This window comes from Delphinapterus leucas, chromosome 11, assembly GCF_059928025.1.
Source record: "Delphinapterus leucas isolate spDelLeu-1000000601 "Yukka" chromosome 11, BTC_Dleu_Yukka2, whole genome shotgun sequence".
Lineage (NCBI taxonomy): Eukaryota > Metazoa > Chordata > Mammalia > Artiodactyla > Monodontidae > Delphinapterus > Delphinapterus leucas.
In genome coordinates, this window is record NC_143139.1 from 30,162,412 (window position 1) to 30,306,590 (window position 144,179).

General features: G+C 35.2%; 1 protein-coding gene across 1 annotated transcript; it reads right to left on the reverse strand.

The window, feature by feature from the left end:
• Window positions 1-26,622: 26,622 nt before the first annotated feature.
• ABCD2 (ATP binding cassette subfamily D member 2) lies at window positions 26,623-105,074 on the reverse strand. The gene is made up of 10 exons (XM_022572467.2): window positions 103,845-105,074; window positions 102,159-102,339; window positions 88,988-89,109; window positions 86,091-86,259; window positions 85,265-85,359; window positions 81,715-81,860; window positions 56,948-57,093; window positions 46,841-46,925; window positions 38,376-38,501; window positions 26,623-28,789 (listed from the first exon to the last, which is right to left on the reverse strand). Exons 1-10 carry the CDS (start codon window positions 104,778-104,780, stop codon window positions 28,570-28,572), a joined length of 2,226 nt encoding a protein of 741 aa, XP_022428175.2. The 5' UTR covers window positions 104,781-105,074; the 3' UTR covers window positions 26,623-28,569.
• Between the last annotated feature and the right edge of the window lie 39,105 nt (window positions 105,075-144,179).

Below are 144,179 nucleotides of genomic sequence, written 5' to 3' on the forward strand. Positions count from 1 at the left end.
ACAGGCTCCAGACACGCAGGCTCAGCAACCATGGCTCACAGGCCTAGCCACTCCACGGCATGTGGGATCTTCCAGGACCGGGGCACGAACCCGTGTCCACTGCATTGGCAGGCAGACTCTCAACCACTGCGCCACCAGGGAAGCCCTGTAGTTATTTTTTTATCCTTTCTTCTATTTTTCTTTTGCTTTCTTGTGATTTGATTATTATTTTTTATTGTTATGTTTTTTATATATTTTAAATTGATGATCTCATTTTGAACACATTCAAGTCACTCTACATTTTTGCATCTTTGTTTTGTGTATCCCTTAACTACTTATTGTGAATATAGTTGCTTGCTTTTTAACTCTCCCACTAGTTTTATAAGTGGTTGATCTGCTACCTTAACTATATGTTTTTCTTTATCAATGAGATTTTTTCCTTTCATAATTTTTATGTTTGTAATTGTGGTCTTTTTTAGACTGCTTAGAGGAATTCCTTTAACATTTCTTTTAAAGCTTGTTTACTGGTGCTAAACTCTTCTACATTTTGCTTGTCTGTGAAAAATTTTTTTCCTCTTCAAATCTGAATGATAAACATGCCTGGTAGAGTATTCTTCGTTGTAGTGTTTTTTCCTTTCATTACTTTGATTATGCCACTTCCTTCTGGTCTGCAGAGTTTCACCTGAAAAGTTAGCTGATGTTCTTATGAGCATTCTTTGGGCTTCTTTAAAAATTCTTTTTCCCTTGCTGCCTTTAAGATTTTCTTTTTCTTTTTAGTTTTTGCTATTTTTATTGTAATGTGTCTTGATGTGGACCTCTTTTTGTTCATCTAGTCTGGTACTCTCTATGTTTCCTAGATTTGGCTTGGACCCTTTGCTTCTTGGGGAGATCCTCTGCAATTTGTGATTCTTCTTCTGTTTGTGCACTGCCTACCCAGGGGTGTGGGTCTTGACTCTAGTGTGTCTTCACCCCACATACCTGTCTCATTGTGGTTCCTGTCTATACCTTTAGTTGTAGAAAATCTTTTCTTCTAGTCTCAGGTTACTCTTATAGCTAGTTGCTCTGTAAGTAGCCATAATTTGGGATTTTTTGTTTTTGTTTTGGGGATTTTTTTGGGGGGTAAATAGTTGTAATTTTGGTGTGTCCATGGGAGGGACGGAGTTCAGTGTCTTCCTACTCCACCATATTGACCACCTCCTCTCTCCATGTATGGTTTTAACTAGCATTTACTTACTACACATTAGGGAATAATCTGAAGATAAATTGTACATTAGTCCATAACTTCAAGATGTTGACAATCTGGAGGCTAAATTTATGGAAAAACAAGCAGTTATTGATTAACTACTTTTTCATCTGGAGAAACAATGGTAACTAGGATAGGCATAGTCCCTTTCCTCATGGACTTTACATTCTATTGAAAGATTCAGGCAGTAAATGTATATGTAAATAAAGAAAATAATTACATCTTGTGATAATTGCTGAAAGGGAAATGAATAGTATGTTGTTAAAGAAATAAAAAGGGAGATATTTTAGATGTAGTCAAGGCATGGTGCTGTGTCCTGTGAGACATGGACCCAAATATGAAAAAGGGATAGCTCTGATCTCTAAGAGTTTACTGTCTACTGAAAGGCATACATTAAATATACAATAAACTACATGTGACATAATCAAATAAAACCATAAAAGAGATAAAATTATTTATCTCTTTTGAAAAATCACTAAATAATTCTAAATCACTAAATAATTCTGATTGTAGTTAATCAGGAAAAGAATTTATAGACAAAATAATGCTGAGTTGGGTTTTGAAGGATGACTATGCTTCCGCTGATAGAATAATGAGTAAAAAAAAAAGGTTTGACAAAAAGCAGAGAAGGGTGAAATACACTCCAAATCCAGGAGATGGTGACCAGTTAAATATGATAGAAGCAAAGGGAGTGAAGGTATGTGGAGAGATAAAAAAGAGATGACATAGTAAATGGAACTTAAACCATATTAGAATGAACAGCAATTTTTATATATCTAATTAAGGAAAGAAGAAACAACTCTACCCAACTGTGAGGAGAAGAAAATTTAGTATACTTGTTGATGCTTTACTCTATGTGAATATGTTCCTTGTGAAGATTAAGAACCTCCTTAAAGTCTACAATTTATCTAGATTGTCCAGGGCACTGTGAGTCCTAACTAATCCCTTTTCAAGGAATAGAAGGAAAATAAATTTTCTTAGTAATACATTCTTTAGGCAGAGTAGGAAATAGAAGAGGGCATTTATAATTAAGAGTAATATTGTTACACAAAATCTGTGCATTTTATAGTGTCTTAAAAATTATTCTTAGAGTGGTGAAGTTCTTTGTGAAAATTATAACATTTCAGCCATTATACGGAAAAAATATTGAAGGGGTTATTGTATTCATGCTTAACTAGACTTTCCTAAAAGACAGAAAAGGAAGAGCAGTTTATTCTGTGGGGTTCAAGCATGACAGGAAGATCAACATGAGGAAGCTTTGCAAGAGTTGAATACTGCCAATTGTATTTTTAAATACTACCTAATTTATGCAGGAGTTTTTTAATCTGGGCTCCATTAATGGGCATCAAGGGTCAGTAGAACCGCTTAAATCATAAAACAATGTATTTACATCTGCATTCCTCTTTTTAATCAGTTTATTAAGGGGGGTGGAAAGACTCATTCACTAGAGGGCAGACAGCAGAAGCAAGAAGAACTACAATCCTGCAGCCTGTGGAACAAAAAACACATTCACAGAAAGACAGACAAGATGAAAAGGCAGAGGGCTATATACCAGATGAAGGAACAAGATAAAACCCATGAAAAACAACAAAATGAAGTGGAGATAGACAACCTTCCAGAAAAAGAATTCAGAATAATGATAGTGAGGATGATCCAGGACTTCGGAAAAAGAATGGAGGCAAAGATTGAGAAGACGCAAGAAATGTTTAACAAAGACATAGAAGAATTAAAGAACAAACAGAGATGAACAATACAATAACTGAAATGAAAACTACACTAGAAGGAAACAATAGCAGAATAACTGAGGCAGAAGAACAGATAAGTGACCTGGAAGACAGAATGGTGGAATTCACTGCTGTGGAACAGAATAAAGAAAAAAGAATGAAAGAAATGAAGACAGGCTAAGAGACCTTTGGGACAACATCAAATGCAACAACATTTGATTTATAGGGGTTCCAGAAGGAGAAGAGACAAAGGACCAGAGAAAATATTTGAAGAGATTAGAGTCGAAAAGTTCCCTAACATGGGAAAGGAAATAGCCACCCAAGTCCAGGAAGCACAGCAACTCCCATACAGGATAAACCCAAGGAGAAACACACCATTGGAAAAAAGTAAAGCTGTCACTGTTTGCAGATGACATGATACTATGCATAGAGAATCCTAAAGATGCCACCAGAAAACTACTAGAGCTAATCAATGAATTTGGTAATGTTGCAGGATACAAAATTAGTGCACAGAAATCTCTTGCATTCCTATACACTAATGATGAAAAATCTGAAAGAGAAATTATGGAAACACTCCCATTTACCATTGCAACAGAAAGAATAAAATACCTAGGAATAAACCTACCTAGGGAAACAAACGACCTGTACGCAGAAAACTATAAGACACTGATGAAAGAAATTAAAGATGATACTAACAGATGGAGAGATATACCATGTTTTTGGACTGGAAGAATAAATATTGTGAAAGTGACTATACTACCCAAAGCAATCTACAGATTCAATGCAATCCCTATCAAATTACCAATGGCATTTTTATGGAACTAGAACAAATCATCTTAAGATTTGTTTAGAGACACAAAAGACCCTGAATAGCCAAAGCAGTCTTGAGTGAAAAAAATGGAGCTGGAGGAATCAGACTCCCTGACTTCAGACTATACTACAAAGCTACAGTAATCAAGACAATATGGTACTGGCACAAAAACAGAAAAATAGATCAATTGAACAAGATAGAGAGCCCAGAAATAAACCCACACACCTATGGTCAACTAATGTATGACAAAGAGGCAAAGATATACAATGGAGAAAAGACAGTCTCTTCAATAAGTGGTGCTGGGAAAACTGGACAGCTACATGTAAAAGAATGAAATTAGAACATTCCCTAACACCATACACAAAAATAAACTCAAAATAGCTTAGAGACCTTAATGTAAGACTGGACACTATAAAACTCTTAGAGGAAAACATAGGAAGAACACTCTTTGACATAAATCACAGCAACATCTTTTTTGATCCACCTCCTAGAGTAATAGAAATAAAAACAAAAATAAACAAATGGGACCTAATGAAATACAAAGCTTTTGCACAGCAAAGGAAACTGTATATAAGACAAAAAGACAATCCTCAGAATGGGAGAAAATATTTGCAAATGAATCAATGGACAAAGGATTAATCTCCAAAATATATAAACAGCTTATGTAGCTCAATACTAAGAAACAAACAACCCAATCCAAAAATGGGGAGAAGACCTAAATAGACATTTCTCCAAAAAAGACATATAGATGACCAAGAAGCACATGAAAAGCTGCTCAACATCACTAATTATTAGAGAAATGCAAATCAAAACTACAATGAGGTATCACCTCACTCCTGTTAGAATGGGCATCATTAGAAAATCTACAAACAACAAATGCTGGAGAGGGTGTGGAAAAAGGGAACCCTCTTGCACTGTTGGTGGGAATGTAAATTGATACAGCCATTATGGAGAACAGTATGGAGGTTCCTTAAAAAACTAAAAATAGAATTACCATATGATCCAACAATTCCACTACTGTGCATATACCCAGAGAAAACCATAATTCATAAAGACACATGCACCCCAATATTCATTGCAGCACTGTTTACAATAGCTAGGTCATGGAAGCAACTTAAATGCCCATCGACAGATGAATGGATAAAGAAGTAGTGGTACATATATACCATGGAATATTACTCAACCATAAAAAGGAATGAAATTGAGTCATTTGTTGAGCGTGGATGGATCTAGAGACTGTCATACAGAGTGAAGTAAGTCAAAGAGAAAAACAAATATCATATATTAACGTCTGTATGTGGAACCTAGAAAAATGGTACAGATGAACTGGTTTGCAGGGCAGAAGTTGAGACACAGATGTAGAGAACAAACGTGTGGACACCCAGGGGGGAATACCATGGTGATGTGGGGATGGTGGTGTGCTGAATTGGGTGATTTGGATTGACATGTATACTCTGATGTTTATGAAATTGATGCCTAATAAGAACCTGCAGTATAAAAATACAAGGAAACAAAAAAAACCTGATACTTAACTTTCTTTGAGTTATTTGTATGTAAATATGCTAATATAAATGTTTCAGTCATTACATGAAATTTCTAAAAATCTTATACGTTCTGGTATAATGTTATAAGTCATAATTCTAGTTATTACTTTAAAATGTATATCTCAGAAATAACTAAATTTCCTTGTCAATTGCATTAGTATGAACTTTCATCAAATCCTCAACCATGGTCATTTTTAAGTCTTTGATCATTTACAGACAGTTCTGTGTGTACTCTGATGCTTTTGCAAAAATGTTCCTATAAAATGGTTTCATCTTCAAGTAATTTATGGAAGAGACTCTGATGAGTACAGGTTTCTGGTAAATGATTATACTGCTGAACTGAATGAATAAGCATTTTCAGAGCTCTAATGGAAAACTAATGAATTCATAAAAGTGCTAACAAAAGATCAAGATGAAAAAATATTAATTGCATGGGACTGAGTGAACTGATGGGGATGATTAGAATTTTTGTGACTTTCTGTTTGAATAAAAAAAGAAAATCCCACAAGGACTCAGAGGGAAAAAATATACAAATCAATTTTCACTGCAAAGTAGAGGAGCTGTTACAGTGGAGGATTACTGGACTGAATGTCAATATTATGACATAGTATGAGTGTGTTTCATGTTTGGTAATTGCGATCATTGTTGCTTTTGTTGTGGTCATCCTTTTACAATGCTTGGTGTCAGTTTATTTATCTCTTGTAAAAATAAAATACAGTGTGTGTGTGTGAAAAAAAAATCTTGTATCCTACAGATTTGCTGAATTAACAAAAAAAAAAAGGGAGGTGGTGTTTCCTAACAATGTCCATTGTTAGTATGTTGGATGGGATAATACTTCTTTGTGTGGAATAGTTCCAGGTTTTGAAGGACATATACCATTCTCCTAGAAGCCTGTCACATATATCAGTAGTGAACCCTTAGTATTTGTGACAACCCAAAACAATCCCAATATTTCTAAACACTCCCTACAGCTCCTCATATTGAAAATCATGGATATTATATTATCCCAACGAAGATATTATATTATCCCAACGAAGAGTAAGAAGCATTGCTTTCCAAAGCTTTGATTGCTTCATTTTTTGAAGAGCAGAGCGTTCTTGCTTATGAGATGATCTTTTTACAGAAAACAAAGAGATGGGACTGGAAGTCTCAATTAGGTGGATTAACAGCTATTGTGGGAGTATCTGAGAAAGGGAAGGAGAATAGCTGAAAGAATGTGGTATTCTGAATAAGATATCTAAGTTTAGTTTAGAAGTTCAAGTAGTTCCAGATGATGACAAGTTCATCTGTAGCCATGGAAGTGGATGGCTTATGCAGGTGGAGGTGAATATCATTAGAGATGAAGATGCCAAGGAAAAAAATGGCCATGTTTTTGGATGATTAATTCACATGTACATTGAAAAGATTCAGAATGATGGCAGGACTTGGGACAAAGAAGAAACTATGTGAGGTAATAGAGATTTAAAAAGGGACATGTGAAAAGATATTTGTCACCTCCAGTAGTCAGGAAGAAGCAAATTAGAAAATAATAGGGTATTATTTTTCACCAGTTTGGTAAACATTAAAAGATTGATAATGCTCTGTACTGGGAGCTGAGCAGGCAAACAGGTATTCTTATGTATCCCTGAAGGGAGTGCTACTATCTTTTTGATTAGACATTTGAAAATATCTATTAATTCTCCCAGTCCATTTTTGAGAAGTTATTCTGCAGGAACTTAGTTACAAATCTGTTTTTTTAGTTACAATTAACATAAAATATTTTATTATTTTCAGGTGTACAACATAATGAATCAATATATTTATGCACTATGAAATGATCACCGCAATAAAGTTCCATTACCATCTACCACCATACAAAGTTGTTACAGGTTATTGACTATATTACCTGTGTGTACATTATATCCCCATGAATTATTTATTTTTATAGCTGGAAATTTGTATGCCTTAATCCTCTTTACCTATTTCATCCATCCTCCCATCCCTCTCCCCTCTGGCAACCACCAGTTTATTCTCTGTATCTATGAGTCTCTTTTCCATTTTGTTCTGTTTATTCATTTGTTTTGTTTTTTAGACTTCACATATAAGTGAAATCATACAATGTTTTTCTCTTATTTCACTTAGCATAATACCCTCCAGATCCATCCATGTTGCCTCAAATGCAAGATTTTATTCTTTTTTATGGCTGAATAATATTCCACTGTGGTATATGTGTGTGTGTATATATATAGCTATCACATCTTTCTTATCCATTCATCTATTGATGGATACTTAGGTTGCTTCAATATCTTGGCTATCATAAATAATGCTGGAGTGAATATAATGATGTATGTATATTTCCAAATTAGTGGGGGTTTTGTTTTGTTTTCTTCAGGTAAATTCCCCAAAGTGGAATTGCTGGATCATATGATAATACATCTTTAGTCTTTTTGAGGAATCTCCATACTGTTTCCATAGAGGTTGCACCAATTTACAATCCCACTAACACTCACAAGGATTTCCTTTTCTCTACATCCTCTTTAGCACTTGTTTTATGTCTTTGTGATAGTAGCCATCCTGACAGTTGTGGGATGGTGTCTCATTGTGGTTTTGATTTGCATTTCCCTGATGACTAGTGATGTTGAGCACATTTCCATGGGCTTGTTGACCATCTATATGTATTCTTTGGTGACTATTCAGATCCTCATCCCATTTTTCCTTGTTGTTTTTTTTTTTGATGTTGAGCCATATGTATTTATTTATATATTTTGGATATCATCCTCCTATCAGATATATCATTTGCAAATATCTTTCTCCATTCTGTAGGTTGCCTTTTCATTTTGTTGGTAGTTTCCTCTGATGTGCAATAGGTTTTTAGTTTGATGTAGCCCTTTTAGTTTACTTTTGCTTTTTGTTGACCTTGCCCCAGGAGACAAATTTTTTTAAATGTTGCCAAGATTGATGTCAAAGATGTTACTGCCTATATTTTCTTCTAGTTTTACGGTTTCATTTAAATCTCTCATCCATTTTTGAGTTTATGTTTTATATGATGTGAGAAAGTGGTCCAGTTTTATTGTTTGCATGTAGCTGTCCAGTTTTTTCAACAACATGTATTGAACAGACTGTCTTTTCCTCATGGTATATGCTTGCCTCCCTTGATGTAGATTAATTGACCATCTGAGCATAAGTTTATTTCTGGGCTTTCTATTCTGTTCCACTGGTTTATGTGTCTGTGTTTGTGTCAATACCATACTGTTTTGATGACTGTAGCTTTGTAGTATAATTTGAAGTCAGGGAGTGTGATACCTCCAGCTCTGTTCTTCTTTCTCAAGATTGCTTTGGATATTCGAGGTCTTTTGTTGTTCCATTACATATTTTAGGCTTGTTTGTTCTAGTTCTGTGAAAAATGTCATGGGCATTTTGATAGGAGTTACACTGAATCTGTAGTTTGCTTTGGGTAGTATGGGTTTTTTAACAGTATTAATTCTTCCAACCCAAGAACACAGGCTATCGTTCCATTTATTTGTGTCATCTTCAACTTCCTTCTTATAGTTTTCAGAGTACAGGTCTTTCACCTCCTTGGTTAAATTTATTTCTAGGTATTGTATTCTTTCTGATGCATTATAAATGATATTTTCCTCTTGATTTCTTTCTGATAGTTTGCTATAAGTGTGTAGAAATGCAACAGATTTCTGTAAATTAAATTTATATCCTGCAACTTCACCAAATTCATTTATTAGTTCTAAGAGCTTTTCGGTTGGGTACAAATCTTCTTATAGCAGTGTTAAAAAATTGGTAACAAAATATTTATCAATAGTGGGACAGTGCATTGATAGTATAGAATAATATGCTCCTACTAAAATGAACATTAGAAATAAGTGATTTAAGAGCAAATATCTATAATAAGTAAGAATTTTTTGCAGTTACAGAATTATATGTGGAGTAAGCAATAAAAAGGAAATAAATCTTGTATATATTGGTATGAAAGTAGAGAAAGGTTTGGAGATTACCCACCAATTTGATCACATGGGATATATAATGGGATAGGATTAAATGGAAAAGATAGAAATTATGAATGCTTTCCTTATACACTTTGATTTTTTTGACTTGTCAGTACTACTTTTACTTTTAAAAATAAAATTAACATAATAAATAAAACATTTTCTTCAAAGGAAATTAAAATCTTATAAAAGGATAAAAGAAGTATACAGGGCTTCCCTGGTGGCGCAGTGGTTGAGAGTCCACCTGCTGTTGCAGGGGACATGGGTTCCTGCCCCAGTCCGGGAAGATCCCATATGCCGCGGAGTGGCTGGGCCTGTGAGCCATGGCTGCTGAGCCTGTGCGTCCGGAGCCTGTGCTCCACAACAGGAGAGGCCACAACAGTGAGAGGCCTGCATACTGCAAAAAAAAAAAAAAAAAAAAAAGTTAAAATACAGTATTGTGTTAAATAATAATAATAATAAAAAGAAGTATACAAATAGCATCAAGAAGCAGAACAATTGATGGGCCTTGAAAGACCAATAAATAATCTATTGAGGGCATAGTCTAAGGAAAGACGTCCATGAATTTTTTCTCATTCCTAATAATCTTTAAACAAAAAAATTAACATGGGCTTCCCTGGTGGTTCAGTGGTTGAGAGTCTGCCTGCCGATGCAGGGGACATGGGTTCGTGCCCCGGTCTGGGAAGAACCCACATGCCATGGAGCAGCTGGGCCCGTGAGCCATGGCCACTGATCCTGTGCGTCCAGAGCCTGTGCTCCGCAACGGGAGAGGCCACAGCAGTGAGAGGCCCGTGTACTGCAAAATAAATAAATAAACATATTCAAAATTCTAAGTTAGATAGTCAAGTAGGCAATATACAAGTGAGATCTACCTTACAGGAAATTTTTTTCTTTATATGTGTTAGGAGTTCCTTCAAACATTAAGAAAAAAATGCTTCAGAAAGCAATAAGCTCTAGATTTTGACAAGCAGTATTTGGAATTTAACAGGCACTCCTTGGTACATGTTTCATTGCCTGAGACATATCCTTAAAACTATTCACTATGTCTAGATATTGCCTAGGACCAGTGTATTGTTTTACTAAATACAGCCCATCCCTTGCCTTTGTTTATAGGTACAGTATTTTCATGACAGTATTACATGTCATGAAAATGATAAAGAAAACTTAGAAATAACAGGCATATGTGAGAGATGAAGGCTATTATCTCTCTTAACCCAAGGTCATGAAGAATTCCTGAATATGAATACTATGTTTTGCAGAACTGGGATATACAAACTACTTCTTTAGCCCAAATTGTCATGGTGTTGCTGGGTTGTTGGGTTTTTTTTTCCTTCATCTATTTAAACTAATGCATCATGTTTGGAGCTACGAACCTGGACGTCATCAATGAATTCCACCCCTCATTTCCAGTTCCACAAGAACCATAAGTAGGTGGATAGGTGTGTTTTAGGGTGGTAGCCCTGTCACATCCATCTATCATATCCTTGCTCATCCAGTTGTTGAGACAACAGGAAATTGCAACCCTATAAGGAATAAAGGAAAACATCCACTTAATCGTCAATGTTTCCAACTTCACTGGATATTAAGGGAATCAAATACCAATTCTACAGCTTCTAATTGTATGATTTGAACACGTTGTTTTATCCTCTAAGCTTCAACTTCTTTGCCTATGAAATAGTGATTGTATCCTCTTTGTAGAGCTTTTGTGAACATTAAGTGAGAAAATACATGTTAAGTTCCTGATGCAATGTCTGCTAGAAAATATTGACTCATCTCCTCATCTACCTATTTTACCTACCTGACTTCTTATTTAAGTTTTCTCTCACTCTCTAGTTCACTTACTTTCTGTTCTTCCTGACCCTTTTCCTTCTCTAAATGCATATTCTTTCTCTGGAACAATTGTGATTCTTTTTCTCCCTTAATATTGCACTCCTTTAAAATTTTAGCCACTAGAGGGGTATATAATAAGATATAATTCCACTCATCCTGATCACACTAGGATCAGAGGATAAAATCAAAGAATCAAAGAAGAATCAAATAACTACAGAATATTGAAGAGATATTAGAAAACATCTAATAAAACACATAATATTAAATATGAAAGAACTAGGTATTTAAACAAATATGAACAGGTAAATGTTATATTTTTTAAATCATTCCCTCTACAATATATGTAGTTAAAAAAATAAATTTTATTTTTCCTTGAAATTTTCCTCTAAACCATTTTCTGAAAAAAAAAAAAAAAAAGACAAAAGACAAATGTGAAGGTAGAAAGCTTTTAGCAGCAAAGCCAGTTTGCAGGTTGTTCAATTCAAATAATTTAAATTCCAAAATACATCCATACATTCAATTACAAATGTATAATTTCTATTGCACAGCAAAGGAAACCATAAAAAAAAAAACAAAAGACAACACTAAGAATGGGAGAAAATATTTGCAAATGAAGCAACTGACAAGGGATTAATCTCCAAAACATACAAACAGCTCATGCAGCTCAACATCAAAAAACCAAATAACCCAATCAAAAAATTGGTGGAAGATCTAAATATACATTTCTCCAAAGAAGACATATAGATGGCCAAAAAGCACATGAAAATATGCTCAACATCATTAATTATTAGAGAAATGCAAATCAAAACTACAATGAGGTATCACCTCACACTTGTCAGAATGGCCATCGTCAAAAAATCTACAAACAATAAATGCTGAAGAGGGTGTGGAGAAAAGGGAACCCTCCTACACTGTTTGTGGGAATGTAAATTGATGCAGACACAATGGAGAACAGTATGGAGGTTCCTTAAAAAAGTAAAAATAGAACTACCATATGACCCAGCAATCCCACTCCTGGGCATATACCCAGAGAAAACCATAATTCAAAAATATACATGCACCCCGATGTTCATTGCAGCACTATTTACAATAGCCAGGACATGGAAGCAACCTAAGTGTCCATCAACAGAGGAATGGATAAAGAAGATGTGGTACATATATACAATGGAATATTACTCAACAATAAAAAGAACAAAATAATATCATTTGCAGCAACATGGATGGACCTAGAAATTTTCATGCTAAGTGAAATAAGCCAGACAGAGAAAAACAAATATCACATGATATCGCTTACATGTGGAATCTGAAAAGAGGGTACAAATGAACTTATTTACAAAACAGAAGTAGAATCACAGATGTAGAAAACAAACTTATGGTTATCAGGGGATAAGGGGGGAGAGGGATAAATTGGGAGATTGGGACTGACATATACACACTACTATATAAAAAATAGATAACTAATAAGAACCTGCTGTATAGCACAAGGGTAATGGCCTAAGTGGGAAAAGAATCTAAAAATAAAAGAGTGGGTGTATATGTATATATATATATATATATATATATATATAATATATGTATATAATATCAAATACCCTATATGATTAAAAGTATCAACTAAAAATGTAAACAATAAAGAAATGAAAAATTCATGTAAAATATCCAATCCAGAAGTTACACTTTATAGTTATTCACCTACTTTTCACACATACAGCAGTGTCTTATTTCTGTGATGCTACTTTGTATTTCTGTTTGTTATTTGTTCATTATTCTCTTATTTAAAAAAATGTTGCTCTGATAATTTGAGGACAATCTAGGCCCCACATAGTTTTACCACAGGAATGCTGCTGGTAGTGAGAGTCCTGTCTGTACCTTACAGCTGCACTGGAGAGGACCAAATAGTTGGAGGCTCCAAGACTGACATTCCATCAAGATGGAAGTGTTCAAATATATTCTCGTACTTAAGTTATATTTTAAGAAAAGGCACTTATATATTTGTCCATATAATTCTGTGTATAATTGGCTATATTTAACTAACATTTTAAACAGCAGTTATAAAATGACAATAAGTACATACCTATCAATAATTGTTTTAAATGAAAATGAACTAAATTCTTCAGTCAAAAGACATAGAATGGATGAGTGAATTAAAAAAAAAAAAGACCCATCTATATGCTGTCTACAAGACACTTGCTTAAGATGTAAGGACACACACACGTTGAAAGTGAAGGGATGGAAAAGGGTGTCTCACACAAATGGAAACCAAAAGAAAGTTGGGGTAGCTATACTTACATCAGACAAAATAGACGTTAAAATAAAAGGCTTAATGGGGGACAAAGATGGGCATTATGTAATGATAAAGGGGTCATGACAAGAAGATATAACATTTGTAAATATTTATGCACCCAATATAAGAGCACCTATAAAAATAAAGCAAATATTAGCACATTTAAATGGAGAAATTGGCAGCAATACAATAATAGTAGGGGACTTTAATCCGCCACTTACATCAATGGATAGATCATCCAGGTAGAAAATCAATAAGAAAACTGCGGCATTAAATGAGTTTTACACCAAGGAACTTAATATATATGTACAGAAAACCCTATCCAAAACCAGCAGAATACATTCTTGTCAAATGCACATGGAACATTGTCCAAGATAAATCATATGTTAAGCCACAAAACACATCTCAATAAATTTGAGAATGTTGAAGTAATATCAAGCACTTTTCCCAATCATAATGGTATGAAACAAGAAATCAATCACAAGAAAAAAAATTTTAAATCACAAATATGTTAAGACAGGGCTTCCCTGGTGGTGCAGTGGTTGAGAGTCCACCTGCCGATTCAGGGGACACGGGTTCGTGCCCCGGTCTGGGAAGACCCCACACGCTGCAGAGCGGCTGGACCTGTGAGCCATGGCCACTGAGCCTGCGCGTCCGGAGCCTGTGCTCCGCAACGGGAGAGGCCACAACAGTGAGAGGCCCGCGTACCGAAAAAAACAAACAAACAAACAAACAAACAAATATGTTAAGATAAACACCATGTTACTGAACAACCAGTGGTCAATGAAGAAATCAAAGAGGAAATTTTAAAATTCTTTAATACAATGAAAATGAAAATAAAACATACCAAAAATCTGTGGGGATGCAGCAAAACCTGTTCTAAGAGGCAAGTTCATACTGATACAGGCCTAGCTCAAGAAGCAAGAAAAATCTCAAGCAATCTAACTTTACATGTAAAGGACCTAGAAAAAGAAAAATAACTGAAGCACAAATTTAGTAGAAGGAAAGAAATAATAAATGTCCAAGCATAAATAAACAAATGAGAGACTAATAAGACAATAGGGAAAAATCAGTGAAACCAAGAACTTGTTCATTGAAAAGATAAACAAAATTATCAATCCTGGGGCTTCCCTGGTGGCGCAGTGGTTGAGAGTCCGCCTGCCGATGCAGGGGACACGGGTTTGTGCCCTGGTGCGGGAAGATCCCACATGCCGCAGAGCAGCTGGGCCTGTGATTCACGGCTGCTGAGCCTGTGCGTCTGGAGCCTGTGCTCTGCAATGGGAGAGGCCACAGCAGTGAAAGGCCTGCGTACTGCAAAAAAAAAAAAAAAATCATTCCTTTAGCTACACTCACTAAGAAAAAAGGCAGGGCCGTTTTTTTAGAAATTAGACATGAAAGATGAGAAGTTATAACCAGCACCACAGAAATAAAAGAATCATAAGAGACTGCTATGAAAAAGTATACACCAACAGATTAGACAACCTTCTAAAATGGATAAATTTCTAGAAACATATAATCTTGCAATACTTCATCAGGAAGAAATAGAAAGTCTGAATAGCCCTATTACTTGTTAGGAGATTAAAGCAGTAATCAAAATCCTACCAACAAACAAATGTCCAGGACCAGATGCCTTTAAATGGTGAATTCTACCAAACAATCAAAGAAGATTTAATACTTCTCAAACTCTTCTAAAAAATTGAAGAGGAAACACTTTTGAACTCATTTTATGAGGCCAGCTTTACCCTAATATCAAAACCAGGCAAGAACACTACAAAAAAAAAAGAAAATTACAAGCCACTATCACTGATGAACATGGATGCAAGAATCCTCAACTATTAGCACACTGAATCCAACAATACATTAAAATAATCATACATCACGATCAAGTGGGATTTTTTCCAGTGATCATTCATCACCTGCAAATCAATCAATGTGATACATATTAACAAACTGAAGAATAAAAATCATATTATCAGTTCAATAGATGCAGAAAAATTTTTTGGCAAAATTCAACACCCATTTGCGATAAAAATTCTCCACAATGTTGGCATAGAGTGAACATAACTCTACATCATAAAGGCCATATATGACAAGTCTATAGCTAACATCGTACTCAATAGTGAAAAACTGGAAGGATTCCCTCTAAGATTAGGAAGAAGACAAGGATGTCCACTTTTACCACTTTCACTCCACATAGTATTGGAAGTCCTGGCCACAGCAATCAAACAAGAAAAAGAAATAAAAACATGCAAATTAGAAAGTAAGAAGTAAAACTGTCACTGTTTGCAGTTGACATTATTTTACATATAAAAAATCTTAAAGACCCCACCAAGAAAAACTTATAACAACTGAACAAACTCAGTAAAGTTTCAGGGTGCAAAATCAATATACAAAATTTGTTCCACTCTATACACCAACAGCAAACTATCAGAAAGAGAATTAAGAAAACAATCCCATTTATAATTGCATCAAAACATTAACCAATAATTTTAACAAAGGAGGTAAAAGACCTGTACACTAAAATTTATAAGACATTGATGAAAGGAATTGAAGAAGACAAAAATAAATGGAAAGCTATTCTGTGTTTATGGATTGGAAGAATTGGTATCATTAAAATAGCCATACTTCTCAAAGAAATCTGCAGATTCAACGCAACCCCTATCAAAATTCCAATGTCCTTTTTCACAGAACTATTAAAAAACACTCCTAAAATTTGTATGAAACCACAAAAGACTCCGAATAGCCAAAGTAGTCTTGAGGCAGAACAAAGATGGAGGCATTATACTTCTTGATTTTATGACTTTACAAAGCTATAGTCATCAAACTGTATGGTATTGATATAAAAACAGATATATAGACCAATGGAATAAAATAGAGAGCCCAGAAAGAAACCCACGGATATATAGTCAATTAATTTATGAAAAAGGAGTGCAGATTGTGTAATGGGGAAAGGATAGTCTCTTTACTAAATGGTGTTGGTAAAACTGGACAGCCACATATGAAGAATAAAATTAGACTACTGTCTTACACCATACACAAAAGATCACTCTAAATTGATTAAGGACTTGAATATAAAACCTGAAACCATAAAAGTCCTAGAGAATACATGGGTGGTAAGCACCTTGACGTCAATCTTGGCAATGTTTTTTGGGGGATCTGACTCCAAAAGTAAAGGCAACAAAAGCAAAAGTAAATAGTAGGATTACATCAAACTAAAAAGTTTCTGCACAGGAAATAAAACCATCAACAAAATTAAAAGGCAGAATGGGAGAAAATATTTTTGCAATTAGATATCTGAGAAGAGGTTAATATCCAAAATATATTTTAAAATTTATACAATTCAACAATGAAAAAACAATCCAATTTAAAAAGGGGCAGAGGAATAAACATATTTCTAAAGAAAACATACAGTTGGCCATCAGGCACATGAAAAGATGCTCGATGTCACTAATCATTAGGGAAATGCAAATCAATACCACAATGAAATATCAACTCACATTTGTCAGAATTGCCATTGTCAAGTAGATAAGAAATAGTAAGTAATGGCAAGGATGTAGAGAAAGGGAATCCTTGTGCCCTGTTGGGGTGCAGCCATTATGGAAAACATTATGGAGTTTCTTCAAAAAGTTAAAAATAGAACTACCACATGATCCAGCAATTTCACTTCCGGGTATATATCTAAAGAAAACAAAAACACGAATTCAAAAGGATATGAGCACCCCTTTGTTCATTGCAGTATTGTTTACAATAGTTAGGACATGGAAACAACCTAAGTGTCCATCAATTGATGTATGGATAAAGAAGATGTGGAAGACCCTGTGACAAGAAGGTATGTTCCCCATTTCAGGGAATGAAAGAAGAACTTGGAGCAAAGAAGGCATTGTTCAAGAAGAGGCTCTGGAAGGAGAGAATCCAGATTATGCAGGGTTTTATAGGCCAAATTAAGATTTTAGTTTTTCCCAAGAGTTATTGAAAGTCATTGAGAGAAGAACAATAGGATTAGAGTTGCATTAGAAAAATCACTGTGACTATTGTGACTAGAGTGGATGGGCCCAAGAGAAATGTGTGCCCATGTGTAGCATGAGACATGTAGAAAAATGTTCATAGCAGTTTGCTGTTCTTAATGGCCCTAAAGTAGAAACAGACCAAATGTTCATTAAGAGTAGAACGAATAAGTAAATTGTCACTTACGTATACAATGGATTTCTATGTAAAATGGGAATGAACAGACTAAGACTGAACACTACTACATGGATGAACTTCAAGCACATAATGTTAGATAAAAGCCAGACACAGAAAGACACATACAGTTTCATTCTATTTGCATAAAATTAAAAGCAGGCAAGACTAATGTGTGGTGTTAGAAGTTAGGATAGTAGTTATACTACGAGTGGTGAAGGAGGGAATAGTTATTAGAAGGAGTATTAGGTGGGCTTCAGTGCTGGCAATGCCCTATTTGTTAGGTGGTGGTTAAACAGGTGTTGGATTTGTGACAATGTATTTCACCGTATATTCACACTTTGTGCAGTTTTCAGTATATGTACAATATCACACTGAAAAACATATTTAAACTTTTTAAAAGAATAGATTGAATTTTAAGAGTTATTGAATGGATACTATGAGATTGGTTGGGAAGCAATGGCAGTAATCCAAGTGAAAGAAATCATTTCTCCTTGAACCTTGCTAATGTGAAGATGGAAAGGAGACTTATTTGAGAGTTATTTTTTAGGCGGCAAAATGAACAGAATTTGGTGCTAAATTAGATAGGGACTGTGAGGAATGAGGAAGTAACAGGGAATATTCCTTGGAGCAACTGATTTAGGAAACAAAAGAAGCAGTCCTCTGTGAGAAGGGACAAGGGGTAGAACAAATGAGCTGTGAGAAAAGGAGAAGGAGGTAGGGTTGCATTTGTTCAGAGAGCAGAGAGTTGTGGAGAGTGAATGAACTAAAGAAATATGATAGGATTGCAGAGTGGTACTGAATCATCATAACTTTCTAGTGAACATTTTACTGTGAAGAGTGACTTGCTCCATCAACACTCAGCTGTTCCTGTCTAGGCATGAAGAGAACCAGTGATTAGGATCACACATGATTGGAGTTTTGCTGGATGGGTGTGATCAATATAGTTTTCAGGTAATATGATAAGTCAAAATAGATCAGTAAGAGGTTGGGGTACATTCCAACTTTCCATCCTCATTATAATGAAAGAGGATTTTCAATGAGCATCTATTCAGGTGTTCCCTGGGAATCTGGAAATTCACTTGAGAAGGTAACAGAGATGAGGGAAGCCAGTGTGATGAAGGTCATAGGTCTCCAGAATTACTATTCCTCTCCTCTCTAAACATACCTTCCATTGTCACTACAACCACAGTCACATATTACCATTTTTCTTTCTTATCTTTCTCTTTATTTTTCTTTTTCTATAAGTCCCTTTCTCCTCCTCATGTCCTCTTCCCTTTAGGGGATTGTATGGAAGAAATAAAAGAAGTGGATCTGCCAAAATTGTCTTGGGACACTGGCAGACTTGGGACTGGAGAAACTAAATTGAGAGGAAGATTAGTGTTTTAACTTTTTGGACACATCAGTTTATACATAATTTTAGGCTTTAGTAACCAGTGGACCCATTGCAAAGACCCAATGCAAAGCCTATACAATTTAAGTGATATGCCAACTAGCATTTGGACACTAGGCAAAAGAAAGAATTTTTACCTTTTTTTGTGTGCCTATCTCCCTTTTTCTTCTGCTAATAGCTAATTTATTCATTCAGTTATTCAGTCGTTTATTCCACAAACATATTGAGTAACTACTGATGTATAGTAATATATCAGACACTAAGCTAGTTGTCTTCTAACAAGTCAGACCTGGGGGGGGGGTCTCTTAATCCAAAAGGACCACCCCTCTGTTCTAAATTAGCCCTGTCTTTTCCATGACTCAATCAAAACCAACCATTTCCTGAGGGATGCTGATTAGATTTTTATTTAGATAACTCATACCAGTATATGCATAAATGGTAATAACTATAAGCATATGCCAGGCTCTCTCCTGAGCACTCTATAAGTATGAATACATTCAATCTTCACAACATACTATGAGGTAAGTAGTATTATTATCTCTACTTTAAAAGTGAGAAACCCAAGGGATGGAGAGATTAAGTAACATGGTCATCAAGGAGGTGGCAGAGGCAGGACTCAACAAAACAGTCTTTCTCCAAAGTCTGTTTTCCTAATGTTACTGCTCAGGTTCAGCTGCTCACCACTTGAAAGCCAATACTCAAGAGATGAAAGGGAAAAGGAAAAAACTTTTTTTCAGGAGACCAGCAACCTGGGGAGAATGTGGATTCATGTCCAAAAACCAGCTCCGAATATTCTGCTCAGCCATGAAAGTTTTTAAAGGGAAAATCATTTGAGGAGGGGGGTCAGAGTCATTGTTATCTTCCACTGTGTGCAGATTTTCTTCTGATTATTTGGTGGTGAGGTAACCAGGGCAGTGTTCCAGGACCCTTGTTCTCAGTCTCAAGTTACCATCCTCCATGTGGTTGGGGGTCTTTTCTCCTTCAGAAGAATTCAAAGGTATTCTGTTATATATATTCCTTGAGGAGGAACCAGGACCCTGCCCCATGGCTGCACTACTGTTTCTTGACTGCTCCTCTTTGTTTCTGCCTTCCCTCCCTTCTCTGATAAGCAGCTGTTTGAATCTTCCCTCTGGAACTCAGGGAAGGTCAAGGAGGCTGAACGAAGCTTATTTTCTACACAAAAGAAACAGGGGACACAGAAAGAATTTATACCTGGGAGGACCCCACAGGGTCCTGCTGCATTTCACAAATCACTGCCCAACATAGCCTACACCTGAGGCTTGTTGTGAGGAGAGAAGAAGTGCTGCATTCTAATAGACTCTGTTATGGGTCGGAATTAAATTGCTTTAGCCTTTGAATTCACCGTTTTGTTCTTACCATCAGGAGTCTAGTGGTCCTTAGGGTGAAGTTGTTCAGTTGCTATTGAATTTTATGTAAACATTAGAGAAAGCAAAAGTCTATTCATGTCTCTAGTTTGGAGAAAGACCTCTGTGGTCATTAGGATTGATAATAATGAGGGTATAAGATCTACGAATTCCTGGGCCTATTCTACCTGACATGAGGGGTGTTGACACCTACCCAGAGAAGTAGAAAGAGGAAGGATATACACTTGTGGGATCTCAGAAAGAAAGAAAACATGCAGCTAGGTGATCCAATTAGACAGTTAATGTGATATCTAATTTCTACTGAATCAACAAATTATGGGGAACTTTTATAATCAGCATCCTGTTGGGAAGACTGAGACCAGTGTATTACTTCTTAACTTATTCTAGAGAAAAGGAAAGAAGGTGGATGAAGCAAATATATGAAATCCCAATATGCTCAAGTTTTTTCAGCAGAAAAGAAAAAAAATACACATTATAGTTTTACCTAGCAGTATGGGTTTAGTTTATGAGGATATGAAGGAGAGAATGCACTTCTTTTTATATCTCTTCCTCAGTGATTTCACTCATTCTCATTAATATTCTTTCATTCATTCATTTTTGTTCTTTTGCACTATTTTTATTCATTTGTTTACTCATCCATTTATGCACCTATTGAACAAATACTTTTTAAATGTCCTCCAACTGCTATGTATTGTTCTAGGTGCTATAAATATTGCCATAAATAATACAAGCAAATTCCTGGTCCACAGAGTTCACAGTCTACGGAGGGCCAAGGTAGTAGACAGAGAGAAACAACTAAGAAATTAATGAATAAGATAAATAAGTTTCATAAATAAAACTGATGTGATAGAGAGGAACTTGTTGGGGGGTTATTTTAGATTATGTGACAAATGAATAAAATTGAATAAAAGGTAGCATGTGATAAATGTGATGACAGGATTTTAAATAAAGTGCTCTGTAAGCATTAAAAAAGAAAGAGTTTTGTATAACTGGAAAGAATTTAAGACATCCTTAAAGCTAGATAGAGTTTTGGTAGATGAAGTTCGTGGAATAAAGACATTCCTGATTTGAGAAAGAAAATGAATAAGGGAGGAAATAAAAGGGAACACCTGCCATGTACAGCCAAAGGAATGAGGTGCAGAAGGATGGATGAGGGGTAAGGGGAGACAGCTTTTGGAAGCAAAAGAAACAGACTGCAGTCCTAAACATCATGAAACAAGTTTTAATTAAAAAATTCTTCAGGCAAAGGACTTGAATAGACATTTCTCCAAAGAGGATATACAAATGACCAAGAAGCATGTGAAAAAATGCTCAACATTACTAATAATCAGAGAGATGCAAATCAAAACCACAACGACACATAACCTCACATCTGTTAGAATGACTATCATCAAATAGACAAGTGATAACCAACAAGTGTTGTTTAGGATGTGGAGAAAGGGAATGCCTGTGTATTGTTGGAGGGAATGTAAATGGGTACAGCCACCATGGAAAATAGAATGGAGGTTTCTCAAAAATTAAAAACAGAACTACCATATGAACCAACAATTTCATTCCTGGGTATATATCCGAAATAATTGAAAGCAGGGTCTTGAAATATTTGCACACCCATGTTCATAGCAGCACTATACACAATATCCAAGAGGAATAAGCAACCTATTCTTTCAACGGATGAAAACATAAACGAAAGGTGGTAATACATACAATAGAATATTATTCAGCCTTCAAAAGGAAGGAAATCTTTTCACAAGCCACAATATGGATTAAACTTGAGGACGTTATGCTAAATGAAATGAGCCAGTTGAAAAAAGACAAATTCTGTATGATTCTACTTAGATGATGTATCTAACATTGGCAAATTCATGAAAGTAGAATGATGGTTACCACAGGCTGGGAGGAGGGGGAAAGAGGAGTTATTGATAAAGTTTCAGATTTATAAGGTAAAAAAATCCTAGAAATCTGTTTCACAACAATGTGAATGTAGTTAACTCTACTGAAAAATACACTTGAAAATGGTTAAGATGGTAAAGTTTATGTTTTTTATCACAATAAAAAATTATTCAGTTTCTTTAGTTCTCAAGATCATTATGCTGCTTTTGTATTAAACTATTAAACTTCTAAGGGGTGTGTGTGTGTGTGTGTGTGTGTGTGTGTGTGTGTTAGGTTGCAGGAAAATATATGTATCTGTTTGGATCTACATTAACCTCATTTATCTAAACCCCACTTACATGGATCTTGGAAACTTTTCCCATATTGAGCAACAAGCTGTCCTAAACAAGGGGACTTTGATTATTGTTTCAACTGTTTTTATTACTCTTGAATTATCAATATCTGTGTTGCAAAAGTTCCCATTACATTAGTTTCCCAATAAAATGTCATCTGATTATAGGACATCTTATGCCTCACTCTTTGTGAGTTCTGACACGTTTCTAGCGTAAACTTGTCTAACTTTATACATCTGCATAATGTCTAGACCCAATACTTTTTAAGTATTAAGTTTAACATATTCAATATGTAAAAATTAAATAATATATTTGATATATAAAGTTGTCTCCTCTTTTATACAGATCAAGCTGTAATTAAACGATAGAGCCAAAAGAATATCATTCAGTGTTTAATATTTCATTGCCTCTTTGATGCCTTATCTATTTTATAGGCACTAAATTACATAAAAATACATAAGGTGAATACTTAATCACCATATCACCTACATTAGAACACAAGTACAGAGATAAAGCATATAGTTTTAAATATGCTTAACTCTGGAACCCTTGTCTATTTACTTTTATAATTATTGGGGATTTTTGGGTTGTTTTTGTTTTGCTTTGTGTTTTGCTTTTTAGAACTTTTCTGCTATAGTTATCTTCATTTTGTGTTAACACGAAAGAGATGCTTTTCATTGTACAAAACTGGCTCACTTTACATGATCTGAACTTGAGAAGCTCATATTTCTCAGGTTTCAAGACAACATGCTAAATGTATGGGAGCACCTACTGGTGAAGGATGATATAGTCCTACAGACTGGTTTTATTGGACCTTGTAATTTAGACCAAGTTGGAGGGCATGAGGCTTATGAAGCCCTTAAGTGTATAATCAAGGGAATTCGGCTGCCAAAAAATGCTTATTGCTTAAATATTGCAAGAGAGTGGTCTTAGGCAGGAAATATAAGAACTGAGAAGACACTATAAAACAAATATACCATTTAGATGGGACCACAATATCTAACAGGAATAAAATTATTTAGTATTGAGGTACTAAAATGTTTCATGAGGGCTGAGAAAAGGTTTGTCTCCTTCACTTCTGAATGCCTAGCATGGTAACTGGTACCTTGAATGTGTCAATAAATATTTACTGAATTAATAAATGTTAACCGATTTGGAATTTCTTCCTCAAAATATCTGAAAATTTGCCTTCTGTTCTCCTTCTCCCATAGGACCATATCCATTGTTTATAATAAAAACAAGGAAAAATATAATTTGTGTGACAAATTTCCTTTTTAGATGAAAAAAAAGCTTCTTTTTGGTTAACCAGAAACCCTGAGACAGTTAAAAAATATACTGGAACTTTAGAGTTAAAAACTGTAATAATGAAAAATGACCTAAACGAATTAAAAGGAAGGTGATGGGGAGTTGCAAAGGCTTTGTAATCAAATATTTCTAGGTTCAAATTTCAGCTCTATAGCTTAGTAGCTGCATTAGGTTGGATGAATTGCTTAACTTCTCTGTTCTCACTTTCCTTTTTTATTAGAGTTTTGTGAAGATTTAATGAGTCAATGTATATGCAATGCTTTGTACCTACTTGGTAAATAATAAATAGCAGCTATTGAATTTTTCTCCGAATGAAGGTACTCATTTTCCTAATTTTCAGGGGACCGTAAGCTTCTTGGGAGAGGGACCATATTTTATTCATTTCTAGAACATAGCACAGTGTCTGGCATAAGTTGGTACTTAATAAATAAATGTGTTGAATTAATAAAGAAAATAAATATTTAAACAACTATTTGGTGACTACTGTGCACAGTACTTGACAAAATTGTGCATCACACAACTTGTAACTGAGGTGTATGTAGACACCCAACAGAATCATTTAAAATATAGAAATAGGATATTTTCTATCACTGGAATAATCTGCAATTGCTTTAATTAATAAGTTTTTTTCATGATGATTTAGGAATTCACAAGTAATGCTGAGTTCAAATAACTGCATACTGGATGGAGACTATATTATAATGTATTCACACCATAACCACATTGTAGCTTAGCCACATAGTGATTTTTATCATTAAGGGCATTTTTCTCATTTGCTTTCATTAATACAACTACTACTCAACCCCTGCTTATAAGTGTAGATAATTGGTTTTGAAAATTTCACAATAAAAACTGTAAAGCCGTTTTGTACTTGGTAATCAGGAAAGGCACCAGCAATGAAGAAGGGATGCTTTTAATAAAAATATTTTATACATCCACCTGAAAGTTCTCATGTGGCAAACATTACAACTCTTAATCATACCTAAATGTAAATCATCAGACCTGTAAATACTCTGGGTTATGTGAAAGTACTTTACACTTCTAAATGAAAATAATTTTGCCCATAAAGTAGTTATATCAAAGACATCTCTTTTAATCGATGGTTTAATAACCATTACCATTTTATGCATATCTCAGAAGTGTGTAACATTCTCTGGATCGGTGTTCCAATGTGTAACAAATTTTTCTAGGCTTATGGAATCAAAAAACTATTGCAAACAGGTTTTAATAAGCTAAAACTACTGCCAAATATGAAATTATATTTGGAAGCAAAGTCTCAAAAAAAACTAACATGTTCATTTATACCTTTACTGGAAGAACAAAATTTGACACAAAAACTAAATTACTATCAAGGGAAAACCATTCCCATTGGAAACAAATGTAAACTCGGGTTGAATTTCAAGATATATCATTCTCCTTGAGATTAATGGAGAAAGATTTTTACACATTATCTTGTCGACGAGAATGCACAGTATTTTAGACTCATGCTTGGCATAACATTACATGAAATGTAACACAGCATTTTCATAGAATGCAACTTATTTTCCAAGTTTATAAGTTAACCAAAAAAAGCACATTTAAAAATCAAGCTCTATAAACTTACAGCTCTTTTTGACCAAAACAAAACAAACGGAAGTCAAAATAATTGGGGAAAATAGATAACATGGTAAAACTTGTTTGAAAATTGAAATATTCTCTCTTTTTCTTTTCCTCATCTATATTCAAAGATGGCTACTTCATTTCTCAATCTTGTCACATTTTTCACAAAATATAACTATAAGGATAGTAAAATATGGTATACTCATTGGACCATTTTGTAAACAGTTAAATGAAACATAAATACAAGTTCAAATTAAAGATTTTTTTCCCCTGCAAGTTAGAGGATATTGGTCATGGAAGAAAATTCAGAAAAAAAAAAAAAACAGGCACAAAAAAGCGCATGCAAAACACGTTTCTCTCGGGCTTCCCTGGTGGCGCAGTGGTTGAGTCTGCTTGCCGATGCAGGGGACATGGGTTCGTGCCCTGGTCTGGGAAGATCCCACATGCCGCGGAGCGGCTGGGCCCGTGAGCCATGGCCGCTGAGCCTGCGCGTCCGGAGCCTGTGCTCCGCAATTGGAGAGGCCGCAATAGTGAGAGGCCCGCGTACCGCAAAAAAAAAAAAACAAAAAAAAGAAACATGTTTCTCTTAGAACTTTAACATTTAAACTGCAGTGTGTATAGCTTTTAATACAGAATTTTAAACATCCTTGAATCCTGTACATTATAAATAATGAGTTCTTTACTTCAGCCAGTTGGTAGGGTATATTAAATAAGGGCTAATTAAAAATCTAATATTTGTTTTGGCATTCTTTTCAAAGTTTCAAAACACAATATATTGGTTCCTAAAAGCTTTATTTTTCAAATTAAGAAAATTAAGGCATAAAAATTATGTACATGTTTCAAATGAGGACTTTTCATTTTCTTCTTATACCTTTAAAAATTAACTTAAGCTATTTGCCCCAGAATTTTCCCTACAGCCGTATAAACTGAATAACTGCTAATATAGAACTTAGATTAATGAATAATTTTTATCAAGTTTAAGTTTTCGTTCCATGCTTTTTTTTTAAACCTTTGATGTCTGCCTCACTTTTCTAATAGGAAGTAGTAGTAACTGACAAATGAATAAATGAACAGCTAATGATACTAACAGAAAAACTTAGATGTACTGGTTTTGATTTTATATTACATTCCTTCACATAAGGTGGTTACATTTATTGATAATAAAAATGTCTTAGCATGGAAGAATTGAAAATACGAAAATGTCATGATTCTATTACATGTTCTATTACAAGCAGCATGAATGACATACAGGTACTCTACCAGCTGAAAAAGTCTGAGAATCACTGACTTAACATCTATTACGGCTGTGTCTAAATATGCAAATAAAATCCTAAACCACTAATAACAGCATTTCCATTTTTATAAACATGGTGGCATACACAGTAGGAGATTAAAATGGTAGTCCTGGCTCTCATACTTCCAACTCCAAGGCAATCGAATATATAAGATTTATTTCATATGACTATTCCAGACAGATTCTTTCTCATTATGTTCAATAAATATTAAATTGATTTATAACACAATTCCCCTTCTGAGTGGTGACTGTAGGGGTACATTAATATTGCGTATGAGTGCATAGGTGCTGAAAGATTTGCTAACTTTCCTGCCCTATTTTATTATTATTATTATTTTGCGGTACGCAGGCCTCTCACTGTTGTGGCCTCTCCTGTTTTGGAGCACAGGCTCCGGATGCGCAGGCCCAGCGGCCATGGCTCACGGGCCTAGCCGCTCTGCGGCATGTGGGATCCTCCCGGACCGGGGCACGAACCCGTGTCCCCTGCATCGGCAGGAGGACTCCCAACCACTGCGCCACCAGGGAAGCCCTCCTGACCTATTTTAAACCACAGATCAATAACCTTTCCATTTTGTACTTAAATTTCCATACCTTGTAAACAATAATCAAACAACAATAACACTAAAATTACTAAATTTATTCTCTTTTCAACATCTCATCTAACTTTTATTGCTATTATAGCCCAGTTGAATTTCAAGGATAATACTGAAAATAGCACTGAACCAGGGAAACAGGGGAAATTCATTTGATCCCTGGATCTGCCCCTAAATAAACTGCATGATTAGGGCAAATCTGAGTGTCAATTTTCTCAAAAGCAAACTAGGAAAAAAAATATTTGCCTCAAAAGTTTGCCACAGGATTAAAATTAATTGATGTAAGTGAGGATTGTAAATTATAAAGTACTATTCCAATGCATGTTATTACTACTATGATTTTGAAAATCCCTCTATTCTATTATAGCACTGCTATTTTCAAAATGTGGTGGACTCCTCCTTTGGGGACAAAAACAAGCTAAGTATTTCTGGACAGAATTTGCAATATATAATCCTTCCAAGTAAAGTAACAGGCTGAGACAAACATTGTTTGGATACTCCTTTTCTGTATTGGCAATTCTCTTTTTAAAATGAAAGTTTATTAACAAATATGTAAGATTCTCATTAAAATGAATTTATGTGCCCATGAGATGCTCAAAATCTAAAATTAAAAATAGGATATTTTATACATATAAAAGAAGTATAGCCATGTTTCTTTCTTTCAACCACTGCCATTAAAAGAATTTCTTTCGTATTGAAATTATTTATCAAACTGTTAGAGGTTTTGTACACAGGTTTAGTTGACCATTAGCAATAAAGGAACATGAATTCTAGCTGTTAAATCTAAAAACCATAAATGGATAGAAATGTTACTCAAACTTCTAACTTTATCACCTTGTTTCAACCCAAACACTGCTCTTAAGTTATCCATTCTCAAGATATGTCCCATGTTTGTTAAGAATTTCAGACACAACACATACACATTAGCAAATCTAGTATTCATTATGAAGTTACCTAGAAAATCCTGTTTTACATGTGAATTAGGCTTTCACTAGGAATTAGTATAAGCCATAATGACTAATCTTACATAATGCATTCATTTATTTTCTTCTGAAAAGTCAGATCTTATATTTCCTTGATGCTAAAATCTTATAAAGCATTTCTTGCTGTCTTTTTTTCCTCTGTGCTTAGCTTAACACAATGCATGCCCTATAAGTGTCTCTGAGCCTTTAACTAAAAATTAACTTTTAAAATATGTCAAAATAAATTAGGATGTCTCATCTTCATTTTTTATTGTTTTCAGCACCGAGTCTTCTCCCAAAATTTTACATAGTTCATTGAGTCTCTGCTGCATTTTGGGAATTCCAGCTAGCTGAGATTCTAGCTTTTGTTTTTCTTCACTTAGTGTTAAACGAATAGCAGTGTCCAATTGTTCAAAGCGCCAACCTCCTTCACCATCAAACTGTAATAAATGAGTGTGGTATTTCCTGCATAATCAAAATGAAATAATATTATTAGCAATAATTACAAAAAGCCATTTTAGTTATAGATTTATCATTCTAATTGATATCCAAAGGCAAATTTTAAGTAAGGTGCCTATTTTACATTTGATTTTCAAGAATCCCTCAAAAGGTAAAATATTGTGAATTTTTTTACTCCGAAAGTCATTAGTCTAGCCTCTAGGAAGTTCTATTGCTTGTATTAAATTTATTTTATATTGTGAATATACATGAATTGCAAAGGAAGACATACTGTTGCATTTATTTATATTCATAGCCCAGTATGAATAAATATCAAAGCATACTTAGAATGGGAATAAGGAAAGGAAGCAGAGGGAAGAAAGTAAAAATTTAAAAGGCTATTAAAAAAAATAACTAAGAAAAATAAAGGAAATACAATACCAATTCATTAGTACACTATCCTTCGGGAATGAGTTCGTCAACATAAGTAAAAATTTCTCAAAAATTAAAGTTTTAAAACATTTAAAAAAATGAACTGATAGAAATCTTCAGCTATCAATACTTCCATGCTTTCATATAATTTAATCTCTTTTCTCATGGCTCAAGTTCATAATTAGGAACTTCAGAGAGGTATAGAGATGACTTTATTGATGAGACAGAAGGCAGTTCACCTTCTCCTAAATGAAGGCTGAGGTCACCAATTTCTGGGAATTGTGGGGTGTGTGTAAAAAGGGTAATCTGGCAGAGCTGTCCTTGCATGGCTGAGCCACTGCATTTTGTCACTGTGCTGAAGAGGCACATGTTCTTATGTGTCTTCTCTTACAGTTTTTCTCACTTCTTGCCCTCTTTTAAGCTCTCATCAGTCATTATTTACTACGATCAGTGGGGGTATATCAAATAGCTTTTACCTCCATTTTTAAACTGAGATATGATTCATATACCATAAATTCATCCTTTTAAAATGTAAAATTCAATGATTTTTGGTATATTTATAAGCTCATGCAACCATCAGCACTATCCAATTCCAGAATATTTTCTTCACCCCAAAAAGAAACCTCATACACATTAGCAGTCCCTCCCAATCTCTCCTTCTGCTCATCCCCTGCCAACCACCAATCTCCTTTATGTCTCTATGGATTTTTCTGTTCTGGACATTTCATATATATGGACTCATACAAAATGTGGCTTTTTGTGACTGACTTCTTCCACCCAACAAAATGATTTCAAAGTTCATCTAGTTGTAGTGTTAGTACTTCATTCATTTTTATGGCTGAATAATATTCCATTGTATACACATTTTATCCATTCACCAATTGATAGAAATTTGGGTTTCATTCCATTTTGTTTGGGTGGTTTCAACATGCTGTAAGATGGGGAAGCTAAACTAAGTTAAACTATGTCTAAAAGAGTAAATATCACTCTCAAGCTGAAGGCTGAAGTTCATATGTTTGATAACATATGACAGAGATTAATCTTTTCCATATGCTTTTGAGTAACTATCTTTAGGGTTTTAAGTTTTCCAAAAATTTGACCTCACAATGGGTGGGACCTGACAAAAATTAAATTGAAAACAATGTATTCCTAAATCAAGGGAAAAAATTTAAATGTGACAAAAGTGCTATTAAAATATGAGAGCTAAAACAAAAGTAATGGAAAAACAAAAGAAGGATGGTGATATAAGAGAAATAATAGTAAAAAAATATTTTGTTTATTACATTCTCAACTTCTCTTGGGCTTTCCTAACCTTTGATCTACAACGAGGAGCAATTTTAGAACACAGTAGTTCAGATCTTGAGCAACTTCCATCTTCAATTTATATTGGAGGTTTGGCTCATCACTCTGGTCCTACAACATTATTTGGTTTTTACATGGGGGAAGAAACTGTATAGGTGTTTCATGACCTGATATTCAAAGGTGTGTTCTATATTATGGGCTAAAATAATATTTCAGAGTTTATCTTAGTCAGAGGAATTTAAAAGAAACTACTATTTTAACAGAGCCTCATTGGAAATAATCTGCAGACATTCTACACAAATAAGATAAACCACTGGATAGTGATAATTATAAAATTGTAATTCTATTCAAGAATCAGATAATTTAATAAGCTTCTATAATTTTTGACCTCTTCTGATACTGGTATTGATTTTCATCTTTACAATCAACAATTACCCATTTGTTGTTATGGAAGAAAATATAATATATATTTTTCCTCTTCTGAAATCTTTTCAGGTAAAATAAGAATTTCATGTAGGAAGAAAGGATAATCAGAAATAATAGATTTCTACAACCTAAAATGACTAAACTAGTTCAAAAAGCAGAACTAATGCACTTTTCAGTTTACAGCAAAATATACTATGGGTAGCTGCAATTAAAAACATGTTTTTCTTGTTAGAAAGTATAAAATTAGATTTTATTATTTGTTTAAAAAATTGTCCACTACCTACCTATTTGAATGGACAAAATCCAGAATACTGACAACACCAAGTGTAAAGCTGTGGACCAATAGGAACTCTCTTTCATTGCTGGTGGTAATGAAAAATGATAGAGCTACTTTGGAAGAGAGTTTTGCAGTTTCTTACAAAACTAAACATACTCTTAACAGTATGATCCAGTAACTGAACGCCTTGATATTTACCCAAAGGACTTGAGAGAACTCATGTCCACACAAAAACCTGCATATGAATGTTTATAACAGCTTTATTCATAATTGCTAAAACTTGGAGGCAACCAAATGTCCTTCAGTAGGTGAATGGATAAACAAACTGTGACATCAAAACAGTGGAATATCATTCAGCACTAAAAAGAAATGAGCTAGCAAGCCATGAAAAGACATGGAGGAAAATTAAATGACTATCATCACCAAGTTAAAGAAACCAATTTGAAAAGGCCACATACTGTATGGTTCCAGGTATATGACATTCTGGAAAAGGAAAAACTGTGGAAACATTAAAGATGAGTGGTTTCTAAGTGTTGCGGAGGGAGGGGTAAATAAGCAGAGCACAGAGGATTTTTAGAGCAGTGAAAATATTCTATATAATACTATAATGATAGATACATGTAATTATAAATTTGTCCAAACCCACAGACTGCACAACACTAAGTGAACCCTAATGTAAATTATGGACTTTGGATGATAATGATGTGTCAGTATAGGTTCATCAATTGTAACAATTATACCACTCTGGTGGGGGATGTTGATAATGGGGGAGGCTATGCATGTTTGGGCAGAGAGTATAAGGCATATTTCTGTTCCTTTCAATTTTTTTGTGAACCTAAAACTAAAAAAAAGTCTTAAAAACAACAATACCACCACCACCAACAAAAACCTCTTTGTTCTTAAATTAAGAAAAAAATGGCTGAATATGCTTCCAATGCCTCTTTAGGCTACTTGAATAGGAACTAAATGACAGGAAGGCATAATAAACCCATTGATAAAAGTCAGAAAAACACCAAGACTAAGAGCCAGAAAGGACTCAAGAGTTCATCTGGCCTGGTTCCACAGGCGTATGTCATGACTGTCTTAAACCAGTTCCTGTTGGTTTTATCCAAGGGGAAATCAGAGCAATCACACTCATTGACATGGACTCTACCTCATCCTGGACTAGATCCAGACTGCCTCTGGGGAGACTGGCAAATCAGGGTCCTATCACTCCAGATGCTAATTAATTCTTTAACAACAGAGAGACAAACTACAAAATTCCGTAGAAAGGGTCACTTCATGAAATCCTCTATTTTCAGGTAAACTATGTGAGGAAAGAAAAATATGAAAAATATGAATGTTTAAATAAAGTGTGAAATAGATTATTATCTTCTCTATAGAAGTAGAATTCAGTCAAAGAAGTCTGAACAATTAAAGCCTGATCTGCATGGAATGCTCAGCTTACTCACAATTTTAAAGTAAACATTTCTATAAGGTAAAGGGTCTGGAAAGGCTTCAAAGACCCAAAGGCTTTAACTCAAATAAAGCTTGCTACTTAGTCTAGGTTTGAAGTCGTGTATATAATGACAGATTTGGCATAAATGTGATCAGCCACATGCCAAAGAATGCTCTAGTCAGAGAGAGAGGAAGAATCCTTCCTGTCCCTTGGGAAATAGGAGGCCAAAGCATATAGAGTCCATTATATAGTTACTAACTTGTCAAAGGAAAAGATTTTGATTTATGAAATAGAAATGCAAATGTAGAGAGTAGAACTCAGTGTGAATGAAAAAGTGTTTTTATGATTTATGCATGAGATACATTTTGAGTTCCTTAAATACGTAGAGCAATATAGTAGAGTATAGGGAGTATGATCATAGTAAATTACTTTTCTCATTTTTCTAGCTCTCAGTTTCTTCATCTGTATAATGGGAATAATTAGACTACCTGTACTCTATAGTGTTGTTATTAGGCTTAAATAAAATGAGCCTGGAATAGAATAGGTGCTGAATCGGCATTAGCAACTATTATTATGATGATGAATCAATAAAAAAGTAGGGGAATGATAAAAATGGTATCATAATTTTTTAAAAAGGAAAAATACCATTAGGTTTTTTTTTTCTCCTGCCCATTTTTGGATTGGGTTGTTTGTTTTTTTAATATTGAGCTGCATGAGCTGTTTATATATTTGGAGATTAATCCTTTGTCCATTGATTCGTTTGCAAATTTTTTCTCCCATTCTCAGGGTTGTCTTTTTGTCTTGTTTGTAGTTTCCTTTGGTTTACAAAAACTTTTAAGTTTCATTAGGTCCCATTTGTTAATTTTTCTTTTTATTTCCATTACTCTAAGAGGTGGATCAAAAAAGATCTTGCTGTGATTTATGTCAAACAGTGTTCTTCCTATGTTTTCCTCTAAGAGTTTTACAGTGTCCGGTCTTACATTTAGGTCTCTAATCCATTTTGAGTTTATTTTTGTGTATGGTGTTAGGGAGTGTTCTAATTTCATTCTTTTACATGTAGCTGTCCAGGTTTCCCAGCACCACTTATTAAAGAGACAGTCTTTTCTCTATTGTATATCCTTGCCTCCTTTGCCATAGGTTAGTTGACCATAGGTGGGTGGGTTTATCTCTGGGCTTTCTATCCTGTTCTATTGATCTATATTTCTGTTTTTCTGCCAGTACCATATTGTCTTGATTACTGTAGCTTTGAGGTATAACCTGAAGTCAGTGAGTCTGATTCCTACAGCTCTGTTTTTGACCCTCAAGACCGTTTTGGCTATTCCAGGTCTTTTGTGTCTCCATACAAATTTTAAGGTTTTTTTGTTCTAGTTCTGTTAAAAATGCCATTGTTAATTTGATAGGGATTGCATTGAATCTGTAGATTGCTATGGGTGGTAGAGTCATTTTCATAATATTGATTCTTCCACTCCAAGAACATGGTATATCTCTCCATCTGTTTGTAACATCTTTAATTTCTTTACTCAGTGTCTTATAGTTTTCTGCATACAGGTCTTTTGTCTCCCTAGGTAGGTTTATTCTTAGGTCTTTTATTCTTTTTGTTACAATGGTAAATGGGAGTGTTTCCTTAATTTCTCTTTCAGAGTTTTCATCATTAGTGTATAGGAATGCAAGAGATTTCTGTGCATTAATTTTGTATCCTGCTACTTTACCAAATTCATTGATTAGCTCTAGTAATTTTCTGGTGGCATCTTTAGGATTCTCTATGTATAGTATCATGTCATCTGCAAACAGTGACAGTTTTACTTCTTTTCCAATTTGTATTCCTTTTATTTCTTTTTCTTCTCTGATTTCTGTGGCTAGGACTTCCAAAACTATTTTGAAAAGTACTGGTGAGAGTGGACATCCTTGTCTTGTTCCTGATCTTACAGGAAATGTTTTCAATTTTTCACCATTGAGAATGATGTTTGCTGTGGGTTTGTCATATATGGCCTTTATTATGTTGAGGTAGGTTCCCTCTATGCCCACTTTCTGGAGAGTTTTTATCATAAATGGGTGTTGAATTTTGTCAAAAGCTTTTTCTGCATCTATTGAGATAATTATATTGTTTTTCTTCTTCAATTTGTTAATATGGTGTATCACATTGATTGATTTGCGTATATTGAAGAATCCTTGCATCCCTGGGATAAATCCCACTTGCTCATGGTGTATGATCCTTTTAATGTGTTGTTGGATTCTGTTTGCTAGTATTTTGTTGAGGATTTTTGCATCTACATTCATCAGTGATATTGGTCTGTAATTTTCTTTTTTTGTAGTATCTTTATCTGGATTTAGTATCAGGGTGATGGTGGCCTCATAGAATGAGTTTGGGAGTGTTCCTTCCTCTGCAATTTTTTGGAAGAGTTTGAGAAGGATGGGTGTTAGCTCTTCTCTAAATGTTTGATAGAATTCACCTGTGACACCACCTGGTACTGGGCTTTTGTTTTTTTGGAAGATTTTTAATCACAGTCTTAATTTCAGTGCTTGTGATTGGTCTGTTCATATTTTCTATTTCTTCCTTGTTCAGTCTTGGAAGGTTATACCTTTCTAAGGATTTGTCCAGTTCTTCCAGGTTGCCCATTTTATTGGCATAGAGTTGCTTGTAGTAGTCTCTTGGGATGCTTTGTATTTCTGCAGTGTCAGTTGTAACTTCTCCTTTTTCATTTCTAATTTTATTGATTTGAGTCTTCTCCCTCTTTTTCTTGATGAGTCTGGCTAATGGTTTATCAATTTTGTTTATCTTCTCAAAGAACTAGTTTTTAGTTTTATTGATTTTTGCTACTGTCTTCTTTGTTTCTATTTCATTTATTTCTGCTGTGATATTTATGATTTCTTTCCTTCTACTAACTTTGGGGTTTTTTTGTTCTTCTTTCTCTAGTTGCTTTAGGTGTAAGGTTAGGTTGTTTATTTGAGATGTTTGTTGTTTCTTGAGGTAGGATTGTATTGCTATAAACTTCTGTCTTAGAACTGCTTTTGCTGCATCCCATAGGTTTTGGATCGTCATGTTTTCATTGTCATTTCGCTCTAGGTATTTTATGATTTCCTCTTTGATTTCTTCAGTGATCTCTTGGTTATTTAGTAACATATTGTTTAGCCTCCATGTGTTTGTGTTTTTTATGGTTTTTTCCCTGTAATTGATTTCTAATCTCATACAATTGTGGTCAGAAAAGATGCGTGATATGATTTCAATTTTCTTAAATTTACTGAGGCTTGATTTGTGACCCAAGATGTGATCTAGTCTGGAGAATGTGCCATGTGCATTTGAGAAGAAAGTGTAATCTGCTGTTTTTGGATGGAATGTCCTATAAATATCAATTAAATCTATCTGGTGTATTGTGTCATATAAAGCTTCTGTTTCCTTATTTATTTTCATTTTGGATGATCTATTCATTAGTGTAAGTGAGGTGTTAAAGTCCCTCACTATTATTGTGTTACTGTCCATTTCCTCTTTTAGAGCTCTTAGCATTTGCCTTATGTATTGAGGTGCTCCTATGTTGGGTGCATATATATTTATAATTGTTATATCTTCTTCTTGGATTGATCCCTTGATAATTATGTAGTATCCTTCCTTGTGTCTTGTAACATTCTTTATTTTAAAGTCTATTTTATCTGATATGAGTATAGCTAGTCCAGCTTTCTTTTGATTTCCATTTGCATGGAATATCTTTTTCCATCCCCTCACTTTCAGTCTGTACATGTCCCTCAGTCTGAAGTGGGTCTCTTGTAGACAGCATATATATGGGTCTTGTTTTTGTATCCATTCAGCGAGCCTGTGTCTTTTGGTTGGAGCATTTAATCCATTCATGTTTAAGGTAATTATTGATATATAAGTTCCTATTACCATTTTCTTAATTGTTTTTGGTTGTTTTTGTAGGTCCTTTTCTTCCCTTGTGTTTCCCACTTAGAGAATTTCCTTTAGCATTTGTTGTAGAGCTGGTTTGGTGGTGTTGAATTCTCTTAGCTTTTGCTTGTCTGTAAAGCTTTTGATTTCTCCATCAAATCTGAATAAGATCCTAGCTGGGTAGAGTAATCTTGGTTGTAGGTTATTCCCTTTCATCACTTTAAATATGTCATGCCACTCCCTTCTGGCTTGTAGAGTTTCTGTTGAGAAATCAGCTGTTAAACTTATGGGAGTTCCCCTGTATGTTATTTGTCGTTTTTCCCTTGCTGCTTTCAATACTTTTTCTTTGTCTTTAATTTTTGCCAATTTGATTACTATGTGTCTTGGAGTGTTTCTCATTGGGTTTATCCTGTATGGAACTCTCTCCACTTCCTGGACTTGGGTGGCTATTTCCTTTCCCATGTTATAGAAGTTTTCGGCTATAATCTCTTCAAATATTTTCTTGGGTCCTTTCACTCTCTCTTCTCCTACTGGGACCCCTATAATGCGAATATTTTTGCATTTAATGTTGTCCCAGAGGTCTCTTAGGCTGTCTTCATTTCTTTTCATTCTTTTTTCTTTATTCTGTTCTGCAGCAGTGAATTCCACCATTCTGTCTTCCAGGTCACTTATCTGTTCCTCTGCCTCAGTTATTCTGCTATTGATTCCTTCTAGTGTTTTTTTCATTTCAGTTATTGTACTATTCATCTCTGTTTGTTTGTTCTTTAGTTCTTCTAGGTGTTTGTTCTTTAAATCTTCTAGGTCTTTGTTAAACATTTCTTGCATCTTCTCGATCTTTGCCTCCATTCTTTTTCCGAGGTCCTGGATCATCTTCACTATCATTATTCTGAATTCTTTTTCTGTAAGGTTGCCTATCTCCACTTCATTTAGTTGTTTTTCTGGGGTTTTATCTTGTTCCTTCATCTGGTACATAGCCCTCTGCCTTTTCATCTTGTCTATCTGTCCGTGAACATGGTTTTTGTTCCACAGGCTGCAGGATTGTAGTTCTTCTTGCTTCTGCTGTCTGCCCTCTGGTGGATGAGGCTATGTAAGAGGATTGTGCAAGTTTCCTGATGGGAGGGCCCATTAGGTTTTATGAAATATTATTTATAAAACATTTTTGTTCATTTTTCCTTAAAACAAAGCAAAAACAACCATGCTTTATTTTCCTGTGCTTTCTCCAACTTAATCATTTGGAGGGATATCAAGTTGTGGTATTTCTTTTTCCTGGATATTTAAAAAAGAACTAAAAAGATGATGTAAATTATATAATATATTCTTTCCCAGTGTATGCTATGGAATAATGACTGTTTCAGTTTTAAAAAAATCAGTGGATTTTTCTACTTCCTTTCAGAATTATTGGAATGTGATGATAATTTTCAAAAAATTCATTGTTATAATGTTAGGTTTGGGGTACCTTTTGTTCTTCCATTACTTTTATTTTAGCTCTCATATTTTAATAGCAGTATTTTCACATTTCAATTTTTCCCTTGACATAGAAATACATTGTTTTCAATTTAATTTTGGTAAGGTCCCACCCATTGGGCAGTCAAATTTTTGGAAATCTTAAAAGCCTAAAGATAGTTACTCAGAAGCATACAGAAAAGATCAGTAATCTCTGTCATATGTTATCAAATACATGAACTTCATCCTTTAGCTTGAGATTGATTTTACTCTTTTAGACATAGTTTAACGTTAAGAGAAATACAGGCAGAAAATAACTGAAATGTCTTATGCTCTATAGTAAAAACTTTGGCAAAGTTATTCTTTCAGAAATATAAAGAAAAATCATCTATCATAAATGAGCATTGGAAACACTTACCAAAGAGAAGGCCTGTGTGTTATAGAAAGTAAGGAAATTCCAGCCCCTTTCGCAGCCTGAAATATCTTTCCTTCAACATCAATGCTGACAGCGCTGGTGCATTCATCCAGCAATGCATATTTTGGTCTTAAAAATAAGGACAAATACATTAAAATTTTTCATTTTGAATTATAAATCTTTCTTTGGGCAATATGAGCTGCAAGGTTAACAATTTTAAAGGAGCAAAAGAGAAAAATGACAATATTAATGGTGATAAATAATAAAGCAAAAAAGAAGTCATTACCCCTCTTCAGACTAGAATTTCATATTTTCTTAGATTTCACTTTTTTAATTAATTTTTATTGGAGTATAGTTCCTTTACAATGTTGTGTTAGTTTCTACTGTACAGCAAAGTCAATCAGCCATATGTATACATATATCCCCTCTTTTTCGGCACTCCTTCCCATTTAGGTCACTACAGAGCAATGAGCAGTTTCTTGAGCTATACAGTAGGTTCTCATTAGTTATCTATTTTATTATCAATAATGGATATATGTCAATCCCAATCTCCCAATTTATCCCATCCCCCTTTTCCCCCTTGGTGTCCATATATTTGTTCTCTACATCTCTTCTTAGATTTTAAAATAGATTTTTTGATACCTGCTTATAATACAATATGCTTTATTGCAGATGGGTGAATCATGAATATGAGGCAGAGGAAAAATGAGACAGCTTACTGAATGCACTTTCCTGCAGCACGCAGGTTCATTCTTGGTGACAAGGTTCTGACTAATTAACACAGAAAATACATTACACATAGTAGCTAACTATCAAACAGGTCACAATCCTGTTGGCAAACATTTATTGAGAAGATAATTTTATCAACAATGTGAGTACCTAATCACAATTAATGGAATTTCATTGATCGAAGACCCTACAAAAGTAAGTATGCTTAATCTGACAAATTTAGAGTAGGCATTTAACCTAGTAACTTTGAGACCATTTTCTTAAGGAAAAAAATCAGTAAATATTTTTCTGATTATACTCAACAATTTTTTTCCTAGCTCAATTTTTACTCTGGAAATGATTGTTTACTACTATCAGAGGCACCTATCATTTGCCACCATTTCCTCCTGATAACTCTCTCCCTTTCATTTTCACCCCTCAGCTCTTTATCTTTTTTTCCCTTTCTCTGTTTTCTTTCAAGCCTGTCTGGGCTTATTTGGTACTCAGTAGCATGACTTAGTTTTGTTAATGGGACCAAAGGTCAACTCATGCCTGTCATTTATTGTTTATTTCAGGGTTGAAAATCAGTACCAAGTATTTACCAGGACAACTTCCTCTGAAGAAATTCCGATATTTTAGAATAAATGCCAATGAAAGTCCAGGACCAGATGGCTTCACAGGAGAATTCTACCAAACATACAAAGAAGAACTTACACTGATCCATCCCAAACTCTTCCAAAAAGTTGAAGAGGAGAGGACACTCCCAAAGACATTCTAACGAAGCCACCATCACTGTGATACCAAAAGCAGACAAAGACACCACCAAAAAAGCAAATTACAGGCCAACAACTTTGGTGAATGTAGACACAAAAATTCTCAAAAAATTAGCAAACCAAATCCAACAACACATTAAAAAGTTCATACACCACAACCACGTGGGATTCATCCCAAGTTCACAAGGATGGTTCAACATAAGCAAATCAATCAATGAAATACACCACATCACCAAAAGAAAAGATAAAACCACATGATCATCTTGAAAAATGCAGAAAAAGCATTTGACAAAATTCAACATCCATTCATGATAAAATCACCACCAGTATTATTCAACATAGTTTTGGAAGTCCCGGCCACAGCAATCAGAGAAGAGAAAGAAATAAAAGGAACACAAATTGGAAAAGAAGAAGTAAAACTGTCACTGTTTGCAGATGACATGATACTATACATAGAGAATCCTAAAGATGATACCAGAAAACTAGAAGGAGTAATCAGTGAATTTGGTAAAATAGCAGGATACAAATGAATGCACAGAAATCTCTTGCATTCCTATACACTAATGATGAAAAATCTGAAAGAGAAATTAAGGAAACACTCCCATTTACCACTGCAACAAAAAGAATAAAATACCTAGGAATAAACCTACCTAAGGAGACAAAAGACCTGTATGCAGAAAACTATGAGACACTATCTTGATGAAAGGAATTAAAGATGATACAAACAGATGGAGAGATATACCATGTTCTTGGATTGGAAGAATAAACATTGTGAAAATGACTATACTACCTAAAGCAATCTACAGATTCAAGGCAATCCCTATCGAACTACCAATGGCATTTTTCACAGAACTAGAACAAAAAATTTCACAATTTGTATGGAAACACAAAAGACACCAAATAGCCAAAGCAATCTTGAGAAAGAAAAACGAAGCTGGAGGAATCAGGCTCCCTGACTTCAGACTATACTACAAAACTACAGTAATCAAAACAGTATGGTACTGGCACAAAACTAGAACTATAGATCAATGGAACAGGATAGAAAGGCCAGAGATAAACCCATGCAGATATGGTCAGCTTATCTTTGATAAAGGAGGCAAGAATATAAAATGGAGAAAAGACAGCCTCTTCAATAAGTGGTGCTGGGAAAACTGGAAAGCCAAATGTAAAAGAATGAAATTAGAACACTCCCTAACACCATACACAAAAATAAAATCAAAATGGATTAAAGACCTAAATGTAAGGCCAGACACTATAAAACTCTGAGAGGAAAACATAGGCAGAACACTCTATGCCATAAATCACAGCAAGATCCTTTTTGACTCACCACCTAGAGAAATGGAAATAAATACAAAAATAAACAAATGGGACCTAATTAAACTTAAAAGCTGTTGCATAGCAAAGGAAACCATAAACATGACAAAAAGACAGCCCTCAGAATGGGAGAAAATATTTGCAAATGAAGTAACTGACAAAGAATTAATCTCCAAAATATACAAGCAGCTAATATAGCTCAATATTGAAAAAAAAAAACAACCCCATCCACAAATGGGCAGAAGACCTAAATAGACATTTCTCCAAAGAAGATATAAAGATTGCCAACAAACATATGAAAGAATGCTCACCATCACTAATCATTAGGGAAATGCAAAATCAAAATTACAATGATGTATCACCTTACACCAGTCAGAATGGTCATCATCAAAAAATCTACAAACAGTAAGTGCTGCAGAGGGTGTGTAGAAAAGGGAACCCTCTTGCACTGTTGGTGGGAATATAAATTGATACAGCCACTATGGAGAACAGTATGGAGTTCCTTAAAAAACTAAAAATAGAACTACCATACTACCCACCAATCCCACTACTGGGCATACACCCTGAGAAATCCATAATTCAAAAAGAGTCATGTACCACAATGTTCATTGCAGCACTATTTAGAATAGCCACGACATGGAAGCAATGTCCATTGACAGATGAATGGTTAAAGAAGATGGGCACATATATACAATGGAATATTAGCCATAAAAATAAATGAAATTGAGTTATACGTAGCAAGGTGGATGGACCTAGAGTCTGTCATACAGAGTGAAGTAGGTCAGAAAGAGAAAAACAAGTACCGTATGCTAACACATATATATGGAATCTGAAAAAAAAAACGGTTCTGAGAAACCTAAGGGCAGGACAGGAATAAAGATGCCGATGTAGAGAATGGACTTGAGGACACAGGGACAGGGAAGGGTAGGCTGGGATGAAGTGCAAGAGTGGTATGGACATATATACACTACCAACTGTAAAATAGATAGGTAGTGGGAAGCAGCCGCATAGCACAGGGAGATCAGCTCAGTGCTTTGTGTCCACCTAGAGGGGTGGGATAGGGAAGGTGGAAGGAGACGCAAGAGGGAGGGGATATCGGGATATATGTATACATATAACTGATTCACTTTGTTATACAGCAGAAACTAGCACAACATTGTAAAGAATTATACTCCAATAAAGTTGTTAAAAAAAAGGAAAAAGTACCCCCCCAAAATAAAAATAGTAATCCTTTAAAAAAAATTAAATCCTCTCAAAAGAGTATACAACTTTGATACTTAATACTCCTTGCGAAAGTTCTCCATTTTAGTTAGCAAGTGTTCCACATTACAACTCAAATCTTGTTATTAACCCTTTGAGAATGAGGGGAGGCACTTTCTCATTATTATATTTTTCCTTCACTCGATTTTTAAAAAATTTTACTTAAAAAAATTTATTTATTTATCTATTTTGGGGTGCATTGGGTCTTTGTTGCTATGTGTGGGCTTTCTCATTGCGGTGGCTTCTCTTGTTGTGGAGCACGGGCTCTAGGCGTGCAGGATTCAGTAGTTGTGGCAGGTGGGCTCAGTAGTTGTGGCTTGCAGGCTCTAGAGGGCAGGCTCAGTAGTTGTAGTGCATGGGCTCGGTTGCTCCACGGCATGTGGGATCTTCCCACACCAGGGCTCAAACCCGTGTCCCCTGCATTGGCAGGTGGATTCTTAACCACTGTGCCACCAGGGAAGCCCTATTTTTACTTTTTATTGAAGTATAGTTGATTTACTATGTTGTGTTGATCATTGCTGTACAGCAAAGTGATTCAGAGACACACACACACTTTTTTTTTTCCCCCTCAGCCACGCTGCATGGCATGTGGGATCTTAGTTCCTTGACCAAGGATCGAACCCGCACCCCCTGCATTGGAAGCATGGAGGCTTAACCACTGGACTGCCAGGGAAGTCCCTATACATTCTTTTTTTTTTTTTTTTTTGTGGTACGCGGGCCCCTCCCTGTTGTGGCCTCTCCCGTTGCAGAGCACAGGATCCAGACGTGCAGGCCCAGCAGCCATGGTTCACGGGCCCAGCCACTCCATGGCATGTGGGATCTTCCCGGACAAGGGCACGAACCCACGTCCCCTGCATTGGCAGGCGGATTCTTAACCACTGCACCACCAGGGAATCCCCTATACATTCTTTTTTGATATTCTTTTTCATTATGGTTTATCACAGGATATTGAATATAGTTCTCTGTGCTATATAGTAGGACCTTGTTGTTTATCCATTCTATATATAAAGCTTACATCTGCTAATCCCAACTTCTTACTCCATCCCTCCCCCAGCCCCTCCCCCTTGGCAACTACCAGTCTGTTCTTTCTGTCTGTGAGTCTGTTTCCATTTCATAGAGGAGTTCATTTGTGTGATATTTTAGATTTCACATATAAATGACATCATATGGTATTCGTCTTTCTCTTTCTGACTTACTTCCCTTAGTATGATAATCTCTAGTTGCATCCATGTTGCTGCAAATGGCATTATTTCATTCTTTTTTATGCCTGAGTAGTATTCCACTGTATATATGTACCACATCTTCTTTATCCATTCATCTGTTGATGGACATTTAGGTTGTTTCCATGTCTTGGCTATTGTGAATAGTGCTGCTATCAACACAGGGGTTCATGTATCTTTTTGAATTATAGTTTTGTCCAGATATATGCCCAGGAGTGGGATTGCTGAATCATATGGTAATTCTATTTTTAATTTTCTGAGGAACCTCCATACTGTTTTCCACAGTGGCTGCACCAACTTACATTCTCACCAACAGTGCAGGTCCTTCACTGGATTTAGCATTTCTATTTCATTTTATTTTTTTCTCAATAAATTCTGCTTTTCAACTTACTCATCTCCCCTCATCTTTCTGTGGAGCACTAAATTCTTTCCACTGTTATAACTTTATTTTTATTCAGTATCACATTATATCCAAAATATTTTAGATACAAAAGTTTCAAGTACTTATTTTTAGTTATAGGTACTTAAAATCTATTTAGATTAGCATCTTTTATTAATGCCTGTTGTTTTTTCTTACAGAGCTTATCTTATTAACACACTGACACAGTGAGAAATTTATGGTCATACCTTACATTCCATCATATTACATTTCACCAATTATGCTGGGGATCATATTAGTGAGTATTTATGGATGAGGCTCAAACAGATTCAGGGTAATAGCTAGTCATAAATGTCACACTGTAAAGTTTACTCTTGAATCTCACCAAATCATCTCAAAATGGTCATTCCAAAATGCACTTCACTAAAAATTCTGAGTTCACAAATTTTGGTTCATCCTTCTTTAGCTTGCCATATTCTTGAACTAACTGTGTCATTATTACAAATACCATGTTATTACACAATATTTTTTCATTAATAAAATCCAGGTATAACACAAAAATAATGCATATTTGTATGATTTAATTTATATGAAATTGTAGAACAGGAGAAGTAATTTATGAGGATAGAAATCAGAACAGAAATTGTCTACGGAGAGATTTGACTGGAAAGGGGCATGAGAGACTTTCTATGGTGATGGAAACATTCTTTATGTTAATTGGGATATTGGTTACATAATGCATATACATTTGTCAAAAGTCATAGAATTGTATACTTAAATACATTTATGTATTTGGTACATAACTGTTATAATAATAATAACACTAATGATAATACTAATAAATAAACCCTGGCTAGCTATTACATAATAGTACACATAATAGCATACAAAATAAAAAGAGAGATATAGGGAATTCCCTGGCAGTCCAGTGGTTAGGACTCTGTGCTTTCATTGCCACGGGCCTGGGTTTGATCCTTGGTCAGGGAACTAAGGTCCTTCAAGCAGTGTGGTGTGGCCAAAAAAAAAGAAGAGGGATACAAACTGCAATATACTGTATGAAAGCCGTTACATTAAAAAATACCAACCAACTTTTGTATACCAAAATAGAGAAAAAACTATACCAAAATATTATGTGTTACAGGTAGTGAGACAACAGATTTTTTCTTATTTTTACTTATCATATTTTCTACTTTTATAAAATAAACATATAATTATATTTAATAAAGTTGTTTAAATTATTTTTTTAATGATAAATATTTTATGTTATATTCTTACCAAAAAGGCTGAACCTAAATATAATCAAGATTTTAGCTCTAATTTCCAGTTTACAAGACAAATAGGAGATTGAGGAAAGAGGTAAAGGGATCTCATGAGGAAGGAATCAGATCAATCTAGAAAGGACAACATTCTTACAGGACAACTGACCCAGTTTCTTTAACAAGTCAATGGCATAAAAGATGGGGGAAGGGGACAGAGGCAGGGAGAAGAAGAGACTCTTTAAATTAAAAAATAATTAAAAGATATATAACAACAAAATTCAGTATATAAAATTTGCTTGGATCTTGGTTTGAACAAACCAAGTATAAAAAGATATTTTTGGGACAATCAGGGAAAATGAATATGAACCAGGTATTAAATGATTTTAAATGATTATTATCAAATTTTTAGTTATGATTATGATATATTATGTAAGAAAATATCCTAATATTTCAGAGATTGATGCCAAAGTATTTAATGAAAAAATTCCATGATTTTGGATTTGCTTTAAAATGCTTCATAAATAAAAAATAGATAAATCAAGTGCTGTATTAAATCAGTGTGATGAGAATATGGGGTTCATCTTACAATTTTCTCTTCTTTGATGAAGTTGTAATGGTTTTTCAATAATAAAAGATTTTTAAAAAATTGGTAGCCAACTTGTTGCTAAGTGTTTAATGAGGCTTACTTGATAATTTTTTTGTGTGTGGTTTTTATCAGCTTTTAAATGTTCCCTATGAAGATACTATTGTTTCCACTGCAGCTTCTTCAAGAGTATGGCATATGCCCCAGCTTATGGTCTATTCAGGCATTCATGTACATAACTCTTGGGCTTTTTTGCCCAAGATATAAGTATTAAAAGTGAGTAACAACTCAGGTTTTCATTGCCAGAGGCCTAATGTAAAAAAAAAAAGGGGGGAATTTATTTTTCACAGAAGAATAGGACAAAAAAGAGGAATAAATCAGAATAGCTTTAATACTTCTTTTCAATGTCTTATGTTTGGTACCTTGAATTCAAAAGGCTATGAAGCTGGTTGCAAATAGAAAAGTTTTATCAAGAGAAATTTTTTCCTGCATCTCTTTATTTCTGAGTCCATGAAGACTTAGGCTGGCTGGTTCCTTTTTCCATTGGATATGCCTCTGATTTTCAAGGAGGAGAGCACTACTAAGTTTTATAGGCTACTGAGTGGTTAGAAAGTTAATTTAGTTTGAATTTAATAGAGAAGTATTACTGAATGTCTACCTCCTGTGTTCACAACAGTATAACAGTGGTTATGTATTCTTCACATTTTAAAATTAGTAATGATCCTACTTTCAAACTTAGGACATATAAAAATTTAATTTTGTCATCTAACATTACTCAACAAAATTTTTTTTAAATACTTGGAGATTTCTGTCACATTAAAAAAATAACCTAGGAAATTAAAAAACTGTAAATTCTAAGCACTAGTTTTTCAGAAAAATATTTTCAGACTAAAGATGAGGGCACGGAATCCTATCCAAACATTTTTTGGTTACAAAAATGGAATAGTCATTACTTGAATATAATATACTTACCTATGATAAAACATGCGAGCCATGCCCATTCTTTGCTTTTCCCCTCCTGACAGGACATCTTTCCAGTCCATAACAGCATCCCATCCTTTAAAATATATATAAGTATATATTTTATAAAGCATCTTTTAACTAAAGAGAGCATCTTTTACAGTTTTTATCTAGACAAGTGATTCCTAGCAAGTTTAAGTTATTAACACAAAGAACCTGATATTTCTCAGAAATGCTTGGATAAGCTAGAGAGCCTTATTTTTAAGCATTTTAATTTAGATTTGATATTTTTTACCAGTAATAATTACTTACATTGACAAAACGTCTTCTAAGAATTCCAAATACTGACACTTTGAAAATGTGTTTGTTTCTGAATATCTCCAAAGAGTTGATAGACTTATTTTGGAGGGTGGTGGGAGAAAAGATCAACAGATTTGCATAGGCTTACTGCAAAGTCTACAAAGGGTATGACAGGAGCTAACTTAAATGGTTTCCATCTGACTGGCACTGTATATGAGTTTTCTCATTATATATTTCACAACCTTATTAGGTAGCTATTATTAGTTTTATTTTATAGGTCGATAAGCTGAAATTCATGGAGAAGTTGATATATCAAATTTTACACAGCCATATATTATAGCTAGGATTTATATGCAGGTCTATTTATATGCAGGAGTTTCTGTTGGCTATTTATTCAAAAAGCAAGCCTTCTATTTTTTAAAAAAATAGTTTAGATCAATACATACTGATATAGAAATGTACCTAGAATATTTTTTATATGGAAAACCAAATTGCAGAATTGTGTATGTGTTTGTATACAGTTGACCCTTGAACAACACAGATTGAACTGTGAAATACTTATACAGGTATTTTTTTCAATAGTAAATACTACAGTACTATACAATTTGCAGTTGGTTTAATCCACAAATGCAGAATGGCAGATATGGAGGAAACTTGGTTAGAGACAGCCTACTATAAGTTATATGCAGATTTTTCGATTGCCTGCTAAAACTTTTGCGTTTAGTGGAACAAAGGACATGATTTATATAAATATGTAAAATTAAAGTTTCCTTTGACTCAAATACTTTTCTCTTTTGCCTTCTCAGTTGGCAGGGGGAAAATTTTTTAAGCCCAGAACTCTTATCTACTGTATAGCAATCTGAATCTATTTTTCAAATCCTCACTTATGTTTCATAAATGCTATACAATTAAGTCATAGAGAAAATTTTCTTTCTACGATTTTCACTAGAAGAACACATATACATATATAAATTATGATTGCATTTCTGTAAATAAATACACATACACAACCTCTCTGGGAATAGAATTATGAGACTTTTACTTTCTAAGCTATACATTTTTATAATATTTGAAAATTTTATTATTTTTATGGTCTTTCTTAATTTTGTAATAAGAAAAAAATGTTACTTAGAAACAAAACCATGGGGCCTATTAGGAAGACAGCCATAGCAAGTATTTTTCTGAAGTGGGAATATCATAAAATGGAGCAGACTAGGCAAAGCCTGATTTTCAAAGAGGAAAATGTCAAAACTTCACACACACACACACACACACACACACACGACATTTCCAAATCCCAGAGTATTCAAGGCTTAATTTTTCCATTTGGAAAAAATCCAGGCTCTTTGCTTTCTTTATTCTTCCTCAGCTGAATTTTCATCTTTAATAAAATTTCTAAATAAACTTGGTCAAAGGGAAAGGAAATAAGAAGTAGAGTTTCATTGTTTCTTGTGCCCTGGATTGAAAATAAGACTTTCCCTGTTTCCCAATGATACTCCCCAGTAGGGAACCAGTGTTCATTCTTGGGCAAACTTCCAGGAATTTTCTATCTATTTAAAACCATAATTTTATATTAGGAAAAAAAATCTCTCTAAATGCCATGTGGTTCAAAGTTCTTGCTTCTAGTGAAAACTGTTGAAATAAAATTTTCTCTATGACTTAACTTTATAGCATTTATGAAACATAAGTGAGGATTTGACAAATAGGTTCAGATTGCTACACAGTGGAGAAAAATTCTGGGCTTAAAAAAGTTTCCCCCCTCAACTGAGAATGCACAAGACAAAAGTATTTGGGTCAAAGGAAGCTTTAATTTTATGTATTTTAAATAAATCATGTCCTTTGTTCCACTAAACCCAAAAGTTTTAGTAGGCAATATTTCATGATCAGAGAACATATAAATCAAAACTCTAAGTCATAATATCATCTTTGATGTTGAAATGGTGAGAATAAGTCAGCTAAGAAGTGAACAGTATTCCTGCTTCCTAAAGATGAACAAACTGCTTTAGTTCACGTCTATTCGTTAACACTTCTACTCCTTTCTATTTTGTAATATCTTTGATGGAAAAAAACATAGTTTTAAAATCCATCTTTTACTAAAGCAAAGAATATCTCTAAGCAAAGTGTTAGCTAATCTTACTAGAACTTCAGCAGGCTTCTTCCAGAGTAAGTGATGTCCTTGCAAATTTAAACGCTTTCCTGCTTTACTTTAAAACACGTTTCATCTTTTAAGAACTAGGCAAGTAAAGTGGGTTTCCTTAGCATTTGTTTTTTTATGTGTAAGGATATAGCAAGTCTTTTTAGCATCTAAGAACCTAAGATAGCATAGCGCAGTGGCATAGCCTAATATAGAATATTGACTTTCACGTCTCATCGGTGTTTGAATCCCTGTCCCACCACTTGATGAGGGCCCTGGGGAAACTACTAAACTTCTGAATTTCATCTGTAAAAGGGAGTTGGTAAAACCCACATCATGAGACAGTCACAAATATTAAACAAGATGACACTGTAAATTGCTTAATATGTTATATTCTGCAGAGTAAGTACTCAATAAACCATAACAATTACTATTACATTATTAAGGTTGGAAAATTCTTAAAAACAGTTCCAGAATTTCTTTTGACTTCTAAAAGGATAGAATGTCTCATGTTTACTATAAATTTCTATTCAGATTGTTCGATTTCAAACTTACCCAAAATAACTTACCCAAAATTAACAGGCAGTTGTTATTCAGCCACAGTGTTTTAAAACTGGGGAAAAGTTGACCATATGAAACAAAAAGACAACCTGCTTTCCATATTTACAGCACTTATGAATTATGATATTATAAACACAATAAAATAAATAGAATAATGCCTCTTTTGCCTAACTTATTTGCTTATTGTAAGGATCAATAAAATAATACATGTGAACTTTCTATATAAAATATCAAGTACCATCACACAAAGACAAAATATCATGGTATCAATATCAACTAGTTCTATTACCTTTAGCAACTGATTCTTGCACATTTACTATGTGCCACTGTTCTAAATACTTTACATACAGTCTAACTTAATCTTCACAGAATCTTTATAAGGTAGATATTTATCCCCACTTTACAGGTGAGGATACAGAGAACAGAGCTATTTAAGATTTTTTTTCAACATCTTTATTAGAGTATAATTGCTTTACAATGTGTTAGTTTCTGCTGTATAAGAAAGTGAATCAGCTATACGTATACATACATCTCCATATCTCCTCCCTCTTGCGTCTCCCTCCCAGCCTCCCAATCCCACCCTTCTAGGTGGACAAAAAGCTGCGAGCTGATCTCACTGGGCTATGTGGCTACTTCCCACTAGCTATCTATTTTACATTTGGTAGTGTATATATGTCCCTGCTACTCTCTAACTTCATTCCCAGCTTACTCTTCCCCCTCCCTGTGGCCTCAAGTCCATTCTCTACGTCTGTGTCTTTATTCCTGTCTGGCCCCTAGGTTCTTCAGAACCAATTTTTTTTTTTTTGGATTTCATATATATGTGTTAGCATTTGGTATTTGTTTTTCTCTTTCTGACTTACTTCACTATGTATGACAGTTTCTAGGTCTATCCACCTCACTACAAATAACTCAGTTTCGTTTCTTTTTATGGCTGAGTAATATTCCATTGTATATATGTGCCACATCTTCTTAATCCATTCATCTGTCGATGGACACTTAGGTTGCTTCCCTGTCCTGGCTATTGTTAATAGTGATGCAATGAACATTGTGGTACATGATTCTTTTTGAATTATGGCTTTCTCAGGGTATATGCCCAGTAGTAGGATTGCTGGGTCATATGGTAGTTCTATTTGTAGATTTTAAAGGAACTTGCATACTGTTCTCCATAGTGGCTGTAACAAGTTACATTCCCACCAACAGTGCAAGAGGGTTCCCTTTTCTCCACACCCTCTCCAGCATTTACTGTTTATAGATATTTTGATGATGGCCATTCTGACCAGTGTGAGGTGACACCTCATTGGAGTTTTGATTTGCATTTCTCTAATGATTAGTGATGTTGAGCATCTATTCATGTGTTTGTTGGTAAACTGTATGTCTTCTTTGGAGAAATGTCTATTTGGGTATTCTGTCCATTTTTGGATTGGGTTGTTTATTTTTGATATTTACTGCATGAGCTGCTTATATATTTTGGAGATTAATCCTTTGTCACTTGCTTCATTTGCAAATATTTTCCCCCATTCTGAGGGTTGTCTTATCGTCATGTTCATGGTTTCCTTTGCTGTGCAAAAGCTTTTACGTTTCATTAGGTTGCATTTGTTTATTTTTGTTTTTATTTCCATTTCTCTAGGAGGTAGGTCAAAAAAACCTTGCTGTGATTTATGTCATAGAGTGTTCTGCCTATGTTTTCCTCTCAGAGTTTCATAGTGTCTGGCCTTACATTTAGGTCTTTAATCCATTTTGATTGTATTTTTGTGTATGGTGTTAGAAGAGTTCTAAATTCATTCTTTTACATGTAACTGTCCAGCATTCCCAGCACCACTTATTGAAGAGGCTGTCTTTTCTCCATTAGATATTCTTGCCTCCTTTATCAAAGATAAGGTGACCATATGAGTGTGGGTTTATCTCTGGGCTTTCTATCCTGTTCCATTAATCTATATTTCTATTTTTCTGCCAGCACCATACTGTATTGATTACTGTAGCTTTGTAGTATAGTCTGAAATCAGGGAGCCTGATTCCTCCAGCTCCATTTTTCTTTCTCAAGATTGCTTTGGCTATTAGGGATCTTTTATGTTTCCATAAAATTGTGAATATTTTTATTCTAGTTCTGTAAAAAATGCCGTTGGTAATTTGATACGGATTGCAATGAATCTGTAGATTGCTTTGGGTAGTATAGTCATTTTCACAATGTTGACTCTTCCAAACCAAGAACATGGTGTATCTCTCCGCCTGTTTGTATCATCTTTAACTTCTTTCCTTAGTGTCTTATAATTTTCTGCATACAGGTCTTTTGTCTCCTTAGGTAGGTTTATTCCTAGGTATTTTATTCTTTTTGTTGCAATGGTAAATGGGAGTGTTTCCTTAATTTCTCTTTCAGATTTTTCATCATTAGTGTATAGGAATGCCAGAGATTTCTGTGCATTAATTTTGTATCCTGCTACTTTACCAAATTCATTGATTAGCTCTAGTAGTTTTCTGGTAGCATCTTTAGGATTCTCTCTATATAGTATCATGTCATCTGCAAACAGTGACAGCTTTACTTCTTCTTTTCTGATTTGGATTCCTTTTATTTCTTTTTCTTCTCTGATTGCTGTGGCTAAAACTTCCAAAACTATGTTGAATAAGAGTGGTGAGAGTGGTCAACCTTGTCTTGTTCCTGATCTTAGTGCAAATGGTTTCAGTTTTTCACCATTGAGAACAATGTTGGCTGTGGGTCTGTCATACATGGCCTTTATTATGTTGAGGTAAGTTCCCTCTATGTCTACTTTCTGAGGGTTTTTATCATAAATGGGTGTTGAATTTTGTCAAAAGATTTTTCTGCATCTATTGAGATGACCATATGGTTTTTCTCCTTCAATTTGTTAATATGGTGTATCACATTGATTAATTGCATATATTGAAGAATCCTTGCCTTCCTGGGATAAACCCCACTTGATCATGGTGTATGATCCTTTTAATGTGCTGTAGGATTCTGTTTGCTAGTATTTTGCTGAGAATTTTGCATCTATGTTCATCAGTGATATCGGCCTGTAGTTTTCTTTCTTTGTGACATCTTTGTCTGGTTTTGGTATCAGGGTGATGGTGCCCTCCTAGAATGAGTTTCGGAGTGTTCCTCCCTCTGCTATATTCTGGAAAAGTTTGAGAAGGATGGGTGTTAGCTCTTTCGTAAATGTTTGATAGAATTCACCTGTAAAGCCATCTGGTCCTGGCCTTTTGTTTGTTGGAAGATTTTTTTAAATTTTATTTTATTTATTTTTTTATACAGCAGGTTCTTATCATTTTTCTATTTTATACATATTAATGTATATATGTCAATCCCAATCTCCCAATTCATCACATCATCCCTACCCACCACTTTCTCCCCGTGGTGTCCATATATGTTGGAAGATATTTAATCACAATTTCAATTTCAGTGCTTGTGATTGGTCTGTTTATATTTTCTATTTCTTTCTAGTTCAGTCTTGAAAGGTTGTGCTTTTCTAAGAATTTGTCCATTACTTTCAGGTTGTCCATTTTATTGGCATATAGTTGCTTGTAGTAATCTCTCCTGATCCTTTGTATTTCTGCAGTGTCAGTTGTTACTTCTCTTTTTTCATTTCCAATTCTGTTGACCTGAGTTTTATCCCTCTTTTTTTTGACGAGTCTGGCTAATGGTTTATCAGTTTTGTTTATCTTCTCCAAGAAACAGCTCTTAGTTTTATTGATCTTTGCTACTGTTCCCTTCATTTGCTTTTCATTTATTTCTGATCTGATGTGTATGATTTCTTTCCTTCTGCTAACTTGGGGTTTTTTTGTTCTTCTTTCTCTAATTTCTTTAGGTGTAAGGTTAGGTTGTTTATTTGAGATGTTTCTTGGTTCTTGAAGTAGGATTGCATTGCTATAAACTTCCCTCTTAGAACTGCTTTTGCTGCAGCCCATAGCTTTTGGGCCATCGTGTTTTCATTGTCATTTGTTTCTCAGTCTTTTTTGATTTCCTCTTTGATTTCTTCAGTGATCTCTTGGTTATTTAGTAGTGCATTGTTTCGCCTCCATATGTTTGTATTTTTGACAGTTTTTTTTCCTGTAACTGATATCTAGTCTCATAGCATTGTGGTCCGAAAAAATATTTGCTATGATTTCAATTTTCTTAAATTTACAAAGGCTTGATTTGTGACCCAAGATATGATCTATCCTGGAGAATGTTCCATAGCACTTGAGAAGAAAGTGTATTCTGTTGTTTGGGATGGAATCCTATAAATATCAATTAAGTCCATCTTCTTTAATGTGTCCTTTAAAGCTTATGTTTCCTTACTTATTTTCATTTTGGATGATCTGTCCAAAGGTGAAAGTGGGGTGTCAAAGTCCCCTACTAGTATTGTGTTACTGTCAATTTCCCCTTTTATCGCTGTTAGCATTTGCCTATATATTGAGGTGCTCCTATGTTGGGTACATTAATATTTACAATCGTTGTATTCTTCTTGGATTGATCCCTTGATCATTATGTAGTGTCCTTCTTTGTCTCGTGTTTATTTTAAAGTCTTTTTTGTCTGTTACGAGAGTTGCTACTCCAGCTTTCTTTCGATTTCCATTTGCATGGAATGTCTCTTTCCATCCCCTCAGTGTCAGTCTGTATGTGTCCCTAGGTCTCAAGTGGGTCTGTTGTACGTAGCATATATACGGGTTTTGTTTCTGTTTCCATTCAACCTATCTATGTCTTTTGATTGGAGGATTTAATCCATTTACATTTAAGGTAGTTATCGATATGTATGTTCCTATTACCATTTTCTTAATTGTTTTGGGTTGGTTTTTGTAGGTCTTTTCCTTCTTTTGTGTTTCCTGCCTAGAAAATTTCCTTTAGCATTTGTTGCATAGCTGGTTTGGTGGTGCTGAATTCTCTTAGCTTTTGCTTGTCTGTAAAGCTTTTAATTCCTCTGTTGAATCTGAATGAGATCCATGCTGGGTAAAGTAATCTTGGTTGTAGGTTTTTCCCTTTCATCACTTTAAATATGTCCTGCCACTGCCTTCTGGCTTGCAGATTTTCTGCTGAAAGATCAGCTGTTAACCTTATGGGGATTCCCTTGTAATCTGTTGCTTTTCCCTTGCTGCTTTTAATATTTTTTATTTGTATTTAATTTTTGATAGTTTGATTAATATGTATCTTGGCATGTTTCTCATTGGATTTATCCTGTATGGGACTCTCTGCACTTCCTGGACTTGATTGACAATTTCCTTTCCCATATTAGGGAAGTTTTCAACTATAATCTCTTCAAATATTTTCTGTCTCTTTTTCTCTTCTTCTTCTGGGACCCCTATAATTAGAATGTTGGTGTGTTTAACATTGTCCCAGAGGTCTCTTATACTGTCCTCAATTCTTTTCATTCTTTTTCTTTATCCTGGTCAGCAGTCGTTAGTTGCACTATTTTATATTCCAGGTCACTTATCCGTTATTCTGCCTCAGTTATTCTGCTATTGATCACTTCTAGAGAATTTTTTATTTCATTTATTGTGTTGTTTGTCATTGTTTGTTCGCTCTTTAGTTCTTCTAGGTCCTTGTTAAACGTTTCTTGTATTTTCTCCATTCTATTTCCAAGATTTTGGATCATCTTTACTGTCATTACTCTGAATTCTTTTTTAGGTACACTCCATATTTCCTCTTCATTTGTTTGTTCTGGTGGGTTTTTTACCTTGCTCCTTCATCTGCTGCATATTTCTCTGTCTTCTCATTTTGCTTAACTTACTGTGTTTGGGGTCTCCTTTCCACAGGCTGCTGGTTCATAGTTCCCGTTGCTTTTTATTGTCTGCCCCCAGTGGCTAAGGTTGGTTCAGTGGGTTGTGTAGGCTTCCTGGTGGAGGGGACTGGTGCCTGTGTTCTGGTGGATGAGGCTGCATCTTGTCTTTCTGGTGGGCAGGCCTGCGTCCAGTGGTGTGCTTTGGGGTGCCTGTGAACTTATGATTTTAGGCAGCCTCTCGGCTAATGGGTGGGATTATGTTCCTGTCTTGCTAGTTATTTGGCATGTGGTGTCCAGCACTGGAGCTTGCTGGTCCTTGAGTAGAGTTGGGTCTTAGTGTTTATATGGAGATCTCTGGGAGCGCTTTCACTGACTATTACATGGGGCCGGGAGGTCTCTGGTGGTCCAATGTCCTGAACTCGGCTCTCCCACCTCAGAGGCTCAGGCCTGACACCCAAGCGGCACACTGAGACCCTGTCAGCCACACAGCTAGGTACGTGGGGAGTTTCTTGCCTTTTTGGAAGTCTGAGGTCTTCTGCCAGCGTTCAGTAGGTGTTCTGTAGGAGTTGTTCCACATGTAGATGTATTTTTGATGTATTTGTGGGGGAGAAGGTGACCTCCATGTCTTACTCCTCTGCCATCTTGAAGGTCCCCCAGCTATTTAAGACTTGATTCTAGAACTCTGACTTTGAAGCTTACATTCTTAATTACTGTAGTATGCTGCTTCTTTTGATAATGTAAATGGGCTAAAAAATAAAACATAAAACCCATGCAAAATTTAACCTAGAATTCTAGCTTGCTACTTCATTAGTTTTTCTAGGCTATCAAATTATATTTTTATCAAGTTATTTGCAAGTAATTCTGTGTTTTTGAAAGTAATTCTTTTTTGAGCTAATATGTATAACTGTTATTCCTACTCTTTCAAAAGTATGTTTTATGTTGAAATACTACAGTAGAGAAGTTTCTATATTTTATCTAATTCTCTGTGTGTTGCTTTAGAGGAAAAAAAATGTATTGGTAAGACTGTGGTTCTGAAAATAAATAAGTTTGTGATACCTACTTCTCAAATTATTACATTTAATATAAGCTGAGAGCTTGACAGGAGAATATTTCTGTCATGAACTTTACATACATTTAGATTGACTATGGCCTCAGGGACACATGTACATTAAAATATGACCAAAAAAAAAACTGTTTTCAAATGCTAGCAGCAGACTTAGTAAAAAGCTTAGTGTGCTGCATGAAATATAACATAAGCAGAAAAGAGCATGTCAAGAATGGAAAAGCAACAAAAGCTCTAAACTCCATCTTTACTTGTGTGCTTATGTTCCAACAACAGCATACATTCAAATTAAACCCAAGTTTTCTTTTTAAAAATTAATTTAAATACATGAAAAAAACACAAATTATAGACTTTACCTCCTTCTCTTTGAACTATATGATAGAGGTGAACATTATGTAGAATACAATCTAGATCGTGGTCTGTATAGCCTTTATCATGCATGTCATCCACTGAATCTGGATAAATGACTTGATCCCGAAGACTTCCAAGAGACATGTACGGCCTGTAAAACACCAAGAACACAAGAATCTTAGTAGAAAATCAGTTTAGTTTACTCAATGTGACATCCTGGTGGTCTGAAAACTCCAGAGCAGACTTTAAATACCATATTTCTAGGATTATATTTATTACTTGGTGATGAGTATTTCTCTCTCAGGCGTGGCAGGATAAAACACTGTTATATTCATGTAAAAACATATAGAGACATAGCCACACGAAAAGTTTCTACAAGAAATACTTGGATGTTTTCAGCATAGAAATACATACTTGTTCTGTTGTATTTTATAAATGTTGCTTCTGTATTTCATCTAAAACTATGTGCGTTAAACATAAAATTTGAGGTTTTGACCCAGCAATGTGAACAAACAAAACTGAAAAAGTATCATTCAAAATAAGAGAAATGCAAATTAAAACTATACTGAGTTTCTTACTTATCACATTGGCAGAAGTTCAAAAGTTTGACAACTCACTCAATTGGCAAGTCTATGGAGACACAAGGTATTTTCATACAATGTGAAAATGCAAAATGGTACAACCCTTTGGAGAGGATTCTACAAACCAATATATCATGTGGTCTTTGACCCACTTCTAGGAATTTATTTTAAAGATATACTTCCAAAAATACACCACCATCAACAAAAAAATGTGTAAAGTTATCCATTACAGCATTCTTTGTTATTGCAAAATATTGAGAACAACCTAAATGTGCATACAAAGGAGACTGACTGAATAAACTATAGAACCTGCACTATGCAGCTATAAAATAGGATGTGGAAGATCTCTATGAATTGATATAGGGTGATTTACATAATATATTGTTAAGTTGAAAAGCAAAGTGCAAAGTAGATATATAGTTGGGTTTCTCAACAGTGGTATTATGGAGTTATTAAATCAGATAATTCTTTGTCACTGAGGTATATCCTGTGTATTATAGGATGTTTAGTGGAACACTTGATCTCTACGCACCAGATGCTACTAGCATCCACTGCAGCAGTGGCAAAAAAAAAAAGTCTCCAAATATTATTTTGTCCCTTTAGGGGACAAAACCATCCCCATTTGATAGAACCACTAATATGTAGTATACCACTTCTATGTAAAATGAAAGCAAAATAAGAAAATATACATCTGTCTGCTTATATTTACAAAAGGAAACAGTAAACCAGAAACTAATGAAATCAGTTACCTATAGAAGATGGGAGGAACAAGGCAGAATAGATAAGGGAGGGAAAAGACCTCATTAAGAATACTTTCTATATAGTTTTTACTCTTAGAATCATGTTAAAGTGTTATTTTTTTTTTAATTTAACCAGTAAAATGAAGGAAGAAACCCTAAAATTGAATACAAACAGAAACAAATGAACTGAAAAGTATATCAAATGAATAACATAACCACATAAAACGGGGAGGAGGGACTGATCCAAGTAACTTTCAAATTTGGTTACATAATTTCAGTTGAAAACCAAAAGAACCACAAAGAAACCTTAAAACTAATTGTTCATGTTTCTTGTTGCTATAGGCTAGCAATTCTGAAACTATGTTGTAGGATTGATCAAATAAGCAAACGTTTTAATAACGTTAGGAGGTAAGGTTCTCGCTGTGGAAGAAGGAAGATACAAATATGAAATGTGGGAAGGTGAGAAAAATATTCTTTAACATTTAATTTGAATTAGAATATCGGCATGAATTCATAATTTTTTGAACAAAAATCTATTTCCTCGTTCTGTGTACATTTGCTGCATCCTGATACTACCCTTTGAGAAGATCACAACAGCATTTAGGAAGTATACAGGGTTGAATTGTGGACCTCAAAGATATGTCCAAGTCCTAACCCCTATTATTTGTGAATGTGACCTTATTTAGGAAAAGAAAAGGTGTTTGCAGATGTAATTAAGTTAAGGATCTTGAGATAAGATTATCCTGGATTAACCAGATGGGTCTTAAATCCAATAAATACCTTTAAAGAAGAGGAAAAACACAGGGAGGAAAGTCATGTGAAGACAGAGGCAGAGATTGGAGTTATGCTGTCACAAGCCTGGCACCACTGGAAGCTGGAAGAGGTAAGAAAAAATTCTCCCCTTGAGCTTCCAGAAGGAGGGTGGCCCTGCCAACACCTTGATTTTGGACTCCTGGCCTCTAGATCTGTGAGAAAATAAATTTCTGTTGCTTCAGACCAGCAAGTTTTTGGTTTCAGTAGATCTTGAAAACTAATGCAGGTAGTACTATTGCAAAAAAATGTGTAAACTGTATTGTTTCATTAGGAAGCTATCAGATAAACCCAAATTGTGGGACTTTATGAATATACAACAACATCAACAGTCCTGCACTCATTACAAATACCAATGTCATAAAAAACAAAGAAAGGCTAAGGAATTCTTTCACATTAAAAGAAACTAGAGCAACATGGCAACTAAAATACAATGTATGATGATGGACTGAGAAAAACAAGTTATTATAAAGAACAGTATTATGACAATTGGCAAAATTTGAACGTGGAAAGTTGTTGGAGGAGGTAATCAAGAGGACTTCACTGCCAGTTGACCTGTGAGCTGGACCCAGGCAATCTGACGCTCCAACCCTCTTCCCTGAACTTGGAATGTATGCTCAACCCACAGTTCCCACAGCTGCCAACTATTTTCAAGGACACAGACTTGAGGGAGCAATGTGGTGTTGAGACCCTATGGATGGTATACATGACCGAACCCCATGAAGGCCTCTATATAAACTTTTAAGATTCTGGTGGATAGAAGTGGAGAGGCTCATCTTGAGGCTGCCCATGACAAGCCTCAAATGTAAATTCCCTTGCTTATTAAACCTGCCATCCACCAATCTGGAGTGGTCTGCCTCTTTTTTCTGTCTCTTCTTGCCCACTGTGTACAAGGGCCGGTTTGAGAACCAACAAAAGTATGTTCAGATAATATTATATCAGTGTTAATTTTCATAAATTTGATCATCATACTATGTCTATATTAGAGACTATTCTTGCTCTCTGAAAATACTGTTCCTCATTGAGCAACATGGGTTTGAACTGCATGGGTCCACTTATACATGGTTTTTTTTAAATAGGAAATATTACAGTACTTTACAATCTGTGGTTGGTTGAATCTGCAGATGTGGAACAGTAGATATAAAGGGCCGACTATAAATTATACATAAAGGGCCAACTATAAATTATACACGGATTTTCAACTGTGCTGGGGTCAGCGCCTCTAACCTCTGCATTGCTCAAGTGTCAACTCTACACCCTAAAGAAGTTAGGGGTGAAGATTTATTTATAGCAACTTAAAAAAAAATGTGTGTGTGTGTGTGTGTGTGCGCAGAGAGAGAGAATTAAAGGTTTTAAATACAAACTGTGTTTGTAGATCAATTCTCTACCTATTTTCCCATAACATGTAAATGATTTAGTTGAAGGATAGATAGCACAAAAATTTATTTTATAACAGGTTTAACTAATATTTGAAAATCAAAATATTTATATTTCAATTATACATATATGCATTCATGTAATAAGATTTTCAATGGAGTCTTTGCAAATATAAGGAATCTCTAGTCATATTTTTTAAATTGAGGTATAATTCACATTATAAAATTCACCCTTTTAAAGTGTAAAATTCAATGATTTTCAGTATATTTACAAGCTCATGTAAATATCACCAGTATCTAATTCCAGAACATTTTCTTCACCCCCAAAAGAAACTCCATACCTAAGAGCAGGCACTCCTAGTTCTTCCCTCCTCCCAACAGCTGGCAATCACTAATCTACTTTCTGTATCTGTGGATTTGCCTATTCTGGAAATTTCACATATTTTCATATGTATGGAATCACACAATATGTGGTCTTCTTTCTGTCAGCATAATATCTTCAGGTTCACCCATGTTGTAGCATGTAGCAGTATTTCATTCCTTTTAATATCTGAATTAAATTCCATTGTATGGATACATCATATTTTGTTAATCTGGATATTTCAGTTGTTTCCACTATTTGGCTATTATGAATAGTGGGCATACACCTAGTAGCGGGGCGTATGGTAACTCTGTTTAACTTTTTGAGGAACTGACCAATTGTTTTCCCAAGTGGCTGCACCATTTCTAGTCACTTTTCTTCTACCATATTCCGTATGTCTTCTCCTGCTCTCTGATTTTTTTCCCTCTCCAGTCTAACCATATATTTTTTAAAAACAGAATTAGGACAAAAAGTTATTTGTTTATTTCCATCACTTTAAGCATTTATATAATGTGATATTATCTTAAATTAATATCTGGTAATAATAACAGTAGCATAAAATAGATACTGACCATCAGGGCCAGTGAACAATTTTTTAGTTGGTATCCTGAGACTACTAAGAAGAAATACAAGGAAATATTAGGAGTCAGTACTTTAGCTAACTTACAAAGTGATGCCAGTTCCAACTTAATGTAAATCAGAAGTATAGACACCCTTAGCATAAACCCCAAATATAATTCAATCCACAGAACAGCCATGACACAATACATAACTGAGACTGCAATGATTAAAATACATCTGAACATTCATTTCAATGGTGTTTCTACAGGATTCTACCATAAGACTTGATTAACTGGAAATATTTGATAAAATTATATTTTATATCTACATTTCGGGGAAGACAGTATAGAGTCATGGTTGTGATAATAGGCTTTGGGGAGATGGTTCTGGACTGGAATCCCAATCTCACCATTTACTAGCAATGTGACCCAAATTCTGAGCTATAGTTACGTCATTTGTAAAGTAACTCACTTTATTGCATTTGTTATGAGGGTTAAATGAAGCAGTAGTAGAAGTTTTTATAAAGCAATGTAGAGCACTTAGTACAGTACTACAGGCACATAGTATGCATTCAATAAACCATTATGGAGACAAAAAAGTTCATTTCAACTTAGTTATCTACCTATGTGAAAGGGCAATATCTTAAAAAAGAGCATAAGTTTGTTTTCTATGTCTGTGTCTCTTTGTATTTTGTAAATAAGTTCATTTGAAAACAAACTTATGGTTACCAAAGGGGGAAGGGGAAAGTGAGGGATAAATTAGGAGTTTGGGATTAGCAGATACAAGCTACTATATATAGATAAACAGTAAGGTCCTACCATACAGTACAGGGAGCTGTATTCAACATCTTGTAATAATCTATACTGGAAAAGAATATGCCACGCACCTACAGTCAATTTATCTTTGATGAAGGAGGCAAGAATATACAATGGGAAAAGGACAGTCTTTCAGCAAGTCGTATTGGGAAAGTTGGACAGCCACATGTAAATTAATGAAGTTAGGACACACCCTCTCACTGTACAAAAAAATAAAATCAAAATGGTTTAAAATCAAAATGGTTTAGAGACAATAAAACTCCTAAAAAGGAACATAGGCAAAACATTCTCTGACATAAATTGTACCAATGTTTTCTTAGGTCAGTCTCCCAAGGCAATAAAAATAAAAACAAGAATAAACAAATGGGACCTAATCAAACTTACAAGCTTTTGCATAGCAAAGAAAACAATAAACAAAATGAAAAGACAACCAACAGAATGGCAGAAAATATTTGCAAATGATGCGACTGACAAGGGCTTAATTTCCAAAATATACAAACAGCTCATTGAACTCAAATACAAAACCAAACAAACCCTATCCAAAAATGGCCAGAAGACCTAAATAGACATTTCTCCAAAGAAGACATACAGATGGCCAATAGGCACATGAAAAGATGCTCAAAGTCACTAATTATTAGAGAAATGCAAATCAAAACTACAATGGGGTACCCCCTCACACCAATCAGAATATCCATCATTAAAATGTCTACAAATAACAAGTGCTGAAGAGGATGTGGAGAAAAGGGAACCCTCCTACGCTGTTGGTGAGAATGTAATTTGGTGCAGCCACTGTGGAAAACAGTATGGATGTTCCTTAAAAAACTAAAAATAGAATTACCATATGACCCAGCAATCCCACTACTGGGCATATACCCAGAGAAAACCATAATTCAAAAAGACACATGCACCCCAATATTCATTGCAGCACTATTTACAATAGCCAGGTCATGGAAGCAACGTAAATGCCCATCGACAGATGAATGGATAAAGAAGATGTGGTACATATATACAATGGAATATTACTCAGCCATAAAAAGGAACAAAATTGGGTCAATAGAGACGTGGATGGATCTAGAGACTGTCATATAGAGTGAAGTAAATTAGAAAGAGAGAAACAAATATCGTATATTAACACATATATGTGGAACCTAGAAAAATGCTACAGACGAACCGGTTTGCAGGGCAGAAATAGAGACACAGATTTAGAGAACAAACGTATGGACACCAATGGGGGAAAGTGGCATGGGGGGCGTGGTGGTGGTGGTGGTGGTGGTGGTGTGATGAATTGGGAGATTGAGATTGACATATATAGAGGCTTACGGGAAGATGGTGGAAGGGTAAGACGCGGAGATCACCTTCCTCCCCACAGATACACCAGAAACACGTCTACACGTGGAACAACTCCTACAGAACACCTACTGAATGCTGGCAGAAGACCTCAGACCTCCCAAAAGGCAAGAAACCCCCCACGTACCTGGGTAGGGCAAAAGAAAAAAGAATAAACAGAGACAAAAGGATAGGGACGGGACCTGCACCAGTGGGAGGCAGCTGTGAAGGAGGAAATGTTTCCACACACTAGGAAGCCCCTTCGCGGGCGGAGACTGCAGGTGGCAGAGGGGGGAAGCTTCGGAGCCGCGGAGGACAGCACAGCAACGGGGTGCGGAGGGCAAAGCGGAGACATGCCCGCAGAGAGGATCGGTGCCGATCGACACTCACCAGCCCGAGAGGCTTGTCTGCACACCCGCCGCGGCGGGCGGGGCTGGGAGTTGAGGCTCAGGCTTCAGTCGGAGCGCCGGGAGAGGACTGGGATTGGCGGCGTGAACACAGCCTGCAGGGGGTTAGTGCACCACGGCTAGCTGGGAGGAAGTCCGGGGAAAAGTCTGGACCTGCCGAAGAGGCAAGAGACTTTTTCTTCCCTCTTTGTTTCCTGGTGCGCGAGGAGAGGGGATTAAGAGTGCTGCTTAAAGGAGCTCCAGAGACGGGCGTGAGCCTCGGCTAAAAGCGCAGACCCCAGAGCCGGGCATGAGATGCTAAGGCTGCTGCTGCCGCCACCAAGAAGCCTGTGTGCAAGCACAGGTTACTATCCACACCCCCCTTCCGGGGAGCCTGTCCAACCTGCCACTGCCAGGGTCCCAGGTTCCAGGAACAACTTCCCCAGGAGAACGCACGGCGCGCCTCAGGCTGGTGCAACGTCACACCGGCCTCTGCCGCCGCAGGCTCGCCCCGCACCCCGTGCCCCTCCCTCCCCCCCCCCCCCCGGCCTGAGTGAGCCAGAGCCCCCGAATCAGCGGCTCCCTTAACCCCGTCCTGTCTGAGCGAAGAACAGACGCCCTCCGGCGACCTACACGCAGAGGCGGGGCCAAATCCAAAGCTGAGCCCCTGGGAGCTGTGAGAACAAAGAACAGAAAGGGAAATCTCTCCCAGCATCCTCAGAAGCAGCGGAGTCAAGCTCCACAATCAAGTTGATGTCTGTGCAATACATGAATAGACAGCGAATCATCCCAAATTGAGGAGGTGGACTTTGAGAGCAAGATTTATGCTGTATAGCTTTGCTTCCACCATTTGTCCTAGGGTTCTATCCGTCCGTTTTTGTTTTTAAAAAAATTTTTTTTTCTTAATAATTATTTTTTTATTTTAATAACTTTATTATATTTTATTTTATTTTACTTTATCTTTTTTCCTTCTTTCCCTCCTTCCTTCCTTCCTTCCTCCCTCCCTCCTTTCTTTCTTTCTACTTATACTAATTCTTTCTTTCTACTTTTTCTCCCTTTTATTCTGAGCCGTGTCGATGAAAGCTTTTGGTGCTGCAGCCAGGAGTCAGTGCTGTGCCTCTGAGGTGGGATAGCCAACTTAAGGACACTGGTCCACAAGAGACCTCCCAGCTCCACATAATATCAAATGGCGAAAATCTCCCAGAGATCTCCATCACAACACCAGCACCCAGCTTCACTCAACGACCAGCAAGCTATAGTGCTGGACATCCTATGCCAAACAACTAGCAAGACAGGAACACAACCCCACCCATTAGCAGAGAGGCTGCCTAAAATCATAATAAGTCCACAGACACCCCAAAACACATCACCAGACGTGGACCTGCCCACCAGAAAGACAAGATCCAGCCTCATCCACCAGAACACAGGCACTAGTCCCCTCCACCACGAAGCCTACACAACCCACTGAACCAACCTTAGCCTCTGGGGACAGACACCAAAAACAATGGGAACTATGAGTCTGCAGCCTGCAAAAAGGAGACCCCAAACACAGTAAGATAAGCAAAATGAGAAGACAGAAAAACACACAGCAGATGAAGGAGCAAGATAAAAACGCACCAGACCTAACAAATGAAGAGGAAATAGGCAGTCTGCCTGAAAAAGAATTCAGAATGATAGTAAAGATGATCCAAAATCTTGGAAATAGAATGGACAAAATGCAAGAAACATTTAACAAGGACCTAAAAGGACTAAAGATGAAACAAACAATGATGAACAACACAATAAATGAAATTAAAAATACTCTAGATGGGATCAATAGCAGAATAACTAGGCAGAAGAACAGATAAGTAAGTGACCTGGAAGATGAAATAGTGGAGATTGACATATATAAATTAATATGAATAAAATGGATAACTAATAAGAAACTGCCATATAAAAAAATAAAATAAAATTCAAAAATTCAAAAAAAAAGAAAAAGATACATGAACCCCTATGTTCATAGCAACACTATTCACAATACCCAAGACTTGGAAACACCCTAAATGTCCATTGAAAGATGAATGGATAAAGATGTGGTGTATTTATTCCATGGAATACTACTCAGCCTTAAAAAAATAATGAAATAATGCCATTTGCAGCAACATGGATGCAACTAGAGATTATCATACTAAGTGAAGTAAGTCAGAAAGAGAAAGACAAATACCATATGATGTCATTTATATGTGGAATCTAAAATATGACACAAATGAACCCCTGTATGAAATGGAAACAGACTCACAGACATAAAGAACAGGCTGGTGGTTGCCAAGGGGGAGGGGTTTGGGGGAGGGATGGAGTGGGAGGTTGGGATTAGCAGATGTAAGCTTTTACATATAGAATGGATAAACAACAAGGTCCTACTGTATAGCACACAGAACTATATTCAATATCTTATGAAAAACCATAATGGGAAAGAATATAAGAAGAATGCATAGATATGTATGAATGTGTGTGTGTGTATATATATATATATATATATATACGTATATATATATCTGAATCACTTCGATGTACAGCAGTAATTAACATTGTAAATCAACTATAGGTCAATTTAAAAAAGAATATGAAAAAAAATATATATGTAACTGAATCACTTTGCTATACACCAGAAACTAACATAACATTGTAAATCAACTATACTTCAATTTAAAAAAACAAAGAAGATACAAAAGAATTTCTATTTAGCCAGCTAAAAGACATGTGGTTTTATTCCCATAGTAAATTTGGATTATTCTCAGCATGATTAATAAATAATAAATACATAATTACCTAGATTTTAGAGAGTATATTCTGTTAAACGCTTTATCTCATTTACCTAGAAATATTTCTTTTAGTAACTGGAGCACCACTTAGTTCACTGCAGCAATTTATGGGACCTCAAAGGAACTTAGTTCACTGCAGCAATTTATGGACCTCAAAGGTGTCAATATGCATAAGGCTGCCAAATGTTTTCTTTGTAAAAGGAATTTGAAGAAGCAAAACTTTGTAACTTCTAATTGGGAGATTGGGATTGACACATATACACTACTGATACTATGTATAAAATATACAACTAATGAGAACATACTGTATAGCACAGGGAATTCTATTTAATCCACTGTGGTGACCTAAATGGGAAGGAGATCCAAAAAAGAGGGGATATGTGCATATGTATAGCTGATTCATTTTGCTGTACAGTAGAAACTAACACAACATTGTAAAGCAACTATACTCCAATAAAAATTAATTTTAAAAACTTTGTAACTTCGGGACTTCCCTGGTGGTGCAGTGGTTAAGAATCCGCCTGCCAATGAAGGGGACATGGGTTCCAGCCCTGGTCCGGGAAGATCCCACATGCCGCGGAGCAACTAAGCCCGTGTGCCACAACTACTGAGCCTGCGCTCTACAGACCGCGTGACACAACTACTGAAGCCCGCGCACCTAGAGCTGGTGCTCCGCAACAAGAGAAGCTACCGCACTGAGAAGCCTGCGCACCGCAACGAAGAGTAGCCCCGCTTGCCCCAACTAGAGAAAGCCCACACACAGTAGCGAAGACCCAACGCAGCCAAAAATAAATAAGTAAGTAAATAAACAAATAAAATTTATTTTTAAAACTTTGTAACTTCTTTAAAAGATTCATTTAATATTATTTATGACTTCTGAAATCTGTCAATTCTCTTTGATGAACAGATATGAAAATTTATCTCATAAAAACTCTTAATTATAATTGAGTTTTGCTTTGCAATGTTTAATTTCTTATTGTGTTTATAAGCCTAATAATATGTTGAATATGCATTCTCAAAATCTAAAAAAGTAAAAACAGAACTAAAAAGAAGACACTCTTAGCTACTAAGTTTTAAAAAATTCAATCAGGATGAGATTTAAATTAAATGTCTACGTAATTTGTTATTTGATTTACTGTTACTCAAAATGATTTAATAGAATATGAAAATTGCTATTTTGAAAATTTATGTGAACGGAATATTGGTGAAATTATACAAAAATATTTCATAAAAGTATATATTCATTAAGGACCCAAAAAATATTGCTTTATTAAAGTTCCATTTTTTCTCAATTGTTTTATGATCATGTGAAATGGTAAAAATAACACATTCTATATGTGTTTATTGAGGTACATAGCAACTAAGGATACTCTAATAATAGATTTTATTAATATAATTATTTAAAAATACTACTATAAAGTTACAACTGAATTCTCTGGAAAGGCTACATCAAGGAAATTTGGGTTGATGTTGAATCTATTTGAAAGTACAAAAAAATGAAGGACCCTATATCCCATGTTTATACGATTAGTTTGCATGTGATCCTTTTTCCTGCTCATAGGCCTGGAATTTAACATTTTAAGTTAGCTCAAGTTTCTCTAGTGCTACCACAGTTATACATAATTGATAAGGACTCAAAGTACTCTTTACTAAACTTTCCTTTCTAGATATATAGACCTATTCAGATTATCTTCTAAATATTTCAGGTAGATCAATTACCACAACACTTGCTCTGGCCCATCAGAAAGTATAAACGTAGTCCAAACAAAAGAAATAGATTGCTTACAATTAGTAGATATCAAAAAGAAACATTATCTAGTTTCAATTTACTTTCTCTAAGTAAAATCCAGAATTATCTCTATTTGTTGTGGAAAAGATATTGGTACAGGTATCATACTATAATTTAGATTATCATTATTTGAGCAATTATCAAAATTTCCTTTGTAATCTGAAATTACTTTGAATGCATCTATAGTTAAAACTGTTAATTATAATAGTAAAATTAAAGTAAAATTATTAGAGATCAAATCCACTCTCAGGGATTATGGCTTTTTACAGTTATATTACAATGTCTCAGGGTACTTCTATAATTTGTATTATACTGCCTACTTTTCTATATTAAATATCTGACAATATATGATTCTTGGCAAAATGTATTGACATTTATTAGGGTTTATACTATTTTCTCTTTTTCTCTTTAATGGGACAAAGTAGGAAGAAGACAGCACTGAGAAATGTTAGCTCTGTACTTGAAGTCTTTGGAATGATCACCAAAAATGCTAAATATTTCATAGTCATCTAGAATTTAATTGTGAACAATATTGATAAAAATTTTACAGCAATACTCATGTATTTAAGGCATGAGATGTGTTAAGTTTAAGAATAAGGTACAGCTAAGTACTGCTGTGTTACCATAGTAATAACTTAGCAATTTGAAAGCCATAAAATCTAGCTATTAATAATTCATATAAATGTACATTCTGGAAGCAATCATGTCATCAGAATTTTTTCATGAACAGCAACAACTAGATTTGAGTCCTCAATGTGTAAGTCACTCATAATAGTCTTAAAATAAATATGTAGCAAAAAAGAAGAAATTCCCAACTGAAAAGATATACTTACCATTACTGAAATTACATTTCTAAGATAAGATATTTCTAGGTACCAAAGGAGATATGTGCACAGCCTTTTAAGAGCAGGGACTGTGTTTATTTCCAAGTAGTAATAAAAATACTGTTAGTGTAATAATCAAAGTACTCCCAAACTGGGAAGAATGCAAACTTTTTAAAAGTCAACTTTGTTGTATTTATCATTATATTAGATTACTGTATGAAATTCCTGATATTTGACCTTTTGACCTAAAAAAATTGCAATTCCATTTGGTTTAACCTAATAATTGACTCATAAAATAATGAAAACTTTTATATGCAAAGGAAGATTTTTCCATTATCATTTTTATAAATTAGCCTATAAAAGAGTTAAATATTAAAAAAAATGTATCCTTAACATTTTTCCAAGTGATAAATAGAAATTAAAGCAAAAAAAAAGCTACGGGAAATCATTTTTATATTTATAGATCTCTAAAAGAGATTTTTAAAAACTGAACTGTACCAATTATTACACAGGAGGTACTAAAATGTATAGTTTATCATTCTGAGCCAAGTGTCCAAAGATATTTATGCAAAGTTTACTTGATTTGAATTTAATAGTCAGAAAGCAAAGGAATAGAAGTGAATTAGCTATAGCAATACTACTGAGCCTTATTCATGGCTAAAATAATTTCTTTTAAAAAAGATATGTTGGGCTTCCCTAGTGGCGCAGTGGTTGAGAGTCCGCCTGCCCATGCAGGCGACGCGGGTTCATGCTCCGGTCCAGGAAGATCCCACATGCCGCAGAGCGGCTGGGCCCGTGAGCCATGGCCGCTGAGCCTGTGCGTCTGGAGCCTGTGCTCCAAAACGGGAGAGGCCACAACAGTGAGAGGCCCGCGTACCACACACACACACAAAAAAACCATATATGTTAAGTGACAAATATTTATTGCCATCACAAAGAAGATTCTGTGACATATCTAGTGCAAGCAAGAAAATAAATAGTTTGCTTCCTAATTAGTATGAGAAGTCAGACCAATTTGGCAGTAGAAACCAAATCAGTGGAGATGTTCATTCACTCATTTATTAAATCATTCATCATTCATTGCACAGTTACAGTATGCCAATAGGTATACTACAGACTTAGTAGAATACCCCCAGTGCTGTACAGAGTGCTGTACAGAGACATGCCCTTTCTAGCTTATATTCTATAAAGATTTATTCAACAGTGACTCAAAAAGGGCAAAATCTGTTCCAGTGACAACTCCCTCTCCTCAAGTCCAGATTTGTCTAATTTGGGGGCAACAAGATCAGTGTATGTATAACCTTTTAGATATGGGGCTCCATGAGTATGCCTGGATTAAGCCATATTACATTTTTACTTTACTACAGTGCCCTTTCAGACCAACATTCCACTCAGGCTAGCCTGCATCTTACTTAAGTTAATACACTCCTTGTCCTTCAGAGGCTCTCCCTATCTCGTTTTGGCACCTAGAGATTCATCAAAAAGAATCAAAAAGTCTGAAAGCTAGAGACTCAATAGAAAACAGTCATCAAGATATCTAAAGTAGCACGACCCCATATTCTTATGTACGTCCTTTTCCAGATCACACCCTCATTTTTTAATCTGAGATCTTAGGCAAAAAGAAGAAAAGTAAGGATCACACCAAAAATTCTTTACTATGAGGGCACCCTCTCTTCCATGGAGAAAGGAGGCAAATTAGGTCTTCTAACCTCCTTTCTGGTCTCATGTGCTTTCTGGTTCCTTAATAGTCATTATCTAGTTTTAAATGTGTGGATTAAACAATGATGTTGTATAACATAGTTCTCTTATCCCTCCAAAGAGGAAATCCTGGATTTGGAAGGCATTCATAAAGAAACAATTCAAAAGAAAGTTCATATTTTAAAATACCTACAGAACTTATTTGACACAGGCACATCTTAGCATGCAGTACAGTTGTGGCAATGCTGCTGTTACTAGTGTTATTTAAGTATTCTGTCCATTCTGCTGAACTTCCTAACACAAAACACAGTCTTTGTTGCAAAAGATAATCTCTTCTTTTGACAACTTAAAGGGTAAATAATAATTTTTTATGCCATAATGCATCATGTAAATTAAGATTTGCTTATTTTACATTTCTGCAAGAAGTCTGATTTAAAACTATGGGTATATTTTTGAGAGATTATTTTATATTTTATAGAGAAATAGATTTTAGAAGAATAGGAAAGAACAGAGAACATATTCTAATTTGAAAGTGATTTTAACATAGTTTAATTTAAACGAATTTCACTTTTACACAAGAATATAGCTTCTCTCACATTAACATAAATGAATGACACCAAGTATCTGTGCTAAACTTTATGCTAAAATTGGCTTGGATTGCCCTATACCCCAAGAATTATAAGGACCTCTGCTTCCAAACAATAGCTTGATATTAGTACAGATTCAGCATACCAAGCAAACAACCTTAACTGGTGATACTCACTTTCAAGGGCAGGCAGAAGAGTAGTAATTTTTCAGAAACATGTACCCTGCTGCTAGCAATAAGCAAGACAAAGTGACTTTAGAGTCAGACACACCAAAGTTCAAATGCTGGCTCCAAAATTTATCAGTGGAATGACTTCAACCTCTCCAAGTTTTCTCATCTATAAAATAGGGATACTAACACCAACCTTATGAGTTGTCATACAGAAAAATCAGAAACATGTAATATATGTAAGCAGTGACTAATATATAGTAATTGCTTGTGTTAGTAGTAATAGACCAGAGATGCTCAGCCCTTGCTCAAGATGCCCTAGGATCCACCAATTATCTCAAGAGGTCATAAGATTGTCAAAATAAAAATCAATATTAATTCACTTTATTTAAAAAATACATAACCTATATTATTAAAGGAATGTGTGGAAATGCCATCAAAGAAAACAATGGATTACATGTTGGCACTTCTAAAAGATGAGATTTCATGTCATAAACTCTTCTAAGAGAAACAGTTGAAGAATATAGAAATTTTTGGAAGTGAATGCAAACTATAAAAGAATGATAGTTCGTTATTCCCCATATATTTGGGACAGTGTTAGAGAATCTTTTAATTTTATTAATTAAGACTGTCTGAGAAAATATTTTAAGGTCAAACAGTAGGGCTTTTTTTTTTCTACCTGAGGTAGATGTTTTTAATAAGATTATTTTATTAACCTGCAATAAGAGGCAGTGAATACAGAGGATTTGTATCCAAAGATTTGGTGAACTCTGACCCTGGCTTTAAACTGGTGTGCAACTCTAAGTACTAAAGTTTATAATCCCTTTGAACCCAAATTTAATCACTTAAAATAATCTATTTAGCATGACATGCAGAGAGTGATCAATAGGTACTGTTCATATGTTAAAAGATAGAAGTAATGTTATCTATATTTAATTCTCTGTACAATCTAATTAGTCATGCTATTATTCCTGTGTACAACCAAATTTAGGATTTTAATGTTGTATTTAATTTAAAACTCTGATTCATTACTACTTTATCTATTAAGCAGCATTTACATTTAGTCTAGAAGATTAAGTAACATGATACTTGAATATAATACCTTGTGAATGAAGTAGTTAGTAAATAAATACTGAGCTGATAATATGTTATTTATAAATTCAGAATATCTTCTGACCAAAAAAAAAAACATGAGTGTTGTAGAAACAAGTTACTGTCATCTTTTGCTATGTTTTTCAAGAAGCACTAGTAGACTAAAATTTAACCTGTTAAGACTATGTCATTTATTCAAAAAGAGGAGACGAGCTTCTTAGGTGGATACTAGGGAAAGGGCAGACCCACAAAGCACTAGAGAACTTTAAAAAGTATTTCAAAGAAATTCAGCTGAAAGAACATCTTAGGAATGATTAAGGACCTAGGGGATGGATGCTATTATCTTCAGTATGTACCAATGACATAATATTAATAATAAATAATTGCTTTCCTCAGCTTGGTGTATTAGAAGGAGGGTGAATAGAACAGCCCTGCTTAGAAGGAAGTATCCAAAAAACAAAACCAGAAGACTCATGCTTACTTGAATCTGTGGCATTTCTGCTCTACTTAGACATTTGAGAAACATCCAATTTATGACAATTGTTAAAATTCTAACTTTCAAAACCCAGGTCAAGTGACACGCTGTTCTACAATATTTGTTCTCATTTTGAATATTTCTATAGCATTTCTTGTCTTTCTTGAGGCATTTGTTCTGGGTTTTATAGGACATAGTTGCATGTTTTTGTTTATAACCAAATTAGACACAAACACACATTGAGAGTGACTGTGTCTTTACTCACTATCCTCTAAAGCATCTTCTAGCAGGGCATTAATAAACATTGATTTAAAAAAAAAGAGTAGAACATTGACAAAGAATAAAGTACAGTAATTTTCCCAAGATATGAAATAAAATATCCCTACTATTCCACCCCCATTTTTTCTTTTCTTTTGTTTTTCTCTTTCTTTTAAAAAATGTTTAGTCAAATTTAATTCAATCTTTATAATCCTTTCACTTTCTTAACCTTTTACTTCTCATATTTCAAAGTCAAGTATGGGCAGAAATGTGTACAAATTATCTTTTCATGCAAATTTGTGGGAAGTCTGATTCTATTTTAGATCTGTTGGCCTTAGTGTAAGTATTTGGGCATAAAGTTTACAGTAGTAAGAAGATCATGGTTAAAATTTCTGTCCCTAGATATTTCTACCAAGAAAGGATAGTGACAGCAGGAGCTTTGGGAACAGAATTACATGGTGGGTTGTTGCCAAACTGGAGACTGTTGCTGGGGAGAAATATGTGATGTATACAACTGATACCCTGGAGAGTTTTTTTAAAAAGTAGTACAAAGGAACCCAAGATTTTGCTGCCTTTTGTCAGTAAACACCTGTTATCTTCTGTCTTGCTTCCTGCCCTCCCTTCCATCCTCCATCCCTTTCTTCTTTCCTTCCTTCTTCCCTCCTTCCCTTCCTCTCCTTCACGCTCTGTTTCCCCAACCCCCACCAAATGTTTCAATTTCCCATTTTGGTAAGTGTTAGCATACAATAGTATTTTGTTAGCAAGTGAACTAAACAAATTAAAGATTGGGCTTCAGGGATTCCCTGGTGGTCCAGTGGTTAAGTATCCATCTTGCAATGTGGGGGACGCCAGTTTGATCCCTGGTCGGGGAATTAAGATCCCACAAGCCACGGGACAACTAAGCCCGCAAGCTGCAACTACTGAGCTCACGCACTCTGTAGCCCGCGCACAGCAACAAAGAGCCTGCGCGCCACAACTAAGACCAGACGCAGCCCAAAAAAGAAAAAAAAAGAAAAAAAGACTGGGCTTCAGAGTCTTTAATGGCTGAAGACAGAGATGTACTAGGGAATTACTAAATGACTAATGAGCCATAAATTTGTGGATTAGTGAGAGCTAGAGCAGATCATAAATCAACCTTTAAGTGGTTAAGACAAAGTGCACCAAGAACTGACAAAAGAAATTCAGGATCTGTATTCAAGTGTAAGAATTTTCCTGAGGGTCAGATGGCTAATACAGTAGGGAACAATAAGTTTCAACTATCAGTTTAAAGAGTATAGTCACATTGCTCAGGAAATTCAGTCTCAAACAGCCTAAGATTGCCAAAATAGTTTAAGAACTATCTGAGCAAAACTAAGAATTTTACCATCTACCATCCCAAATAACTTTTTATTTGTATTCTTGAACCAAGGCCAAGATTTTTTTTTATCTGGTTCTCATTATTAACATTGCTGAAGTATCAGAAGATATTAACTGGGAAAATATTGAGGTGATTTCACAATTTCTCAGGAATTCAGGTTTCCCAACTTGAAACTGAGCCATAGCAACTCTTCAAATTCTCTGCAAATTTCATTAAAAAAATAAGCAGTCCCAATATACTTAATCAGAACATTTTTTCCCTCAGTTTACTTTTTCTTCTCTACACTACATGACATTATTAGAAATCCACTTTAACAAAACCCACTCCTTTTTCCCCATAAAAATAACAACTAATTTACATTTGATCATTGCATAAAGAGACTGATACTCTACCAAGAAGTCTTTCAATCATGAAAAGTGAAAACAGGGGGATTATTATAAAGGTCTGTTTGTGACTTATGAAGTTTATTCTGTAGGTACATAAGACTCAATTCTATATTTAATTTACAGTTTTTTTTCTGCCAAACTAGTACTTAACCTATATTCTATTGCTATAAATTAATGCAATAAGATACTAGATAATATTCATTAATAAGAATATCCTAAAAAGAAAGGTTTACGATTACCTACTGACAAATATTTTGAAATAGGTTGTAGCAGCTTTCTTTCTTTTTTTAAAAAACTTTTTATTTTATATTGGAGTATAGCCAATCAACAATGTTGTGATAGTTTCAGGTGCACAGCAAAGCGACTCAGCCATACATATACATGTATCCATTCTCCCCCAAACTCCCCTCCCGTCTATGTAGCAGCTTTCTTTTAAATCATAAAGACACATAAGATTATTTTCAAACTTTTTTGAAAAAATCAATAGCTTTTAGAATACTAGGTGTAAATACTATATCTAGGCTCTCCTAGTTTACATATACATTTAAATAAATTTTATGCTCTTTTGCAAGATATTGGTCCTATAGGATTTTAAACAAATACAAATTTTCATGTTTCTAGAAGCTTTATAATCAAGATAAAATGACTTTTAACATTATTAAAAAAAATTAAGCCTTAAAAATAGACTTTCATTCTCATTTTTCTTAACTAAGTTGTAGTTGACCTTTTGCCTAGGCAACAGTAAATTTTATAATTAAGAAAAAGTTTCCTAGTGATTTATGTTTGTTGCAAAATAACATAGGTCTCCTGAGGGCAAAGACTAGAATTTTTGCACTTTTTTTTCCACTTTTAAAAACTGTGGTAAAATACATGTAAAATAAAATTTACCATATTAACCATTTTTAAGTGTACAGCTCAGTGATATTTTTTCCAGGTTTACTGAGATAAAATTGACATATAACATGGTGTAAGTTCAAGTTATAAACATGTTGATTTGATATACTTACATACAGCAAAATAATTATCACCATATTGTTACCTGACACTTCTATTACTCACATAATTACCACTTTTTTTGTGTGGTGAGAACATTGGTCTACTCTCTTAACAACTACCAGTATATAATGTGTTATTAACTCTGATCACAATGGTGTGTATTAAATTCCCTGAGTTTATTCAACTTCTTACTGTAAGTTTGTACTCTGGACCAACATCTCCCCATTCTCCCCACTCTCCAGCTCCTGGTCACCACCATTCTACTCTGTTTCTACAAGTTCAGCTTTTTTAGATTCCACATATAGGTGATATCAATACAGTATTTATCTTTCTCTGTCAGACTTATTTCACTTACATTGTCACAAATGTCAGGATTTCCTTTTTCATGGCTTAAGAATATTCCATTGTATATACATACATACCACATCTCTTTCTATTCATCTGTTGACAGACATTTAGGTTGTTTTCATATTTTGGCTATTGTGAATCATGCCTCAATGAACATGGGAGTTTAGATTGTACAGTAGTTCTATTTTTAATTTTTTGAGGAAACTCCATACTGCTTTCCATAGTGGCTCCATCAACTTACATTCTCACTAGGAGTTCATAGGCGTTCCCTTTTCTCTACATCCTTGCCAATACCTGTTATTTCTTATCTTTTGAGATTAGCCACTCAGACAGGTGATACCTCATTGTGGTCTGACTTGCATTTCCCTGATGATTAGTGACGTTGAGCACCTCTTCATGTACCTGTTGGACAATCTGTATATCTTCTTTGGAAAAATGTCTATTAAGATCCTCTGCCCATTTTTAAACTGTACTGTTTTTTTTTTCCTATTGAGTTGTATGAGCTCCTTATATATTGTGGATATTGACCTCTTATCAGATATAAGACTTGCAAATATTTCCTCCCATTCCATTGGTTGGCTTTTCATTTTGTTGATGGTTTCCTTCACTGTGTAGAAGATTTTTAGTTTGATGTAGTTCCACCTGCTGATTTTTGCTTTTATTGTTTGTGCTTTTGGTGTCATATCCAAAAAATCATTGCCCAGACCAATGTCAAGGAGTTTTTCCTATGTCTTAAGAGTTTTATGGTTTCTGGTCTTACATTTAAGTCTTTAATCCATTTCAAGTTCAGTTTTGCGAGTGGTGTAAGACAGAGGAAGTCCAATTTCATTTTTCTGCATGTGGTTATCCAATTTTGCCAATACCATTTATTGAAGAGATTATCCTTGAGTAGTCTTGACTCTCTTGGCAAATATTAATTGACCATATGCAGGCATTTATTTGTGGGCCCTCTATTCTCTTCCATTGGTTTATGTCTATTTTTATACTAGTACCATACTGTTTTGATGACTATAGCTTTGTAACAGAGTTTGAAAACAAGAAGTGTGATGCCTCCAACCATGTTCTTCTTTTTCATGATTGCTTTGACTATTCAGGGTCTTTTGTACTTCCACAAAAATTTTAGGATTGTTTTTTCTATTTCTGTGGAAAATGCCATTGAATTTTGATAAATATTGCATTGAATCTATAGATGGCTTAGTGCAGTATGGATATTTTAATAATATTAATTATTTCAATCCATGAATATGGGATATCTTTCCAATTGTTTGTGTCTTCTTTAGTTTCTTTCCTCAAAGTCTTTCTTTCCTCAAAGTCTTATAGTTTTCAGTGTATAGGTCTTTCACTTCCTTGGTTAAATTTATTCCTAAGTACTTTATTGTTTTTGATGCTATTGTAAATGGAATAGTTTTTCTTTATTTCTTTTCAGATAGTTTGTTGTTAGTGTATAGAAACACAATTGATTTCTGTATGTTGATTTTGTATCCTTCAACTTGACTGAATTCATTGATTTTTTTCTAAATGTTTTTGGTTAAGTCTTTAGGATTTTCTACATGAAAGATCATATTATCTGCAAAGACAATTTTACTTCTTCCCTTCTGGTTTGAATACCTTTATTTCTTTGTCTTGTCTGATTGCTCTATCTAAGATTTCCAGTACTTTGTTGAATGAGAATAGTCAGAGTGGGCACCCTTGTCTTGTTCCTGATCTTAGAGGGAGAGCTTTCATTCTTTCACCGTTGAATGCGATATTAACTCTGAGTTTGTCAAATGTGGCCATTATTATGTTGAAGTATGTTCCTTCTAGATCCAGTTTGTTGAGAGTTAATATTATGAAAGGATATTGCATTTTGTCAAATGCTTTTTCTGCATCTATTGAGATGATCATATGATATTTGTTTTTCATTCTATTAATGTGGTGTATCATATTTATTGATTGCAATGTTAAACCATCTTTGCATCCCAGGGATAGGCTAAAGGCTCGTCAATATTATCTTTACAAATAATCAGTTCTTAGTTTTATCAATCTTTTCTATTGGTCTTCTGGTTTCTATTTCATTTATTTCTGCTTTTCTCTTTATTATTTCCTTCCTTCTGCAAACTTTGGACTTTATTTGTTCTTCTTTTTCTAGTTCCTTTGAGATGTAAAGTTAGTTACTTGAGCTCTCTTTTTTTCTTAACTTATTGCTATAAATATCCCTTTTAGAACTGCTGTTGCCGCATCAGATAGGTTTTCATATACTGTATTTCCATTTTCATTTCTTTCAAAATATTTTAATTTCTTTTTTGATTTCTTCTTTGATCCACTGGTTGCTCAAGAGTGTGTTGTTTAATTTCCACTATTTGTAAAATTTTCAGCTTTCCTCCTGTTATTGATTGCAAGTTTCATGTTGTTATAATGGGAAAAATACTTGGTATGATTTCAATCTTCTTAAATTTGCTAAGACTTATTTTGTGTCCTATCATATAATATTCCTAGAGAATGTTCCAGGCATGATTGAGAAGAAGTGTATTCTGCTGCCATAGGATGGAATGTCTGTATATGTCTACTAAATCCATTTGGTCTAAATATCGGTTCAAGTCCAATATTTCCCTGTTGATTTTCTGTCTGGATGATCTACCCACTGTTGAAAGTGGGGCACTGAAGTCCCTAACTATTAATTTATTGCTGTCTATCTCCCTTCAGATCTGTTAGTATTTGCTTAATATATTAAGGTGCTCTGATGTTGAGTGTACATATATTACAACTGTTATATCTTCTTGATGAATTGACCCCATTTTTATTATATAATGACCTTCTTTGTCTCTTTTTAGCAATTTTGGCTTAAAATCTAATTTTTCTGATATAAGTATAATTATCCCTGCTCTCTTTTGGTTTCCATTTAGATGGAATAACTTTTTCCATCCCTTCACTTTCAGTCTATGTGTGTCTTTAAAGCTGAAGTGAGTGTCTTATAATGTCTTATAATGCAAATAAGTTGGGTCTTTTTTTCATCCATCCAGCCATTCTATGTCTTTTGATTGGAGAAGTCAATATATTTACATTTAGACTAGTTATTGACAGGTAAGGATTTACTAATGCCATCTTATTGTTTTCTGGTTGTTTTGTCTCTTGTTCCTTTCTTCCTCTCATGTAGCCTTCCTTTGTGAATTGGTGATTTTCTGTAGTGGTATGCTCTGATTTCCTTCTCTTTATCTATTGTGAATCTACTGTAGGTTTTTGCTTTCTGGTTCCTATGAGGCGTATATACAACATCTTGCAAGTTTTACTCTCCCCCTTTTATGTTTTTAATGTCATAATTTTCCTCTTTTTATATTGTGTATTCATTAATAAATTGTACTAGTTATAGTTATTTTAATACTCTTGTTCTTTAACCTTTATACTAAGAGTTAGATGGTTAACACACCACCATAATACAATATTAGAGTATTATGAATTTGACTATATATTTACATTTACCAGGGTTGTATATTTTCATATGTTTTCCTGTTACTAATTAGCAGCCTTTCATTTCAATTTGAAGAACTCCTTTCAGCATTTCTTGTAAGGCATGTCTAATGAACATGAATTCCCTCAGCTTTTATTTGTCTGGGAAAATATTTCTCCTTCATTTCTGAAGGCTAACTTTGCTGATAATGCCCTTTCTTAAGTCTGAGAAATGTCTTTTATTGCTCAGGGTATAGCTATACTTAAGAACTGTATCTATATTATAAATGAAATCTAAAATAGTGAAAAATATAAAATTTATGTATACAATTTTATCTGCATTAAAAGAGTAGATTCTATGATGTAATAGAATATTTTCCTCATGACTCTATGCTTTAAAACCTAAATAAGAAATTAAAATCGGTCTACTTAATGCATTAATGTCTGAAACTTAAACTTTGGCAGTATTATTTAGTTTTCAGATCCAGAACATTTCCCAAAAGTATTCTAAAGCACAGACAGAAAGAGACAATGATTCTGCTGTCTGTTATCTATTTTGTGTTAAATATAAGTATTCATAGCACTGCTCACATCCAATATTTTTTTACTGCCAATACAGTTCTTCATCCTTCTACACTTCAGATAGCTTCCTACTACTCTGATAGGTCTTACTTTAAAGAAAAAACCTCACAAAGCCTCATCTGCATAATTACAACATATGATCTAAAAATTAGTCCATTGGGCAGGACTGTACAAACACTTTCTAACAAAGGAAGAAGAGGAAGAGAGATGTGATAGCATCATACTTGATGTAACTTTTATATTTGCTCTTGTAATATAATTTCAGCATAGGTGCTCTACTACGTTCCACAGAATAGTCCTCTAACACAGTAGGAGTACTTTTGTGATGTCGACCTAACCCAGGGTGATGACAGATGGAAAAATTACTGGGTCAGATGAATTTAATTTTATTTAAATTTAATTTTCTCTCACCCACAATGAATATTCCAAATTTTCAAGTACAACTTTCTGTTTAGACATCTGTAAATTGTTATGAAGGAAGATAGTTTAAAACTTCAGAAGAAAAATGTTCCTTTTAAATATTTCTGTGTTACTTTTACACTCATTATTAGAGTAAAATATTTTTAATTAAGGTAGTTTCAAATCATTAATTAACTATATAACAGAATTGTGATAAAGATTATTTCACAGAGGCTCTTAAAACATAATTGAACAATTTTAGAACATATGAACATATGCAGCTTGATGGAAAGACTAGTATACTATCCAAGAACTATTAATTTTTTTGTGAGAAGAGATAATCTGACATCTAAGGCAATATACTTACTCTTTGGACTAGCCTGCTGCTCCTTTAGACTAACATCTATAGTCTTTGAGTGTTCATTACAATGATGTGAAAATGAAAAGAATTGTTATTATCCTGGAAACTATTATAATCAAAGCAGTAATAAAACTTTTAGGATAATTTTTATTTCCTTAATTGCATCTCTCAATAAAAACATGCTTAAAGATTACCTACAGAAGAGCTTAAGGAATCAAGATAATTCAAAAGCAAAAGGAAATTTTTCATTGTGATAAAAGAAACTTTACCTACCTTTGTGGAATATAGAACATATGTTGTGGAGGTGGTTTATATAGGATTCCTTCATACACAGGCCAGAGCCCACTTAAAATTCTGAAGAGAGAACTTTTCCCACAACCATTGGGACCAGTTATCAAAAGATGCATTCCTTCTTCTACCTAACGTAAGAAATAAAATTAGAAATTACAATATGTAAAAATGGTTTCATTTGGCAGCATTTAAAAGGGATTTGTTTTTAAACTTTCAAACACATGATAACCTAGGATGGGCAAGGAATCAAAGAAAAATATATCGGGACTGACACCATCAAATCTGGCTTTTGACTATGCTCTGACGCTAAAAGCATCATAAAATAATCCAATTCCAAAGAAATGGATCTTCTTCAAAGGAGCACTGACTTCCCAAAATTTTCATTGAGGTCTTGCCATCACATACTACACAAATACATAGGAACATAACCACGTGGAAATAAGAAATTGGAAAAATTTAATTTAAAATAGATTGAATTTATTTTATTTATATTAATATTTGATTAAATTTACTTCAATTAAGATACAACTTTGTTGTATTTGTAAGTTGGAGTTCTACAAGTCAGCTGGGTTGTTTAATTCAGTAGTCTGAAATGTTACAGAAATTACAAAAGCCCATAATGAGAGACATATAATGATTCTAATTTTGGTTTATTCACAGATGGAGAAAATACGTTTATGAAATTAAGACAGAGACAAGCAAGAAGACTGTAATTTAGTCTTATGTCTAGGGATGAATTAAGCTATTTATTGATTGTTGATTGGATGATTCTCTTAGAATCTTTCAGCTTATTTATCATTTAAACAGTTAAATTTCATGACTTCTTATTTCATCCAATAGGATCAGGAAGTTGTCAATGTACTATCTTAAAGGTATTGTAAGGGTCAAGAAAAAGGAACATTATTTAAAACTCTGATTTACTTCTAAGAACAAATGATATTTTATAATCAGTGACTAAATAATGAATATAGTATGAAAGTACGAGAGGCAGAAATTTACAGTATGCCTGTATATGTAGCTTTGTACCGTATAGATACATGTATCTAAGGTCCATGGTGTAGAATACATTATGTTGAAAACTCAAAGGTGAAAGAGCATTATATTACTTGTATTATGTCAGTATAAGGAACCATATCCATGTATATCCATTACTCATTTGCCGTGTATAACATAAGCTAAAATCTTTTTGCTGAAAGAAGGTGGTAGGGAGAGGAAGGGGGTAAGGGAGGAAGGGAAGGAAAAAAAGGTTGATATGAAGGTTAGATAAAAGAACTAAGAATGTATGTAATAAATATATGTAAAGCAAAAATGGTTCAGATTTATATTCTAAGTAATTAGTCATTTCCTTGGCAAACATTGATTGAATATCTAAATGTGCTTGACATTCTTCTAGGCACAGAAGATACAGTGCTGCTCAAGACAAAGTCCCTGTTCTTATGGAGCTTACATTTCAATGGCAAAGATGGCAATAAACACATGAACAAAAAATTAACTAGTCGTAAATGCTGTTATGATAGCAAAAAAGGAAGATGTGTTAGGGAAAGATGGTGGCATTGTGAGGTTGGCAGGGGAAGGGGGCTTCTTTTGATTAGGTGGTCAGGAAAGTCCTCTTTGAGGAGATATCATTTTGCCTTAGCCTGGTGACAAGAAGCAACAAGTAAGATCTGGTGGAAGAGCATTCCAGGCAATAAAGATAGCTACCACAAGGACATAAGACAGGAGCAAGCTTGAGTCTATAAAATCTGACCACAGATATTTTTTCTCCCTAATTGTAGGCAAACTGAAATGCCATTTTAATAGAATAAAGTTAAAAAAAATCCTGGGAAGAACCCAGAAAGGGTTTTGTGATTTGCTCTGCTCTTTCAGTAGAGAGAGGATTAAGAAAGTTTAATTTTATAGAAGCATAAACACTTTTCAAATGATTTTTTAAAGGTATGTGCCATGGAAAAGGTATATAAATAAAATATTTAATAGGGTCATTCTCTACTAGGAATTCTCAGAAATTTAACACATTTTGAGTCATAATAGAAGACTTTTCTACATTCATATTATTTTTTAGCATAAGTTCTCTGATGTTTAGTAAACAGTGAGTGTGAGGCAAAAGAATTCCCACATTTACTGAAATTTTCTTCTCCAAATGGTTTTTTAATTCCAAAAGGCTAACATAAGAATGAGAATGTTTTCCTCTAGAAACCTGTTTATTTATCAATCCATGCAGAGGAAACAAAATTTTGTATTATACTTTGGGGACCTGAGACTTTAAATAAAACTCCCTGTCTGACTCAGAAATAAATAATTATCATAAAAGTACACTATATTAACATATACCTTTGTAGAACCTCAAAATTTATGACACTTTCACTAGATTAAGTATTTTAAAATTCATTTTACATAAAAATATACTGAGCTCTGAATTTTTTCACAGAAAGAGTGTTATGTGTCCACAATAATGTATTTAGTTAGTAGGTGGCAGAATTCAAGACTCTTCCTCTATTTAATAAATGGAGCAACAAGAATTGATATTATGAAACCTAACCTGATGAAAAACCTCTATACAAAATCATACATTAAAAATTGCTAAAGTATTAGCAAATAGTTAAATATCCCATGTAGGCCTCTTCCATTAATGGAAAAATAGAGCCCAACCAAATTGTAGTTAAAACACAATTTCTCTTACGTTTATTAACACAGAATTTCTCCCTGTTCAGTACTTCTCATCCTCTTCCAGCAGGCTTATGCATTTTCAAATGTATCTTTAATAATTAAACCTAGACTAAGGTCCATATTAAAATCATTAAATGCACATATAGGGTCATGTTTCTAACTCTGTTATCAAGTCCAATCATGTCATTGTTTGAACTAAGCACAGATAACTCCATTATACTTATCAGCAAATTATTTTGTACTTGAATTCCAAAATGTGTGTTTGAATTTTACAATACTTTAAATCAGGGTCTCAGATTTATTAGCTATTTTTGCACCTTAGTTTTTGTAATCAAAACAGAGTATTAAATAACAAATAACTATTATTCTCAACAGAATTAAAAGCTAAATTCCAATTCATGAATCTTCTGATCATTTTTTCCTAATAGAAGATGTGATTACTGAAAATATAAATTAAATTTAGAGAATATAAACTTGCTGATGACTTCTCTCATATTTTAGTAAATATATAACAATATAGGCTTGTATTTTTTGAGTAACTCCTATAAGGAAAAAAATAAAATGTATTTCCAGATATTAATTTCTGAAGAAATTTCCTATTGTTCCCAAAAGTTACTTTGTACAGGCTCTCAGTGTACTCTAATTTTGATTTTCAACCAGGCCATAAAGCGGTAGAAATCAAATTTTTCTTTCTCTCTGCTTTCTGAGGAAGTAACTGCTTCTGTAATTGAGCCTCTATGCATACCTTTCTCGATTTCCCCTCCTTTCCATATGCTCCTCCAAGTATTTAATATAAAGTACATGAATTCTGAGTTGTTTTGCATTATTGTGTTGGCAACAATCAGAAGATTCTTGAATATCATCTTACTTTGAACTTTAGCTTGGAAGCCACCACTTCTCCCGTTGGTGTAATTATGGGAACATTTTCACAAATAATTCCATGATCCACATAAATAACTTTTCCTATAAGTTAAGGAAGAGTTTAAGTTTCAAAAGCTATCATGTGTTATTGCTAATTAAATAACTTAAAGTATAATATAGCATAACAGATAAATTCACTATAAAGATAATTCACATTAATGAATCATAGAAATAAATGTAAATATAGATATCTATATCTAAAGAAAGTCTAATGTAAATTTGCACATTTTGACATATCTAATTGGGAAATCTTTCTCAGAAATATTATTTTACTGTAATATGATGTTAATATCATAATGAGAGCAAAGCTAAACTCTATCTTGTATAACCCAGCCACACTGTTTATAACGACTTATTTCTCTCAATTAAACTTTCCTATAGAAAAAAACACAGTTGCAAAAAGGAAATTAAGACATAGAAAACTATAATTTTTAAAACTATAATAACCAAACTAAATGGCAGAATGATGGAGAACAGTATGACATTAGCTCTAATTCTGTTATTTGAATTTTAAATGCAAACAATTCATTTTGCCATGTGTGCAGTTTCTAAAAATAATTCTAGACATTTTGTCCTAAATAAAAGTAGCATAATATTTTTTATGGTAACATTAGTCACTACTTCTCAAAATGCAGCACTAACTTTAGGAATAACTGTTTAAATAACTAAATGTTGGTTCCTTACATCTGTTCAAAGCTATCTTCTAAAAAACTTTGGTTCTGTTGATAAACATTTAAATATAGAAAAAATATAAAAACATTTGAGTTTAATACCTTTGATTTCCAATGTCTCACTGAGGGGTAATTCTACGTTAACGCCACTCTTGCTATGGTTTTCAGACTCTTGCAAGACAGCAGTTCTCTTATAAATGCCTCTTTTTACTTCATCAAAGACCCAAAACATGTTGTATACTCGAGCAGTATAGCCTGCTAATTCAGTTATCTAAAACCAACATAGGGAGATAAAACAGTATACTCAAGACAGACTTTTAAACAAATATGCAATCATATAAGCTTCTTGATTTAATGTTAAAGATCCTATTTTATTATACTTGAAAAGTAGATAGTACATCTGATAACTAAAACCAGTAACACTAAAATACTTACCAAGAAAGCAGCATAGCAAGTTGACAGCTTAAGTTTGATTGGAATTAAAAAACACATAAAAATTATTCATTCAAGTCAGGGTTCAAAGTGAAATGTAAAGACTTCAGAATATTAGTGAGACTTAAAAATCTTTCAATCAATTTTCTGATTTGGCCCCTGTTTGCAAGAAAATTTGATTTCCAGAAATTAGAAGTTTTGTGAAAAGCTTAAATCCATTCAGTGAAATAATGATTTTTTATTTTGATATCTTTTTTCAATTAAAAATAGAAGATTTTAAATAGAAGAAAAATGCATATTTTTCTTATTATGAAAAGACATTTCTGAGTCAAACTGATTGTCAAAATTCCTAAGTTTAGCCAGAGAAAATACCCCTGCTAGTGGATACCAATATTGGGCGTGAGCTCAGTGAAAAGCTTTAAATCCTTTTCAGTCCAAATCCCACAAAATTCAGCTTCTTTTCAAGCCAAACATGATTTATATGCCCAAAGAAAAATATTAAATATGACTTTTTTGCTAGATGAGATAAATCTCTGCTTTAGTTCAAAAGGCTCAATAGAGTGGTATATTGCTCCTATTCTGCCAGTCGTCCAATTTAGGTTGAATCTCTGCTGTTTTTCTATTAAAAGAACACCTTGTTATCAAGGTGACTCATCTGAAAGGTGACTCATGGCCTGTCAAGACCATCTTTCTCAGTGAAAAGGAAGCAACAAAAACCATTCCCTTACAGAACTGTTTAGTAGGAAATTGGTATCAATAAGCAAGACATGTCACTAATAAATGTCTCTTAAACAATAAACTATGGACTAATACATTACCAACATTGTGTAAGATTTTTGTGTGTGCAAAACTTAAACAGTGAATGAGCAGGTATTATTGTTAAAAGCCTTCTACCACATGTCTCTACTGTGTGAGAGGTCTATAATTAGATTAGTATTTCATTTCTATATATTAATGTTATAGCTATTATATAGGATAGTTTCTAAACTGTTATCTAGAAGAATCTCTTGAGTTCCCAAGTAGAGGAAATCAGAACTAAGGATTAACAAAATATGGATCCAAAAGAAACCTAAGTAAATATAGTTGCATTAAAAAAATCTGAAACAAATGTGGAGGTCAATTAAAGAAAGGCAGGGGGCATTGAGTTAGTAGACCAGGATGCAAGGATGAATGGGCAGAGTGTCAAAAAAAAAAAAGAAATGAGAATGTGACTGTGGACAAATTACTTTGGGATATAAGACAAGGGGGTTTGTCTAAAAAGAAGCCTTGTTCCCTCTAGAAGTAGTGGAGAATCCATGATGCTTTCATGTGCTTTCACAGGAGTAATAAGATTCTTTAGAAGTAAAAGTTCTATTATTCAATGCGCATACAGGCAAAATGAATTGAATGTGAGATATATAAAAACTTTGATTTCTCATTTAACTTTAATAATAAGTAATTTATTAGCTGAAAAAGCTATCCCCAAAACTGTGTCTCCAGATTATCAAAATTACTATTTGAAAAAAAGTTTTAATTGAGTTGTCTTGCTTTGTGGCCCTAAACAACTGGTTTTACCTTTTTTAAAAAAACCCAATTCAACAAATCAGTTGTTAAATGAGATTGAAAAGTTTTGTCAGCAAATCACAAACTTTGCAACTATCTTATATAATTTATTCAAGGATAATTTAATAGGTAGCTAAATTTATAATGATGCTCTGGCAATTTATATTGATACAAAAGCCACAAGAGTAATTAATAGTGAGAATGACTGTCCATGGGAATATTATTTAATATCTGAATTGAATAAAGTGATTTTTAATCTTAACTCTGTGCTATCTGTAGGTTTTATTACCATTCTCTCAGCAAATATTTACTGACCATATACAATATTCCGAGCATTAAAATAGATATTAGGAATGTAAAGATGAATAAGATAGTTCCTGCTTTCCACTCAGCGTTTTATGCAAAAGACAGATAATTATAATGTGGTAAATAAAGCACCAGATGTACTATGAACACAGAGGAGGAAGACCCAGACTCTGCAGGGAAGTCAGAAAGAAAGTAGAATCGCAAAAGGGTTTTTTATACGTGGTTGGTAAGGCTTGACTTGTCCTGAAGTATAAGTAAAAGTTTGCAAGGTATATAAGTAATATTACTGGCTAACACTTAGTAAAGTGCTTACTATCACAACAACTCTACAAAGTCATCACTATCATTATCCCCATTTTACAGATAAAGAAACAGACACAAACAGGTCAAGTTCATATAATTTGTAAATACTGCAGCAAGAATTTAGATTTAGGCACTCTGGCTCCAAAATCCATACCAAAGGACCTTTTAGTAAAATTTAAGAGCAAATATGTCATACTATAGACAGAAAAAGGAGTTGACAATTGAGAGTATAAAAACTGAAAGGTATTAGCAGCAATAGACTTGGGAGTTGTTGTCCTTTATCTTGATTATACTCTTAGCAATTTTTGGTAGAGAAAAGATGTTTCCAAAATAATAAGCATATGTGGTAATTTACATTTTTGCTTGATTTCCATATATATTATTTTAATCAAATTGATAACAAGAAATGCAAGTACCTCTTTGTATGAAGACATAATCCTTTCAATAGCATCAGCTCCAGAGGCCAATAAATTTCGAGCAGTGGTAAAGGCTTCTGTCCGCTCACTAACCATAGCTTGCTTTCGATCATCCTCTAGATCTAAAAGCAAATTACAAAACTGTGGAATTTTTTAAGTAACTAAATGTTTTGTTTTGTACTATGAGACTGTGACTAAAACAACTGCATGAAAATTTTTCATTAGTATCAGCAATTTCCTAGGAATTAATGAATTATTTAAAAAATAGTGTTTGTACCAGATTTTATTTAAATTTTCCTTTGTCTTATTATTGTTCTAGAAGGAGAGTTAGAATAATTAAATCTATAGGAATTAAGACTATTTTCATTTAGCATTCTTTCAACCCTTACCAAAGTCAATGTCCTGCCCTTATTAGAGCTAGGTAATAAAATACTACTGATTCAGTCAATAAAATACCATTAACTAGAATCTAGGCAAATATTTCAAGTGTGATTTCTTTAATAGAAATGCAAAGTAGCTGACCCTCATAATCTAGCTCTGTCTACCTGTTTCAACTTTCACCCTACAGTTTAGCAACACCCCAACCATGCAATATTCTGCTTACTCTCTGGTATTTTCATATATAATATTTTCTGACTTTAATATACTTTCTTTTTTGCCAAGCTCTTTCTTAAAGAGTTAACTCTTTAGTACAGGTTTCCCTGGAAACCCTTGTCTGGCTTTTCCAGTGGACTATAAGTTCTTTAAGGGGCAAGACTGTATTTTATTCATTATTCCTAGTACTCACCAGAGTGTCTAGAACACAATACTCCTTAATGTGTATTGAATGGATGGATGGATAGATAGATAAATATCCTAAATTACTGTCAATGCAGAATTATGGTTAAAAGCCAGAAGTCAGACTAGGTTAGAGTCCAGACTCTACTACTTATTGGCAAGTAGTAAGGTTAGTAGAGCAAGCCACTAATCTTCTCCATGCTACTTTCTCATGTGTAAATGAGGGAATTAATAGTACTATCTCAAACAATTCTATCTCAGAGGGTTGTTGTGAGATTTAAAGGGGAAATGTAAACAAAGTGCTAGCCTAATCCATAGTTTATAATAATTAATCTTAAATGTTAGGTGTTATTACTTTCTCTAAGTGTTACTGTTATTATTGTTATTATTATCTACTCCATTTAGTATTATTCTTAAAAATTATTCTCTCCAGGTCATTACTTTAATCTTGGCATCAGTTTGATTCTCTATCCAGTCTTTCTATGGACTATCACCAAAATTCTAAATTGAAATCTGTAAATTAATGAAGAAATTAGAATAATATAAATAGCCATGAGCCCACTATGCTATTTATTTTGCTTGGATTTATCTCAGTGAAAAGGGTTTTTTTTTTTCTCCATGACATGCAAATATTTAACATGTGCCCTGCTATAACTACTGGATACTTTCACCTTTACTTGCTCATAGACAGCTCAGCTGAGTTTGAAAGAGATCCATGCATAATATAAGGTAAAATTCACTCAGCAGATATTTGCTGAACAGCAGGATTTACAAGAAATTAGGCAAGGTGTTACAGGATATGCAAGGATTAAATGTAATTTTCAGATTCTTTCCTTAGGAAGCTTACAGTTTGATAGGAGAAAGAAGACAAGTTCCCAAATAACAATGCAGGGCAGCCTATGAGGAGAGTTAATATGACACATTTGAAGGATGCAAAAATAATTTCTCTGCAAGAGACAAGAAATGCTTCATGGAGGAGTAGACTGGGAGTGAGGCCTTGAAGACTGCATACAATTTTAAAAGATCACAAGTACAGCATAAGCAATGTCTCAAAGAAGGGAAATTTCAAGCAATGCCAATTGAATAATAACCTGGTCAAGTTACAGTATGGGTTGGTGTTAAGCACTGATTTTACTTGCGTATCAGAAAAAACATGAGTTCATGGGGACCTCCCAGCTCTAGAGTTAAGTACTGCTCTAGAAAACTATCTTTAGTTCCCTTGAAGTTAGTCTGTTTCCTTGAAGAATGAAAAAATAAAGGCTTTGAGTGTTAGTATAAGTGATGAGAGAAAGACCTGAATGGCTAAAATGGCTGGGAACAGAATGTAGATATTCTTAAACACATTTAAATGTGGGATAAAATTTAGATAGCCACAAAAAATTAACAAAGGATTCTTGCAAGCTACCAAAATAGTAACTGCTGTATCAGTTAAAGTGCTAAGAATAGTTTTGGCTCAGAGAATCTGGCTGATGATCTAAAATAATTATGGGATTTTATGAATTTGGGTTAAAAGTAGTTTGAATAATAGCTTTCACTGATAGCCTCTGTTAAGAAGAAATAAAACTGATCAGAAGAAAAGAACTACAATACTGCAGCTTGTGAAACAAAAAACACACTCACAGAAAGACAGACAAAATGAAAAGGCAGACAACTATGTACCAGATGAAGGAACAAGATAAAACGCCAGAAAAACAATTAAATGAAGTGGAGATAGGCAACGTACCAGAAAAAGAATTCAGAATAATGACAGTGAAGATGATCCAGGACCTCGTAAAAAGAATGGAGGCAAAGATTGAGAAGATACAAGAAATGTTTAACAAAGACCTAGAAGATTTAAAGAACAAACACCTAGAAGAACTAAAGAACAAACAAACAGAGATGAATAGTACAATAACTGAAATGAAAAATACACTAGAAGGAATCAATAGCAGAATAACTGAGGCAGAAGAACAGATAAGTGACCTGGAAGACAGAATGGTGGAATTCACCGCCATGGAACAGAATAAAGAAAAAAGAATGAAAAGAAATGAAGACAGCCTAAGAGACCTTTGGGATAGCATTAAACGCAGCAACATTCGCATTACAGGGGTCCGAGAAGGAGAAGAGAGAGAGAAAGGACCCGAGAAAATATTTGAAGAGATTATAGTTGAAAACTTCCCTAACATGGGAAAGGAAATAGCCACCTGAGTCCAGGAAGCACAGAGAGTCTCAGTCAGGATAAACCCAAGGAGAAATATGCTGAACACAAAATCACCAAATTGAAAAAAATTAAAGACAACGAAAAATTATTAAAAGCAACAAGGGAAAAATGACAACTAACATACAAGGGAACTCCCATAAGGTTAACAGCTGATTTCTCAGCAGAAACTCTACAAGCCAGAGGGAGTAGCATGATATATTTAAAGTAATGAAAGGGAAGAACCTACGACCAAGACTACTATACCCGACAAGGATCTCATTCAGATTTAACGGAGAAAGCAAAAGCTTCACAGACAAGCAAAAGCTAAGAGAATTCAACACCACCAAACCAGCTCTACAACAAATGCTAAAGGAATTTCTCTAAGCAGAAAACACAAGAGAAGAAAAGGACCTACAAAAACAAAACCAATATAATTAAGAAAATGGTAATAGGAACATACATATCGATAATTACCTTAAATGAGAATGGATTAAAAGTTCCAACCAAAGGACACAAGATCACTGAATGGATACAAAAACAACACCCATATATATGCTGTCTACAAGAGACCCACTTCAGACCTAGGGACACATACAGATGGAAAGTGAGGGGATGGAAAAAGATATCCCATGCAAATAGTAATCAAAAGAAAGTTTGAGTACCTATGCTCATATCAGATAAAATAGATTTTAAATTAAAGAGTGTTACAAGAGAAAAGGAAGGACACTACATAATGATCAAGTGATCAATCCAAAAAGAAGATAAAACAATTATAAATATAAATGCACCCAAAATAGGAGCACCTCAATACATAAGGCAAATGCTAATGGCTATAAGAGAGGAAATCAACAGTAACACAATAATAGTGGGGGACTTTAACACCTTACTTACACCAATGGACATATCATCCATACAGAAAATTGATAAGGAAACAGAAGCTTTAAATGACACAATAGACCAGATAGCTTTAATTGATATTTATGACATTCCATCCGAAAACAGCAGATTACACTTTCTTCTCAAGTGCACACAGAACATTCTCAAGGATAGATCACACTTTGGGTCACAAATCAAGCCTTGGTAAATCTAAGAAATTTGAAATCATATCAAGCATCTTTTCTGACCACAATGCTATGAGATTAGAAATGAATTACAGGGAAAAAATCATAAAAAAAACACAAACACAAGGAGGCAAAACAATATGTTACTAAATGATCAAGAGATCACTAAAGAAATCAAAGAGGAAATCAAAAACTACCTAGAGACAAAATACAATGGAAATACAATGATCCAAAACCTATGGGATGCAGCAAAAGCAGTTCTAAGAGGGAAGTTTGTAGCTATATAAGCCTACCTCGGGAAACAAGAAAAATCTCAAATCAACAATCAGCTTTACACCTAAAGGAACTAGAGAAAGAACAAACAAAACCCAAAGTTAGGAGAAGGAAAGAAATCATAAAGATCAGATCAGAAATAAATGAAATAGAAACAAAGAAAACAATAGCAAAGATCAATAAAACTAAAAGCTGGTTCTTTGAGAAGATAAACACACTTGATAAATCTTTAGCCAGACTAATCAAGAAAAAGACTGAGAGGACTCAAATCAATAAAATTAGAAATGAAAAAGGAGAAATTACAATGGACACTGCAGAAATACAAAGCATCATAAGAGACTACTACAAGCAACCCTATGCCAATAAAATGGACAACATGGAAGAAATGGACAAATTCCTAGAAAGGTATAACCTTCCAAGACTGAACCAGGAAGGAATAGAAAATATGAACAGACCAATCACAAGTAATGAAACTGAAACTATGATTACAAATCTTCCAACAAACGAAAGTCCAGGACCAGATGGCTTCAAATGTGAATTCTATCAAACATTTAGAGAAGTGCTAACAGCCATCCTTCTCAAACTCTTCCAAAAATTACAGAGGAAGGAACACTCCCAAACTCATTCTATGAGGCTACCATCACCCTGATACCAAAACCAGACAGAGATACTTCAAAAAAAGAAAATTACAGACCAATATCACTGATGAATATAGATGCAAAAATCCTCAAAAAAATACTAGCAAACAGAATATAAAAACACATTAAAAGGATCATACACCATAATCAAGTGAGATTTATCCCAGGAATGCAAGGATTCTTAAATATACACAAATCAATCAATGTGATACACCATATTAACAAACTGAAGAATAAAACCAGTATGATCATCTCAATAGATGCAGAAAAAGCTTTTGACATAATTCAACACCGATTTATGATAAAAACTCTCTAGAAACTGGGCATAGAGGGAACCTACCTCAACATAATAAAGGCCGTATATGACAAACCCACAGCAAACATCATTCTCAATGGTGAAAAACTGAAAGCATTTCCACTAAGATCTGGAAAAAGACAAGGATGTCCACCATTATTCAACATAGTTTTGGAAGTCCTAGCCACAGCAATCAGAGAAGAAAAAGAAATACAAATTGGAAAAGAAGAAGTAAAACTGTCACTGTTTGCAGATGATATTATACATACAGAATCCTAAAGATGCCACCAGAAAACTACTAGAGCTTATCAATGAATTTGGTAAAGTGGCAGGATACAAAATTAGCACACAGAAATCTCTTGCATTCCTATACACCAACAATGAAAGATCAGAAAGAGAAATTAAGGAAACAATCCCATTCACCATTGCAACAAAAAGAATAAAATACCTAGGAATAAACCTACCTAAGGAGGTAAAGACCTGTACTCAGAAAACTATAAGACACTGATGAAACAAATCAAACTGGACATATATACACTACCAAATGTAAAATAGCTAGTGGGAAGCAGCCGCATAGCACAGGGAGATCAGTTCCGTGCTTTGTGACCACCTAGAGGGGTGGGATAAGGAGGGTGGGAGGTAGACACAAGAGGGAGGAGATATGGGGATATAAGTATATGTATAGCTGATTCACTTTGTTATAAAGCAGAAACTAACACACCATTGTAAAGCAATTATACTCTAATAAAGGTGTTAAAAAAAAAAGATGACACAAACAGATGGAGAGATATATCATGTTCTTGGATTGGAAGAATCAATATTGTGAAAATGACTATACTACCCAAAGCAACCTACAGATTCAATGCAATCCCTATCAAATTACCAGTGGCATTTTTCACAGAACTGGAACAAAAAATGTCACAATTTGTATGGAAATTCAAAAGATCCCCAATAGTGAAAGCAATCTTCAGAAAGAAAAACAGAGCTGGAGGAATCACGCTCCCTGACATCAGACTACAAAGCTATAGTAATCAAGACAGTATGGTACTGGCACAAAAACAGAAATATAGATCAATGGAACAGGATAGAAAGCCCAGAGATAAAACCACTCACCTATGGTCAACTAATCTATGACAAAGGAGGCAAGGATATACAATGGAGAAAAGACTGTCTCTTTAATAAGTGGTCCTGGAAAACTGGACAGCTACATGTAAAAGAATGAAACTAGAACACTTCCTAACACCATACACAAAAATAAACTCAAAATGGATTAAAGACGTAAATGTAAGACCGGACACTCTAAATCTCTTAGAGGAAAACATAGGAAGAACACTCTTTGACATAAATCGCACAAGATCTTTTTTGACCCACCTCGTAGAGTAATGGATAAAACCCAAAAATAAACAAATGAGACCTACTGAAACTTAAAAGCTTTTGCACAGCAAAGGAAACTATAAACAAGACAAAAAGACAACCCTCAGAATAGGAGAATACACTTGCAAACAAATCAATGGACAAAGGATTAATCTCCAAAATATACAAACAGCTCATGCAGCTCAATATTAAAAAAAGAAACAACCCAATCAAAAAGTGGGCAGAAGACCTAAATAGACATTTCTCTAAACAAGACATACAGATGGCCAAGAGACACATGAAAAGCTGCTCAACATCACTAATTAGAGAAATGCAAATCAAAACTACAATGAGGTATCACCACACACTGGTTAGAACGGCCATCATCAAAAAATCTACAAACAATAAATGCTGGAGAGGGTGTGGAAAAAAGGGAACCCTCTTGCACTGTTGGTGGGAATGTAAATTGATACAGCCACTATGGATAACAGTATGGAGGTTCCTTAAAAAACTAAAAATAGAACTACCATAAGATCCAGCAATCCCACTACTGGGCATATACCCAGAAAAAAACATAATTCAAAAAGACACATGCACCCCAGTGTTCATTGCAGCACTATTTACAATAGCCAGGTCATGGAAGCAACCTAAATGCCCATTGATAGATGAATGGATAAAGAAGATGTGGTACACATATACAATGGAATATTACTCAGTCATACAAAGGAATGAAAATGGGTCATTTGTAGAGATATGGATGGACCTAGAGACTGTCATACACAGTGAAGCAAGTCAAAAAAAGAGAAACAAATATCGTATATTAATGCATGTATGTGGAATCTAGAAAAATGGTACAGACGAACCAGTTTGCAAGGCAGAAATAGAGACACAGGTGTAGAGAACAAACGTATGGGCAACATGGGGGGAAAGCCCAGGGGTTGTGGTGGGATGAATTGGGAGATTGGGATTGACATATATACACTAATATGTATAAAACAGATAACTAATAAGAACCTACTGTATAAAAATAAATAAATAAAATAAAATTCAAAAAAGAAATAACACTAGCACAGATGGACTGGTGTTTGGTATGGCATGGTAATTTCTATGTTGCTTTGGCAGACTATTACCTACTGGGTTTTCTCCATGCTTTCAAAATTACAAATTTGTAACAAAATTACAAATAGCTCTGGAAAGACTTCATTTGACTTATTCTACTGGTTTTTCTTTGGCAGGTAGTTTGAGAGCAGTGCAAGAGTATTTTGTCATGTACACATTAGCAAATAACTTCTATGACAAGGCCAGATTCCTTAGTGTCAGAGATATAAATTCATGACCTAAAGCACTCACCTATTTTGTATCCTAGGTAAACATATTTCATTTTCCTCACCAAATATTTAAAATATTTTTTCAAAAGTTCCACATTTAAGGATTTAATAGTTAACATATCTGCTCATTTTACTGCTACTTTTCATCACTGCTAATAATATGTACTGAAACATAGTCACATCTGTTGCTATTTCACTGAAAAGATGAGAAAGAATTTTATAACTCAGGTTTAAGTCTATTAATTTTTAAAAGTTAAAAAGTAGGCTATTCTTTTGTACTTTTATCCTTTGCTTTTATAATCTGAGTTTATTTAATTTCATTTACATTTTACCTTTGTCATCTTGACAAATCTCAGCAAAAACTATAGCCTTACCCTACTTCATACCATATATAAATATCAACTCTAAATAGATTGATGATATCAATGTGAAATGAAAAACCAATAAATTTCTAAAAGATAAAATTGGAGAGTACCTTTATGACCTTGGGTTAGACAAATGTTTCTTAAACAGGACATAAAACCAGTTAACCACAAAGAAAATGATTGATAACTTGAACTATATTAAAATGATAACTTCTCTTGGACACTGTTAGGAGACTGAAAAAGGAAGAATCAAGTGGGAAAAGATATTTCAGATTTTGTGTGTGTGTGTCTGACAAAAGACTTATTACAGAATACATAACAGCTTTCACAAATCAATTAAAAAAAACAGATAAGCTAATTTAAAATTAATTTTAAAAATTATCAGCACTTCATAAGAACAGCTATCCAAATGGCCAATAAATGAATAAAAAGTGCTTAATCTTATTAGTCATCAAAGAAGTTAAAACTAAGACCACAGTAAAGTACCACTATACACTCACCATATGCCTAAGCTGAAAAATGCCTAAACAAAAAAGACTGACGTCAAACATTGACAAAGATGTGGAGCGACTAGAATGCTCATGCATACTATACGATACTATTTATAGAAGATTCAAAAACCAGCAAATATTAATGAATGGTCAGTAAAATAATTATCTTTGCTGTGGCATGGCAAGCGCAGGAGTAAGTGGAGTTGGGGTGGGGGGCTAATGATGAGGATAGGACTGGGAAGGGGTATGGAGGCTTCTGGGATGAAGGTAAGGTTCTATTTCTTCTGAGTCGTGATTATGTGTATGTCTTAACTTTGTGACAATTGGTTGAGTGGTACACTAATGATTGTGTCTTGTTGGCATATGTGTTATACTTTAAAATCATAACTACATATATGCATAGCTACTTACAGCTAAAAGTATGTCTTTGATATATATTGATAATTACTGTTATTGGTCGACAGGAGAGTAATCATATCTCAACTGACCTATAATATAACATTTTATTCGAATAATTTGACATTGGAATATGAGACATACTAATGCAGCAGGAGCTATGGATAGAATCTTGTTGCAGGTATACATTTTGAGAATACAAACATCACCCATGTTACTAGGGTGATGTAGAATATAGTTCTATTCCTAAGAACAGTATCTCTCAGTTGCTACTTCTGATGTGCCACCTCACACTAGCAGATTACCAACACTGGCAGTGCCAGTGGCTTAGCTGCTCTCTTCCCTACTCGTTAGGTGTCTGTAATAAGGTCTGGCAGGAGAGACCTATAAGTAGCTTTCCCTGGCCTTGCCCAGAACTGCTCTTGATATAAAGAGAAGAAAAGCGGAAGTGGCCTATAACATTAAACAACTGAGATTACAGCTCCCAAGTAACTATTTTCTTCACATAATTTCAGTCTTTCTCTTAATATGAAGCAAATAAAGGGGTAATGTCCTCTATACAGATAATAGAGATGATACAAAATCAACTATTTCAATGCCTTTTTCAACCGCTTGCTCCCATGATTACTTGGTCTCAAATAAGTTAAGTCCCTTATAGAATAAGTTCCAATATAGCTAATATAGAGGCAGCATAGTGAAGGGGAAAAAAGCAATGCACAAGGAACTACATAATGTCTTCTATCCTTAGTGCTTCCACTAACCATTTGTGTGATCTTAGGCATGCCTGGGGCTCCAGACTAGATCACCTGTAAGCTCCGCTTCTGACATGAAAATGACATGATACCATATGCAGTTTTGTAATGTGAAGTTCAATATAAACATAATCCTGTCCTTACCACAAGATTTTACTTAAAGTTGTAGCTAGATGGTGTAACCAATCTACTCCAGAACTGTTTTTCTTTTCTCCTCTCAAACAATTTATGTAGGCTATTCCTCCTATTTGCATCTTTACCTCCAACTTCCTAATCACTTTCAAATGCCTTGCTCTTTTAACAATGATCAGGCCAGCAAACATCTATTGAGCATTTCCTATGATGCAGGCATTGCTCTAAATTTTACACATGGAATCTTCCTTAATCTTCATAGCAACCCTGCTATAATTTCCCCCATCTTGGAAATGGGGAAACTGAAGCACAAAAAGGTTAAATGATTTGTCCAAAGTCACAGTCCAATAAGCAAAAGAGCCAGCATTTGAACCCAGGCAATCTGATACCAGAGCCCGCATAGTAAGAATGTAATAAATATTAACCGTTGCTTCCACCTAAATTCTTACTATTTGCCATGGACTGTTTCAAGGCACATGAAATACATTATTTATAATTTCATAACAATTCTGTAAAATATATATTATTATTCCTATAGTTAAGAAAGGAAAACTGAGGCATATAAAGTTTCTGTAACTTTCTTAAGGATGGATAACTACTAAATAGCAGAGTCAAGATTTGAACAGTGGCCTGTTTCTTCCTTTACTCTTCTCTTTCTTTCCTCTTTTCTGCTTTTTCTCCCTTTCCTCTTTGCCATCCGTCTTATTCATCCATTTTTTCCATCTATCTTTGCATTAAAATATGTACTATCATGTGCTTAATTTATCTCTAATGCAAGAGACAGCTCAGGGCATAAGTATAAATTAATATTGAAGACTAGATTAGGATAGATAGTATTTAATTCCAAGACCTAAAGCCTCAAAGATAATATCATTATCTAAAAAAAAACTTAATTATTTTGTCTGAGTAAAATGATAACTTAGTGTTTTCATGTGGTATGTCATCATAAGTCAAATATATTTCATAAATACATACAGATGAACATTATAAGCATACACACAGTAACCTTAGAAATTATAGAAGATATCAAGACACACTCTCTTAATATTATCATATGAATTCATTTTATTATTCTATGAAATTCTTACATTGCTTTTCTTTTTATAAAATTTTCTTTTGAAAAGAAGCTTTAAGAATTATTTTGTTTCACTTGCATCAATGTGATTATTATCACAATTTCAATCTAAAATTTTAATGCTATTTCTTTAATTTACTATTGTATTTTCAAGATTTGTAGGATTTATTTTAAAATATCTTATTACATCACCTACAGAAGATTGTTAGATTGTTTGCATACATTGTTTACTTCTTACTGGTCTCTGTGGGGTTAATTTGTCACCATTAATAGCTGCATTTTCTCTGTTCTATGTTGAATACTCCAGAGTTTTCTAATAAGACCAGTTCTTCCAAAGGCTAACAGAACAACACCATAATTTTGTCACTGGGGTAGTTTCTAATATACATTATACATGAAACTTTTAAAATATCTATACACTGATGGATAGATATTCACTATGAATATCTGACAATTTTGTTAAATTTCTTAGTAAAACTAATCTTAAGACCATACATTTTTGTCTTTTTTTCTCTAATACTCATTTGAAAAAGCAATTTATTTTATTTCATTATGAAAGGATTAAATCTAAAAATACTAACAATGCCTTTTTCAATAGAAGCTTTTAAAAATGATTAAAACGAATTTTGAAAACATTAAACAGATAAAATTCAGTTTTCCTAGTGGTCTAAATACACTATTAGACACTTGAGTTGCACAGTACATTTGGTATATGTATAGCACTTACCACAAGGGATTGACAAATCCTACTTTACCAAAATGAACAATTTTAGGTTAAGAATGACTCAAATTTGACAGGTGTTTTTGTGAGAATTGGTAAAGCATTAAAGCACTGTTTTAAAATATTAAAGCATATGTAATTTTTTACTTGTTTTTATTGGATGACTTCAAACAAATAACTATTAATACTTAGTTCTACACCAAAAATAACTGTAAAATAGTGTGAATTCTGTTACATTTTTCTTAGTGTTGCCTTTTGTTTTCTAGGCAATAATTGTCACCATGTCAATATTCTTGATACATGCTCTTGATACATTATTCTACTAAATCCTCACCACCCCACTCTGAAGTAGCCTTTCTGATTCTCATTTTACAGATGAGGAAACTGAGGTTTAGACAGTTTAATTAACATGACTAGAAGGACACAGACAGAAAGAGGGAAAGCAAAGACTTGAGCAAAGCTCTGTCTCACCACAAAGTCCATGTTTTTGTCTAGCTCTTTCAACACTAAGACCAGTTTTGGTCAAGTGGTTTTTAAAGAGGAGGGGGAATATTTTACTTTGGAAAAAGAGAGGAAAATGCTGCTTCTTTAATTAATCCCCTTTTGTCCTGCCAATTAAGACCCAAACTCCCATCTCAAGTATTACATAACATTTTAATATTGTCCTCCTTGTCTTTATCTTTCTTAGTTGTTCCAAAGGATGAAAAATGTTGATTAAAGAAAACACTGGGACAGTGGTAGGATAGAATTAGACCCCTGAAACTTGACAATCCCTATCCCCACAATACCACCAAATAGGAGGTTTTCTATATTACCTACAAGTAGAGGAGACCTTGTTCCATGGCATGAAGCTCTCCCTGAAACAGTATTATTAGTTGTCTTATGTAGTCAACCAACTATTCAAATCACAAATCAGGGCAGATCTAGTTATAGAATATTTATAGACTAAATGCATGCTATGTGCAGAACTGAAATTTACAACACATGGGGAGACTTTCTATTATACTCCTTTTGAAGGTATTAATTTGTGTTGAGTTGAACTGTAAACTAGAGAATCATTCTATATTAGGCAGTATAATTAAAATTGCTCAAGATCATCTCCCAAAAACACTACATCAGAGGTTTCTGAAATATCACAGAACTGGAAAGGCCTTTTGAGTCACTTCTTTCATATTGCTGGTCTTATTACTGGATGTTGCAAAGTCTGCCATTGTTTCTGACCATTAAGGACTATAGAATGATGACTACACAATTCACTGACATAACACCAGCAGTGACACCTTAAAGAGAAATAATCAGAAACATATATTTAATATTAAGCATAAATGCCATTACCACCATCTGCAAAGCCAGTTGCAGTGATAATAGGTAGAGCCACCATAATTAGTCCACTGCTGCTCCAAACATACTTCATCAAGAACTGCTCTATCATAATGTACCATAAACGTTTGGATAAAATGAGGTTCATCTGATTTGCTAAAGCTTTGTAACTTTTCTGGAGTTGCTTCATTTCTACCTATGGAGAGAAAAAGAGATAAGAATTAACCTAGTATGAACTATAAAAATAAATAACGTATGTTTGAGGACTTTCTTTAAAGATAATTACATATTATTTTGTTTTACTTAGTATACTATTATCTGTGATTCTAACAACCAATAAATACAGATTAATGTCAGAATTAGTCATTACTTAGTTGTAATCACACCTGTATTATTTTTTAAATGTCGATATTCAGTAAATATAATGTTAAATATAAATATATACAAGTGATTTATACTTATGTTTTCAAATTTATATGTATAAGATGTTAAAATTAAATGATATTCCATAAGACATGAATAAACAGTTAGAACCTTATCCTTTTTGATTATAGCAAAAATATCTGAAAATAAACACATGACATGTATATGTGTAATTAGACTCCACTTTTGAATTAACTCAATTTACTGGGTTTTGTCTTAAATGAAAGAAGCCTACAACATGCTATAATTTATATCACTGAGCTCAGTGATTCAAGAATGACATAAATATGATTACTACAACATATAAGCCAATTTTCAAGTGGGAATAGAAGTCCTAAATTTGCTTTAAATTTTGTTCTTCAGATTGGTACTACTATAAAATTTCTTTTTTTATTGTTATTGATGATGTTTCAAAATTAAGTAATTCTGCTTTTTAATTATAATACCATTTCAACTTTAGAATAACTTACTATTTCATTTGCCAAGTCATTTGTATTAAGATTTCAGATGCATCACCTTAAAAAGTCTTTAATGTACTGCAAGTTTATGTAATCAGGTTAACTATTTAAGGGACCTGCTTAATGTTGAAAATCTTTAATATTTAAAAATAACATTCTGGAGCTCCTTTTTTCCTCTTCATCTCTAATCTTAGCTTTTCCCTCTAAGCTAGACAAAATTTCATTTCACTACCTTTTTTAATTTGTGTCAAAACATGGTACTGAACATTAAGAGTAATGGAAATGCCATTTGTAAGCCACTCTCCTGCACTTCTTAGAACTGAGGAACTCCATCGTGGACCAGGCATGCAAAACTGTCACACCTGTCTTTCATATGAAAGCACTTTTTTTTTCTCTTGATAAACAAACAAACAATACCATCCTAAATTTTCCATCTCAGTGGAAGTATGTTTACTTAGTTTCTAAACATATATTTTCTTCAATGTTCTAGGACCATCTACTTAGGATTTCAGTTTTAAGAAAATGCTTTAGAGATAATTCTGAGCATATTTGGATAACTGAGACTAAGTAGACTTTTTTAGAATGCTGAAAATATTATTTTCATGAAACTTTAGAAAAGTTTGCACTCTACATATAATTCTTTAACAGCTTGTGATTAAAAAGGGTAATGAAGCATATATTTTAATACAGGTTTGAATGTCATAAGAATCTAAAACCCTAAAGAAGTGGGTCCATCAACAGTACAACAGATGGTATCTAGCACTGCAGTGGCAGCTTGAACAGTCTCACATTTCACCCGTCACCTTAATTTCTTTCTTACCTTATGTCCTCTGTAGAAGGCAATTTCTTCAACATTGGCTATAATTCTGGAGTGCACGTACCGCAAATAGCCTTTCCTATGAGCTTCTTCAGCCACCAATTTACCAAATTTGGGAGAGCAGGATTTTAACACTTTAGCAGTGGCATATACCACAAGCCCTGCTAAAAGGGTGGGCCCAATTGGGCTTGCTCCTCTGGATGTAGCAGTCTTGATGAGCGTATAGGAAGTCAGGATTACATCTAAAATAGGTTTGGTCAGATTGGAATACAAGTGAGCCACAGATTGAGAGAACATCATAATATCCTCAGTAAGAGACTGGTCAGGGTTTGCCAGCCTCCCATCCATATTGATCACCTTATAATAAGTCTGATTTGTAAAATAGGTTTCATAGGCATGGTCGACTAGGCGAGTTCTGAAGGCCAAGGCCAATTTGCCCTCTAGGTACCTTATTGCACTGTTGACAAAGGTGGCAGGGATGGCAATCATAAGCCACTTGATTAATTTGATGATGAAAGTCCGAGGCTTCTTTTCCACAATGCTTTTCACGATTTTTCCATCCAAACCAGCTACATAGATAGACAGAAAGGTTCTTGAGATTAGAGCTACCGAGTGGAGGCAGAGCCATCCTGTCTCAGTAGTCACAAGTTTAGGGAAGAGAATTTTCCGAAGTTCTAGTAGCTGTTTGAAAAAATCTGCATTCACTCCAGGCGAAGGTTTTTTACAAGTGGCCTCGGTGCAATGCAGTATTTCTCTATTCTCTGCAGCCGGGTAAGCTTCTTTTTTCTTCCAGTGGCCAGATTGCTTTAAACGCTTGCCAATGATGGGACAGAGGGTTTTCAGAGCATATGCTGCAGCCACCACGCAGGCAGCCCTTTTAGCAGTCCTCGATCTGGTCCATTTCACTCGATCAGCTGCTGCATTTAGCATATGTATCATTTTCCCAGTTACCCAAACCGGCTTCAGAAAGAATTGGTTTTAAAAGATCATGCTCCCCGGGAATCCCAAGCAAATGTTTCAGAAAGTTCCATAGCGTTCCATACTCTGCAGCGTTTCTCCTCTTCTGTTTTTTGTTTTTATTTTTTAAGATTTTGTTCTGTGACATGCAGCACAGCTCAGACTCCACTGCGTCTAGTGGGGATGATTCCCTCAGAAGCTCAAGCTGCACCAAGCAGCCCCAAGCTCCTCCCTCTCAGGCCCCTCATTGGCTGTAGGGGCGACGGGACCCCTGGAATCCTCGCCGCTTTCCTTTGAACCTTGAAAATGAAGAGAGAGCAAAACGAATTACATCCTTAAACAGTTCAGAGTTAAATGTCTATTTTTGGAGAGGTCGAATCAGGGCAGCTGCTGGCGACAAAACCTGCCCTAGCGACTGAGCATGCTCAGCGTCACTTAGAAACCCACAGAAGTTTCAGAAAATACATCACTTCTCTAAGGTTTCAGCAGATACCACAGAGGAAGAGCAAAAAGAAAGGGAGATTTCTAAGAGCTTAAAAACGAATGAGGGAGGAGGAACTGGGGAGATGAGGGAAGAGAGACAAGAGGATCAACATATAATGAAAAGAGTATGGAATGAATCTGAAAGGGAGAGAGATGAAAGTGACAAATGGGAGGGGCACTGGAAAAAAACAAAGTATCAAGTACTTGGATCTGTTTTTCTGCACTCCTCCCTCCCCCATTAAATTTTTTTTCCGTCTCTGTAATTTCACATGAAGTCCCAGAACCTATCAGACAAGTCGAGCCTATTTTTTGGTAAATAAATAGGAGATAAGTCTTCTGTATAATAGAAAATAATTCTTTGCTATGCGTCCATTCCAAAGTTTACTTGTCCTTATAATGAAAATCTTCCAGCCCCATAACTGCTATTTTTAGCAATACAGATCTGATGCATTGGTGATTATTTACAAGGTGACTATTAAATAAATGAGAGCAGTGTTTCACTTCTACCACCCCCTTGTGTCCTTTAGAGTTGTTACTTAGAGGTATGTTACTTTATAATCAAAAGTTAACCATTTGGGAATCAAACAGGAGTTAGATGGTAGAAATAGCTTCTCCAGGATCTTACCTCATTTTGCAAGAGTTTTTGTCTTTTGTAAGCTTTTGCTTTGTTTAGGTTTACAGATAATCTACTGGCTACTTCCCATTTCCATTTTGATTATTTGATAAAAATCAAAAGTGTTTTAAAAAATTCTCTACATCCCTAATGGAGAACTTAGCTGCTAAACAGTCAAGCAAAGTTTTGATATTTTTAAAAATGTAAAAGGCATGTTTTTAGGCAAAGATGAGTGATTCTCAAAAATGCAAAAACATTTTTGTTTCTCCACTGCCCCTGTTCCCCCATACACAACATACACACACATTTCTAGTCAGTTGGAAGCCTGGGAAGATATGCATTAAACTAGAACAGAGGTTGGCAAATTACAACCCAACCAGTGGGCCACATTTGTCCCACCACCTATTTTTATATAGCCCATGAGCTAAGAATAGTTTTTATATTTAAAAAATGGCTGAAAATATATCAAAAGAAAAATAATATTTTGTGACATGTGAAAATTATATGAAATTTTTATACCAGGGTCCATAAATGAAGTTTTATTGGAACATAGCCATACCCACTTATTTACTTATTGTTTTTCAAGCCACGCCCATTTATTTACTTCTTGGCTTTCAAGTCACAGTGGCAGAACTGGGTAGATGAAATAGAGCCCAGAGTATTCATTATCTGGCCCTCTAGAGAAGTTTGCCAAACCCTGTGCTAGAATATAAAACTTGCCTCAGTGTTGTGATCTTCATTATTCAGTTTATGGTGAATAAAGAACTATCCTCACTTTTATTAGTAACCATATTCTTAAACTTTCCAAACTCCTCCTTTTCCAGGTACCTATATGAGTTCCAAGAATCATCACAGATCTCTTTTCATTTGTTTGCATTCAATTCAGCAGATTTACTAATACATGAGTAGCAAATTCATGCAAGATTCTTTGATAGCTGGCCATATTAGCACAGTAATCTATCATTCCATTAAGACTTTCTAAGTCTGTACATAGAGATCATAGTGTCATAGTGATTATTTTCAAAAAATTTTTTGTTCCTAATCTCATGCTTTTCATGTGTCAAAATAAGGCTGCCTTACATTTATAAATTTTAATTCTTTATGTCACATCTCCTGACTATGATAGGACATGTGGAGGGTCAGGATAAACTTAACTGGGGGTGATAGGAGGATGTTCAGCTGGCAGAACATGATACACAGAGGGTGCATGGGTCAGAAAGCAGCTGGCAGTCAAGGGAAGTGGCCTGCATCACTGGCATAGGACAACAAGATCAGGGGAGGAGCAGGGCAGTGGGAAATCTAGAAACAAAGAAAATTAGAGACCTAAATATGCAGGCCTAAATATGTAGGCAGGTCAGTTTACCAACTGGTAATGAAGCTAGGGTACAGGAAACAGCTTTTAAAGCCTGGAGTGAAAGCCTTGTTAGACTGAGGAACTGGGTATAAAGAAAATGATCAAGAAGAGAAATTCGGTTGCCAGAAATGTGGTACAAGGAACGTTGAAGTCCAGTTACTAGAACAAGGGAAAAGGTCAATATAAGATTTAACTTGTTGTTAAGCCACTAAAGTACAGGCCTAACTATCACCACTTAAATTCCACTCCCACCCTTTATCCCACCCTGCCCCCAAAGGCCAGGATTGATTTGAGCATCTGAGACTAGGCTCAAGCTTTCAGGAAAGGCAGAGATGATAGAAAACCAGGTAGGTAATTCCATTTGGAAATATATGCCATTTAAATAAGAAACTATGAATGTCAAAGTACTTCTTTCATTTTTTTATACTGGCATGATGCAATTAAAGCAGCGATAATGTTAATTTAATTTGAGTTCCAAACTAGAGAAAAGGGAGGTGGAAAAAAAATCACTGCTTACTATAGTAAACATAGTTCAGTCTAATTTCCACTCAAGCTTGTCAAGTTTACATGTTTTTATATGGGGAAGTATTAAAATTTTCTTAAGAGGGGAGAAATAATCTTAGACAAAGATATTGAAAGTAATAAAAATTAAAAATAGGGCTTCCCTGGTGGCGCAGTGGTTGAGAGTACGCCTGCCGATGCAGGTGACACAGGTTCGTGCCCCGGTCCGGGAAGATCCCACATGCCGCAGAGCGCCTGGGCCCGTGAGCCATGGCTGTTGAGCCTGGGCATCCGGAGCCTGTGCTCCACAACGGGAGAGGCCGCAACAGTGAGAGGCCCGCGTACCGCAAAAAAAAAAAAAAAAAATAATAATAATAATAATAAAATTAAGCAATAATTATTAAATTACTCTGTTCTCAAGTGAGATACTCTCAATGTCCGTGTCAAAGTGGATACTACCAATGTCCACGGAAGAGCAGGATTAAATACATTTTATATATGTTAGAGAACATATACACATATTTACATATATTAGGAAAACTATATGATTTATAAACTGTAAAATGTAAGTAATTTTTTATAATAAAGAGATCTACATATACAGGTATGTAAATAAAAATATATATCATGTAGATAATATATGCTTATGTGTTTAGATAGTAAATCATCAGAAAGTAAATAATTTTTAGTAATAAAGACAAATTAAGGTTTAAGAATTTTGGATGAATTTCCTTTTCAACAAATGCTAAATATTTTATCAGTGCTGTATTTCTTTCTTGAACAGTTTCCTGACCCAAGAGGTTACCTAACTGCCCTCTGGCCCTAAAACAGCTCAGTCTTTGACTCTTATTATCTATCAGTCATGCTAGCCTTATTCATGTGAGGCATAACACTGATGATATCTTAAGTCAACATTTCAGCTGTTACAAATAACTACCTAATAACTAATCTAATTTTTTAGTAGTTCACTGAATTTTTGTTATAAAAATCAGTATTTATATGATTACACAAGATGTATATCCTGGGATATAATCCTATTTTAGGTACTATTTCCTAAGGACAACAGAAAACGTATTATATTTGAAATTATGAGATATTCCCCAGGTTAAAATGTGGAAAACAATCATGACAATTGGGGAAAAAAAAAGTATTTTGTGCATTTGTTTGGGATAAGAGATTCCTAGTTTCTAACCAAAATATCATAGAACACTTTGTAAGATAAATTTTTGTAAGGATATACAAACATAACACAGATATGAACAGCAAAACCCAATTTTTGTTTTGAGGTTTTTTTCAGTAAGGAGTTTAAAGTCTTTGGGCCTTTACAGCTAAATTAAGTTTTGATGAAGTTCTCTCAAAAAATAACAAAATATACAGAATAATCAATTACTATGGTGCAATGTTTCTAACAGACAACTGTTTACTGAATATTAAAACTACAAGTGAAAGATTTTAAAGGATTTGGAGAAAGAGTGGTAAGTGGGAAAGGAAATATTATCTTTAGGATTATGGATCTATAACTTTGTCCTCTCTTTTTCTCCACCAAGTCTGGTCTTTGACCTGAAAGAAAAGTCTGAAACCAATACAGAACTAAATAAAATTATGGTGCAGGTGGTTTGAAACACTAACCCTGTGGCCACAATCCAATATTTCATTTACTTAGGTTCCCCTTGCCTGAGCTGTTAAATCTGTGTTCTTCCTCCTTGAGGCGGGCTGACTGCTTTCCCAGAGCTTCGCTTGCGGCTCTGTCAGGATACGTTCTCCGCAGAAACCGCAGAGGCTGTCGGGAGGCCCGGAAGCAGCCTACCCGAGGCCACAGAGGCTGTTGGGAGGCTGCGCCATACTCCCTGGAGCCGAGAAGGGGCCATCTGAGGCCTAAGAACGTGTCGCTCATCGCAAGACGAAGAAGTCAGAGCAACAGCCTGTCGCGACCCCGGTGTCTTCTTGCTCCGAAGTTCTGAGGAGATGAATTGGGTCGGGGGGTCCCGGTGAGTTGTGCTACTGGAGCCTGAGACTGTAGCATTTGAGTCCCATTCCCATAATGGCGCCTCTTCCGTTAGCCCTGGTGGGGAGTACAGAGACTTAGCTGGAAAGAACTTGTCAGGAGTGCGTCTTTCAATCGTTATCTGAGATGGGAGATCCTAGCACCAAGTCTCTATTCCTAAACCAGAAGATATCCAGCTTTTCCCCGCTGTGTTTCCAAAGGCTTCACGGGTGGGGCTACTTTCCATGCGGTTCTCTGCTCACCTAGTGTCCCGCGTCCTCCTCTAATGAGGCCTCTGAGCACCTAAGCCCTTTTCTGCCTTCTTCCCGCCCTGCCCCTCTTTCTTGGGAGCGGTTTCTTTTAGGTCAATATATAATCTTTGCATGAATTTGCAAAGTATTGTGGAAGAGGACATTCCTTGCGGCCCTTAAATATATTGATGGGGGGGCACTATCAACCATAAAAATCCAATATAGTTTGTTTTAAAGTGAGATAAAATAAATAGTTTTTACTTTAATAACTTACAGAGAATTTACAATGTACTTTGTATTTAGGAGTAATCACATAAAACATAATGGGTTGACAATTTAGTTTTATATAACCTATTCATTGCTATTGACCTTGAAGTCCACTAGGATGGAAATCATGTGGGTCTATAATTTCATTTGATCAAATTCCTTGATGAAAAAAATTGTTTTGATTGAAACGCTAAGCCATTAAATACAGTTTTTTTCACAAGTAGACCCAGGAGAGTGGTATATGGTTAGAATATAACACATTTAAATTCTAACGAATTTGTAAGAGGAAAGACAGTTTTTGTATTCACCAAATATTGTAACTGTGCCCAATAATTTTAGCAAGCATATTTATCCTGTTGAAGAATATGTTAGCATTTTATTTTAGAAATTTATCTTGATTATTCCTGGCTAGTGTTCTACCATCAAACTTCCACTTTGGAGAAAAGTGAAAATTCATTTACAGGCTTCACAAGATTTAGTTGATATATGATTATAATTCATACAATTTGATTATAATATTTTCTAAAATGTGAATATTAAATGAGATATGAAGTCATTTTACAAATCTTAAGCATTTAATGTGTTACTTTTTTTTTTTTTTTTTGCGGTACGCGGGCTTCTCACTGTTGTGGCCCCTCCCGTTGTGGAGCACAGGCTCCGGACGCGCAGACTCAGTGGCCATGGCTCACGGGCCCAGCCGCTCCGTGGCAGGAACCCGTGTCCCCTGCATCGGCAGGCGGACTCTCAACCACTGCGCCACCAGGGAAGCCCAAGTGTGTTACATTTTAAGCATGAAAATGTAAAAGTGCTATTCTTATTCTGTTATATATCTCAAACTTCTGGTTATTCAGGGAGTAATATTTTAGTTGCTATTGGGAGGATGTAAAAGCAGTAAACTACAGGAAACGTGTAGTCAAAGACTGTGTTTCTCAAAGTGAGGTAGTGAGGAGGTATTAGGTACCAGGGGGCTTAAGAAACCACAGAAGGAACATGACAGAAGAAACATGACACATCTCCTTGGAGCATCAGATCTCCTCGGAGATCAGAGAAAAATATATTTTAAATTTTAAACTAACATGGATACATTATAGAGCAAAATACAAAACTCCTGTGAAATTTTAAGGTACAATATGTAATTTAAAATAAATTTTCTTGTGCATGGTGGGGGTGCAGGGAGGTGAAGGGGCTCCTTAGGGTCAAACTGCAGATTTGTAATGAAAAGATGAGTACCTCCACTTTCTCCTATAACAGTTGACAAGATTAGTTGATCATGGCATCTGATCATGAGACCCTAAAGGGCCTCAGAATCCCAGACAATGCTTAGTAATCACTAGCAGCTTATTGGAGCTACTATAGAATAGAAATTTTAATTCTTATCCCAGACCATCCTGGAGTACTTGTTTCTTCCCCTCTGATGTTAGGATGGTTTTGTGGTTGAAAATTTTGGGAACTGTTAGGAATTTAAAATATAGACAAGTGAAATAACTGGAGAATATTTACAGAGTCCCCTCAGAACAACTGCTCCCTTATAACATTCAACATTAAGTATTCAACAAGTATATTTTTACATGCCTACATGTTTAGGACATTGTTAAGCTGTATGGGGGTGTTAAGCTGTAAGGGCTCAGAAGTGAAAAGATATAATTTTGGCCCACAAAAAGAATATATGGTAGAATGGTGAGATTAGAATTAGGTAAATGACTATAATACTAGATACATAGCACTTAATATATAACAAGCACTGTTCTAAGTGCTTTTTGTATATTAGCTCATTTACTCTTAACAAGAACCCTATGAGGTACGTACAGATGTTATCCCCATTTTACTGATGGGGAAACCATTAACGTTAAGTGACTCACCCAAGGTCACCTAGCTAATCAGTGACAGAGTTAGGATTAGAGAACAATGTGCTTAACCACTACACAGTGCTATATAGAAACATGTGTATTGTAAAAGTGGCCTGTGGATAAATAAAGGGCTGCGGATATTTAGAGAATTGAGAAACAGGAAATTATGTTAAGCCTTGAAGGATAGCAGAACAAACACCACAGAGAAGCAATGAAATACAGGTTCTTAAAAGTTGAAAAGGATGTGAGATAAATAATTGATCAAGTTGGAGACCTAATCTTTAGCAAGAGTTCTTAGAAGAGATGGATTGGGAGGGGAGGTATTAAAGAACTTGAAAGGATTATTTTGCAGTGTGTGTGTGGGGGGGGGTCTGCATAAGGACAGGAAAACACTTAAGGGACTATACATTTTTGTCAAGGGAATGAATGAAGCAGGCTATAGCAAGTTTATGTTTTGGTCATAACAACTTGATTGTATACATTAAACTGAGGGAGAGTATTCTTGTATATTAGAGGAATCTGATATATGTTAAGTGTAATTACAGAATCATCTAATAGGAGCATCTTTATAGTTGCAAAGGTCTTTACAGTTTTTCTTGGCATTTGACTTTTTGCTGCTCTTCAGTTAGGGACTCTACCAGTTATACATAAAATGTCTTCTTTTGTGAGGGAAAGGGCTAAGCTTCCCTTATTTTCCTTTTTAAATTACTTAACTTGGTTTGCCTTTAGTGTTATGGTTTGTGGACATCTTTGCAAGATGTCATAATATTTCATTTCAAACAAAGTCTCATTTAAGGTAAAGATATTTGATCTAAGCTGAAACTAATTTTTACATCTCTGAGAGCAGTTCCCAATCTACTGTCCCTGAAACTTGCTAATCAGTGATAATGTCAGGTTTTTCAATTTAAGGACTGTTCTAAAATTATATTCCTCTTACTTTTTTTTTCTCTTACTTTTTTTGATTTTAAAGTACCTCTCCCCCTTTAAGTCCTCTCTTGACAAAATTAAAATATCAGTAATTTGTCAGTCTTACCAATTAAAAAAATTATTTTTATTTGGGAATCATTGACCTAGAACTCTAATTTTTGTTTTATACTTTTTACAAGTCACCGCTGAGACCCTGTATTTTCCTAGTCAGGTTAAGGTATAAATTTGAGAGAGGTCAGATATAAGCAACTGATTTTTTTTAATTTGGAAAAGTTTCTCTTTTATTTTCCTTATTTATTGATTGGTGACTTGCTTCACCAAATTCATAGTCACCTCAGAAATGAGGGTGGTAGGATAGAGGAGAGGAAGTAGAATATAAAGATGTAACCAGTCTTTGGGCCAGAATATGCTATTCAGAATGAGATCACCTTTTTATAACTTAGATTGAAGAATGTGACCAGTGTCATAAGAAAAACACAGATTAAAATCTTGTTTAAATTTAGGTGAGGTAGAGGTTTGCCTTTGTAAATGTAGGCCTAAAATGTTCACCTGTTCAAAACATTTGTTGAATGCTATGCACCAGGTGCTGTGCCAGGTTGGGGTACAAAATAACCGAAATTTAGTCTCTTTCTGATAGATTTATAGTTTATCGGGGGGAGGGGGAATATGACATGCTATTAAGCTTGAAAATGTTTAAGGTCAGAGGCCAAAATATGTGGTTTAAAAAATAGATACTGTGAATAATAGTAGAACATAGGGTAGTTTTAGATAGGGCTTGGCAAATCAGAAACAAGGATGAAAGAAAGTTCAGTTGGAGAAAGACAAAGAAGAAAATAAACATTAAATAACTAATTGGAGATAAGATTATATATTTAAATATTTTACAGTGTGTGTGGTATTTGCTTGACAGGTTGAAAGACAGACTGAGAAGTTGAAATTTGATCTGTTATTGAAGACTCATTCAAATTCAGAAGTAACACAATGAAAGTGGTATTTTATGACTCTTTGTGATGTTAGTGGTGTGTAGGTTGGAATATAGCAGGGAAAGACTCCAGGATAGGAATACTAGTTAGGATTCTGCTTGGGGGGGAAAAAAACAACTAATACTATTTTTTCATTTTCTGATATGACTGTATATTCTCCAAATCAAATCAATACCAGTGCTAACTCCTTTTTAGGTACTGTGGGCTATGTGAATTTGGGTTAATTATTAAACCTCTGTACAGGGGCAGATCCAGGTTGTAAGGAGCCCTCTTTATGGAAAAAGAATACAAAATTGTGACTACAAAATTATGTACAGGGCTTGGAAAGGGCATGCATATTCAGGTGAAGTGCCCTGAAGCTTAAGCTTTACAATAAATTGTCTTCACAATAAATTAACCTCTGTCTTTATACATCTCTTTCTTCATCTGTTAAATGGGGATAATACTTAAATGTACAGTGGACATCATCTCAGTTGCTTGGGACAGTCATGGTTTATGCCTGTGGTCCTAGTGGCATGCCCAGTTCAGCTTTGTTCTTGGAGGTTTTTTATTTTGTTTTTATTTTTAATTGAAGTATAGTTAATTTACAATGTTGTGTTAGTTTCTGGTATACAGCAAAGTGATGATTCAGTTGCACACATATATACACACACGCACATATTCTTTTTCATATTCTTTTCCATTGTGGTTTATTATAGGATATTGAATATAGTTCCCTGTGCTATATAGTAGGACCTTGCTGTTTATTTTATCAGCACTTGCTGATAAAATTAAGTGTGCTGGGACATGAGCAGCTTGGGGCAACTAACTTGCTGCATTGGGTGGGAAGTATTTAATGCTGCTATCCTTGCTGGCCGCTTGTTGTACCAGCTAGTTGTACCATTGCATGCTAAGGTCAGAGAGATTTGTCCAGCCACCATGGCTGGGGTTGGGAAATTTTATATTAGGTGTCAGTGAAATATCTATAAGGAATTGGGGCCTTTCAGTCCTGTGATAGAACATACAAAGAGTAGTAGGACTGTTGCTGCTGTAGTGGTTTTGCCAACAATTATTTTCTTTTTTATATTTTTTGGTAATGCTTTTGTAATCTTTTTTGCAGCCTGGAGCTCAAATAAAGAAGAATAAATACTTAATGATAAATTAAGTTCTGATATTTTGTTTTTCAGTCAAGTTGATGTGAATCTGTAACTTGTGTACAAGATGTGTGCCAACATTTATCATCTCTCATGGTTATGTCGTTGACCACATGACAATCTGAAGTCACAAACCTACTGAAAAGCATCAGGATTTACTTTCAGATATAGTAGTTATTTTAAGGCGATTATAGCTGCAGACAGTAATTTGACACATGGAACTGAAGAACATTAAAGGTAAAATTACTTCTGCAATAATAATATGAATACAAATTTGATGGATCATAGCATCATGGGTAAAACAGGGTTCTTACTAAATTATGTACCTATGTAACCAAGATATACCTGGAATTGGTTGTGGTTTACATATATTTCATAGTTGCATCCAAAGAGGCTTTATATTTTACCAGACAGAAGCTGTACTTGTCACAGTTTCAAACAATTTTATATATGCACAGTTAATGTAACTGAATTACAGTGTTTTTGAGACAATACTAATATTGAATACAAAAAGAATACTTTGGCATGTCATTAAAAGCTTTTTCTCTTTGCTGCCTTTCCTTAATTGAATTTCATGAACGTTTGAGTCCTTTAAGAATTACTTTATAAATCAGTCTGTTTGTCCTACATTGTTTTTGAACATTTTTATAAGCAAGTCCTCTAAATTTTGATGACATTTTGTTCAAACAGTTGGAAATTTTTATTCAAAGTAGTGCCTAAATGGAGGGAAAAAACTTCAACTTTTGAAGGTTTTAGTGAATTATAATTATTGAAAATAATGTTTTTAAAACTTAATTGTGAAATACACACCTATGTTGGGGTATCATTCACATTCTAAAATCTCTTCCACTGTGTGACTCAAGAGATGGCGGCTCATGTTTATCATTACAGCCTGTAACTGTGAAACATTGTTTTCTGTGTGAAAATACTATAAGAATTCAGTCTCTTAAGAACTTACTTTTAATTAGCCTCTGTATTCTGAGTATTAGATGGATTTCTGCCTATTGATTTGCCAAATTTTTTTCACAGTACTTTACCTTTTGTAATTCATACATCTAAAAACTTTTTTCTTGTATTACAAGAGAAGAATTTATTTAAAGCTATAATATTCTAAAATATATCATTACTATTCTTAACGCATCAGGTAGACCTGCTTTAGTTTTGTGGAAAGCCAATGTAAGTACTTTTTCTAGGCTAGTTACTGCCCTGAATCTTAATAAGTCTGCTAGCTAACAGTGCTAGATTATGATGTTTTAGGTTAATATTAATTTCGGTGTAACACGAACCATAAAATATTATTTTTCATTTTTAGTTATTGCTCTATTTTATTTACATTTTCCTCTTTTAATTATACGTAAGGTGTTATAAAATTTTAACAATCTAGAACAGTTTCTCTTGCATGATATCATGCCACTGAAAAAAATAAGCAGCAAACTAAAAAGCAAAACAAAATAAAAGAAACAAAAAAGAACAATTTAAGACTAACTGACAATTAAGGCATAAGACACCCATAGTTTTTAATCCCTAATGTAGTTTCAATATATCCTGCATATTCCATGTAAAATGTACTTCAGTATTCTTTTTGATATTACTTTGACAACCTTATTACTTTTGTCTTTTTTTTTTTAAAGAAAGTATTTCTTTAACATTTCCTTTAAAGCTTTTCCTATTAGAAAGAATAGCAAGGGGCAGAATGCCTTGATACATTTCTGTAGTCAGCATGGTTCACTTTTTTTTTTAACATCTTTATTGGGGTATAATTGCTTTACAATGGTATGTTAGTTTCCACTGTATAACAAAGTGAATCAGCTATACATATACATATATTCCCATATCTCCTCCCTCTTGTGTCTACCTCCCACCCTCCCTATCCCACCCCTCCCTGTGCTATGCAGCTGCTTCCCACTAGCTATCTGTTTTACATGGTAGTGTATATATGTCCATGCCACTCTCTCACTTCAACCCATCTTACCCTTTCCCTCCCCATGTACTCAAGTCCATTCTCTGTGTCTGCATCTTTATTCCTGTCCTGCGCCTAGGTTCTCCAGAACATTTTGTTTTCTTACATTCTATACATATGTGTCAGCATGTGGTATTTGTTGTTCTCTTTCTGGCTTCACTCTGTATGACAGTCTCTAGGTCCATCCACCTCACTACAAATAACTCATTTTTGTTTCTTTTTATGGCTGAGTAATATTCCATTGTATATATGTGCTACATCTTCTTTATCCATTCATCTGTTGATGGACACTTAGGTTGCTTCCATGTCCTAGCTATTGAAAATAGAGCTACAATGAATATTGAGGTACATGACACTTTTTGAATTATGGTTCTCTTAGAGTGTATGCCCAGTAGTGGGATTGCTGGGTTGTATGGTAGTTCTATTTTTAGTTTTTTAAGGAACATCCATACTGTTCTCCATAGTGGTTGTATCAATTTACATTCCCACCAACAGTGCAAGAGGGTTCCATTTTCTCCACACTCTCTCCAGCATTTGTTGTTTGTGGATTTTTTGTTGATGGCCATTCTGACTGGTGTGAGGTGATACCTCATTGCAGTTTTGATTTGTATTTCTCTAATGATTAGTGATGTTGAACATCCTTTCATGTGTTTGTTGGCAATCTGTATATCTTCTTTGGAGAAATGTCTGTTTAGGTCTTCTGCCCATTTTTGGATTGGGTTGTTTCTTTTTTTAATATTGAGCTGCATGAGCTGATTGTAAATTTAGGAGATTAATCCTTTGTCAGTTGCTTCATTTGCAAATATTTTCTCCCATTCTGAGGGTTGTCTTTTCATCTTATGGTTTCCTTTGCTGTGCAAAAGCTTTTAAGTTTCATTAGGTTCCATTTGTTTATTTTTGTTTTTATTTCCATTTCTCTAGGAGGTGGGTCAAAAAGGATCTTGCTGTGATTGATTTATGTCATAGAGTGTTCTGCCTATGTTTTCCTCTAAGAGTTTTATAGTGTCTGGCCTTACATTTAGGTCTTTAATCCATTTTGAGTTTATTTCTGTGTATCGTGTTAGGGAGTGTTCTGATTTCATTCTTTTACATGTAGCTGTCCAGTTTTCCCAGTACCACTTATTGAAGAGGCTGTCTTTTCTCCATTGTATATTCTTTCCTCCTTTATCAAAGATAAGGTGACCATATGTGCGTGTGTTCATCTCTGGACTTTCTATCCTATTCCATTGATCTGTATTTCTGTTTTTGTGCCAGTACCATACTGTCTTGATTACTGTAGCTTTGTAGTATTGTCTGAAGTCAGGGAGTATGATTTTTCCAGCTCTGTTTTTCTTTCTCAAGATTGCTTTCGCTATTGGGGATGTTTTGTGTTTCCATACAAATTGTGAAATTTTTTGTTCTAGTTCTGTGAAAAATGCCATTGATAGTTAGAGATGGATTGCATTGAATCTGTAGATTGCTTTGGATAGTATAGTCATTTTCACAATGTTGATTCTTCCAATCCAAGAACATGGTATATCTCTCCATCTTTTGTATCATCTTTAATTATTTTCATTAGTGTCATAGTTTTCTGCATACAGGTTTTTTGTCTCCTTAGGTAGGTTTATTCCTAGGTATTTTATTCTTTTTCTTGCAGTGGTAAATGGGAGTGTTTCCTTAATTTCTCTTTCAGATTTTTCATCATGAGTGTATAGGAATGTGAGAGATTTCTGTGGATTAATTTTGTATCCTGCTACTTTACCAAATTCACTGATTAGTCCTAGTAGTTTTCTGGTAGCATCATTAGGATTCTCTGTGCAGAGTATCATGTCATCTGCAAACAGTGACAGTTTTACTTCTTTTCTGATTTGGATTCCTTTTATTTCTTTTTCTTCTCTGACTGCTGTGGCTAACACTTCCAAAACTATGTTGAATAATAGTGGTGAGAGTGTGCAACCTTGTCTTGTTCCTGATCTTAGTGGAAATGGTTCCAGTTTTTCACCATTGAGAATGATGTTGGCTGTGGGTTTGTCATATATGGCCTTTATTACATTGAGGTAAGTTCCCTTATGCCTACGTTCTGGAGGGTTTTTATCATAAATGGGTGTTGAATTTTGTTGAAAGCTTTATCTGCATCTATTGAGATGATCATACGGTTTTAATGCTTCAATTTGTTAATATTGTGTATCACATGGATTGATTGCATATATTGAAGAATCCTTTCATTCCTGGGATAAACCCCACTTGATCATGGTCTATGATCCTTTTAATGTGCTGTTGGATTCTGTTTGCTAGTATTTTGTCAAGGATTTTTGCATCTATGTTTATCAGTGATACTGTAGTTTTCTTTTTATGTGACATCTTTTTCTGGTTTTGGTATCAGGGTGAGGTGGCCTCATAGAATGAGTTTGGGAGTGTTCCTCCCTCTGCTGTATTTTGAAAGAGTTTTGAGATGGATCAGTGTTAGCTCTTTTGTAAATGTTTGATAGAATTTGCCTGTGAATCCGTCTGGTCCTGGGCTTTTGTTCATTGGAAGATCTTTAATCACAGTTTCAATTATGTTACTTGTGGTTGGTCTGTTTATATTTTGTATTTTTCCTGGTTCAGGTTGTGCTTTTCTAAGAATTTCTCCATTTTTTCCAGGTTGTCCATTTTACTGGCATATAGTTGCTTATAGTAATCTCTCATGATCCTTTGTATTTCTGCAGTGTCAGTTGTTACTTCTCCTTTTTGATTTCCAATTCTGTTGATTTGAGTCTTATCCCTTTTTTTCTTGATGAGTCTGGCTATGGTTTATCAATTTTGTTTACCTTCTCCAAGAACCAGCTTTCAGTTTTATTTATTGATCTTTGCTATTGTTTCCATCATTTCTTTTTCATTTATTTCTAATCTGATTTTTATGATTTGTTTCCTTCTGCTAACTTTGGGGTTTTTTTGTTCTTCTTTCTCTAATTGCTTTAGGTGTAAGGTTAGGTTGTTTATTTGAGATGTTTCTTGTTTCTTGAGGTAGGATTGTATTGCTATAAACCTTTCTCTTAGAACTGCTTTTGCTGCATCCCATAGGTTTTGGGCCATCATGTTTTCATTGTCATTTGTTTCTAGGTATTTTTTGATTTCCTCTTTGATTTCTTTGGTGAACTCTTGTTTATTTAGTAGTGTATTGTTTAGCCTCCATGTGTATGTATATTTTACTGTTTTTTTCCTGTAATTGATATCTGCTCTCATAGTGTTGTGGTCGGAAAAGATACTTGATACGATTTCAATTTTATTAAATTTACCAAGGTTAGATTTGTCACCCAGGATATGATCTATCCTGGAGAAAGTTCCATGTGCCCTTGAGAAGAAAGTGTATTCTGTTGGTTTTGGGGGGAATGTCCTGTAAATATCAATTAAGTCCATCTTGTTTAATCTCTCATTTAAAGCTTTTGTTTACTTATTTATTTTCATTTTGGATGATCTGTCCATAGGTGAAAGTGGGGTGTCAAAGTCCCCTACTATTATTGTGTTACTGTTGATTTCCCGTTTTATGGCTGTTAGCATTTGCCTTATGTATTGAGGTGCTCCTATATTGGGTGCATAAATATTTAAAATTGTTATATCTTCTTCTTGGATTGATCCCTTGATCATTATGTAGTGTCCTTCTTTGTCTCTTGTAATAGTCTTTTTTTTTTAATTTTATTTTTTAAAAAATCTATATTGGAATATAATTGCTTTACAATGGTGTGTTAGTTTCTGCTTTATAACATAGTGAATCAGCTCTCTATATACATATATCCCCATATCTCCTCCCTCTTATGTTTCCCTCCCACCCTCCCCATCCCATCTCTTGTAATAGTCTTTATTTTAAAGTCTACTTTGTCTGATATGAGAATTGCTACTCCAGCTTTCTTTTGATTTCCATTTGCATGGAATATATCTTTCCATCCTCTCACTTTCAGTCTGTATGTGTCCCTAGGTCTGAAGTGGGTCTGTTGTACACAGCATACGTATGGGGTTTGTTTTTGTATTCATTCTACCAGTCTATGTCTTTTGGTTGGAGCATTTAATACATTTACATTTAAGGTAGTTACTGATATGTATGTTCCTATTACCATTTTCTTAATTGTTTTGGGTTTGTTCTTATAGGTCTTTTCCTTCTCTTGTGTTTCCTGCCTAGAGAAGCTCCTTTAGCATTTGTTGTAAAGCTGGTTTGGTGGTGCTGAATTCTCTTAGCTTTTGCTTGTCTGTAAATCTTTTAATTTCTCCTTTGAATCTGAATGAGATCCTTGCTGGGTAGAATAATGTTGGTTGTAGGTTTTCCTCTTTCATCACTTTAAATATGTCCTTCCACTCCCTTCTGGCTTGCAGAGTTTCTGCTGAAAGATCAGCTGTTAGCCTTATGGGGATTCCCTTGTATATTATTTGTTGCTTTTCCCCTACTGCTTTTAATATTTTTTCTTTGTTTTAATTTTTGATAGTTTGTTTAAAATATGTCTTGGCATGTTTCTCCTTGGATTTATCCTGTTGGGACTCTCTGCACTTCCTGACTTGATTGACAATTTCCTTTCCCATATTAGGGAAGTTTTCAACTATAATCTCTTCAAATATTTTCTCAGTCCCTTTTTTTTTCTCTTCTTCTTCTGGGACCCCTATAATTTGAATGTTGGTGTGTTTAATGTTGTCCCAGAGGTCTCTGAGACTGTCCTCAATTCTTTTCATTCTTTTTTCTTTATTCTGCTCTGCAGTAGTTATTTCTACTATTTTATCTTCTAGATCACTTGTACATTCCTCTGCCTCAGTTATTCCGCTATTGATTTCTTCTAGAGAATTTTTGATTTCATATATTGTGGTGTTCATCATTGTTTGTGTGCTCTTTAGTTCTTCTCGGTCCTTGTTAAACGTGTCTTGTATTTTCTCCATTCTATTTCCAGGATTTTGGATCATCTTTACTATATTACTCTGAATTCTTTTTCAGGTAGACTGCCTATTTCCTCTTCATTTGTTTGTTCTGGTGGGTTATTACCTTGCTTTTTCATCTGCTGTGTATTTCTCTGTTTTCTCATTTTGCTTAACTTACTGTGCTTGGGGTCTCCTTTTCGCAGGCTGAAGGTTCATAGTTCCCGTTATTTTTGGTGTCTGCCTCCAGTGGGTAAGGTTTTTTCATTGTGTTGCATAGGCTTCCTGGTGGAGGGGACTGGTGCCTGTGTTCTGGGAGATGAGGCTGGATCTTGTCTCTCTGGTGGGCAGGACCACATCCAGTGGTGTGTTATGGGGTGTTTGTGAACTTACTATGATTTTAGGCAGCCTCTCTGCTACTGGGTGGGGTTGTGTTGCTGTCTTCCTAGTTGTTTGACATAGGGTGTCCAGCACTGTAGCTTGCTGGTCATTGAGTGGAGCTGGGTCTTAGCATTGAGATGGAGATCTCTGGGATAGCTTTCGCCATTTGATATTATGTGGGGCTGGGAGGTCTCTGGTGGACCAATGTCCTGAACTTGGGTCTCCCACCTCAGAGGCTCAGGCCTGACACCCGGCCGGAGCACCAAGACCCTGTCAGCCACACAGCTCAGAAGAAAAAGGAGAAAAAAAAAAAGAAAGAAAAAAATAAATAAAATAACATAATTTAAAAATATATGTTATTGAAGATTAAAAGAAATAGAAAAGTAATTAAAAAAAGAAAGAAAAAAGAAGAGAGCAACTGAACCAAAAAACAAATCCACCAATGATAACAAGCGCTAAAAACTATACTAAAAAACAAAACAAAACGGATAGACAGAGCCCTAGGACAAATGGTAAAAGCAAAGCTATACAGACAAAATCACACAAAGAAGCATACGCATACACACTCACAAAAAGAGGAAAAAGAAAAAATATATATACATTTATATATATAAGAAAAAAAGGAAGAGAACAACCAAATCAATAAACGAATCTACCAATGATAAGCTCTAAATACTAAATTAAGATAAATATAAAACCAGAAACAAATTAGATGCAGAAAGCAAACCCCAAGTCTACAGTTGCTCCCAAAGTTCACCGCCTCAATTTTGGGATGATTCGTTATGTATTCAGGTATTCCGCAGATGCAGGGTACATCAAGTTGATTGTGGAGATTTAATCCACTGCTACTGAGGCTGCTGGGAGAAATTTCCCTTTCTCTTCTTTGTTCTCACAGCTCTTGGGGTTCAGGTTTGGTATTGGCTCTGCCTCTGTGTGTAGGTTGCTTGAGGGCATCTGTTCCCTGCCCAGACAGGATGGGGTTAAAGTAGCAGCTGATTAGGGGGCTCTGGCTCATTCAGGCTGGGGAAAGGGTGGGGTACGGAATGCGGGGTGAGCCTGCAGCAGGCAGAGGCTGTCGTAATGTTGCAACAGCCTGAGGCGCACTGTGTGTTCTCCCGAGGATGTTGTCCCTGGATAACAGGAGCCTGGCAGTGGCGAGCCGCACAGGTTCCCAGGAGGGGAGGTCTGGATAGTGACCTGTGCTTGCATACAGGCTTCTTGGTGGCTACAGCAGTACCGTTAGTGTTTCATGCCTATCCCTGGTGTCTGCGCTGATAACCGTGCCTCACGCCTGTCTCGGGAGCTTGTTTAGGCGGTGCTCTGAATCCCCCCTCCTTGCGCACCCTGAAACAATGGTCTCTTGCCTCTTAGGCAGGTCCAGATTTTTTCCCGGGCTCCCTCCTGGCTAGCTGTGGCGCACTAGCCCCCTTCAGGCTGTGTTCACGCAGCCAACCCCAGTCCTTTCCCTGGGATCTGACCTCTGAAGCCCGAGCCTCATCTCCCAGCCCCCACCCGCCCTGGCAGATGAGCAGACAAGCCTCTCAGGTTGGTGAGTGGTGGTTGGCACCGATCCTCTGTGCGGGAATCTCTGCACTTTGCCCTCTGCACTCCTGTTGCTGCGCTCTCCTCTCTGGCTCCGAAGCTTCCCCCCGTCCACTCGCCCCCTGTCTCCACCAGTGAAGGGGCTTTCTAGTGTGTGGAAACTTTTCCTACTTCACAGCTCCCTCCCAGAGGTGTAGGTCCCGTACCTATTCTTTTGTTTCTGTTTTTTCTTTTTTCTTTTGCCCTGCCCAGGTACGTGGGGAGTCTCTTGCCTTTTGGGAAGTCTGACGTCTTCTGCCAGCATTCAGTAGGTGTTCTGTAGGAGTTATTCCGCATGTAGATGTATTTCTGATGTATTTGTGGGGAGGAAGCTGATCTCCATGTCTCACTCCTCTACCATCTTGAAGGTCCCTCCCAGGATGGTTTTATTTCTTTCTGTATCTGTCTCTCTCTGCACCTCCCTCACTCTCTCCCTTACTATTTTCCCTTTTTTTCCCTACCTTCCCTCAATTAACCTTTTTTACACCTCTCTGTTTTACTTTATTCTTTTTGCTTAACAAAAAATAATGTAACAAATATCTATATTCTTTCTTCATATAATTGATAACTTGTAGTGTTTTATGAAGAGGTTATGACCTACTGATTTTCTTTTTAGTATGTAGCTATAATGGCAACTAATAGTGTTCATTCAGACTTTTATTGAAAGAGATGGTTGCGGTATGTGACTTTAAAAATCCATTTTCTAGAATGAAATAATAATTGTTAAAAGGATGAGCCTCATTCCCATTTCCCCACTCCCAATTCTCTGGTAGTTAAAATTTCAAGGCAATATTAGAAAAACTCTTAAAGTTATTTTTTATAAAGTACGTATAAATTTCATGAAGAAACTGGCTTTTGAACGGGGTCTTGAAGGTACTGAAAGTTCTGAATAAAAAAATGTGGTGGAAGAAGTATCTATATATGAAGAAGAGTAGCATATATTTTATTTTTTTAAACATCTTTACTGGAGTATAATTACTTTACAGTGTGTTAATTTCTGCTGTATAACAAAGTGAATCAGCTATATGTATACATATATCCCCATATCCCCTCCCTCTTGCTTCTCCCTCCTACCCTCTCTATCCCACCCCTCTAGGTGGTCACAAAGCGCCAAGCTGATCTCCCTGTGCTATGCAGCTGCTTCCCACTAGCTATCTATTTTACATTTGGTAGTGTATATATGTCAGTGCTACTCTCTCACTTCGTCCCAGCTTACCCTTCCCCACCGAGTCCTCAAGTCCATTCTATGCATCTGTGTCTTTATTCTTTCTTGTCCCTAGGTTCTTCAGAGCCATTTTTTTTTTAGATTCCATATATATGTGTTAGCATACGGCATTTGTTTTTCCCTTTCTGACTTAGAGAAGCATATATCTTAATTTGGTTGGGTGTTGGAATACGTGAAGTGGAAGAATGGAAAACAAGGTTGAACTCTAAGTGATGGACAGGCTATGGAAGTCCTGTCCCTAAGTAATAATCAGTGCTGCATTTTGTTGTGCTTACCATTATAGTAAAATATATTGGAGAATATTTGCATGAAATCCAGGAGACTTCAAAATATAAATCTGGTAGTTAGGTATATATTTAATATTGCAGTAGACAAAGTAGCTAATGACTTCTGGGGATTCATATTTTATATATGGCAAGGTGTTTTAATTATGTGGACTTTTTCTTTTTTGTTAGACATAAAATTCCACATAGTTTCCCACATTATATAGGGGTATTGTTCTCCCATTGTTACTATCTTTATTTTTCTCTAGCTTTATTGAGTTAATAATTGACAAATAGAAAATATAAGATATTTAAAGTGTATAACATGATGATTTCATATATGTGTACATTGTGAAAGTAATCCCCTCATCAAGTTAATAACTATATCCATCACCTCACAGAATTTATTTTTGAATTTTATTATATTTATTTTTTATACAGCAGTTTCTTATTAGTTATCTATTTTGTACATGTTAGTGTGTATATGTCAATCGTCAATCCCAATCGCCCAATTCATCCCACTACCACCAACCCCCCACCACCTTCCCCCCTTGGTATCCATACGTTTGTTCTCTACATCTGTGTATCTATTTCTGCCCTGCACACTGGTTCATCTGTACCATTTTTCTATGTTCCACATATATGCATTAATATATGATATTTGTTTTTTATATTTTTGCCTTAATTCACTCTTTATGACAGTCTCTAGATCCATCCACGCCTCTACAAATGACCCAATTTGATTCCTTATTATGGTTGAATAATATTCCATTGTATATATGTACCACATCTTCTTTATCCATTCATCTGTCAGTGGGCATTTAGGTTATTTCCATGACCTGGCTATTGTAAATAGTGCTGCAGTGAACGTTCGGTGCATGTGTCTTTCTGAATTATGGTTTTTATTGGGTATATGCCCAATAGTGGGATTGCTGGGTCACATGGTAGTTCTATTGTTAGTTTTCTAAGGAAACTCCATACTGTTCTCCATAGTAGCTGTATCAACTTATATTCCCACCAACAGTGCAAGAGGGTTCCCTTTTCTCCACACCCTCTCCAGCATTTGTTGTTTATAGATTTTCTGATGATGCCCATTCTAACTGGTGTGATGTGATTCCTCATTGTAGTTTTGATTTGCATTTCTTTAATAATTAGTGACGTTGAGCGGCTTTTCATGTGCCAGTTGGCCATCTGTATGTCTTCTTTGGAAAAATATCTGTTTAGGTCTTCTTCCCATTTTTTGATTGGGTTGTTTCTTTTTTTAATATTGAGCTGCATGAGCTATTTATATATTTTGGAGATTAATTCTTTGTCCGTTGCTTCATTTGCAAATATTTTCTCCCATTCTGAGGGTTGTCTTATCGTCATGTTTATGGTTTCCTTTGCTGTGCAAAAGCTTTTAAGTTTTATTAGGTCCCATTTGTTTATTTTTGTTTTTATTTCCATTACTCTAGGGGGTGGATCAAAAAAGATATTGCTGTGATTTTTGTCAAAGAGTGTTCTTCCTATGTTTTCCTCTAAGAGTTTTATACTGGCGGGTCTTTCATTTAGGTCTTTAATCCATTTTGAGTTTATTTTTGTGTATGGTGTTAGGGAGTGTTCTAATTTCATTCTCTTACATGTAGCTGTCCAGTTTTCCCAGCACCACTTACTTAAGAGGCTGTCTTTTCTCCATTGCATATCCTTGCCTCCTTTGTCATAGATTAGTTGACCATAGGTGTGTGGGTTTATCTCTGGGCTTTCTATCCTGTTCCATTGATCTATATTTCTTCTTTTGTGCCAGTACAATATTGGCCTGATTACTGTAGCTTTGTAGTATAGTCTGATCAGGGAGTCTGATTCCTCCAGCTCCATTTTTTTTTTTACCTCAAGACTTCATTGGCTATTCGGGTCTTTTGTGTCTCCATACAAATTTTAAGATTTTTTGTTCCAGTTCTGTAAAAAATGCCACTGGTAATTTGATAGGGATTGCATTGAATTTGTAGATTGCTTTGGGTAGTATAGTCATTTTCACAATATTGATTCTTCCAATCCAAGAACATGGTATATCTCTCCATCTGTTTGTGTCATCTTTGGTTTCTTTCATTAGTGTCTTATAGTTTTCTGAATACAGGTCTTTTACCTCCTTAGGTAGGTTTATTCCTAGGTATTTTAATCTTTTTGTTGCAATGGTAAATGGGATTGTTTCCTTAATTTCTCTTTCTGATCTTTCATTGTTAGTGTATAGGAATTCAAATGTTTTCTCTGCATTAATTTTGTACCCTGCAAATTTACCAAATCCATTGATTAGCTCTAGAAGTTTTCTGGTGACATCTTTGGGATTCTCTATGTATAGAATCATGTCATGTACAAACAGTGACAGTTTTACTTCTTTTCCAATTTGTATTCCTTTTATTTCTTTTCTTCTCTGATTGCCATGGCTAAGACTTCCAAAACTATGTTGAATAATAGTGGGCATCCTTGGGCTTCCCTGGTGGCACAGTGGTTGAGAGTCCGCCTGCCGATGCAGGGGGCACGGGTTCGTGCCCCGGTCCGGGAAGATCCCACACGCCGCGGAGCGGCTGGGCCCATGAGCCATGGCCGCTGAGCCTGCGTGTCCGGAGCCTGTGCTCCCCAACGGGAGAGGCCACAACAGTGAGAGGCCCACGTACCACACACACACACACACACACACACACACACACACACACACAAATACTGGACATCCTTGTCTTGTTCCAGATCTTAGTGGAAATGCTTTCAGTTTTTCACCTTTTTTTGTTTTTTGCAGTACGCGTACCTCTCACTGTTGTGGTCTCTCCCGTTGTGGAGCACAGGCTCCTGATGCGCAGGCTCAGCAGCCATGGCTCATGGGCCTAGCTGCTCCGTGGCATGTGGGATCTTCCCAGACCGGGGCACGAACCCGTTTCCCCTGCATCGGCAGGCAGACTCTCAACCACTGCACCACCAGGGAAGCCCCAGTTTTTCACCTTTGAGAATGATGTTTGCTGTTGGCTTGTGGTATATGACCTTTATTATGTTGAGGTAGGTTCCCTCTCTGCCCACTTTCTGTAGAGTTTTTATCATAAATGGGTGTTGAATTATGTCAAAAGCTTTTTCTGCATCTATTGAGATGATCATACTGGTTTTATTCTTCAATTTGTTAATATGGTGTATCACATTGATTGATTTGCATATATTTAAGAGTCCTTGCATCCCTGTGATAAATCCCACTTGATCATGGTGTATGATCCTTTTAATGAGCTGTTGTATTGTTTGCTAGTATTTTGTTGCAGATTTTTGCATCTATATACATCAGTGATATTGGCCTGTAATTTTCTTTTTTTGTAGTATCTCTGTCTGGTTTTGGTGTCAGGGTGATGGTGACCTCATAGAATGAGTTTGGGAGTGTTCCTTCCTCTGCAATTTTTGGAAGAGTTTGAGAAGCATGGGTGCTAGCTATCCTCTAAAAGTTTGATAGAATTCACATTTGAAGCCACCTGGTCCTGGACTTTTGTTTGTTGGAAGATTTGTAATCACAGTTTCAATTTCATTACTTGTGGTTGGTCTGTTCACATTTTCTATTTCTTCCTCATTCAGTCTTGGAAGGTTATACCTTTCTAAGAACTTGTCCATTTCTTCCAGGTTGTCCATTTTATTGGCATAGAGTTGCTTGTAGCAGTCTCTTATGATGCTTTGTATTTCTGTGATGTCCATTGTAACTTCTCCTTTTTCATTTCTAATTTTATTGATTTGAGTCCTCTCAGTCTTTTTCTTGATGGGTCTGGCTAAAGGTTTATCAAGTTTATCTTCTCAAAGAACCAACTTTTAGTTTTATTGATGTTTGCTTTTGTTTACTTTCTTTCTATTTCATTTATTTCTGATCTGATATTTATTATTTCTTTCCTTCTACTAACTTTGGGTTTTGTTTGTTCTTTCTCTAGTTCCTTTAGGTGTAAGGTTAGATTGTTTACTTGAGATTTTTCTTGTTTCTTGAGGTAATCTTCTATTACTATAAACTTCCCTCTTAGGACTGCTTTTGCTGCATCCCATAGGTTTTGGATCGTCATATTTCTGTTGTAATTTGTCTCTAGGTATTTTCTGATGTCTTCTTTGATTTCTTCAGTGATCTCTTGGTTATTTAGTAATGTATTGTTTAGCCTCCATGTGTTTGTGTTTTTTACGGGTTTTTTCCCTGTAATTGATTTCTAATCTCATAGCGTTGTGGTCAGAAAAGATGCTTGATATGATTTCAGTTTTCTTAAATTTACTGAGGCTTGATTTGTGACCCAAGATGTGATCTATTCTGGAGAATGTTCTGTGCGCACTTGAGAAGAAAGTGTAATCAGCTGTTTTTGGATGGAATGTCCTATAAATATCAATTAAATCTATCTAGTGTATTGTGTCATTTAAAGCTTCTGTTTCCTTATTTATTTTCATTTTGGATGATATGTCCATTGGTGTAAGGAAGGTGTTAAAGTCCCCTACTATTTTTGTGTTACTGTCGATTTCCTCTTTTATAGCTCTTAGCATTTGCCTTATGTATTGAGGTGCTCCTATGTTGGGTACATATATGTTTATAATTGTTTTATCTTCTTCTTGGATTGATCCCTTGATCATTATGTAGTGTCCTTCCTTGTGTCTTGTAACATTCTTTATTTTAAAGTCTATTTTATCTGATATGAGTATTGCTACTCCAGATTTCTTTTGATTTCCGTTTGCATGGAATATCTTTTTCCATCCCCTCACTTTCAGTCTGTATGTGTCCCTAGGTCTGAAGTGGACCTCTTGTATACAGCATATATATGGGTCTTGTTTTTGTATCCATTCAGTGAGCCTGTGTCTTTTGGTTGGAGCATTTAATCCATTCATGTTTAAGGTAATTATTGATATGTATGTTCCTATGACCATTTTCTTAATTTTGGGGGGTTCATTTTTGTAGGTCCTTTTCTTCTCTTGTGTTTCCCGCTTATAGAAGTTCCTTTTGCATTTGTTTTAGAGCTGGTTTGATGTTGCTGAATTCTCTTAGCTTTTGCTTGTCTGTAAAGCTTTTAATTTCTCCTTTGAATCTGAATGAGATCCTTGCTGGGTAGAATAATGTTGGTTGTAGTTTTTTCCCTTTCATCACTTTAAATGTATCATGCCACTCCCTTCTGACTTGTAGAGTTTCTGCTGAGAAATCAGCTGTTAACCTTATGGGAGTTCCCTTGTATGTTATTTGTCCTTTTTCCCTTGCTCCTTTCAATAATTTTTCTTTGTCTTTAAGTTTTGTCAATTTGATTACTATGTGTCTCAGCATGTTTTTCCTGGGTTTATCCTGCCTGGGACTCTCTGCACTTCCTGGACTTGGTTGGCTATTTCCTTTCCCATGTTCGGAAAGTTTTCGACTATAATCTTTTCAAATATTTTCTCGGGCCCTTTCTCTCTCTCTTCTCTTTCTGGGACCTCTATAATGTGAATGTTGTTATGTTTAATGTTGTCCCAGAGGTCTCCTAGGCTGCCTTCATTTCTTTTCATTCTTTTTTTTTTTATTCTGTTCCTCAGCAGTGAATTCCACCATTCTGTCTTCCAGGTCACTTATCTGTTCTTCTGCCTCAGTTATTCTGCTATTGATTCCTTCTACTGTATTTTTCATTTCAATTATTGTATTCATTTCTGTTTGTTAATTCTTTAAGTCTTCTGTGTGTTCTTTAATTCTTCTAGGTCTTTGTTAAACATTTATTGCATCTTCTCAATCTTTGCCTCCATACTTTTTTTTTTTTTTTTCGGTACGTGGGGCTCTCACTGTTGTGGGCTCTCCCGTTGTGGAGCATAGGCTCCGGATGCACAGGCTCAGCAGCCATGGCTCACGGGCCCAGCCACTCTGCGGCTTGTGGGATCTTCCTGGACCAGGGCACGAACCCATGTCCCCTGCATCAGCGGTAGACTCTCAACCACTGCACCACCAGGGAAGCCCTGCCTGCATTCTTTTTCCGAGGTCCTGGATCATCTTCATGATCATTATTCTGAATTCTTTTTCTCGAAGGGTGCCTATCTCCACTTCTTTTAGTTATTTTTCTGGGGTTTTATCTTGTTCCTTTATTTCGTACATAGTCCTCCACATTTTCATTTTTTCTCTCTTTCTGTGAATGTGGTTTTCCTTCCACAGCCTGCAGAATTGTAATTCTTCTTGCTTCTGCTATCTGCCCTCTGGTGGATGAGGCTATGTAAGAGGCTTGTGCAAGCTTCCTGATGGGAGGGAATGGTGGTGGGTAGAGCTGGGTGTTGCTCTGGTGAGCAGAGCTCAGTAAACAATCTGCTTGTCTGCTGATGGGTGGGGTTGGGTTCCTTCCCTGTTGGTTGTTTGGCCTGAGGCAACCCAGCAATGGAGCCTACCTGCTCTTTGGTGGGGTTAATTGCAGACTCTGGGAGGGCTCATGCTAAGGAGTACTTCCCAGAACTTCTGCTGCCAGTGTCCTTGTCCCCACGGAGAGCCACAGTCACCCCCCGCCTCTGCAGAAGACCCTCCTACACTAGCAGGTAGGTCTGGTTCAGTCTCCCATGGGGCCACTGTTCCTTCTCCTGGGTCCCAATGCACACACTACTTTGTGTGTGCCCTCCAAGAGTGGAATCTCTGTTTCCCCCAGTCCTGTCGAAGTCATACAGTCAAATCCTGCTAGCCTTCAAAGTCTGATTCTCTAGGAATTCCTCCTCCTGTTGCTGGACCCCCAGGTTGGGAAGCCTGACATGTGGCTCAGAACCTTCACTCCCGTTGGTGAACTTCTGTGGTATAAGTGTTCTCCAGTTTGTGAGTCGCCCACGCAGCAGTTATGCGATTCAATTCTATTGTGATTGCGCCCCTCCTACCATCTCATTGCAGCTTCTTCTTTGTCTTTGGATGTGGGGTATCTTTTTTGGTGAGTTCCAGTGTCTTCCTGTCGATGATTGTTCAGCAGCTAGTTGTTCTTCTGGTGTTCTCGCAAGAAGGAGTGAGCACATGTCCTTCTAATCCACCATCTTGAACCAATCTTTTTTTTTTTTTTTTTTGGTGAAAGCATTTAAGTTCTCCTCTCTTAGCAAATTTCAGTTATACAGTACAATGTTATCAACTATAGTTACCATGGTATACATTATATCCTCAGACTGTAGTCATCTTGTAACTGAAAATCTGTACCATTTTTACAGAGCTTTCCCTATTTCCGCCACCCTTCAGCAGCCACTTTTCTATTCTCTGTTTCTGAGTTTGACTTTTTTGTTTAGATTCCACATATAAGTGTTACCATGTGGTATTTGTCTTTCTCTGGATTATTTTACTTATGCTAATGCTCTCCAAGCTCATCCATATTATTGCAAATGACATGATTTCATTCTTTTTAAAGGCTGAATGACTTTCCATTGTGTATATATATACCACATTTTCTTGATCCATTCTTTCATTGATGAACACTTAGGTTGTTTTTGTATCTTGGCTATAGTTAATAATGCTGCTATGAACATGTGACTAGAGCTTTCGCTTTGAGATATGGATACATATCTTTGGATACATACCCAGAAGTGGTATTGCTGGATCATGTGGTAGTTCTATTTTTAATTTCTTGAGGAAACTCCATACTGTTTTCCATAGTGGCTGCATCAATTTACATTCCTACCAACAGTTTGCAGGAGTTCCTTTTTCTCCACATCCTCCCCAGCATTTATCTTTTTTATTTTTGATAAAAGTAATCCTAAGTGTTGTGTGGTGATAAATCATTGTGGTTTTGATTTGCATTTTCTTGATAATTGGTGATATTGAGCACTCTTTCATGTACCTGTTGGCCATTTGTATGTCTTCTTTGGAAAAATGTCTATTTAGGTCCTTTGCCAATTTTTAAGTTGGGTCATTTGGTCTTTTGCTATTGAATAGCATGAGCTCCTTACATATTTTAGATATTGACCCCTTATCAGATATAAGATTTGTAAATATATCTTCCCATTCCATAGGTTGCCTTTTCATTTTGTTGATGCTTTCCTTTACTGTGCAGAAGCTTTCTAGTTTGATGTAGTCTTACTTACTGATTTTTGCTTTTTTTCCTTATCCTTTTGGTGCCATATCCAAAAAATCACTACCAACACCAATATCAAGGAGTTTTTTCCTCTGTTTTCTTCTAGGAATCTTATGATTTCAGGTCTCACATTCCAGTGTTTAATTCATATTGAGTTAATTTTTGTGTATGGTGTAAGATAGTAGTTTAATTTTATTCTTTTGCACATGGCTGTGCAGTTTTCCCAACACCATTTATTGAAGAGACTATCCTTTCCTTATTGTATATTCTTGATTGTCATAAATTAATTGACCATATGTATGTACGTTTATCTCTGGGCTGTCTTTTCTGTTCCATTGGTCTATGTGCCTGTTTTTATGCCAGTACCATACTGTTTGATTACCATAGCTTTGTAATGTTGTTTGAAATCAAGCAGTGTAATGCCTCCAGCTTTGTTCTTTCTCAAGATTGCCTTGGCTATTTGGGGTCTTTTGTGGTTCCATACAAATTTTAGGATTATTAGTTCCATTTCTGTAAAATCTTTCACTGGAATTTTGATGGGGATTGCATTGAATCTGAAGATCACTTTGAGTAGTATGGACATTTAAATGATATTAATTATTTTAATCCATGAGCACTGAATATCTTCCTATTTAGCTGTGTTTTCTGCAATTTCTGTCATCAGTGTCTAATAGTTTTTAGTAAACAGATGTTTCATCTCCTTGGTTAAATTTATTAAGTATTTTATTCTCTTTGCTGCCATTGTTAATGGGATTGTTTTCTTAATTTCTCTTTCTGATAGATCGTTGTTAATGCATAGAAATACAAGTGATTTTTGTACATTGATATTGTATCCTGAAACATTACTGAATTTTTTAGTTGTAACAGTTTCTGGTGGAATCTTTAGGGTTTTCTATCTATAATATCATGTTATCTGCAAATAAAGACAATTTTACTTGTTCCTTTCTAGTTTGGATGCCTTTTATTTCTTTTTCTTGCCCAACTGCTCTGGCTAGGATTTCCTTACTGTGTTGAATGAAAGTGGTGAGATTGGGCATCCTTGTTCCTGATCTTAGAGGAAAAGGTTTTAGTGTTTCACCATTGAATATTAGCTGTGGGTTGGAGTGGTAGATATGGAGTCCAAACCCTTTGCTCCTCAGGGAGAAGCTAGGATTTGGGGGTTCTCTCCCAACTGTATGGCATTGTGCTAGGGTAGGGTTTATGGTAACAGTGTGTCTCAGCCTTTCCTATTCATTTTAATGCGGAAATTTTATCATTTGTCCAATGTGCAGGAGTCACTCACCTAGTTTCTGTATCTTTTTCATAGGGAATGCTCCAAGTGTAGCTGTACACTGGGTGTGTCTGTGCGAAGAGGGAAGCTTAGGAACCTCTTATATTGCCACTGTAAGGGAGCAAAATCTTCTACCCCAAAATGTCTCTTTGGCATGCGGATTATTTCAAGCTGAAAACATTCTAGGCCCAAAAGACTCAGGAAGAAACATTGACCTTTCTCCTAATTGCCTAAAAGAATTCAGACAGACAGCCTGTTCCCAGAACAGAGCTATCATCAGAGATATCAGCAAATATTGCCTAGGTGTGGTGTGGGAAAATTGGCAGGGCCTACAGATCAGAGTCCACTCTGGGTCCCATTGTCTACATGGCCCAGCAAACATTTATGTACCAAACATTTGCTTTTCCATCTCCATATGAATTGCCTTTCTTCCCTTTGAAGTCCCAAACCACTACTCCCAACATCCTCTTTTGTCTTTAGCTGAAGATGTTATTAAAGGTGAGGACTGCGCCCTGGTGGCGCAGTGGTTGAGAGTCCGCCTGCTGATGCAGGGGACATGGGTTCGTGCCCTGGTCCGGGAAGGTCCTACATGCCGCGGAGTGGCTGGGCCCGTGAGCCATGGCCACTAAGCCTGCAAGTCTGGAGCCTGTGCTCCGCAACGGGAGAGGCCACAACAGTGAGAGGCCCATGTACCGGGAAAAAAAAAAAAAAAAAAAAAAGGTGAGGACTTCAGCCATTTTGGTGAGTTACTCAGTTTTCCTGGATCTCTCTCATGTATACATGTTATTAAACTTCTGTTTGGTTTTCTCCTGTTAACGTGTCTCATGTCAATTTAATTCTTAGACCAGTTATAAGACCCTGGAAGGGCAGAGGAAAATTTCTTCTTCTCTGACACAATCTTGGTTAACCCTTGGGGGCAAAAACCAACTTTGCTCTCTTATTTTAATGTTAATCTAAGCAAAACCATTAGAAGCAACTATTAGGAATATATATATATACCTCCAACATGCACACACATAAATATATACATACAAATCCATACCTGACATAGCCAAATAAAAAATCACTTTTTGATTGTCAACTATTTTAACTTTATTGTACAACATCTCTTCAGTGGACTTTGTACCCTTTGGCACCCCAACATCTGAATCTGAGCACCTTGTCTATGCCTTAGGTATTTCTCACTTTATGAATTTTGATGATAGGCACAGCCCACCTACCTCTATAGAATCTGGAAAAAAAAAAACCCAGATACCTGTTTCAGCCTGTTTTGCTGCTAGTGAATGGGCATATGATCTAAGCTCAGACTTTGATGTACTTGTCCTGTACCTTGAATCAGAGGTTAGTGGCCCAAAGAAATAAGACCTACAGGGCACCTATTGTAGTTGCAGGCAGTTGTAGGATCTGCAACAGCATTGAGTTTTCAGGGTTAGTAACGCCAGTGATGCCAGAAGAGGTTGTTGTTCATTGTCCAGGTGTAGAAATTGTGCAGTCAGTGGTGTCCAGTGTTTGCCAGTGCCAGCAGTGGTGTCTTTATGAGACTAATCATGGCATAATTTTGACTGTGACCCCACAGCTGTCTCGACTTCCTTGTTCTTGCCAGTTGCCAAATCTGCTTCCTCAGCCCTCTTGGCAGGTCTATTAGCTATCCAATTTCCCTTTTTTTTTTTCATATATCAGTACTCAAAGAGAATTCATTTATTTTTTATTTTTATTTTTTAAACATCTTTATTGGAGTATAATTGCTTTACAATGGTGTGTTAGTTTCTGCTTTATAGCGAAGTGAATCAGTTATACATATGCATATATCCCCATATCTCTTCCCTCTTGTGTCTCCCTCCCTCCCACCCTCCCTATCCCAGCCCTCTAGGTGGTCATAAAGCACCGAGCTGATCTCCCTGTGCTATGCAGCTGCTTCCCACTAGCTAGCTATTTTACATTTGGTAGTGTGTATATGTCCATGCCACTCTCTCACTTTGTCCCAGCTTACCCTTACCCCTCCCCGTGTCTTCAAGTCCATTCTCTAGTAGGTCTGTGTCTTTATTCCCATCTTGCCCCTAGGTTCTTCATGACATTTTTTTAGTTTCCATATATAGTGTTAGCATAAGGTATTTGTTTTTCTCTTTCTGACTTACTTCACTCTGTATGACAGTTTCTAGGTCTATCCACCTCACTACAAATAACTCAATTTAGTTTCTTTTTATGGTTGAGTAATATTCCATTTTATATATGTGCCACATCTTCTTTATCCATTCATCTGTCGATGGACACTTAGGTTGCTTCCCTGTCCTGGTTATTGTAAATAGAGCTGCAGTGAACATTATGGTATATGACTCTTTTTGAATAATTGTTTTCTCAGGGTATATGCCCAGTAGCAGGATTGCTGAGTCATATGGTAGTTCTATTTTTAGTTTTTTAAGGAACCTCCATACTGTTCTCCATAGTGGCTGTATCAGCTTACATTCCCACCAACAGTGCAACAGGGTTCCCTTTTCTCCACACCCTCTCCAGCATTTATTGTTTGTAGATTTTTTGATGATGGCCATTCTGACCAGTGTGAGATAATATCTCATTGTAGTTTTATCCAATTTCCTTTCAATTTATTTTCTGTTTAAATTAACCAAAGATGCTTTCATTTCTTTTAACTAAGAATCCAAACTGATGCAATATTCTTCTTTAATATAGGTAATTGAAAGTGACTATATCCAGTAAAACATTTAGACATAGAGTACTTACTGTTTACTAGCATTGGGTACCTTAATAATAGTTTAAAAAGTTCTGTTTAAGAAATTACCTTTGACTTATACATCAGGATCCTTTTTTACTTTCACTGTAGTTTAGTGATTAGTAAGCTGATCTAGCAATTGGTCTTGAATTCCTAATTAATTTTTTCTTAGGCAAATAGGAACAGGGATTATGTAGTACATAGAATTTGGTGAAAGTCATAAGATGATGTCCTGGATAATGGAAAATCAGCCTGCAATAAATTCAGTTGGTTTATGCATATATTAAGACTGTATTTAGACTTTGACTTATCCCTAATTCTATTGATCTTTATAATGTGGGAACTGCTTATACAATTGATATTTCTTTTTTCTCTTTATAATCTGGATTGTTTAGTGTTATTGCAGCCTCTATCATACTTCTTATATTTCTGACTTTGAAAAGTCACTTTTCTCTCTGTGCCAAAGTTTTTTAAGTTTTGAAATGATGGAGAATAAACTAATCCCAAAGGTCCTCTCTAGCCTTAGCATTTAATGAGTTAATGAAGTGTAATTTGTTTCCTTTTTCTTTTCCAAAATTTGAATGCCAACAGTACACTTATGCTGCATGGAGCAGAATAGTTTGGATTTATTGTTCAGTGACCTCAAAATGGTCAATTTAAGACATACTATTGGGAAATATGTTAAAGAACAAGTTCAGTAAGTGGCAGAGGACTTCCCTGGTGGTGCAGTGGTTAAGAATCCACCTGCCAATGCAGGGGACATGGGTATGATCCCTGGTGCAGGAAGATATGACATGCAACAGAGCAACTTAAGCCCATACACCACAACTACTGAGCCTGTGCTCTAGAGCCCGTGAGCAACAACTACTGAGCCCATGTGCCACAACTACTGAAGCCCACCCGCCCTAGAGCCCATGCTCTAGCCCATGCTCTAGCCCATGCAAGGAAAGCCACCGCAATGAGAAGCCTGCGTACCACAACGCGGAGTAGCCCCCGCTCACTGCGAATAGAGAAAAGCCTGCGCACAGCAACGAAGACCCAACACAGCCAAAAATAAATAAATTTATTAAAAAAAAAAAAAGTGGCAGAGTCTGGGGATATTCAGTAACTGTCATTCATGTAGTTTATGAAAATCATTTGGAAAAATGAACAGCTTTGTATATTCACAGTTGGCATACTTGGCAGGCAGTAAAAGGCACTGGTTAAAAATTTTAAAGCTAGATTTCTTGGATTTGAATCCTGCTTCTACCACTTATTAGCAGTATGACCTTGGGCAAATTACTTAACTTCTCTGTGTCTTAGTTTCTTCATCAGTAAAATGGGGATAAAAATAGAACTTACCTTATAGATTTGCTATGAATATTAAATGAGTTTATACATGTAAAGATTCTGGAGTATCTAGAATGGTACAAGATTTATGGTATTCATTTTTAGCAATTTTATTTTCATGTTATTATTACATAATCTCACATAGCTAAAATACATTTTGTTATTTTACTTAAAATTCTTGCACAAATCTTGAATTTGAGAGTATAGTTTCATGTATATCCAAAAGATATATTGTGTAGATCTGACTCTATTATCAATGTTTTATAGTGTTCTGCTATTATTAATAGAGCAAATATTTTATAACTGTTAAATACTGCATTACCATTGGGATTCAGTGCAGTTTTTGGCACAAAGATTATGTGGTTTGAAGCACATCCATAATGAATAGCTGTTTTTTAAAGAAGTTGTGAGGTTTCAGGTACACATAGCTGATATATTAATGTAACTGAAGTTGCTCTAATAATAAACTTAACATTTCCTTAGATCCTATATAGATTTTGATCTTCTCTCTATTCCATGTTGATTTCAGTAGAATATTGAAATACAATACAAGGAAAGGCAAAGAAAATAACAGTGTTGACCAAGAATATTGCTATCAGATGAGAATGTTTCAGTGATACATTCTTTCCAGTGCATTTATTTCTCTACTTATCTGTTTTTTATAACAGGTTTATTTTATGCTTAATTATTCATCATAGGTCTAGAGTCTTTTTTATTAGTTCTTGGATTTTCTATCTGGGAAAATTTTGTGAAGCAGTATATATACTTTACAGATAATTTAAGAACATTCTCACAGTTGTCACTACACTTTTAGATTTTAATTCCAAGTCTTCAATTCAGCTAAAATGGCAGTTGTTTCAGAGACTATTTCTTTAATTATTATATGTTTTATCATGCTTCCCTTTTCAGGACCAGAGTTCTGATCAAGCAGGAAAGGAGAAAGCAAAAGGTAAAGAAAAAATATTTTTATTGTGTCTTATAGCCTTATGAGAACAGTGATCTTTTGGAGCACTTTTCCAAGGTTGATAAATTCGCCTGAGTGAAACTGGAAGACCATCTTTCTTTAGTCTTCTTCCTTCTTGTAGATAGCTTAATTAGCTACCCATTTTGCTCAGGCAGAGAGTTAAGGATCATGTTGATTGTTGTTGTCATCTAGTTCCAATATATCCCAAGTCTGATCAATTCTCACTAACTGTACTGTTAGCCCCCTGATCCACATCATTATCATTTATTGCCCAGAGTACTATAATGACCTTATAACCTATTTCCTACTTTTTTTAGTGTTTTTTAAAATTATTACATTGATTGTATTACATAGTAATGTTGAGCATGTATATGCCTTGCAACTGAGCAGTATATATCTCAGAGAAACTTCCACAAGTGCACTTTATGTACATGCTTGTTTGAATCGTTGTTGTTAAGTAGCAAACAAAAAAAAAAAAGAAAGAAGGAGAAAGAGAGGAAGAAGAAGGACAGGGTACAGGGGAGAGAAAAGGGAGCACCCAAACATTCAGGAGCAGTAGAATGGTTAAGCAAATTGTGGCCTACCCAAGTAATGGTATAGCCATGAAATGTATCATCTGAATGTAATTAATGTAGATGAATCTCAAAAACAACGTTGAGCAAGGGAAGCAACTCACAGAAGAATACAAGCAGTGAGAATCCATTTACAAAAAGTTCCAAAACAGTAAAAATATGTTCAAAGGTAGTAAAATTTAAAGAAAGGCAAGGGAGTGATTATGATGTAAGCAGGATATTTGTTAACTCAGTGAAATTATACCTTATTGTAAGTTTAACTTGTATTTTCTTGACTACTAATGAAGCTGACTATCTTTTCATTCAGGTTTTCTGTTTTGGGTTTTTTTTTAACATCTTTATTGGAGTATAATTGCTTTACAATGGTGTATTAGTTTCTGTTTTATAACAAAGTGAATCAGCTATACATACACATATATCCCCATATCTCTTCCCTCTTGTGTCTCCAGGTTTTCTGTTTCATGAGGTGCTTTTCCAAGTATTTAGAATTTTTTTTCTTTGGGTTCTTTGTCTTTTTCTTATTGTGTCTTTATACATTTAGGAATTCTTTGTCAGTTATATGTGTACTCCATAGCTTTATTTTTACTTCCTTAATGATATCTTTGAAGGAAAGTTCTTACTTTTAATGTCATTGAATTTATCAAAAAATTTTTTTGCTTTTTCTCTTTTGTATTCTATTCTTCACACAGCAGTTAGTATGATTTTTTTTAAAACACAAGCCAGAATTTATCATTTCCCTGCTTAAAAGCCTCAATTACTTTTCATTGCTTTTAGAATAAATCTGATTTAAACATATCTAAAAGGACCTAAAGGTTCTGAATGCTGCCTGCTTCTCTGACCTTATTTTTTACTACTCGCCCTATTGTTCATTGTATTTCAACCACACTGAGCCTCCTTCTGCCACTCTTCTTCCCTTTCTCTGGAAAATTCTCCCTTGAGATAGTTTTATGTCTGGCTTATCAATCTTGGGTCTCAGCTAAAGTATCTTAGACTGGCTTTCTCTGATCACTACATCAAATAGCTCCCCACCCTCCAGTTACTCTCTCTTCAGTACTCGCTCTTATTCATCACTCTTTTCAAAGTCTGGTATTTTCTTATAAATTTGTTGATTCTGTTCTCTTCCCCCACCCCCTATTAACATATATTCATAAAAAAGGGATCTTACCACTTTTATTCATTCTGTATCTCCTGTGCCTAGAATTGTGTGTAACATAGGCACTCAATAACTAAATAATCTATGAATGTCATCTGTCCCCAGACTATTTTTCAAAAAATAATCTAACTCTATTTGGATCATTCTTTTGAATATTTATAAGAAAGAAAAAGACTCATGGCCCTTTCCCAAAGTGTTGATCTCTAGTCATGTCACTTTCTTATTCTTTGAAAATTTCATACCTTCCTTTGTCTCCTCAAGCCTCTCTTCCCCAACCCTGTTCTTTATCCCTTCATACTCATTAGATGACCGTGTCTCATATTTCAAAGGAGATAGAAGCTATCAGATGAGAATTATCTGAAATTTCTATCACCAGTTCTATAAACCATCTTATATCTTCACCCATCTTCTCTTTCCCTCCTGTAACTAAGGAAGTAGTTTCCTTTTGTCAAGGTCTCTCTATCTGTGATCTGGATTCCATTTACTTCTGCTTTCTCAGGGACCTCACTGCATCAATTACTTCACCCCTTTCTTGTATCTTCAACTATTCTGGGTCAACTGGAGGTTTTGCATCGATATCATACATACTCAATTCTCTCCTGTTGAAACAAGTAAAAGCTCTCTCTGGATCCTTTCTCTTTTCTGCTATGCCCCTTCCCACTTACCTCCCATTCACTTCTCATACACTCCACTATACAGCTCTTGCTAATGCTGAAATTGAACTTCATGTTGTTCAATTCCAAGATATTTTTCAGTCCAACTTACTTTAATATGTCATTATCTCCTGCAGTTTACCATTACCTCCATCTTTTCTTTTTGTAGGTGTGTGAGATATAAACAAACCATTCAATACTTCATAAAGTGGACAGTCTCCATTTGGAGAACTGTACACTCCCTTTATCTCAAAACAAGCTCTTACCTTGCTTTCTTTAACACATTCTCCAGATTCTATTCCTGTCTCTCTAGCTGCTTCTTTTAAATAGCTATTATCAAGTTAAAAATTGATTATTTCCTGAGGTTTTTCTAATTATTTTCTCTTTGGCTCTACCAAATGAAACTTGATAGAAAAATTGAGCCTAACCTTGTCAGGTAAATCAGTCACATACCTTTGTTCTTTCTGGGAGCACAAAGATTAGAGGCTATCATGATATCTAGAGTATGAGGATCCATTCTCTTCAGCACAGTGTCCCCTGAAATAAAGACTTACTTGCTTTGTAGATAGTCGTTGTACTGTTCTTCCTTATTCCTAGAACCTTATATTTCTATCCTCTGGCTTACTCTTGACTCATCCATCTACCTTAGAAATAATTTCATAAGAAACCTTCCCTCTCCTCCTCTTCCTGACCTCCCACCACCTACCCATAGGTTGACTACCCTTTTGGGGTAGATCCTATAACATCTCCTATCACATGGTATTGTGATTATTTGTGTCACTGTCTCTCTCACAATAGTCTTATTCATCACAAAGTATACTGCCTTAAGAAATAGCATCTTAATTCTAAGATATCATCAATTGTAAGATCCATAGTCAGTTTTTTCAAGGGAAAAAAATATTTACATCCTGAAGGTACTGTAATTTCATTGCTGAACCATAGTGTGATCTTTTCTAAGACATTTAAGTCCAATTTGGGATTGCAAATCACTGAAACAAATTATAAACAGATATGTTTATCTACGGTTAATTTTGCATAACAACATGACATTTACTTTGTTGCTTGAGAACTGGTACGTTTCTTACAATTCTTACAAGTTTTTTACAATCTTAAGTCTAAGTCTACAGTATAAATGTCTGTTATAATTAATGATATTCTGAAAGGTTAATGTGAAAGAGCTTTAATTTCTTGGAAAAGCAATACTTCCTCTTTAGTTTTTTTGCCATCTTGGACCTTCCTCATTTTTGATATCTCACATTTATAATCACATTTATGGCAGTGTATTATGAATTATTAATGGAAGAGAAGATGTTTTCACAATTTGTTATAGTGTTAGTACATAGTAGTTGCTCAATAAATAAGTTTTAAACAATTAAATGCCTTTGAACTTGGTAAATTAAGGGTATAATCTGAAAGAAAAGAATGAAGATAAGGAAGAATAATTAAGTTCAAACAACCAAGAAGAGAATAAATGCTGGATGATAAAAGATAATTATGTACAAGTCTGGTTTAAAAAAAAATTGTAGTCATGGAGGTATAACAAAGGGAATTAAATTGGCTTTGGCTGCAGATTATTTCTCACATAGCTGCTTTTTTTTCCCCCCTCTTCTCATCTCAGTTGACTTTTAATGGTACCCAGCTGAGAATATCTTTAAGGATTTTTATATCTATAGAATAGCACACTTTGTAGAAAAACAAATTTGTAACCTGTCAGATTTGTTTTATCAGATTTTTAAAAACTTTCTACATTCAGATAATTTTTGATACCTGTGAATGTCTTTATAAAGTTCTGTTTTAAAAGTATTACATTTAACAAAAGAAAGATTATAAGAGGCTGTGAAATTTAGACTCTTTAGGCAAACTTCAAGTTATCATGATTGATTTTAATTTGTAAACATATAAAGCGTGTCACAAAAATATAAAAATATCAAGTCAAGGGCTTCCCTGGTGGCGCAGTGGTTGAGAGTCCGCCTGCCGATGCAGGGGACACGGGTTCGTGCCCTGGTCTGGGAAGATCCTACATGCCACGGAGAGGCTGGGCCCATGAGCCATGGCCACTGAGCCTGCGCGTCTGGAGCCTGTGCTCCGCAACGGGAGAGGCCACAACA

What these genes read in the sequence shown, in the direction of transcription:
- ABCD2 (XM_022572467.2), bottom strand. Translation starts at nt 104,780, where the DNA reads ATGATACATATGCTAAATGCAGCAGCTGATCGAGTGAAATGGACCAGA. An exon ending in CCTTCTACAGAGGACATAAG is followed by an intron (nt 102,340 to 103,844) that starts GTAAGAAAGAAA and finishes TTCTCTCCATAG; the next exon opens with GTAGAAATGAAGCAACTCCA. An exon ending in CTTCCAAGCTAAAGTTCAAA is followed by an intron (nt 81,861 to 85,264) that starts GTAAGATGATAT and finishes TTCTTACGTTAG; the next exon opens with GTAGAAGAAGGAATGCATCT.